Source organism: Panicum hallii, chromosome 2, assembly GCF_002211085.1.
Source record: "Panicum hallii strain FIL2 chromosome 2, PHallii_v3.1, whole genome shotgun sequence".
In the NCBI taxonomy this organism is placed as follows: Eukaryota; Viridiplantae; Streptophyta; class Magnoliopsida; order Poales; family Poaceae; genus Panicum; species Panicum hallii.
Genome location: NC_038043.1, coordinates 53659690 through 53795064, shown reverse-complemented (window position 1 = coordinate 53795064; position 135375 = coordinate 53659690). Strand labels below are relative to the sequence as shown.

Here is a 135375-nt window from a genome sequence, read left to right as displayed (position 1 = left end):
TTGTTCTCCATGTTGTTCCGCGGTTTGATGGCGAAGGAGGTTGTAGGCCGTATTTGCGTGTACATGGGCAAGACTCTAGTCCTGGTAACAAGAGCACAAAGGTCCTTTTTGAAATGCCAAAGACAAAGAAGCATCTTCTGCGTTATGGACAGGTGACTATCCCCTAATTTAGTAGAATGTTAATCACTATTTAAATCCAAAGTCTTCTCTGATATATGGTTGCAATGCAGGCAGAAGCCCCAATAAAAATCAGCGCATTCTGCCGTGTCCAAGGAGATGTGGTTCTTGAATGCATTCATATTGGCGATAACCTAGAGCATAAGGAAACAATGTTCCGGGTCATGTTCAACACTGCATTCATTCAATCAAACACTCTTGGACTGAATCGTGATGATATTGATGTTTCTTGGAATATGAATAATCAGTTTCCAAGGGATTTCCGAGCTGAGGTACTAAATTCATCTGTAGTTATGTGTCTTTCACTTTCTTTTCCTATTTGTATCCTACGGACAGAGAAACCTAAAATAGCCTCATTTTTGAACCAGGTACTTTTTTCGGACCCTGATTCGTTCAAGCCTGCTGTCGCCACCGTGGAGGTAGCTGATGATGGGGATGAGACTGATGTTGCTTCGGTAGACACAGGAGATGAATTTTACGAAGCAGAGGAGGATTGGCATGATGCTAGAAGGGATCCAGAAACTCAGTCAGTTGATGGTAGATTATCATTAGATGGCTTTGCAGAATTGGATGGCGCAGTAGCAAATGAAGAAAGGAGCAGCCTAGTTAAGCATGATATTGATGGAGATGTGAAGACTGTTGTATCCCACTTTGAGAATCCAGAAGGTTTGCAGCAGGCCCAACAGGATCTTGCGAAGTCTAAATTAAACCACACAGGTGGCCAAGAGAACAGTGGTGTGCAGGACATACAGGTGGTTGCTACATCTGTTGATTCAGAGGGACACAAATTCGCATCTATCTGTCAGGAGGAGGACACGAAAGATGTAATTGCACAAACTTTAGTCACGACCGTGGATCCAACTTGCAGTGATGAAATTCAATTCCAGGCCAACGAACCAACAAAAAATTTGAAATATGCTGATCTGGAATACACTGCTTTTGATGCGCCTAGAAGTTTGTCATGCACAGATGGGGATACCCACTTGAGAACTACAACAAAAGGAGGACTGCAGAATGGTGATATCAAGATTATTACTGAGAACACTGTAATCGTGGACAATGAGCTAGTGATCTATGAAGAGAAAACTATAGTTGAGAATGGTAACATTATTCCGGAAGTAAAAAATGTTGTCAATGAGAAGAGTGGTATTCCTAAGATAGGCAGAACAACTATTAAGAGTAGGAATGCACAAGATAACAGCTGTGGCAATATTAAATCTGTCAAACCTTCTGATACAGCTGATGGCAAATTGGATCAGGGAAAAGTAGAGGATGGCGTTGAAGAAACCATAACTACAAAGCACACCAATGTGCATGACAGAATTGTTGTGTTACCAGCCACTGAAGTAGCAACTGAAATAAAAACCAAGAGACAGGGTCCTGTTGGCAAACAAGATGTTAGCATAGCTCTTCCTCAAAGTCGAACAGAGGCTAGGGCTAGCAGCCCGAAGTTTGAAAGTGATGACCGAGGGCAAATCCCTGATAAAGCTGTGTCATCAGTGTTGAAGAAGATGGCAGCAGGCAATGCAGCCCAGACAGAAGAACAACCAAAGCTTGCCAAACCAAAAACAATACGGAGATGGGTTTCTCCAAAAAAGGAATCTGATGCTACCTCTGTGCATAGGCCATCGCATCCACCATCCAGATACTATAGTTCACCAGCTGCACTGGCTATACGATCCATGTCTACAGATGGCAAAATCAATGCTGTGAAGGATGCGCCTCTAGTATCCCTGATGGAACCACATAGTAGTCACTTAACAGAAGAGTCAGTATCTACGCTGTCTGCTCCATCACCTGCACGACGATCCTTGTTACAGGGTGCACAAATTTTATCAAGAAGCGAAGCTCCGCTGCCTCCGCCTCCACCCAACTCCTCTTCAAGTTCCATGCCTATGCACGGGGGGTCACCAATGTCTTCTGGAGCACAAAAACAGACCTTTGCCCCGGCCCCTCCTCCCCCACCCCCACCCCCACCACCGAGGTCAGGCATTGGTGGAAATACTCCACCACCACCTCCACCACCGCCTCCAATGCTAAACAACATGGTCACTCCGCCGCCGCCGCCGCCACCACCACCACCAAAGCTAAGTTCAAGCGTCCCACCCCCACCTCCTCCACCCCCATTCACCATAACACGTTCAAGTGTTCCTTCTCCTCCTCCTCCGCCGCCGCCACCACCTCCACCACCATCAATGGCACATTCTGCTCCTCCTCCACCACCTCCTCCACCACCATCCTTGCGTTCTTGTGCTCCGCTGCCACCCCCTCTCTCAGTTACACGTTCTGGTCCACCACCTCCTCCTCCGCCGCCACCGCCACCAGCAGCAGCTACAGTATATTCTAGAGCTCCTCCTCCACCACCACCACCTCCTCTATTGGCATGTTCATCAGCACCTCCTCCCCCACCCCCACCCCCTAGCCGAGGAGCACCGCCTCCCCCACCCCCACCCCCACCCCCTCCCCCTGGCCGAGGAGCACCCCCACCTCCGCCCCCTCCCCCTGGCCGAGGAGCACCCCCACCTCCACCCCCTCCCCCTGGCCGAGGAGCACCCCCACCTCCACCTCCTCCCCCTGGCCGAGGAGCACCTCCAGCTCCACCTCCTCCCCCAGGTGCACGTGGAGGCCCTCCACCCCCTCCACCCCCTCCAGGTGCTCGCCCTGGCCCTCCACCTCCTCCACCCCCTCCAGGCGCTCCACCTCCACCGCCTCCTCCAGGTCCGCGGCTAGGAGCTCCACCACCTCCTCCTCCTCCAGGTTCACGACCAGGAGCTCCACCTCCACCACCTCCTCCAGGTCTGCGACCAGGAGCTCCACCTCCCCCACCCCCACCTGGAGGTGGTGGGAGAGCACCCCCACCACCTCCTGCACCTGGAGGGCGGCTTGGTGGCCCTCCTCCGCCTCCTCCTCCAGGTGGGCGTGCACCAGGTGCGCCAGCTCCACCTAGAGCACCTGGTGTACCACCACCACCGGGAGGTAATCCTTCCTTAGGCAGAGGACGTGTGGCTGCACGCCCTCTGGGATCAGCATATGGGGCTGCTGCCTCGCGCAAGTCGACATTAAAGCCTCTGCATTGGGTCAAAGTGACAAGGGCCCTGCAAGGTAGCCTGTGGGAGGAATTACAACGCAATGGTGACCTACAGAGGTATTTTTTTTCATTATTTGCTCTTTGCAGTCCTTCCGTCTAGGTTAAACTTATTGTCACATGCACAATATGTTCAATGATTTAGTTGCTTGCTTAATCCATGTTTTGAAATTAGATTTATTGTTCAGGTCATATGATTTTGGCATTAAATTAGTGCAAGTAGCTTACACAGATGGTCTTTTGATTTTTTTTCCTCATACAAATACTTAGTGCTGTGAACTTATTTTTTGCAGTGTTTCAGAGTTTGATATATCAGAACTTGAAAGCCTTTTTCCAGCAGCAGTTCCAAAGTCTGATGACAGCTCAAAATCTGAACGTAGAAAATCACTTGGCTCAAAACCAGAAAAAGTTCACCTGGTAAGTACTTGGTAGTTACCTTTTCAATTTTTATCAGTGAATGTGATCACACTTGTAAGGATATTTGGAGCATGTAAAAATTATGTGTGTGGTCTTATAGAATAAAATTCAATTGCTTTTGTCCTAAATATTCTGCTATGATTTAGAATTCTGACTATTCAAGATTGATTATATTTAGATCTGTAGACAAAGGGAAGATGCATTGATTGCTATTGTTGATCTCTTGTAATTGGTTAACCATTATACATCTCTTATGCAGAGTCTTAGGTGAATCCACCTCTTCTCTTAACCACCCTATATTTTTAAATATTAGTTAACATTGTGGTGCAAAGTTTCAAGAATGCAATAGTTTCACCATCTTCCTTTTGTATCTTCTTTATTCTGATATTTTATCTGAATAGATCGAGTTGAGGAGGGCAAATAACACAGAAATCATGCTAACAAAAGTGAAGATGCCACTCTCAGATTTGGTGGTAAGAATGCCAGCAATGCAAAAGATTTGGAATCTCGCTATTCTCTAATTTCTGATATGGTATTAACGACTGATTTTCTCCAGAGTGCGGCTCTGGCACTGGATCAATCGACCTTGGATGTTGATCAAGTTGAGAATCTCATAAAGTTTTGTCCTACGAAAGAAGAAATGGAACTTCTCAAGGTGCACATTAGTACAATGTTGCTTTAGTGCCTTGATGATCTCATTTTTTAAAGCAGTATTCCATTCTTTCTTTCTTTTTTGTCAGAATTACACTGGAGACAAGGACAACCTTGGGAAGTGTGAACAGGTAATGACTACATACTTACCTACGGTTTTCTATGGTCATTACGTGTAGGGGAAAAGAGCTGAAGGCATTTCCATGGATCACGGGGCACTCGATGTGTCCTGAGCTATGCATAACATTACAACAATTAGATATGAATACATAATTATGTATGTTTACAAGGGACTGTTCTCCTGGTGCAGTTCTTCTTAGAATTGATGAAAGTGCCACGAATGGAGTCAAAACTGCGAGTGTTCTCCTTCAAGATCCAGTTTGGTTCGCAAGTCGCAGATCTTAGAAAAAGCTTGAACATCATAGATTCTTCGTGCAATGAGGTATGCTGAGAATCGGTCATACTGAATTCCAATTTTGTTTCAGGTTTTATCTATTAAATTGAATTTTATGTTATCAGATCCGAAGTTCTCTCAAGTTGAAAGAAATAATGAAGAAAATCCTTCTCCTCGGGAATACGCTGAACCAGGGAACTGCTAGAGGTAATAAAACATTTGTTTATTGTGTTTCTCTTCCAGTTTCACAGACAGTATTAATTGTGATGAATAGCCCCTTGGGCAACCTAGGAATAGGAACAAGGACTCTAAAAGTGAATAGGAAAAGGGATCCTTAACATCAATGAGTAAATTTATTTACTTTCAATTAACATGAGAAATATGTGGCAAACTCAATTAGTACTATTCTGTGGTTAGAAGTTCATAGCGCTATTTCTCCTGAATTGAGAACGTCATGACATAGTGCCACTAGAGTAAATTTATTTACTTTCACTTAACATGAGAAATATGTGGCAAACTCATGTGGATTAGAAGATCATAGCACTACTCCTGAATTGAGAATGTCATGGCATAATTGTGTATTACATAGCCTGCGCATAGCATCCATCTTGTACAAGGTAGTTATCAAAGATTCATTAAGCATGTTATGTTTCACCAGACAATGTTTAGTTTAAACCCATAATCTTTTCACATCAAAAGTCTTTCATAACTGTATGTCTTTATTATTCGAGTAATACTGAAGGTGAGTAGATTCAAAAGACTCACACCATGGACTGTATTTTTTGCACAAAGATCGCCATATGTTTTATAATTACATTGCATTTTGTTAATGGAAAAGTGGACAGCATTCCAACACATGTTTAATGGAATTTGCTCAGCCTCTTTGTGTCTTAATGTGTGAAAAAGCATGAAACAAAGCATATTTGGTTGGAATATCCTGTGTACTCCATTGAAATTTTAAAGTGCCGGATTCTTGTTATCCAGACATTCTTTCAGGTTTCTATAGTTACACATATTATTGTTCTCGGACTAATTAACTACTTTGCAACTGTATATTTTCTTATAGGTGCTGCGGTAGGCTTCCGATTGGACAGTCTTCTAAAACTTACTGATACCCGAGCAACAAATAATAAGATGACACTAATGCACTACCTCTGCAAGGTATGGCATTCACCTTGGAATTTTAGTTCTCACATATTTATGTACAAGTTAGTGCCCTTTCGCTAACAGTTATTGGATTTCCAGTAGTCTAATTGTAACTGAAACCAATGTTCTGCATCAAATTATTTATTAATTTAGGATCATAAAGATAAGGATCGCAACCAGCATGTGTCCTGATTCCAGAGTAGGTCTGTTTGATCTTTCCCACGGAGTGGAAGAGGATAAAACTTGATGGCTTGGAAGAAACTTAGATTTGGGTGAAACTGTTACAATTTCACTAATCTGAGAGAAAAAGAGCCTTTCTGTTTATTAGGACCATGGGACTATGGGTATGCTTATTCTGTGCTTGTGCAGTTTAGCGCGTTGTTAGAACCAGTCATTGTACAATTGCACTCAATATCTGCTCTCACCTATACCTGGACAGACTATGCATCAAAGTCACAGATGCAAACCAAGATGGGTGCTAGTTGGTAAATTGCAAAACAGCCAGAGCGACATTTGGTATGAGAATTAGGAGTGGAACTGCAACTCGATGATGAGCACTGAATCTCTGATTCATTATTGCGATACACAGAAAATGATTAACTATTTCCAACATGCCAAAATCAATTTAGGTTCGTAAGTTCATGCAATAGTTAAATAATGTTGGGAACTGCACAACTTTGGCTAGTAGCCTAGTACAATCTGATTTGAAACCATGGGCAACAGTCTAACAGATACTGATACTGCTTTTGTCTAATGGTGCATGGTTAAAGCAACTGAATCAGTTGTCTATCCCAAATTAAATAAATAAGGAGCCCCAATAAATAATTTGACTATTTTTCTATTTGATTGTAACTACTTTGTAGCTCTGGTCTAATTTACTGCATTACGAGTAAAATTATTTTCACATTAATGTCTTATTCTAACAATTTCTTGATACCAGGTACTTGCTGCAAGATCTCCACAGCTTTTAAACTTCTATGTTGATCTTGTTAGTTTAGATGCCGCGTCAAAGGTTTGGGTTTCTTCTGTTACTGATTGTGTAGAATATATAATATTCTGTAACAGGTGTTTCATTTCTTTTGACTGTTAATTTCTACAGATACAACTAAAAATGCTGGCTGAGGAAATGCAAGCAGTTAGCAAAGGGCTGGAAAAGGTTCAGCTGGAGTATGATGCTTCAGAAAGGGATGGTCCGGTATCAGAAATATTTCGCAAGGTCAGGTCACAGTAATCTTGATTTCAGTTTATATGAGCATTCATATGGAATTTAGCTAGTTAGTTTCAGTGGAAATACCACCAGGCATTTGGGACGATCAAAAACCGTTTTTTGTAGAAAATAATGCCGTTTTTCTTTTACCTATTTGTTTGATGGCCCTTTACATGGACTACTTAGAGCCTCAGATAGGCTTTCATGAATTTTAATCTCAAAGCTGACAAGCCTAACAATAAACAAAAAAGAAGATGAAATACATGCTCATCCAGTGGTGACTATCTCTGTTAATATTTCTTGTAAACTGATACATTTTAATTCATGAAATGCTGAAGTAAACAATAAAGTCACATTGTGTTCCTGTTAAGCTGTAGAATAAGTGAGTGTCTTTGTGTCTCGGTTGCTTCTAAACTGGCATTATCTGCATTGTGTAGAAACTGAAAGAGTTCACTGACAATGCTGGAGCTGATGTGCAGTCGCTATCTTCGCTGTTTTCTGAAGTGGTATGGTTTCCTTTTTTTTTGGTCCTTAGCGGCACATATTCTATGTGCCCTTCATTTCTTGTAGATTGAATTTTCAATATGGTTCCAGGGCAAAAAGGCTGACGCACTGATTAAGTACTTTGGTGAGGATCCCGTTCGTTGCCCCTTTGAGCAAGGTAAGCAGATCAGTTTTATCTGAACATGCGTAGGTTAACTTACGGTACAAATTATTCTCTGTAGGATGTAGGTGGTTCAAGCACATCCAGTCTCTGCATTCTAGCGTTGTCTATATTGATACCTCATCCTTACCCTGTGCTGCCTATTTTTCTGCAGTGATCTCTACTTTATTAACTTTCGTAACAACATTTCGAAAAGCACATGAGGAGAACCTCAAACAAGCTGAGCTCGAGAAGAAAAAAGCTGAAAAGGAGGCAGAAGCAGAGAAGGCCAAAAGTGCTCAATTAACTAGCAAAAATGTATTGATTCTCATTCTATGTATCTTGCATCTTTAGGGAACTTCTTAAGCTCATTATATTTATTGTTTTCAAATACTTCTCATAGGACTCTAAACCGTCAAATCCAAGCCGGCAAGCTAAACAAACTATAGAGAGGACAAGGTCTGCAAACAGACGAGGAAGAGACGCGGGATGATCCCAGATGACCAGCTATTGTGCTGTGCTTCGGATCTGCTTGCAGGGCAAATTGATGCCCATCCGATGCATTTTTGGGCAAGGGGAATTTTGTGGATGGACGCTGGCATCCAACCTGTGCAGCGCGATCGCATTGAAGCAATTGTACAGGAGCCCTCTGTGGTATTGTGCCTGATATCTTTGCTCCTAATGAATACATCGATAACATTTTCTCATAATTAATGACTACTTTCTTGTTACAGGTCTCACCGGAGAATGCCGACTTCATTTTTTTCCATGTCGGCCAGCAGGGTCCAGTGCCAACTTCTGACTACTGTAAAGAGCTGCTAACACTGACGCTAACGCCATTCTTTCTTTTGTTGTTTCATGTTACTTGTCCATTCTTTCTAACACCGGTGGCCAAGTACAGCCATGGCTTCGAAAAGTACAGCCTGGTGCTTAGGTAAAAAAAATTTGTAAAAATAGGCAGTAGGGTAAAAGGGTAATGGAGATAATCCAGGGGCAAAGAGCGTGTGTCAGCGGTAAATGAGATGTAAACTCGCGCGTAATGCAGTAATAGCTCCCTTTCTTTTGTAGTGAATGTATCATCACCCCTTTCTATGATCATATGATGCAGTGAATTCATCTTCTTGTCTATGATCCGTCGTTGTCTGACAGCCTCGCGGGCTTCACAATCGCTTGTGCAGCTTCATTTGCTTCCTAATTTACCCTCAGAAGTTGTAGTGTTCATTCTCACCGTTGAAATTTGCGCAAAATTCAAGGTTTTATTATTATTAAAGGGCTCGCTATGGTTAATCCCTTCGCCTTACATGAATCATGATCGACAACAGGATCGGAATTCAGGGTTGTTGGAAGTGCGAGAGCAAGTCGAATGACTGAAACATCCATTTGAAATGCAGGAAAGGAGACAAATTCGGTGAGAAACGCGTAAAACACCCGTCATTTTCCTGCCTGCCTGTCACAGTAGCCGGAAGAAGGATAGTCTGGGCAACATGCCTAAACAGTCACAGCATACCCCTTTCGGTTCGGGATAGAGTCTCAAAACGTAATCAGATATCCCCTTTAGTGCCCAAGTAATAAACATAGAGCTGATTAGTAGATTAGAGAATACAGATGTAAACATCCAGACTTCTCAGTACACAACGAAGGCAGCAATCACATCGAAATCACATCATAACTTTAAATACCATTTCAAAAGCATTAGCTGCAATGCCGACTCTTAAGAGTTCGATAACAGATCACCAAGCAGTATAACTTATAAAATGAGTCTGCATCCATCTTACAAGCCTTGCATCATGCATGCCATGGGTTCTAATTGGTTTCTTTAGGTGTGAAAACCTCATCTTCTGCAGCATTGCTATTTGTTTCCCGGGCCTCGCAAGCCCGAACAGAAACTTGCAGCTTTCTGGTAGTCTCACCAGGATCATAATAACATTAACATACCCCTCCAGAACAAACAGCTAAATACCAGTTTCAAAAAACTATAATAACCATCACTCTGCAAGAACTTCCAAGTGCCCATAACAGGTCACTCGTCATACTATTTATCATAGGGAACGAGTGACCAGGCGACCGTAACTTCCATCTTACAAAAGCCAGCATCAAGCGAACCAGAGCTTCTACCCGCTTCCTGGGGCGTGAAAAATAACTCATCCTTCACAGCATCCTTAGCGCTTTCCGCGACCTTCCACGCCTTGACGCAGACTCTCAGCTTCCCAGTAGTCTCAACCGAAACGACAAGCCGTGAAAGCTCGATCCCTCCAGCATTAACAGGCACTCTTGCGATCAATGCTAGGGGCTCTCTTGCGACGAATGCCAGTGGTAAATGCAGCGAATTGGGCACGGAAACCATCTGGCCATGACCCATCACTGACTCGCACAAATTCAACGATAAGACCAAGTGAAAGCCTCACTGTACTAAGCTTGCTAGTTTTGTAACCATAATAGTGACATGAGTACGCCGCATTACCACATGCAAATGGCACAACTAGAAAGCTCAAGTCTTTATCCTCGGATTCGGTAGGCCCCTTCACCGTCAGCTTAACCTCGATGTACAAATGATCTTGCCACACAACGGCACGGCTCGGACCTACCAGTGCTAAATTTCGATCCTGCACGCAACAACATTAGACAAATAAAAAAGCCGTAATCTGGAGTGAACAAAGGAAGAGCATTGGGCAGCACAATCAGTCAGTACAAAACAATGCAGCTCGGCATGAGTGCGACAAGCAAAGGGAACGCTGTGAACCTCCTTGGCGAGTGTCTGGCAGTTGTCCCTCGTGCCGCTGAAGATGATGTTGCGGTTGAAGTCGACGGTGTCGCGCGCGGCGATGATACCAAACACATCGAGCGGCCACTGCAAGACCCTTCTGATTCCTTCAACCCGGACTGAAAACACTTGCAGAGTGCTCATGGGGAAGGCGCTGTAACGGGGCGCGGGCTTATCGGTAAAACGCATAGGGCGGAGCTTCGCGTCGCGGCCAATCCCCGGCCGTCCGATCGGCCGGGCGGACGGCCCGAATCTTATGATTCCTGATCACCTTGCAAAAAATTTCTCGATCTTTATATAAATCAACCCGCAGTCCGGCCTTCTCTCTCAAGTAATTTTTCGAAAAAGCGCTCAACATTTTTCAAAATCAACCCGCAGTCCAACCTTCCAGGTTTAGAAAAATTTGCAAATAAAACTTTAAGTTTTTTTTGAATCAACCCGCCATCCCGATCCTCTCTCAGCAAATTTTTTAGATGCGAATCAAAGCACAACCCGTTACATTTGTTATTTCTACACGAGCAACATTATACGTACAATTTGAACATCAAAACGCCTTGGAATCAAAAGTTATTCAATATAAAACTTGATCTAAAATTCAAAAACTATTATAGAGTAAATTTTAAAATTCAAAACGCTTTCGCAATTCGTTTGCACAAATATTTACATACGACCCATTGTATCTAAAATTTGGACACCAAAACGTCTTCAAATCAAAACATAATCAATACAAAAGTTGCTTAGAATTTCAAAATCTACATCTTTACTATATAGTAAAATTTCAAATTCAAAACATTTCAAAAAAAATTCAAATACAAAATTTGCTCAAAATTTTAAAACCTAAAGTTTTGCTACATAACAAAATTGTAAATTCAAAATATTTTCCTAATTCGTTCAACATAACATCTTATTTTACTAAAAATATAATATTATACTAGCGTTCTTCTATAACTTCTTATGCGACCTCCACAATAATACGACATATTTTAATATAACCACTGCTTTCTTAAAAAAACATCACGTCTATTAATTGCCTCGTGATTTCGCAAATACATTAAATATCCGACTAATTGTGCTCCACCCTCCCAAATAAATTATTTTACCATTTCTTTCACCATAATAAATGCAACAACAAATGCCATACCTCCATTTCGATACCCAAAATAATGCTCAAAATATATATCAAATGCAACAGCGGGCATACCATAATACCTATGTGAAAATAATAAAATGATGGATTTATTTTAACTACATTGCTTAATTTTTTTATATTTACTTGTATATAATAACAACTACATGAATGAACTAAAGTCCGCATCAACTATAATACTACGACGCGGGATACGGACCCCACGCGGCAAAACCGTGGGTCTTTCTAGCTATAGATCTGAAAAGTTAACCAATAGGATGATCATCGGAGAAGTAAGGGCAGCTCCAGCGTGCGGTAAAATCGAATCGTCGCGCTGCGAAACCGAACTGTGTCCATTGTGAGAGTCGAATCGTGTGCGTCAGAACGAAAATCGTATGTTGCAGACGAGTCGAACCGAACTGAATAAAAAATCACAGCCCCGCAGGGATGAACGGAATCGAACCGGTAGCTGGCGCTTTTAAGTATTATTTGATTTGTTTCGACACGAGGTATGCTCCATGTCCATTTCTGTGTTTCGACACGAGGTATGCTCCATGTCCATTACCAGAAATGGAAATTCCGATAGTTTAGTACATCTAAGAGAGGGGGGAAGGGGAGACTCCAAAGAAAATCTGACATGATTCAAGCTAGATCTCCTGGGTTGAGATACCCAGGATTCCTAGGTATCCCGCGTCGGGGAGCAACGGAACCCCAAAAGAGAACCAAAATAAGTTTTACACATCCAAAGAAACTACTACTCGAACCACCTCTAGCCAAAAGAACTACAGATTCCAGCAAGAAAGGCCTCACGCCTCCTATTCACGCGCTTCCTCTTGATCAGGCTCATCGCCTTCCGGCGCCGGCAACGCCCTCGGGTCTCGCAGATGAGTGTTGGGCCATCAGCTTGCATGCGATCCCCATCATCACCTTGATACCTTCCGCCAGTTTGCCTTGATACTCTGGGTTGTGAAGATCGACCATTTAGACATAAAAGAGCAAGCGTGCATTATGATATCAATAGGGTATTTTATCATCTTTTGTCAAAACAGACTCTGTTTCGACCCTTCCAAATTGCCAGCCGCAAAACCAAACGTGTACACCTGATCGCTACCAGGTAGCCATGCTGCCACCCATACCTTAAATTGTTGTATAATCCAAGGAACTAGGAACATGACGAGAGATGCTAAAATTTTCTCATGTTCTTGCACATAAGCTCGCACCCAAGCATTTGACATGATGAGAGGCGGGCAGGGAGAGCTCCACGCCGGCGAGCAGGCCGCGAGCTTGCACCCAGGCTACGCAGCGAGCTCGCGCGTAGGCCGCGGCGAACAGGTCGACCGCGGGAGCTCTCGCGCAGGCTGCGGTGCGTGCGGGCGGGCAGTGCGAGCTTCACCAGCGGGCGGGCCGGGGCCACGAGCTCGCACGCCGGCCACAGCGGCGAGGGTTGGGGGCTCTGCGTGGGCGGACAACGCAAGCTCCGTGGGCAGGATTTGGCCAGGTGGGCCTGCTCACACTGCACCTACTACAGAGAGGCCGCAAGACTTGCTGTGCGGGCTTTTTGCGGGTCGGCCCAAGCACAAGATACTTCGCCTGAAGTAGATGGGCTTCAAACGGGAATTTAAAAAAAATGGTTAAAAAATTAAATTCGAAAAAGGGTGCCGTTTTGAAAATTTTCGAAAAATGGGTCGTATAATTATCAATTGTTTTTAGAAATATTTGTTAGGGTAGTTATATTTTGAATAGTTTTCAATAGAAATATTTGTTAGGGTAGTTATATTTTGAATAGATTTAGTATTTTCAATATTTTTTAGATATATTTCTTAGGGTAGTTATATTTTGAATAGTTTTTAGTATTTTCAATAGTTTTTAGAAATATTTCTTATGGTAGTTATATTTTGAATATTTTTAGTATTTTCAATAGTTTTTAGGAATATTTCTTAGGGTAGTTATATTTTGAATAGTTTTTAGTATTTTTAATTGTTTGTAGGAATATTTCTTAGTGTAGTTATATTTTGAATAATTTTTAGTATTTTTAATAGTTTTTAGAAATATTTCTTATGGTAGTTATATTTTGAATAGTTTTTAGTATTTTCAATAGTTTTTAGAAATATTTCTTAGGGTAGTTCTATTTTGAATAGTCTTTAGTATTTTTAATTACTTTTAGAAATATTTCTTAGGATAGTTATATTTTGAATAGTTTTTAGTATTTTCAATAGTTTTTCGCAACTTCAATTATTAAATCTTTTTTATAAAAAATCGATAACAATATTACTCTGCTTCCCATTACTCATGCAGATCGATCTGATCAACTGCGAGGAGGTCGAAGCTGCATCTTAGATCACGTTGATTGAATATGGAGTACGTGTACCGGACGCACAGTACAAAGACAGTTTTTGTTGGATTCAAGACAACTTGACGCGAGCGTTACGTGCACTGACGTGTCACGGCAGAGACGACGTGGGGGCCTCCAGTTCATCTCATGCGTCCGTCCACGTGTACACAGCTGGCCCGTCAACCTCTGCAGGACCGCACACAGCGTCCAGCGGTACTGCCGCCACTTCGAGCTGTAAGTCCTTTATAATTGCCATTTCGATCAACTTTGATTTACACGACTAATTTCGTTTGTTTTTATAGGCATGCACTTGACAGCAATGGGACCTCCTCCTGCGAGAATGAAGCCTCAGACGTTTGGCGTCTATGCTTCAGTAACGTCTCTCCCGTCGGGTTCGACGCTAGCTGCTCTGTACTCTCAGGGCTATACTCAGCATGCTTGGTCGATGGGAGCTTCTGCACACAGTGGTCTATTCGGTGTGCCGGACTGGGACGACTGGGAGGGCGGCTCCATCAGTTGGTCGGAGTTGGTGGGCGGCGGCGCCGGGCCTAATATTATTGGTCCCTTCCAGACGTATGACGCTCAAGCTGCACAATCCCAGGATGACCCGTTCACGCCGACACCTCCTCCGCCTCGTCCTCACCGTGCTCCAGATGCACTCACGTATTCGGAGGGCCACATACGCCGACGGCCTAGGACTAGGGGGGAGGACCACGAGAGCGCGAGGTCCGGGACAGGCGGAGTAGATACTCCTGATTCGGTGGACTCTATATATTTAAACTGTTTTTTGTATGATACTATTTTATTTTTAGTAGGTTGATGTATCGTACTATCGTAATATTTGGATTCTACGTTGCAAAACGTTATCGTTTAGCCATCTTCATACGAGTTTTAGATACAGTAATCTTTTTCGTAAAATTGAATTAAAATTTTATATGTATACAAAAGAGTATGGCGAATAAATCTTATATTTGAAAAAGTATGAATTTTAAATAGTATGTAAAACAAGAATTCAAACAGAAAATAAGAAAATGGGAACTTCCCGCCCGTTGGGCGGGCAGGATGCCTCCCGCCCAACGGGCGGGCGGGATGCGTCAGGGGTCTCTTCGCAAATAAGAAAAGTTTGTTATTCGCGAAGAGAGGACCTGGGCGGGCGGGATGCGTCAGGGGTCTCTTCGCGAATAAGAAACTTTCGCGAAGAGGAGGGCCTAGGAAAAATTTTCGGACCTCCCGCCCGTTGAATGGGCGGGAGGTCGCCGGCCCCACGCCTTCCGTCCGTTGATCGGGCGGGAGGCACCCATTTTTCGAAAATTTTCAAATCGGTACCCCTTTTTCAAATTTATTTTTTTTCTATCCTTTTTTTTAAAAAAAGTCCTTCAAACGGTGCCGTCCCCGGTGACCTCTAGCCCTCTATCGGCCGTTATACTCCAGATCAGCCCGTTATACTCCCTGGCCGTACAAACTATCGGACGGTTCCCGCTGGGGAAAGCAGCTGCCGTGGCTGGATTGGCGGCGTGCGCCGTGCTGCCCGGCGACGTGTTCGACCTCGGCCGGCCGCACGCGCCGCCGCCTCGACGGCGTCCCCTCCTGCTCCTGGTAAGCCGCGCTCACCCCTCCGCTCCTTCAATGCTCAACCCTTCCTCCCAAATCGCGGTCGACACAGCAAAAACCTAGAATAATATGACGCGCGAGTTCGTGGCTGAACTAGATGGGCTGGCTCCAAACGGTGCCGTCCCCGGTGGCCTCTAGCGGCGAGCAGCTGCGTCAGGAGGTGTGCCCATGTCCACCACCCATGGCCCTACCTACGCAGCAGCGCGGCTAACACTGACAGCTCAAGAGAGGAAGCTCAAGGGCCATCCCCATCACTGTGCTGTCTCACGCCTCGCGCCAAACCGAGGTCCGAATCACATGCCGGCAGCCGGCCAGCAGCTAGGTCCTTGAGGTGAGGTGCCGCCCTTTTCATCCGAACTCCAAAGTAAACTAGGAGCCTAGTAGACTAGCGCTGGCCAACCAAGAACTTGCTCGCCAGAAAAAGTCAGAACCCAACTTTTTTTAACCGGAGTTGAGGCTGTGACAGCGCACTCCCATCCATTCACTGTCTCTCCCGGCTCTCAAGTCACAAGGGGCATCTTGCCAAGTGACACCACCTAGAGGACACGTGAAGATGCCAGGGAGCGGTAGAGAACACAGGTGCGAGGTTTCAAATGCATCCTAGTGCCTGTGGCACATAGTGCCCCGTCCGATCACTTGATTAGTTCATCGAAAAGCTCAGTGACGGTGTGAGCATGATTTGCTTCAATGGAGCACTATTTCCTTGGGGATAGGTAAGGTTATCCCCCAACTGATTGAAAAGGGTAGGTTGATGTTTCTTAAATGCCACATGCTCCAGATTTGCAATTGATAAATCAGGGCCCTATCTATAACTGTGGTATCTATGATAGACAAGCGCCCACACAGTTAGTTTTCTTCTCACAGATAAGTTCGGTATGTGTTCCGTATGATTCTACTGTATAAAACAAGATTATTCCTACCATGCATGTATTATGCGGTTGATTGAGGATTAAGTAAAAAGCACGCGGGTTAAATTTCCTCGGCACATGGAGCTTGGAATGGGCAATCATAGCAAGGGTGATTCCTTGCTTAAGTGAGGGGTCAACTGCTGCTGGCGACGGCATCATGAGGAACCTATGCTGCACTGTCCAAAAGGGCAGGCAAAATGAGTGCGTGAAATGAGGCGATCCATATGCATGGTCACGGGCTCATAGTCATAGCAGCTTTTACAAAGTTGATAATTGTTCTTTGCCTGGCTCCTTGTGATGATTTTAGCCCATTATCATTTGAATCATGGGCTTTTGACATTTTGCTTGAGCATCCATCCCTTTGTGTCCTTTTTTTAACAAGAAAAGAAGAGTCACATTTTTTTATAAGAAAAGAGTAACATTCTGTGATCATTAACTTGATGATAAATACATGAACTTTACTACGAAAGTACATTTTTCTCAATTTCTTACGTATCATCTGTATTCCAGGGATCAGACCAGGGTAGGCAGCACGAGTTCTCACGATTCACCCGTCCGGAATCTGCTTTGCATCTGTAGATCTTGATAAAGTCTATCGAAGACGTTGTTGATGGTTTCAAGGAGAACAACAACAGCAAAGGACAAAACAGGCACAACAACCCAGTACTGATCCACAATATTTTTTTTGTTTTGCTAACCCCAAAAGGTATAAGCTCAAGGCTGGTTTAGTACAGCACTGATCGTATAAAACAATGTTGAGTTGTTGACAGACAGAATCGTCAAGAAAATGAACGTGTCAGCATAGTTTTGTGAATCGAGGCCGCTAGCTGCTGATCCCTGACAGACTGTTGTGTACGGACGGCGTGACACTGTCATGGATGCTGATATGTTGGATACTGGAAATTCAGACATTGCGCCACTGCCAATGTAGTTGATGCACATGGAAGTGAGAGTTACCTTTGGTTCGCATGATCTTTCGGGAAATCTTTACTACACTACACTATAGTAACAAAAATATACGATAAATTTATTAATCTTAAGATATACCGTCTAAATTTTTTGAAGTTGCTCGCAGGGACAAGCTATACGTACGCTCATAGGAGTATGCGTGTGTAAATATCTACATCTGCATCGTGTTTCAACAATGCTCTTGCATATACTATGTTCAATGGCACACATTGGTTCATGTATCTTTTATTTATTTATAACATTTGTATGATACGTTAGCACTTACATGTCTCCAATGGAAGATTTGCTTTGGATACTCATCGTTGATTGCTAGAGCTATAGCTCTTTGTAAGTATTTCTGGAACTATTGATACAGTACCGGCCATTTTTATTATAAATATGTTTCACATGTAAGCAAATTTGGCACCATGCAATGTCTCTTAATATAGGCAAATGCCTTATCTCATGCCTGCCGTCAAGACGGCAACTAATCAGCATTACTACCTGCAAACCACCAGATATATATAATCCAACCAGTGTCGACGACGTCAAACATTGGATTCTGACTTGTGGTTAAAAATTCATGACGCTTTAAGTGGGTAATTTGTTTCACTTTTTTCACAATAAGACCTTAAAAGTGAACATGAGCCATAGTAGTAGCTAAATACCCATGGCCACAAATCAGTGAAAAATTACTGTACTCGTCTAAACAAGAGAAAAAATTACCATGCTCTGCAAACTCTGCTGGAAACGTCCCTGGCATGAAAAGTTCAAAGCTACTACAAAAGTAAAAGGAAAAGAAGAGTCTCAAGGTCCATCCGAGGACCATGGATGACAAGGGGTTAAACAAACCGGCTGTCACTGGGCCCCACACTGACAGCCAGACAGCCAGGCGGCCCTGCTGCTACTGCCACAGTCATCAGTCACAGTGGAGACCGGACTCTGGCGAGGGAGGTTCACGTGAGCGCCCAAAGCGAAGCAGCCACGGCCACGCCAGCCAAACCAAACCACCTCCCCTCCCTTCCCCTCTCGCTCGCCGCTCTCCCGTAAATCTGCGCAGCGCAGTGCGGCATTTAATGCTCTCCAACCTTTGGTCTCCCTCCCAAACGCTCCCCCATTCCCCCCTCTCGCCCACCGGCCACCGGGCGCCAGCCCACAGATGCGGTCGCGACCACCGCGGCAAGAGCGAATCCATGGCGAGAGCGAGCAGAAGCCGCGGGCTCGGTGCTTGAGCGCTTGATCCTGGGAAGTTCCGGTAGTGATCGCGTCCCTTGGCGCGAGGAGGAGAGCAGGAAGGCAAAAGGAGGGTTCTTTGTTCTTTCTCGTGTTTCTTCTGCCGATTCTGCTTTTCTTGGGAGTGGCAATGAGGCGGCACGGGTGGCAGCTCCCGTACCATCCTCTCCAGGTTCGTTCTCGCTGAAATTTCGCGCATTTTTCTTGCTGGCCGGGGTTCCTTTGCCGCCTGTGATTACTGAAGATTCCATTTCTCTTGCAGGTGGTGGCCGTGTCCGTGTTCTTGGCGCTGGCGTTCGCGTTCTACGTGTTCTTCGCCCCCTTCGTTGGGAGGAAGGTGTTCCAGTACGTGGTCATGGGGCTCTACACTCCGCTGGTGAGAGCTCGTGCTTGGCTCTTCTTTGATGTCACGCCGAGTCGAGTGAGCGCCTTGTGTTTTGCTTGTCTGGTGCCTTTGGATCCCCATCTGGGTGCTGCCATATGGGCCCGGTAGTGGTTGCTGGAACTAGAGAACGTGCCGAATTAAGTATCCTAATCATGGAATGTGTTATTTGGCAGTCTTGCGTATCTGGTACGATTTCTGTACTTTGTTGCTTGTTTAAAGGTGGTACAAGTTAAATCGTTTGGCTAGTCTGGGCAATTCTGGTGCCATCGTGTGGCGTCCTAACTCTGGAAGTTATTGTCTGGTTCGCTCAATTCATCGGCTTTGCTTTGGCCTTCGCGGTTGGTGAAATTTTGCATCTGTCACAAACTTAAGGACAGTTTGCTTATATGTTGCTCATGTGACACCATCGGGGAAATGTAGTTTCAGAGCAAGCAGGAGCTGTACATGTCAGGCTCTTGGAGCCTCTTCATTTCTGTCCACTTCAGCTCTACTGTCTTCTTGGGTTGTTCGCCAGCCACAGTACGTGTTTGGTAGGACTTTGTGGACTGGAGAGTGACATGGCATAATTAGCCTTATTACACTAACATTGGCTGTTTTGTTAATATTCCTATGGTGTTTTTTTGGTGCTGTTGTGTTTCTGTAATGATGCAAACTCGTGAAACACAGTTTTGTGAAATGGGTTCCATTGTCTTGACCCCTTATTCTAGGTTACCCATGATTATCATGAATTCATAGTACTTAACTTGTTTGCAAGCTTTATTTGCTTTTAACAAAATTGTTGTGCTCTGTTGTGGAAATAAAAATATTGCTATATAGAAAAACCTGCTATGAAAATTTTCTTAGTAGTGTTATGGTTCATGTGTCTATTTACGTAACATCTCTGTGACCTTGTGTGTAATTTGGCTTCTCAGGTTTTATGTGTCTTCTTTCTATACATCTGGTGTGCTGCAGCGAACCCAGCAGACCCAGGGGTCTTCAAATCAAAGAAGTATATGAGCTTGTATGGAAGTGGAAAACACAAATATCTGAAGGAATCCAGAAAAGGTGTTTCAGATACTCGGTTGCAACTAGAGGGAACTGGAGGAAAGCAAGAACATGAGGTCGCAGTGTCTAGTGAGAAGTCAATGACTCAACAAAAGGAAAAGAATCCATCTTGCTGCAGTTCTACTTTCTCCGCATTTCTCCTTATATTCTACCCTCTCTCTTCTGTTTTCTCCTGCTGCCAATCACATGAATGTCCCTCTGAGCAGCAAGCCAGTGAGGAAGGGATGTTTTTCTGCAGCCTATGTGAAGTCCAGGTACATTTCTTGTAATTGGTGTTGATCTTCTTCTTCTTCTTTTGCATAGAAAAATATTAATAGTCTGCTATTTTCTCTGTAGGTGTTGAAGTATAGTAAGCACTGCAGAGTTTGTGACAAATGCGTAGATGGTTTTGATCATCACTGCCGGGTAACATACTCCTTAAAAATTGTATTCGTATTTCCATCACTTAGCATATAATAACTTCCCTGTTTTCCTCAAATCTCAACAGTGGCTCAACAATTGTATTGGAAAAAGAAACTATAGGAGGTTTTTTGTTCTAATGTCTACTGCCCTTGTCTTGGTAAGCTCATGTTCTCCTATGGTCCTACCATGCTCTGATAGATCGTAGTAATATAGCTGCTTGCATAATACTTTACCTTAGTGTCACTCTTGTTAAGCATGTTGCCAGCATCAAGTGCATTCTAGAAACAGTCACTCTTATGCGTTGAATTTGGTCATCATAATTTCATAGAGCATTTTAGTCCTGGTCCTTTTCATCCTAGTTGACCATTGACAGGTCTGCATGATTTGTGCAATTTGGGCCAGCTTATCCTACAATCAGCAATTGGAGTACTGGTGCTAGTGCTATGCTTCGTCGAGCGGAAGGAATTCTCTGTTCAAATTGTCTCAAAGCTAGGGAGCAGCTTCTCCTTGGTGCCCTTTGTGATTGTGGTGGTATGAACTGTCATCCTACTTCTTTCAGATACTGAATAGTTCAAAGGTTATTAAATTAGCCAGCTCTTTTCACCAATCTTTCTTGAAATATTGGTCAAAGCATTGTTCTTTTTTTGACACAGGCATCATGTAGCATCCTAGCCATGGTTGCTTCACTCCCGATTGCCCAACTTCTTTTTTTCCACATTCTTCTTATCAAGAAGGTAAGTTCTGATACATTTCCCTTTTGTCTAATTCTATTTTAGCTTTGAATAATAATATCCTTGTGAATGATATGAGTATCTTTGTGTTGACTAGAATCTGGTTGTCAAAGTTATGCCTTAGTGATGATCAGCTTGTATTCAGCTTCCTTGCACAACTTACCATTTTTTTGGATAATGTAAACTTGGGTACAATGCTTTGTATGCACTATGGATACTGACATCAGACATTTACTCATTGAACAAAATTTTTATACTGCCAATAGGATTTAATATCATCATGGAGTTTCTTAAAGTACCACTTTGGAGTTTTTTTTAAAAAAAATAATTAAAACAATAAACTGCAAAATGGAAATGGATACTGACTTTTCTCTGAGTAAGCACTACACACAGGAACCATGGATAGTTTGTTAACATGATGTTGTAGCCTTTCTTGGGTCGAACTGATTTGATTCCAACCAATACAGGGAATCAGTACATATGACTACATCATTGCCCTGAGAGAGCAAGACCAAGAAGATGTTAGTGGGCAGCAGAGTCCACAGATGTCTCGTGTAAGCTCCTACACTGGACTCAGCAGTGCTAGTTCCTTTGGCCCACTTCGTCGTGGTTCGTGGTGCACTCCTCCAAGGCTGTTTCTTGAAGATCAGGTGTGACCCTTACACCCTTTAAGCTTCATGAATCATTTAAATAGATAGCATAGCTTCCATACTGAATCAATATCTGTAATGTGTATAACACATTGTGGATTGACATTCTGGGTAGTAAAGCATGTGAATTGTAAGTGACTTCTCTAACAGTCATGCTAATTCTAACTGCTAATAACTAATGTCTTGCAGTTCTAACTCATAGCAATTGCACACTTAGGCATGATTAAAAAAAAGAGACTTGTCATTTTTCCCACTTGGCATTTGTCTGTTGGTGTTCACAACTGACATGAAGTTTCTGAACGTCATTTCAGTATGATGTTATTCCGTCAGAGGCTGGCTCTTCGCATAATTCTGCTACCAAGAGAAAAGGAGATGAAGTAAGGAGGAAGAAGGGCTCAGGGGCTGTGAAAATAAGTCCATGGGCATTGGCTCGTCTTAACGCGGAAGAAGTTTCCAGAGTTGCTGCAGAGGCACGGAAGAAGTCCAAAGTTTTAGTGCCTATCAGAAAAGACGACTATTCACGAGGCCATGAAACAGATAGTAGCTATGGAGGTATGAGCAGTGGCAGGATTGATCTAGGCCCTGATAGCAAGAGGAGAACGAACAGAAGAGGAAGACAGCCCAGTGATCTCTCTCTCAAACCTGTTGCAAAGATATCTACAGATGCTATTGATAGTACAGGCAGCGAAATGCCCCCTGAAGCACTGTCCAGTTTAGCACCACTGCAACTCGAGGCACGGAGCGCCTTCCATCCTAGTAGAGCTGCATCTTCCGCAAACGTAGGCGGATCATCTCCAGATAGCAGTTTGGATTCGCCTGATCTGCACCTGTACCGAGTCTCAGCTGTCTCCTCATCTGGTGCTGAAGACCTGCAACTGACAGCCCTCACTGCCCCAGGATGCACTCCACAGCAAGGGATCGAGTTGTCGAGATCGACCAGCGACGGGTATGAAGCATCAGGGGGTGAAGACAGTGACCGCATTCCGTCAAGGATAGTGCACCGCTCGTCGAACTGGGCAAGCATCATCCTCAACTCCGATCAGAGTGCGTCCTCATCAGGCATTCTCGTGCCAAAGAACAGATTGTCCTGACTGACTTCAGACCAACTCCATGTTCAGCTTCATTCATATCATTCAGATGAATGAAGATTGTAAATGATCGGCCGACAACCAGAGATTCCAGTATCTGACCTCGTTTGACGTTGATATCAAAACTTGGCTCAGCAATGGTTGGATACTGTAAAATTGTTAATTTTTTGGTAGTTTCTGAGTTGCTAGATAGGCAGTTTCTGAATTTCATCAATTGGGAGCTCAGGCGCTTGTACTTTTGCTGTCAGATGACAATGAACCGATTTATTTAGAGGTCGATACCTTGGATCTCTTGGATCAAGGCCTGATTGGTTGGTGATTGTTCTTGAGGTTGACTTATCGGCTCCGACCATGTGCTGTGATGAAAACAATGACATGTATATGCTGCAATGGGTAGCAGGCATTCAGATTGTTAAATTCTCTTTGGCTAGAAATAGCCTGTGCAAATGCAGTAACCTGGAACACACTCAGAAGCCCATTGTTAAGTATCCAATGGGCAAACCGCAAAGGCCGTCCTAAATACTTTGATTAAGCCATACGTACACAACCAAGTCAAACACGTACCAAACACTAGATCCGAGAATTACATCGACGTCACGTGATGAAGTTGAGAAGTTCAATCATCTATGTTTTGGTTATGCAGAAATCTAAACATGTTGCATGGAACTTGCAAAAAGGCACCTAAACATGTTACCACTTACCAGTGTGGTGATTGGTCAGATTCCTTGCCCAATTTCCTAAGGAAACTGAAAGGTATACCATGGCAATTAATTATATGACATTTTTTTTTGCCTCAGTTCATTGAGATAGCACGATCGAAATTCCAAGCGTTTCCTAAATGTTGCAACCAAATGAAGCAAAATGTTAGGCGTTATTGTCGGTGCCAAGCATCAACTGACGGTGAGGGACACGACTGAATCTTGCTTCAGTCAGTTGGCTGTGAACACTTGATATTCTATAGTAAAATACTTGAATAGTTCATTGAACATTACAAGTTCGATCTTGGGGATAACACATAGCCAATAATCAATGGAAGTCAATGGGCTATTTTCATGATCTGAGGAAGAAAAAAGAATTCATCTGTCTTATTGAAAGCCTGGATTATCAGTAGTGCTCAGAGAAGCTCCAAGAAAACCAAAGATGCTTCAGATGCAAAATTCTAAGCCAGAACTGAGAGTCTTCACCAGCACACACTACGCAAAGAATAAAAGAATACATGACAAAATTTCTCCTCTGTAATAGCTCTATTTTTGAAAGTAAGAAAACAAAAATAAAATCTGAAAGTAGATGTATCAGGCTTCTGCAATAAAAGATAATTCAACTCAGCACAACTCTGTCTGGGTTGGGAGTAATTTTGTAACAGACAACAGGTATCTTCAAGAACACAAACTTAGAGTATCAGAATATGAAAATTGGGCTGAAATGATACGTCAAGAATCAATTGTACAATCGGTTGTATTTTCCTCAGTAACAGAAGACATTTCATTCAGTATAACCAAAATGTTGTAAGGCGACAAAAATTCCACAATAATGAAATTGATATATTAGTTACATCATTTTGAAAGAATGCTACACACATTGCCAGCTCTTGAATCGCTGCCAAAACTTGGTCTGATCAAGAACACATCCTATGGAAGATGTCCCTCTAGCCTTCTCTTGCACACCCAGCATTACCTGACCATGGAAGAATCCAAATGGAAGCAAAAATGTTCCTTTCACCATGGACGTCAACCAATCAAGCCAAGCATACACATGAAGTGTATACCCATGGCACGACAACCGCCAATACCACTGGTCAATCTGCGTGGATCTTGGCCATGCCCATCTCACTTATTTCCCTATGACAGTATGAACAGATACACATGTGAGAAACAAACCAATCTTCTTTATCACCTGACAGCATCTGAATTGTCAGCCCTCATCATCTCAAGCTCCTCAACAGAGGCACCCTCCTTATCCAAGAGATCCAAGCTCGATGACCGGCAAGTGAAGTAGAACACCGCGCTCATCATCGAATCGATCAGCATCACGAAAGAGTACATAAGGACAAGCAATGGCCCCTCCCAGAGACGCGATGACCCATCACCGTAGCTCAGGGTCTTCACTCTGTGCTCAAACAGCCCCTCGACGAAGGCCAGGCCAATGGTGGATCCAAGAAAGATGAGCAGCCCGACGTGGGTCTGCCCACGCATCAGCTGCACTGACCGGCGCAGCGCGTTGACCCCAGCCACTTCCTCGAGAACGGCGATGACGCCGCCGAGGTTGCAGATAATGATGGTGTGGGCGTACACCACGGAGTAGGCGAGAACGGTGAAGAGGCCCGCGCAGACGACAATGTCAGGCGGGTAGAGCATGGCCTTGAGCGTGGAGCAGGCGGTGACGAGGAGTGCGAAGAAGGCGACGAGGCCGGCGGCGACAGCGGCGCACCCGAGCGCGTAGGTGGCGGCGAGGCGCGGCCACGCGCGGCGCGCGAGGAGGGTGATGTCCCCGGCAGCGAGCGGCTTCCCGGCGTACACGGCGGCCACGGAGTATGCCACGGCGGCGCGGGCGCCGAGAAGGAGCGTGAGTAGCGCCGGGAACGAGACGACGGCAGACACAAGCGTGGCGGCGAGGTGGTGCGCCAGCTGCCTGACGAAATGCGTGAGCGGGAGCCCTGACGCTGCAGCCGCGACGAGGAGCCTCCGGGCCAGCGGCAGCACGACGGTCCCGTCCAGCGCCGCCGCCGACAGGAGGAGGCACCCGGAAGCCGGGCAGAGCAGCAGGAACAGGATGGACGTGAACGCGTGCGGGTCCCCGCGCAGCACGCGCACCGTCTCCCGCAGGATCTCCAGCGCGTTCATCGGCGGCAGCCGCACCCCTCCTCCCGCGCCCCGCGTCGGCGCCATTCCTCCCGACTCCTACCCCCGCCGCCTCTTCTGTGCCCTCCTTAGATTCGCAGCCTCCTCTCAGCGCGCTGCGCACCCAAAGTGACCCCGCCGACGCCGCCTCCTCGCCGGTCAGATCCGGGCCAATATCCCGGCGGCACAACGTGCGCGCCCAATGCGGTGCTCTGCGACGGGAATTGGGGCGCGGGAGGTGGGATCTTGGGGGATGATAACGGCGTGGGAGGAGGAGGAGGAGAAGTTTCTTTGGAGCAGAGATCGAGGGGGGCTTTTGTGAAAGGAGACGACGATGAGAGTGTGGGGGGTGGGGGAGGTTGACACACCGACAGTTCATCGGTGAGGATGACAGGTGGGTCTATCTAGGGGAGGTATTTGCGTCCAGGTGAGTGTGACATGCGGGGCCCAGGGAAAAGAAGTACAGTGAAGCTTCCTCGCACGGATTTCTATGGGTTTTTGGGTCATGTGTTCAGCAGTACATCTTGTCAACGGTGGTACTGCAACGATGAGCCTTTGTTCTTGTTTAGTTTTTTCAACGATCTGAATTCTGAGGAGTGCGAATTAATTTCGTATCTTCATTTTGTTTGACAAAAGGAGCATGAAACTAGAAAAAATAAATTTGCGTGCCATTGGTTGTTTGAAAAAAGAGCCATTTGGAGCACGTGAATTTGATCCTACCTTTTGTCTTTGTTCGCTAGTACACTGTGCGTTTTCTACCTTGGTACATCGGCAATCATTTCCCAAATTGCGCTGCTCCTGTAAATTCTCCTGTATTTTTAAAAAAATGCAAATTCGAAACAAGCTTCTATATAACATTGTACAAATGTAAAATCTATCTGTACAACTTGCACGTGTGTGATTCTTGTGATGAAGAAAAAATTACTTTGTATTTTTCTTGAATCACATTATACCTTACGGATTTTTTTAAAAGGAAGTGTCCTGAATGATAGGATGTAGTTGCAACCGTAGTAATAACAACCTCAAAAGGAGCAAGTAATAAAAGCTTCCACAGATGCGGCTTCCTAACCTGAGTAACCAGTAGCCAGGCACGAGGACAAAAACACAGTGATAATTCCAGCCTCTATAAGCAAATTTATTAGGTAGTTCCTTTGCTCTTCAATTCGTTCTGTTCTGCTCATCATCAACGTAGGACCCAAATGGAAAAGACAGCGAACACGGCTTCATGACGAAGCAAAGCCCACGCTCTAGGACATGAAAATGGTCCACCGAGATACTTATTTTCCTTGCTCAAGTCTATATAATATATAATTGCCATGTAGTACAAATGCAGTGACATCTACTCTCCCTAGGATATATGCCTTTCTTGATCTAGCCTCTTCATTGCACACTCTTACAGATACACATATATGTCCTGATACATTGCGTGCAAACGAAGAAAACCATAGTTCATTGGAGGCCACCGGCATGTACCAAGTGTATAACAATCTTCATCGAAAAGTACATAAAAGACTTCCCAGCCTTATGATCAGTTTGTGGCAGCTACAGTACACAGATACTGAATCAGTATGACTAAGAAACTCTGAACAATCCATAACAAATCCGAAGTGGAAACCTCTAATCCAGAAACAAGAAAAAAAAACTAACAAAGAGGGAACCCAAAACTGGCTATCTACCTATGTTGCCAGCATTGTGAGCAGCATTATTGCAATGTTGCCAAGTTAATCCATGCACGAACACAGCAGGGTTTCAGAGGATATGTTGACTATATATATCATGCACAGGCGTTCATTTTATAGCTCCATTTCTGGCTCATTTAATTGTCTACGTGCTTGGCCTTCCTGCGTGACGACCACACTTGAGGTCTTGTGGAGACATAAATGGCTAATAATCTGGGATGGATGCAAAGGTGTACCCTGGTGCTCCTCTCCAGGAATAGTAAGCAACTCGAGTCTCATAATAGCCTGAAAACAGATTAACAGCAGCAGGGTGAAAATCACACAACCATTAAAAAATGGAAGATTATTTCAAAGTTTTGTGGGCTGCGACAACTGAGCACAGGTTCCACTAGCACATCTAAATAAATTGAGGTACCAAACATTGAGAACAGGAAAATTTTGTTTCAAAGGAATGGGAGCATTATTTCCCTATGAATGTCATTGGAGGAAAAATTCAATCCAAAAATGTCAAATATCAGTACTAGTCAGAATTAACAAATGGAGTAATTGTTAAGTCACGTCGCAGTTATATTACATAATTGTTAACTTAGAAGGCATAGCTCAAATGCTTAACCACCAGTAACAAATATACAGATACTTCCAGAAAACCATGTCTGCCTCATCTGCAGCAGAGAAGGCACAATATGGAAAGAAAATACAGAATAACTGAAGTTGCTTGTGGTGACATACCGGGAAGGAAAGCAAGCACACCCAGGAATAAGAGACCATATGCCTGAGAATCATCACCCTCCATGTGACTTGTGAATATAAAATATGACAGGGAGAGGAGTGAAATTCCTATGAGAAGGAGAAAAAATGCTAGGGCAATTGACTTCCATGGAATTTTTCGATGCGGTTTTGGAGTATATGTGAACCGTAGGTTATCTCTGTCCTCTGTAGGAAGAGACGAATACTGAACATGGCGTCTGGTTGGCATTACAGGATCTGCATCAGAAATGCATTAATAAACTTAACAGTAGTAGCTATAATAGAATCACAAAGATATGTTGGATCACACAATGGGGAAAATATAATAGAGGTAGAAACTTTAGAGTCCTTTTAGTATCTATGGAAGACAACATCAACATCTTAAAGAAGATCTCAACATTATGAATTTAAGAACTGAGTACAGAGTTAAACTTGGATGTATGAATGTATCAGTGATATCTAGTTAGTCTTACTACATATGCTGTCATTCTAAATGAAGATTTAAAATCTCAACGATTTTTAAGAATGAATAGAAAAAAAATTCATAGGCTGGCAACTTAATTTCCTAGAAAAATGAGAACCCACGGGGAATGATGGCTTTGGTTGAAAGAAACTAGACGGGAATTGAATGCAACCTCAACCACGAAACAAAATGAGTATAAACAGCGATAGTGTCACTGGGCCTCAGTTCTCTAGTATTTCCAGTGCAGAAAATCATATGAATGTTGACATTACATGCCTTCAAGAAGGGCATGTGTACTACTGCAAGTAGCTCCGAATTATCACTCAGTTAGCAATTGGCTACAATCATATATGATGCAGTTGTCCTAATTTCTTTGCAATTACCACTGCAACACAAAATAGAAGATTAAAACATGATGGAAATGCCACCCACTCAACTAGCGTTCGTGCTAACCCTGACAAGAAATTCTGGGGCAGTTCTTACATACTCGCATCCACATTTTTGCATTACAGCTGCAGCACTCTTGATTACTAAGAATGCGCACACCCAAGCCCTAATATTTTCAGATTCTCAAACAATCCTGCCCCCCCCCCCCCCCCTCCCCCCAGGTTCTTGGTACGTGATTCCGCCGGCTGTGCGTCGAACGAACAAAGCACAGACGCGGTGGACGCGGATTGCAGATCGGACGATACGTCAAACACCATCGTGCGGGTGCTGGATGGTGGGGGGTCGGGAGTGGTGGGCGGTTATTTTTACCTGGAGTACGGCGGGCGGGGAGTCGGCGAGGGGAGGGGTTGCCGAGGGCTCGGTGCCGGCGCTGGACGCCGCGTAGGAGGCGGAGGTCGTCGGCGAGAGGAGACAAAATCACGGTGCCGAAAATGGCGTCCGGCCGGCGACCGCGTCCCGGCAGTGCAGGGAGGAGGCCAGAAGCGGAAAAAAATGCAGCATTCCCTTGTTGCCGCACGAATCGTTAAGCAGGATGGACGGCTGCAGCTGGTTCTCACCAATTCTGTTTTGTATCTTAATCCGAGACTCGAGAGTTTCTGATGCTCTCCACCTCACAACCCCAATGCAAATTGCATTACCAAACACGTCAAAATGTTGGGTTTTCGTACAGTCGATTCATCAGTTCACCGACCTTGTGGGTAGCAATAATCCCAACCTATGGCCGTCGAGTCCAGAGCTGCAATCAATCCATCCTCGTCTCATGATCATCAGTGAGGAGTCAGTCAGTCACCGGTGTCCGGCCGATAGCCATCAGCCGTCGCGCGCGTGGTCACCCGCACTGGCACCGTGGCACAAGGCGGTAGCCATGGTGGATGTGAAGCAGTGTCGCTGGCCTCGCTGCTTGGTGAGCTACCTAGTAGTAGCAGTGTGGGCGGGTTTATGTAGTGTCGCCAAGGTACGGACGGTGATGGTTGTAGATCGTCAGCTAGCAGATGTAACAGTGATTTTCTTGTTCTGCACTTTGATCTATGATCATGGGCGCTGTACGGCTGTACTGATGCTGATGATGAATAGAGTGTACACTGTACAATAATAATGAGCAAGAGAAGAAAAAGCATGTTGAGAGAGTAATAGCACCCTTGCTTATACTTGGTACCGAGCAAGGAAATAGGCTGCTTGTGTAACTATTTGTCAATCACCAAGTACTCAGCTGAAGTAGGACCAAGTCAGTACACAGTTCAAGATTTATTTCTTTTGTTTGAGTTTATTATATCCTTTTTCCTACTAAACATATAGTGTAGATATAGACGCTAATGTAAACTGGACACTCATCCATACGAATGCATGCTTGCATATCCTGCTCCTTTCATTGTTCTTCTTCATCTTCATTCCGTGTGCATCTTTATTTAGTACATTTCGACGCTCGTACCTCGATCCATCTCTTGCAGTCCTCCTGGCTAATTGCACGAACAGTCAGCCTCCAAGTGCCTACAAATCTACAATAACCTGTCCTAGAGATTGTTTAAAAAAATGCCTATAAGCTCTCCTACAAGGAATCAAACCTAACCTGAGTTGGTTCTATTACAAGGGATCAAATCTAACCAAATGATTTACGTTCAGTACAGTCTGTTCCTTGTTTGTCCTTCTTTTGTCAGCAGATGTAAGAAATTTTCTTGTTCTGCGATAATGACGCTATATGCCTATATGGCTGTACTGATGAATAGTGTGTACCGAGAAAGGAAAAAAAAAACATGCTGAGAGAGTAATACTGTAATAGCATACTTGCCTACGAGGTACTTTGGCAAAGGTTCGCCACAAAAAAAATACGGGAGCGAAGGAAATAATATAAGCAGCTTGGGAAAACTTTTGTCAATCACGAAGTACTCAACTTAACCAGGACCAAGTTAGTACACAGTCAATTCAAGATTTATTTCTTTCATTTGACGTTGTGCGATTAGATTGAAAATACACTTTTACTAGGGCCGTGTGTCAAATTTGGTGCAGTGATTCTATTTTCTTCTTCTTCTTAATCTTTGATAGAATTGAAATTGTACAATAATGGTTCATCAAATGTAATTCATGCTAAAGTTCTAGATTGGATGATCTACTGACTACTGAGTCTCCTTTTTGATTCAAATGTGTTCATTGAATTGAATCCATAACAACTGATTCTTACCATCTTGTCTATAATAGAAATGACTGTTCCAATATGCTTGGTAAAACATACACTCATCTTTCCTTTGTCTCGCTTCTCTTTTGTTTTGGATGCACCCTGAAAATGAAGCAGCTCTGCACCGCACTTGACAAGCTAAGGAAACTTCCTGTACATGGTATGTTTTTTTAGTTTTTGATCTTGTATGGACAAATTTTTCAAGTGGCACCCTCAGTTGAGATATTACATACTCAGGTGGTTTTTCACTTAACACATTCAGCTGTTGACGTTCATTCAGAAGTAGTTCCAGGGATGTTCATATGACTGGCCCCTCTGCATTGAGAGGTCGCTTTATTTTATCACAAATGTTAATGGAGGTGCAGAGATCAGACTGAATGTATAACAAATTACCCGTGCAAATGTAGGTGGGGGAACACGCTTGCGAAGCGGATAGTGAGGCAAGGACGGTGACCTTCCCTGAAAGGACCAACCATTAAGATTAGCGATGGCATAGTCTCCTCGGCCCAAATAATTTTCGGTAGCTAAGGAGTTGTAGTGATAATTTCAGGTGCTTTTCGCCGTGTATCTTGCGAAATATCCCATCTGTTCGTCGGGGGATCTTGGAATTTGAAAACGATCTTGTGCTGATGAATTTTGACTCGGCTTCTCTTGAGTAGATTATCTTCGTTGGTACACATCAATTTCCCGAAATCGTGTTTGGATTTTGCCTGAATCAGATGCGAATCTCGAATTGGTTTCCCTCAGCTGACTGATACGCGTATGCACAAATATTGGGTCTTCTTGCTTCTTGTGATGCATCCAAATCGACATCATCGGACATTGGCGAGCGAGACCAGGTCGCCATGGCCGCCCGGCCTTGGGGACTAGTACTCACAATCTCACCGGTATCTGGCGCCGCTTTCTTTGCCACGACCGACGGCGCAGTCAGCCGGCAGTGCCCACATGTTCGGCATAGCCCCAATGGCCTCCGTCCTCGTTGCCAAATCTGCTGCTCGCATGATTTGTCCAGCAGAACTAACGGCACGAACGAGCAGCTCGGTAGGAACGGCAGCACGCAAACGATGGCCGCCATAGGTGCCGCCGCCGCGGCCTTATTAGATGAATCTGTAACATATGTATCTAGAAGGTTCTTGACTATAGATAGAATACAAATCTTCTGTAATTAGGAAACCTTGTAAGCCACGCCAGGGGCTCTTCCTGTCTATATATAACACGCAGGCGGCACGAGGTCAAGTGCACGCTTCAAGCCCTCTGATTCTCTTACATGGTAACCAGAGCCATAAAAAAAAAATTAGATCCATCTTCCACCATGTCAACCTCCTACGCCGCCGCCATTAATCCCTTGGTCGGCCAAGCTGTCTCCGAGAAGCTGACCAAGAACAACCATGCACTATGGAAGATGCAAGTGCTTGCCATCGTGAGGGGCGCACGCCTAGAAGGATTTCTCACAGGCGCCACAAAGACCCCTGCATCGTCTACCGTGAAGAAGACAACGGATGGCAAAGATGAGGAGGTGCAGAACCCACTCTACGTTGAATGGGTTGCTACGGATCAACAGGTCCTGGGATTCCTGCTCTCTTCTATCACTCCAAATATTTTGTCTCAGTTAACTGCTTGCAAAACTGCTGCTGAAGTATGGAGTGCTGTCGAGGCCATGTTCACCTCGATGTCACGAGCGCGCACCGTCAACACCAGGATCGCGCTCGCCACAATGAAGAAGGGCAATCTCTCCATGGCGGAATACGTTGCCAAGATGCGGTCTCTCGCTGATGAGATCGCGTCTGCTGGCAAGATCATCGATGACGACGAGCTGGTCTCCTACATTCTTGCCGGCCTTGATTACGACTACAATTCCATCGTCTCAGCCCTAGTCGCCAGGACTGAGCCGATCAGTGTGGGAGAGATGTTCTCCCAGCTGCTCTCGTTTGAGCAGCGCATGGATCTTCTCCAGCCTGATAGCCGCTCCTCGGCTAATTCCGCCAACCGGGGGCGCGGTGCATTGCGAGGCGCGCGAGGCAGAGGACGCTCGCGCGGGGGTGCTCCATCTCGCGGGCGTGGCCGAAGCAATGGGCAGCGCCAGCAGAATCAAGGCGCACAAAATAATCAGCAGCATGGGCCTGACAACAGACCTAGGTGTCAGGTTTGCAAGATAAAAGGACATACTGCTGATATATGTTGGTACAGATTTGACGAAGACTTTGTACCAGAAGAAAAATATGCAGGTGCAATGTCTACATCCTACGGAGTAGACACCAACTGGTACATGGATTCGGGCGCTACAGATAACATCACCAGCAACTTGGAGAAACTATGGATCCATGACAGGTACAAGGGCCACGATCAGATCCACACGGCAAGTGGGGCAGGTATGAAAATCAGTCATATTGGTCATTCTACTGTTACAACCCCTAGTCGTGATCTTCATCTCAATAATGTTTTATATGTCCCCAAGGCCAACAAAAATCTTGTTTCAGTTCATCGCCTCACATCTGATAATTCTATCTTTATAGAATTTCACCCTGATTCTTTCTTGATTAAGGATCAGGCAACGAAGAAAACTCTGCTTAGGGGACGCTGTGATCGTGGGCTCTATCCTCTCCCTGCTAGGCGCACAATAAAGCAAGCCTATGGATCTACAAAAATTTCTTTTGACAGATGGCATTCTCGTCTAGGTCATCCGGCTGCTCCGCTTGTGGAGAAAGTCATTAGCCAATTTAATCTTCCTGTTTTAGCAGATTCAAATAAACATTCGGTGTGTGATGCATGTCAAAAGGCCAAGAGCCGTCAGTTACCTTTTCCTCATTCCAGCACTATTTCCCAGCATCCTTTAGAAATTATTTATTCTGATGTGTGGGGCCCTGCGCCCAAATCAATTGGTGGACACAAATACTATGTGAGTTTCATTGATGATTATAGTAAGTTCACTTGGATTTACCTCCTTAAATTCAAATCTGAGGTTTTTACCAAATTTCGAGAATTTCAGTCTCTTGTTGAGCGCTTATTTAATCGTAAGATTATAACTATGCAGACCGACTGGGGGGTGAATATCAAAAACTGCATCCCTTTTTCGCCCAAGTAGGCATCACACACCATATCTCCTGCCCGCATACACATCAGCAGAACGGGGCAGCCGAACGCAAGCATCGCCATATTGTTGAGGTTGGTCTAGCTCTTCTTGCTCATGCCAACATGCCGCTAAAATTTTGGCCTGATGCTTTTCTTTCCGTCACACATTTGATAAATAGAACACCTAGTAAATTACTATCATATGACACGCCCCTCTTTCGACTGTTCAACCAACAGCCAGATTATTCCTCTCTTCGTGTCTTTGGATGCGCCTGTTGGCCCAATCTACGACCCTACAATACCCATAAACTCCAATTTCGCTCCAAGCAATGCACTTTCTTAGGATACAGTCTGTTTCATAAAGGATTTAAGTGCCTGGATCCTGATTCTGGAAGGGTTTATATTTCTCGCGATGTAACTTTTGATGAATCTCTATTTCCCTTTCAATTTCTTGGTCCTAATGCTGGTCGTCGGTTTCACGATGAAATTAACCTTCTACCAACCTATTTGTTAAATCCGACTAGTGGGGTTCGTAGCATAAGTGATCATGTGGCTGATTCTTCAATTAATCCTGCTAATAATGATTTCCCAGCGCATCAAGTCATGCAGGAATTGCCGTCATTGCAAACAGAGATGCCTAGTGCTTCTTCTGGCGGAGCTGACCCCCAAGGTGATTCACCTGCGCCTCCAACGCCTTCCGCAGGTGTTTCTGTCCAGGAGTCTGAGCCCGGCATATCGTCCCATGACACATCGCTTGGACCAACGGCCACCTCTCCGATGCATGCGGGTGATTCTGTGTCCGGTGCACCTGACACGAGGGCGCTCGATCAGGATCCTCCGGCGGCTGTACTCATGCCGGGATCTTCTACGGCACCTTCGGCTGGGGGCGAGCTATATCAAAGGCCGAAGACCCGTTTACAAAGTGGTATTCGGCAGGAGAAGCGCTACACCGATGGTACGGTTAGATATTCTTTCTTGACATCTACTGGTGAGCCACAAAACTTATCAGAAGCATTAGAGGATAATAATTGGAAACAGGCAATGGATGCTGAATATGATGCGTTAATGAAAAATAAAACATGGCATTTGGTTCCTCCCCGGAAAGGGCGTAATATTATTGACTGCAAGTGGGTATATAAAATCAAATGTAAACAAGATGGCAGCTTAGATAGATACAAGGCTCGGTTGGTTGCAAAAGGTTTTAAGCAACGATATGGTATTGATTATGAAGATACTTTCAGCCCTGTTGTTAAAGCTGCTACTATTCGAGTTGTTCTCTCTATTGCTGTGTCCAGGGGTTGGACTATTAGACAATTGGATGTTCACAATGCCTTCTTGCATGGGCTTCTTGAAGAAGATGTCTATATGAAGCAGCCTCCTGGGTACGAGGACAATTCCAGAAGAAACTATGTCTGCAAGTTAGATAAAGCTCTATATGGATTGAAGCAGGCGCCTAGAGCATGGTTCTCAAGGTTAAGTAAGAAACTTTATGCCCTTGGTTTTAAAGGATCCAAAGCCGATACTTCTTTATTCTATTACAGCAAGCGTGACATCATTATGTTCATGTTAATTTATGTTGATGACATAATTGTGGTTAGTTCGAAACAAGAGGCAGTGGCCGCATTACTTCAGGATCTCCATAATGATTTTCCATTAAAAGATTTAGGTGACTTACATTACTTCCTCGGTATCGAAGTTGCCAAAACTAAGCATGGAATTATTCTGACACAAGAAAAATATGTAAATGATCTGTTGAAGAGAGCAAATATGGCAGATTGCAAGCCAGTAAGCACACCTCTATCCACTAGTGAGAAACTCTCAATTTATGAAGGAGATCCGCTCGGTCCTATAGATGCATCAAGATACAGGAGTATTGTAGGAGCCTTGCAGTATCTTACACTGACAAGACCTGACATTGCTTTCTCAGTAAATAAGGTTTGTCAATTTCTTCAAGCACCAACAACAGTACATTGGGCGGCTGTTAAAAGAATACTGAGATATCTCAAGTCATGTGCAAAGCTTGGTCTAAAGATAAACAAGTCATTTTCTTTCTTGGTAAGTGCATATTCAGATGCTGATTGGGCAGGCTGTCCCGATGACAGAAGATCAACAGGTGGCTTTGCAGTATTTCTAGGAAATAATCTTGTATCATGGCATGCAAAGAAACAGGCTACAGTATCAAGGTCAAGTACTGAATCTGAGTACAAGGCATTGGCCAATGCAACTGCTAAGATTATTTGGATTCAGACTTTATTGAAAGAATTAAAGGTATCCAGTCCGCCTGTTGCACGGTTGTGGTGTGATAACATGGGGGCCAAATATCTTGCATCAAATCCTGTGTTCCATGCTAGAACTAAACACATTGAAGTTGATTTTCACTTTGTCAGAGAACGGGTAAACAGTAAATTACTTCAAATTGATTTTGTTCCTTCTGAAGATCAAGTGGCAGATGGTTTCACCAAAGCTTTAAGTGTACGAAAGTTGGAGAATTTCAAGTACCATCTCAACTTAGGAAAGTTGTGATTGAGGGGGAGTATTAGATGAATCTGTAACATATGTATCTAGAAGGTTCTTGACTATAGATAGAATACAAATCTTCTGTAATTAGGAAATCTTGTAAGCCACGCCAGGGGCTCTTCCTGTCTATATATAACACGCAGGCGGCACGAGGTCAAGTGCACGCTTCAAGCCCTCTGATTCTCTTACAGGCCTCACCGGCGCCACGTCCGGTCAGGTCTATGACGCTGCCATTGCCAAGAATCCTTGATCATTGACGGCGCAATCACCGCAGAAGGTCATTCGGCGCCACCTGTTCGCAATGGAACAAGCCGACGCCGGCTGCCTTGAGCGGCGGCGTGGCACCACGCTGCCGCCCGCTTGGTTTGTCTGGCCGAACGCCACGAAGCGCACGACACACGGCAGCGGCCTCCGCCGCGACCCCACCGGCACAAAGAAGCAAAAATGCTCTCCAGGAAGGTTGCATCGATGCAAGAGATGGCCAGGACGCGGCGGCGCACCGGCGAGACGTCGCGTGAGGCCTGGCGTTCGATGGCCAGGGTGGACGGTAAATGAAACACCGCCCACCCCTCGGGTGCCTTCTGACCGTTTGATTGAATCTGCGCGGGCGTGATAATCCCAATCGCAGCCCCCGCCTTGCCTCCGTGACTCCGTCTGAGGCGAGGAGAGAGCGCCCTCGCCACGGCAGGCTGCTACCTCCCGCGCACGCCAGCCGAGAGACGTCGCTGGGCGGCCATGGATTCCGACCCGTCGCCGAACTGCCCCGGGACAAGGCCACACCGCCGCCTCGCACATACAGGAGACGGTTCGACTTCGATTTGGTGCAGTCGGCGAGCGCCGCCGCGACGGGGACGAGGCCGAGCACGCACGACGGCGTCACCGGCAATTCCTACGAGATAGATCGGGCTTGATTTCCATGTCGTTCGTGGAGCTGCACCTCTACCTGAAAGTGTCTCCAAATCCAACTACCCCTCCCCTTCCTCATGAGCACCAACCGTCGCCCTGGGCGCCGAAGCCGGCGCGCCCCATTCTTTGCCGCCACGGCATCTGGCGCGATCACCGCCGCCGAACAATCGCGACTTCGGAATGGAACAAGCCCCCGCCTTCTATCGTGGAGGGCGCCACGCTGCTGCGTCCTGATGAGTCTCACTGGACGCCACGGTTCACGAATCATGGGCAGCTCAATGGCAACGCCAACAGACAAGGACGCGGACGCCGGCGGACGTTCCCGGCCGAGGGCATCCGCCCCAGCCTCGTCGGCGTCAAGGAGAAAAGGGGTACTCTCCGAACGCACGATTATGTTGAAGCGGTGCAGCGGGATGCGGCGGCGCTCCGGCGAGACGTGGGTGAACCGTGAAGCGCGAGCAGGGCAGGACGCTGGGGCGGACGGTGAATGGAATACCGACCGGGTGGACGGTAAATGACATACCGTCCACCCCTTGGGTTGTCCTGTGTTCGTTGGATCGGATCTCGATGACTGCGATTAACCCAATCCAAGCCCCGCCTCCGCTTCTACTGGAGGGCGCCCCTCTCCCCTACCTCGCCTATGCCGCTGCCCCGCGCGCCAGCGGCGACGGGATGGCTGGACGCGCTCACGGCCTCCGACGAGCTGCAAACTTCTTCAATGACGATGAAGCCACGGCGCCACTTGCCGGCGAGACGCACGTACGAGACCCTCCGGCTCCCGCAGCCGTCAATGCAAGTGTCCCTGCCCTCCCCAACACGCCTGTCAGTTCCAGACTTCCAGCTGCTCGTAGCAGCACGGCGCGGCGGCCATCCGGTGGAGCCGGCGAGTAGTCACCGGAGCCCGTGCTGTGTCAGCAGCCTTGCTGACGTTCTAAAGACTGAAGGCAGAGGTGAATCTACAGCTGATCAAGATGGAACAACCAAGGCGGCCCATCGACCGACTCGGCCCAAGAAGCCCAATCTTCGTTATACGGGCGGCCAGTGGGTGAACTAGGGCGAGGCCCAAGGCCCGTTCAGGTGGCGTGCGTGAGTTGTGTTCGCTTGATGTATAATGGGGAGAGCAGAGGAGGGGAGGGGGAGCTTGGCTTGTATCTGAACATTGGCGTTGTCCGGGTTGCCGGCGGCGAGGTTGGCGGTGTTGGTGGCGTGAATTGGAGGCGTTGGCGGCGGTGAAACTGAATACAAACCTATCCACAAATCTTCCTCGCATTGCGTAGCTTACATGCTGGTGCCTGGTGCTGAGCACGACGACGGCCCAATCACAGCCCCCTCTTTGGCGATCCCGACGCTAGAGAACGGCTGTCGTTCAGGAACCCGTTGTACTGCAACTTGGTGTAGTCCGGGAACTGCTGTTCGGTGGTGCCCCCTTGAACTGCTTCGCGAGCTGCTCGGCAAGGCACGCCGCGTTCTTGTTCTCGGTCAGTGCCGGAACCTTGAGGGAGGACCCGTAGCTGTTGATACCCTTGAGAAGCTCAGCATCGTTGCCTGAAAACAGGAAGTTTCAGTATCAATTAAGAAAACGATGCAGAATTTGCCAATTTGATGTTTTTCTTAATGAAACTACGGCAACCCTGGGGTTGCCTGCACTTCATTAAATTTCGAGACGCATAATTACAAAGATTACATAAAGCTTGAAGCAGCAGGGAGAAGAAAAAAGAGTGAAAACAATTTTTAGGCTCCTGCAGCAGCCTTCAAACCCAACTCATTTGGCAAGCTCGACAGAAAACAAGTGCAAAGTTTTCACTTGGATCCTCACCCAAAACAAAATCCTCACGGCAGATAACTTGGCGTGGCGCGGCTGGCCCCATCAAAATTCATGTGCGCCCTATAATGGCCCTTTGGAAACTGGACAGCACCTTTGTTTGCTCTGCCCTTTCGCCAAGGCGGTTTGGATTCAGGTTGCCACTTGGAAGAACTTCACGATCGTCCAGAGCAATCCACCAGATGACCATGCTGGCATCGCTGAGTGGTGGGAGACGACAGCTTCGAGGGTGCCGACCGATCGGAGGCGGGACTTCAACGGAATGGTCATCTATATCATGTGGAATTTGTGGAGAGAGCGAAACCGCCGTATCTTTGACAAGATCCCCTCGACAGCATGGCAGGTAGCCAAGAGGACTAAAGAGTGCTTAGAACAGTTCAAACGGGCCGCTCCTTAAGTCCGGTTTGAGTCCTTGAGTTACTTTGCGACCGCGTTTGTGTTTTGCGCCTAGGACTCTTGTCTGGGCTGCTCGGCAGGGGTGAGTGGCCCCTTTCCTCCTTTTGTTTTTGTACTTTTAACTCGCTTTTTCCCTCTTAATTGAAAGGGCAGAGCTCCTGCCCAGTTCGTTAAAAAAGGAAAAAAGAGTGAAACAACTAGACCTATGTTACATCGGGAAAAAATTACTCCAACTAGCTTTGCCCTATCAGAAGGAGAGGAGCATCAAAGAGATTGCACATATGGCTCCATCAACTTCTTGCCGGGCAATTATTTTGTGCATGAGTTCAGGAGATCTTGACTTATCGTTGATCTTCGAACATTGCTTGTTCCGACCTGCACATTCTACTCATATCATTTTAAAATTCCCATACTTAACACTAAAAACATTTTTTGTAACCAATATCTATGAATGGAGGAAGTACCATAGAGCAAGGTAAAGATGGATTTGGAGAGGAATATTGGAATGCAAAGAAAATAATTAAGCTTCACCTCTCACTCCCTAGGATGTTACCCGTATAAGACTCCAAATAGTCGGTGTGAATCACCCTCGCTAATCGGGAGACCAGGTGCCATCCGCATCCTGATGACAGGCACTCACCCGATCGATGATCCATCTCTCTCTCTCTCTCTCTCTCTCTCTCTCTCTCTCTCTCTCTCTCGCACTCACTGGTTTCTACACCGGATGTAACCTAACACTATGCAATGCAAGTGACTGGCACAAATTTGAGGCGCGTAGGCACCAAGACTTGTTTCGGCGAAAGCAATTCCACCGGGAGCGCGCTCTGGGCACACCCTGTACCGGCAGCCCACTCACTGAGAGCCTCCAGCACGGCCGCGAGCTCCTACTGGTGCGGCGATCAATTCACCGAATGCCGTCGCCGGTTGCCGGGGAGCAGGCGGATCCAGCGTTTCCGTGCGCGCTAGGCAGCATGGTGCCGGTGCGTGGCTGTCGCGCGTCATTAGCGTACAGTTCCGAAGGAATCTGGCGTTGCGTTGCGCGTGCTCGCCGACGCCGACCGGCACCCGCGGCGCACCGAGCCGAGCAGGTGATCGATCGATCAGGTCGCCCACACGGCGATGCCGAACGGAATGAGGATGCAGCAAAGCAAGATGTTCTGGCACGGGCGCATGGAGTAAGCCATTCATCATTTGCGCTGGCACCAAGTCGTCTATCGGTGCTGCAACAAAACTAAAGCAGTTGCACTTGCACGGCATCTAGTGCTGCTGCGATTTCCCGGCCACTACTCGAGCTCGCACCGCACTGATCCTGCTCACTGTACCTATTGATCCCGACCTCCGATTTTTTTTCCCTTCCCTCCGCTACAGAGATGCGCATCGGGGCTCGCGAGTGATCGCCACACGGCTATATAAACCCATCAATGGCTGCTCGATCAGTACAAGGTCAAGCCACAGGCAGCACGGCAGAGTCAGTAGCTGTTGAGCTGTGGCATCGATCATGGCTGCCTCACGTTGCCAAGCTCTGGCCCTCCTGTGCGCCTGCTGCCTTCTGCTCGCCGGCGCGGCCTCCGGCGGCCGCGTCGACGTCGAAGACATGCTCATGATGGACCGGTTCCGCGCGTGGCAGGCCGCGTACAACCGCTCCTACGTGAGCGCCGCGGAGCGACTGCGCCGGTTCGAGGTGTACCGCCGGAACATGGAGCTCATCGAGGCCACGAACCGGCTGGGGCTCTCGTACCAGCTCGGCGAGACCCCGTTCACCGACCTCACCAGCGAGGAGTTCCTGGCCACGCACACCATGCCGCGCGGGCTGCCCCGCCACGACACCGCCGTGCGGCAGCTCATCACCACGCGCGCCGGCCCGGTCAGCGAGGGCCGCTACTGGAACTACACGGGCGTCGTCGACGTCCCCGACAGCGTGGACTGGAGGACCAAGGGCGTCTTGACGCCCGTCAAGGACCAAAAACACTGTGGTAAGGGATAACATTTTGCTAATGTATGGTCGGTCGGTCTCCTCGATCTCGTCGTCCTCCACTTGCAGGCAGTTGCTGGGCGTTCGCGACGGTGGCGACGATCGAAGGCCTGCACAAGATAAAGACGGGCAAGCTTGTCTCCCTCTCGGAGCAGGAGCTCGTGGACTGCGCCTCCCCGCCCAACCACGGCTGCGACGGCGGCAACCCCGCGCTCGGCTTGGCATGGGTGGCCGACAACGGCGGCCTCACCACGGAGTCCGACTACCCGTACGGGGGCCGGCAGGGCGGCTGCAAGCTCGACAAGATGCGCAACCACGTGGCCAAGATCAGCGACGTGGGGTTGGTGGATCCCGACGACGAGGCGGCGCTGGAGGCCGCCGTGGCGCGGCAACCGGTCGCCGTGGTCATCAACGCGGAACCCAACATCCAGCACTACACGGGCGGGGTGTTCCACGGCCCCTGCGACCCCGAGAAGATCGACCACGCCGTCACGGTGGTCGGGTACGGCGCCGAGCCCGGCGGCGGGCGCAAGTACTGGATCGTCAGGAACTCGTGGGGTGGCAAGTGGGGCGAGAAGGGGTACTTCCGCCTGGAGAGGCGCGTCAAGGATAAGCGAGGCATGTGCGGCGTGGCCACGTTCCCGAGCTTCCCGGTGATGTGACGACTGAGCTCCGTCGCGCCGGCGGGCCGGGCTTACTTGCCCGGTCGTACGAACGATTACTACTAGTACCGCCCCCCTTCCTGCACGTGGCCATGCAAGGCTATGAGCCTATATATGAGGTGAAAGGGTCAGCTTGGAGATCGAACAGGCTGAAATAAACTCGACGCGGCCGGCCGGGTCAGTGTCAGCGTCGTCGTCGTCGTGTTTCCCAGTGTTATGAAATTATGCGTCCTTGTTAAAGAGTATGATCATAACCACGTCCTCTACTCCGCCTCACGTTTTAGATCGAAAGATCACTCCTACAGTCCTACTACTAAACTTTAATCAGTACAAAACGCTGAAGTTTTCGGTCGCCATCGTATGTGTCGCCTGTGGCGTCTGAGTAATTGTGACAGCTAGTTAGGAGGGAACGCGTGGCTGTGCTTCGGGAGGTGACGTAGAGAAGAGACGATCGAGTTGGGCAAGTTTGGGATCGAGCGGAGGAGAAAGCAGATCCTATGATCTTATTTGGAACATTTATCACATAGCCATCTCTTGGTTGGGTCCGATGACCGTCGTAAGATACACAATTTGGTTTGTTCTAAACACTAAAAGTCAAATTGTTCCTAGTTCGATCAAATAAATAAATTATCATATAAATATATTTTCTATCTAATATCGTAAAAATAATTCTCAACCTTAAATTGTTTAACTTAGAACCAACTAATAAAACTCCTTACATTTCGAAACGAATGGAGTATATAATAGGGAGCGAGTACTTTTCTTGTTAATGTCGTTTGAGTAAAATTAACCCCGGGAGAACTGGGATTTTTATTTAGCATTATCTCATACGTCTCCCTCGTCTAGCTAGTGCACCTGCACCACCAACCCCCTGCGTGATAGGCCTACACGCCTCACTATGCAGTTCGACAGCTATTCTCACAGCTTAACAGCACAACTAAAACAGGGCCATGAACTTCGTATGCCTAACAACACACGGTCAAGATCATATCCAACGGGGGTGGTATATACATGTCGAGCTAGGAGATGCAAAAACTTCCATCATCTGGAAGGACACGTGTACTGGGCTACTGGCACCATGCCATTCTCCAGAAGATGCTGCGGACATTTCTAGCTCCTCCACCGGCCGGAGCAGCGCACCGCCGCTTGCCAAGACGGCGTCCAGCAGATCAATGTGCCATAATCCTGATATCTGATTCCATTACTTCTTCAGACGATCGAGGGCAAGGATGATGGATGCGTGTCGTGACCGATCACCTCGCCTCGCCACGGCCATGCATCTATTTAAGCCCACAGCCATGGCTGCTCGATCACTCTGGGCAACAAGAGAGCAGCAGCTGCCTGCACAGGCAGAGGTAGCAGCTGAAGCTATCTCTCTCTCATCGCATCGACGGCCATGGCTGCCGCGTCACGTTCTCTACCCCTCGCCGCCCTCCTGTGCGCCAGCCTCCTGTTGGCCGGCGCCGCGGCGTCCGGCGACGTGCTGCTCATGGTGGGCCGCTTCCACGCGTGGCGCGCCGTGCACAACCGGACCTACGCCACCGCCGAGGAGCGGCAGGGCCGGTTCGAGGTGTACCGCCGGAACGTGGAGTACATCGAGGCCACGAACCGGCGCGGGGAGCTCTCGTACGAGCTCGGCGAGAACCAGTAGTTCACCGACCTCACGAGCGAGGAGTTCCTGGCCGCGCACAACATGCCGCCCGGGCAGGTGCTCGCGGCCAGCGAGGCCGTGGCGCGGCAGCTCATCAACTCCACACGCGCTGGCGCTGGCCTGGTCGCCGAGGGCGGCGGCGGCAATGGCAGCTACTGATGCGTGTCTAGATGACCTCGTGACGATGGCATGTCCTTGCAGGCTCTTGCTGGGCGTTCGCGGCGGTGGCGTCGATCGAGAGCCTGTACAAGCTCCGGACCGGCCGCCTCGTCTCGCTGTCGGAGCACGAGCTGGTGGACTGCGACCACACCCCGCCCGACAGCGGCTGCGCCGGCGGCTCTCCCGCGTCGGCCATGTGGTGGGTCGACCTCAACGGCGGCCTGACCACCGCGTGGGAGTACCCCTATGAGAGCAAGCAGGGGCAGTGCAGGCGCGGCAGGATCAGCGTCGCCGCCGCCATCGCGCGACCGCGCTGGAGCGCTCCGTGGCGTGGCAGCTGGTCGTGGTGACCATCAACGCCGTCACCTTCCAGCACTACCAAGGACGGGGTGCTCTCGGCCTCTCGGGCCCCTCGATGCCGGGACCAACCACGCCGTCACGGTGGTCGGGTACGGTGCCCACGCCGGCAGCCGCAGGTACCGGATCGTAATATATACCAATGCCATGAAATCTTAAGAAGGCTAAGTTCTACTGGGTGTAAATTACACCGTGTAATCAAAACGAGATTGTTGATTTGTTGTATGATCGGCAACCTCATGGTCTGGTTTCAGATTACTCCAAGGGTTGAATAATTTCAACTGCATAAGGTCATCAGATTTTTAAGCCAGGTTGCTGTCATACAAAAATGACAGCATTTTACAAGTCGATGGCACCACCCTTTGCCGTGAGAACCAAATTCTACCATGTATTCCTAGGTGATAACTCTGTCTCCGGTGGTAGCTGCAGCAGTTCACGGATACCTTCACATACCTGCATATGGAATTGAAAAAAGTAAGTAGAAAGACGAGTAACATCTGAACTTAAGCAGATACATCAGATGCAAGTATGCAACACTTATTTTTAATGGAAGTGTAATACACTGTACGTACCAGCTTGATCTGTGCTTTTATGCTTGCAATGAGATGGGTGTATTCATCTATTTGCCTGCAAACATGCAAGACTTCCAAGGTTAACATATGAATGAATGTATCTACAGTGACATGTACATAAGTATGTAACAGAAGAAGAGCATTTAAACATAAAAAATTCTGAAATAAAACATCACACTCTGAATAAAATAGTAAATCTATTCATGGAAAATTAAAAATGCAGAAGGAAAGCATTCAACCATAAGCGAAACAAGCACCATATCAATCAAAGAGATACAAACTATGATGTTATATTAGCTGTCAAACCTAAACGATGAATCAAGACAACAGTCAACCTGCATTTCACTGTAATATACTGATTTCAATATGGTGATGTTTTGTTCCGTTAGATCTAGCACTGACCCCATGACACAAGAAACTACTAATCTCCCAAGACCAAACAGCTACCTTGTAAACAAGCAAGCGTATGTTTTCTTTATTTAGAACAGAGTAACAGCTGTGTTTGTGAGACAATGTTGCCATACCAATAAACAAAAACTCATTCAATCATTTCAGACATCTTGAAGCGTGAATAATATGGCTTAGAATGCTAAGAAATGATATGGTGAAATTGGTATTCTTCACCAATTCTCTACATGTGTACAAATTGAATGTCAGAGGCACACCAGTAACATGCCATCACTAGCTCTGTGATATGCGGCACATCAACCTGTGATGCTGTGACAGATAAGTAAAGTGAACTCATATTACATAGAAGATATCTGAGGAAGACAAGCTCCAACAAAACTAAGTGTGTACATCTAGATGCTCTTAAATCATAAATTATTGACAAGACTTAGATCCATTGGCATGCTTGAGCTAAAAACTGCATCCACATTTTTTTTCCTTGTCCTTTGGATCTAAAATCTGCATCATTTTTTTTTCCTTTTCCTTTGGTGGTAATTAACAAGTTATGGTATTGAACAGCAAACACAAGTTACCAGAATCCTTCCCAAATCTCAATCATCACTATCATTTTGAAAACTCATATAACAGAACAGAATGCTGCCTTACAAGAAATACATCATACTCAAACAGTCAAACTTAGAACTGACTTACCTAGCCAACCTTGCCTCTCTTACAGATATAAACTGTAAAGCTTCTTGCCAAGTAAATTCCACATGAAAACCTAGACCAATATCCACAAAAATGTGCCTTGTATCCGGTCTGCAGAAATCACCACACAACAAAGAACAGTTAGATCTCAGCAGTTCATGGAATCTGATTACAGACATATACTGAAAGACTTTATCACACATGTTTCATGAAAAATGGTTCTGTTAGTTCTCTACTAATTTCTTCAACTATTCCAACTTCAAGAACGTTGTTAAGGTAAAGAGTTAAGACTGAGTTTAAAAGTAAAAACTAGCATGAGAGCATATCAAGATTAACAACTTCCAAGTTTGCTCCCTGTATTATATCGTACAACCAAGAGCGGAAGAGCCTCAATTTGTGAATTCATATAAAAGTATAAAACTAATCTTCTTGTTACACTTTCTTTTTAAAAATACGTATAAACAGCCAAACACCTAGTTTTGGTACACCTACTTTGAATAGTGCATATAAAACTAATCTGCTTGCTATACTGTCTTTTTTTAAAAAAAATATGTATAAACAGCCAAACACCTATTATTAGAACAGGGAAGTCACATTATCCACTATCTCTAATTTTCCGTCAGAAGCAAAAGGAAGTCATATGCCATGCCTTTTTCGAATTCATCGAATAGCAAGTATTTCAATTGAAAAGCTCACTCTGTTCGATCGGCAATGTAAATATTATAAGCATTGTCTGGATTCGTTGAGAGGAATGGTGAAGGGGGCGAGGTTTACACTTCTGCCTGCATGTACACCTCCGAGCCAAGATTGACCATGGACCGCATGCTGGTGACGCCATTCCTCTCCAAATTTTCAATGTTCCTCTTCAAATCCAAGCTGCCGGCGTCCAATAAAGCTTCATCATCAGAATTCAGAACAAGTTGCAATAGACAAAGCTAATATGCTAGAGATAGGCTCTCCAAATGTCGTACCACCAGAACCACGGACTGTCGACCTACACAAAGTTCAGAGGCACTTACAAGGTCTTCTGCTGCTCAAACACCTTGTCGCGCTGCTTGATGGCGTTGGCGAGGTCGGGCTTCAGACGCCGGTCCACGAACTCCTCGAACTTCTTCACTTTCTCCTGCCGCGCCCGTGCCTCCGCCGCGGCCATGGTCCCCGGTAGGGTTCCCCCGGAACGGCTCGCCGATCGCGGAGGACTGTAGCTTGCCGATCTGGACCGCTGCTGCGGCCAAGCGTGGCTTCGGTTCGCTTCTAGTTTCAGCGCAGCAAGCGCCCCGCCGGCCGCGCTCCCCACGCACCCTGCCCGCCTCGCACCGCGCCGCCGAGCTCGTCGTGCGCCGCCACCGGTGGGCTGGGGGAACTGGCGGCTGGGCTGGAAAACTGATTGGGAGGAGATAGTTGTTGGCCAAAATTGCGACTATCAAAGGCGGTCCACGCTTATATACTGGGCTTACGCGTGGCGATCCATGAGTAAAAAGATTGGTCTTCTCTCTCTTGGTGTTTGGTTTTGGTGGGCTGAAAACCACGAAGAAAACATCGAACAGGGCAGTGGGGGTTAGCCCAATACTCCTGGCCTTATCGAATGCTTTTAGTTCCATTTTAACTTTTTCCGCTCGCATTCTTCTTCTCTGAACATTGCTGATTGATATGGTCATGTTCATTTAGTATCATTGACTAGTAACTTCGCACTTGCGGTGACAAATGCAAACACATTAAGTGTCCCCGCATAGCACCGTGTACTAATACGTGATGAAGCAGATGATGCATTGCTCTCGATCTGTATCCTAGGATTATTGACCTCTGAAGTCTGAAAATACTGGAAGAAGCCTTGTGGACCTGATAATACCCGTTGTTCAGTGGAAGTATTCCTAATGTTACTAATGCGCATATAAGCAGCTGGTCATTATGATTCGCGTTGGGTTGTGGCAATTCAACGCCTCTTGGTAACAGCAACTGAATTAATAAATAAAAAGGGACAAATGAAGCACTCTCTAAACCTGACATCGTAATTTTTGAAATTACATTGTCACTGCAAAACTGCACCACTGAAGTACATCACTCTAAATTGTCACGTTCAATTATTGTAGGTTCTCATTCGATTCACATCCGCAATACAGAGATTAATCTCAATTATGAAAGCCCGCACCTTTAAACATACTGGTGGAACAAGACAAGGAAAGAAGGAAGATATACAAGTGGGACACCGTGCTTGGCTAAGTCTCCAGGTAAAATCGGAGTAGTATCTGCCAAAAACTTCACATCATTATCCACACCATTCAGACAAGCTCTCTGCTCATGCAGTGCGGATAAATCCTTTGGAAGGTTTTTCATAGAAATTTTGAAGGTTTCCATTCCTTTGGAAAGGAAGAACGTAAAAATTGCAGATTTCCATTACAGAGGAAAGGGAACCATCTATGCACATTTTATAGGAAAAATACATCTACTCAGAGACAAGGGGAAACATCTTTCTCTCCTCCGTTGCTATCTCTGGTCTCCGCTAGGCTCTCCCTCTCTCCTTTCTCCCGTACTTGTTCATATGTCCGTAGCTCGTTTCTCCTTTTTCCCCAAGAGCCAAGATTCCTTTTTTCGAAATGGTTAGGGTGCAAACTAAGAAGTCAATATTTTTCTTTTGGAAGATAGCAGTTTGCGTGTTTCTCTTTACTAGATTCAGCATCAAAACACATGTCTAAGATGAATGCGGAAAAATGAAGGGCGAAGGATCCGTTCCGCGCGAGGAAATGGCTGCTCCACAAATGGCAGCTGTACACTGATTATGATCTAGGCATCAGGATCTCATTTTTTTACGAAAGGCTAGTAAAACTGATATCTTTTACACCGAGTATGATATTGGAATGGTTTTTGTGCAACGATGCTAGTAGGACTGTTAATTAGCTTGTAACTTAGTACAAAGCAACTCATTGAAGTAGATATTGTGATTATTTTGTTTATTAGAACATCTGAAGATCCAAAATATTTCTACGATCCAAAACGGCAGAATTTTTCCATTCCTGTATTTTTTAATATACTTTTCGCTACGTCCAATTTCTGTATTTTTCGTCATTTCTTTTTTTTGAAAAACTTCTTTCTCATTCATCTAGTATTTTGCATTGCGGGTTTCAAACACGTTGAACGTGATTGATCACATGCTCGCAGCCCGAGCACCGCACGATGGATGCTCCCCCTCCATCGAGATCAGCAATAACTCACCTCGAAATTGCCGAGTGAAAAATCAACTCCAGTGAACCAGCACGGCAGCGCCCGGGGCCGCAGCCATGGACGGCAAGAGGCTAGGCTGGCTAGCGCTCCCGGCGCCGCCGCCGCCGGAGTCCCCGCCGGTCGCTGCGGCGTCGGCCCCGGCCTCGCCCTACTCCGTGCTCCACGAGCTCCTCCTCCCCTCCCCGAATCCGCACCTCCTCCTCAAGCAAAAGACGCTGACTCACTCCCTCTCCTCCTCCTCCCTCACCTCCATGGCCTCCTCCTCGCCGCCCGCGCCCACCGCCGACGTCTGGGAGCTCGTCACCCCCACGGCCCCGCAGGTCGCCCACGTGGACGGCGGGCTTGACGACTGCGCCATCTTCCCGCCTCGGCTCCACGAGGGCCTGGGCTTGGGCCTGGAGGGGGAGTCCGAGGAGGCGGTGCCGGCGGCGCCGAAGGAGGTGGAAGTGGAGGAGGAAGAAGAGGAGGAGGAGGAGGAGGAGGATGGAGAGTGGCTATGGGATGCGTGGGGGTGGAGGTGGGAGAGGTGCCGCCTGGCGGCGAGGCGCGCTTGGGCGGCTGGGGTCGGGGCCGTCCAGAACCGGGTGCTCGTGCACGGCGCCTGCGGGTGCCCGGCGGTGAAGCCCGCCGTGTTGTCAGCTGCGGCTGCGGCCGCTGTGGTGGGGGCGCTTCTGTACGCCCGGCGGCGGGATAGAAGGGAGCGGGACCTGCTCGTGCTTCTCACGAAGGAGAAGGATAAGGTTCGAATCTCTCCGTAGCATCTGAGACGTGATGCCAATGCGATGTCTCAGCTAATTCTTGGTTAATTGCCCAATTGCTGCCATGTGCGTTCGTGTGGGACGAACGGGATGGTCATATGGAAACTAGTGACGGTTGCTGTTCCGCAGATATTTATCTGAAGTTTAGTACCGATCTGGCAAATTCAGAACTTGTTAATGTGATCTTGCATCATTTGATCTGTGGGGAAGTCGAGTTCATCATATAGAAGGTGTTTGGTTGGTGAATGGCATCATCTGTATTGCATTGTTGCCAGTATGCTTAGTGATTTACACAGTCTGTGATACTATAAAGATTTGCTAATCTTGAACCAAAGGAAAGGAGAATATGTATGAACTTGTCAAACAAGCATACTTAGTCTGTTGGACCCCCATGAATGATCAATTGATTGTTTTGACACATGAAACAAGTCCTCTTCTTGATGCTGTGTTTTATTCAGAAACTGATATTCTTGTTATTTTTTTGACCCAATTGTTAGGGTAGGGTTCAGGGAGGTAAAAAAGGGCAGACAATTGAAATATTGAACTTCTAGTGTCCTCTGCCCTCCAATGTTTCAATAGTTTCAAGTAAACATTCCACTTGAGTCTTCATCTTGTTCATTTGATGGTTTACCTTTTCCAACTAACTCCAGCAGTCTTTGAACAAAATATAATCAGGCTAGTATTCTACTCCCTCCGTCTTAAATTACAATTCGTTTTGGCTTTTCTAGATGCATATATTTTGCTATGCATCTACATATATATTATGTCTAGGTGCATAGCAAAGCTTATGAATCTAGAAAAGCCAAAACGACTAATAATTTGGGACAGAGGGAGTATCTCTTATCTTTTTCTTCAAATTTTTCTGCAATTAAACCGTATCATTATTTCACATTTTCATGAAATGTTTCGAGATGGCTGCTTTTCTCATATTCCAGAACATATATACTGAAAGATTAGTGCACTTAGGTTTCTACTGTGTAATCTTTAATTGGGTGATTGTTGCCGATGTTTCTTTTGTTTTGTTAATTGTTACTTCATTTCAGATTGTTATGTTGGATCCAAAAAGTTAAGCTGATTGTACCAAACTATTTTTTGTTTTCTCCAGAGTCTACCATCTTTAGCTGTTACTGCTTTACCACCGAGCAATGTCTAGATTAAGGAAGTCTAGACGTGATCTGGATCAATAAATGTTCACATTGTGATTGATATTCCCATCTAATTGAATTCTTGTTTTTCCTTACGCAGAGGATAGCTCAGCTGATGCATCAAATTGCTTTAATGAGCGACATCAGAAGCAGCAGTGAAGCAGTTAAAATTATCAGGAACTCGTAATCATTTTCACTGTTGAAAAGGTTCAGTTGCTATGTTGTAGAAAATCGATTAGGTAATTAGAGGATCAACCGGTTAGTGTGCAGGATCAACAATTGTGGGCAAACAAAGATTAAAGTTCTGACAGGTCTGATGTTTACTTATAATTAGATGCTGAAGCCATCAAGGCTGCAACCCAATCTCAAGCAATCGGTCGTTCAGCACTTCATCTTTGTTTGTTCTTAAAATATGTATATAGCTGGGTGATGATTTGGTAAGTTGTAGATATGCGGACATTGATATGGATGATCCTGGACAAGGTTGTGTATTTTTAATTTCCATTCTTCCATTATTGTGATCTTGATCATCCACTGAATTGACGACGTGGACTCAGTTCTGTATATGTAATGGATCCTAAGTATAGTTTTCGTATTATTAGACTGGTCTAGGATTTCAGTGGTTGGGTCCACCGTTTGGTGTCAGAAGTCAGGGTTTCTGAAACATTTTAGCTGAAGTTCAGGAAGCCATAAATCCAGGGCTGGGTTAATATAGAGTGCTTCAGATTGTATGTACAGAACTTCACACTGTTCCTACTGATTCCACTGTACACGTTCATAGAGTACTAGAGTTTCACCTGAGTTAAGCGAGTTGTTACGCAAATTGTAACATACTGTTTTTATTGCTCTTCCTGATGGAAAGTACCACTGACAACAGTGGTGAGCAGAAATTTTGCTTCAAGCCTTGAACTGTGTAATGATGATGCGCGTTGAAATAAGCTTTTGTGCTCCAATTCTTTGTTCTTAGGGTAACTGGCCATCTGCTGCATGAATTATGAATCTTAAAAGGCAATGTCATCTTTACACCGTCATGTTCTAGCAAAGAGCTGGAGCGAGTGTGGTGGTATGTGGTGATTCCATCTTTCCGGGGAAGGAAGTTTTTCTTTTTTGAAATAAGGGGAAGGAAGTTTTGGAAGTGAGCAAGAGATGCCTGTTGAGGTGGAGAACTGTTCTTTTTTTTTTTTGAGCATCAGGTGAAGAACTGCGGAACCCCCTGTTCAGACTTCAGAAGGACAGATCGGGCTGCGGCCGCCCAACTCCGCCGCTGGCAACCCGCGCTGGAACCCGGAACAGGCAATACGAGGCGAGCCGTGCCATAAAACTGCGCTCACCCTCAAAAGTATTTGTTCCTAGTCAGAGCAAAACGTGGAACACGGCGATACGTGAAATTACAGAACCTAATCGTGACATTGTCTGCCTTCGGGAGTCCAGAAGAGAAGCTGTTGGCATGAGTTGCATGAGGAAGTTCTGAACTTCTGATTGGCTTAGTTTGATTCTTCCGGGTATATCCATTCTAAATGGAGCTTCTGGTGGCAGCATAGCAGCTCGGGAAGGCACAATCCGTGAAATTTAGTTCAATGCTTTTCAGCAGATCGCAGGAGCATCAATTCAGTTTACATGTACAGAACAAGCTGGTGGAGTGCTGGACAATCAGTATTCAGTCACAACAGTAATGCCAGACTGTTACACAGTAACGGCAAGACACGACTCTAGTGGTCGAATCGTCTACATGCAGGAACTAGAACCCCTGACTACGCGCAGCTCGCCGGCCGGCGCACGCGCCCTCACGGCGGGGTGCGCGTTGCGCTGCCTTTGCCCCGTCGGTGGCCGTGGTGGCCTGATCACCTCGATCGTGCGCTGCCGCTTCGCGTCCTCGGCCTCCTCGTGGAGCTTGCGCTTCGTGGCCTCCATGTTCTTCTCCACGGCGACGCTGCAGGCGACGACGGGCGGCGTCATCTTCGGCTGCGCTGGGACTGGGACAACCGCAGGAGCTCCCGTGTTTGCTGACGACGGCTTCACGTTGCTGGTGCGCACGACCGGAGATCTGTTCTTGGGCAATGGGCCGTAGGACTCCGCCGTGCTGACACGGCAGCTGCTGACGACGGCGGTCTTCCTTGGACGAGGCTGCTTCTCCGGGATCTTCTTCGCCTTTGTGTCCGAGTCCTGGTGAGGAGGAGGCGGAGTGGACGAGAGGCCGTCCAGCACGTCCATGGCTGCCCTGGCCCTGGCGAGCTTGGCCTTGACGCCCGCCCTCCACCCGCGCACGACGTCGCGCGCGAGCCCGCGGACCCGCTCCGACGCGTGGTCCCTCATCAGCGCGCCAACGGCGCCCACGAGGTCGTCGGACGCCAGCGCGATCCTCTCCGAGGGCACCGCCCGCAGCGTGGCGAGCGACGCCGCCATGGCCTTGTCCAGCAGCACGCAGAACCCCTCCGCCTTCTCGTCGTCGTTGTCCGCCGCGTCGCAGAGCATCTCAACGATCCGTGACCTCGCGCTCCGGATCTCGTCTCGGGAGAGGAGGCCGTCGGCGTCGGCGGCCTCGATGGCGGTGTCGATGTGCGGGAACGCGCCCAGGAACGACTTCCAGCGGCGGAGCGCCATTCGCGACTCGCGAGATCCGCCCTAGCTAGCGCGCGATCGAGTAGCGGATTGATTCGATGGAAGAAGAGGGAGATGGCGAGAATGTGCCAGGTGCTCCGATCGGCTGGTGACTTTATTATGATGGCGGCCGCGGCAGTCGGACTCGGAGCGCCAAACCGAGACGAACTCAAGTAGGTTTCAAGCGCGCGCGACGCGTTTCTCCCGGCAAATTTCGAGTCGGAAGGGAGGTGAGTTTCTTTTTTTTTAATAAATAATTTTACTTTCTCAAGGCCTGATTCCGTCGATGATTTGACGCGGTGATTTTTTGATGCACAGGGTTTGATGCTAACGCGGTGCATTGCTAGCGGAAAATGTGCGCTGATTAGCAGGCCCCCTTTGCTAGCCACCCTTCTGGAGTTCCAATTAATTCTAAAAAATAAATTCAAATATAAATCTTGCATTGATTTCAATTTGAAACATGGTTTTGGGGATTGGACCGTCAACAGAATTCTCAATCTGGGAACTAGAATCAGATGGAAACCTTGTGGAATTGCAGTTTAACTTTCATCCGGAGAGAAAAGGTTCAAGGGACTGAATTTTAAATTTGGGAATTGGGCATACAACTTTTTGGACTTAGATTTGAACATTCAACTCTAAAAATGCTTCCGACAGGTGTTGAACATCAAACTGAACTTGAACTTTCAGGCAGGGCACTTGGGAGACTTTGACTTGCTGATGGAGGTGTGTATCACATGATTCGAAGGAAGATATAGAGAGAGGTGATGACGGATGAGAGGTAAGGAGGCAATTATTTGGCTGGCATGACGAGCAAGGTATTGTGCATCGCGGTGCAGCTGCGTGATACCCCAACACTGGGCTGCGTGTTCACTACATCGGGCATCAGTGCAGGCGTCCAGCAGAGGACAGACACTCAGAAAATGAAATTATGCGAACGCAAAGTAATACTCGACCGGGCACACGTACACAGAATCACAGATTAACCAAGTCATGTTAAGCAAACACAACTGTTTCTCACAAGACGGCTGGTTTTTCCAAACCAGCTCACAACTCCGTCCTAGTCATCGGCATACAGAAAAGAGGTAGTACCAGGCTATCACCATTGATCTATCACCTACTTATTAACAGCCAAGAAATGCCTTCTTGCAGAAAAAACTGACTAGTTACGCTATGTTGAGACGGACTACTGGCAGCAGCGTAGGAAGATCCACATAACAGCAGCAGCGACTTCCTTTTGTCTCTCTTTAAGATGGGTAGAATCAACGTATTGCGAACGAACAAAATGCATATGTCAATCGGTCTACGTCTGTACAGGGGATTTGACATGCTTTGGGGATGATCCAGCAGCCAGCCCGAATCACACCGGGACCCTTCTTCCCCTGAACCGAGTGATCAGCTGCAAAATTCGACAGGCAGGAAACATCAGCGAGGATTACAACCTGGGGAACAAGGCATGGCTGACGGATTTATGAGTTGTAATATATGAAGATCATACCGAAGTCACAAAGGGGTGGTGGAATATCCAGCCGAAGGAGGGACTCTTTTGCAGGTAAACAGCAGCGGTTGGCCAGAAGCCGCTGAGAAGAATTCAGAAGGGATTAGATACGATGCCAATTGTTCAGTTCCATGTGCAACAGAAAAAATACTCTGCCAGCAGCCAGGCAAATCATACAATAACAACTTTTAAAAAATTACCAACCTGAAGAGCATGATGAAGCCATATGACTCCACCATCATGCCTAAGGCAGGCCAGCCAAAGAGGACCAGGAAAAAGCCAAACCCGAAAGACATTGAACCCTGCACAGTTAATGAGGTTCATTTGTTAGCTAAGAATAGAAATGGAACTGGAATGGATTGGGTTTGGAAGGGACCTTGTGATTCTTAGGCTTGGTGAAGAATTGCACAGTTGGCTTCAGCCCAATGGTCAGTAAGACGCCAGAAACAAAGAGAATCTGGCAACATGACAAACAGCAGTGCTTATCAGTAAACAGGATGCTAGAATGAAGTCCGAATCCGAATAACACAAAAGAACGAATCATTCTTACATTCCCTATTGCAAGGAACCCCTTGTCAAACAGCATAATGATCCCAAGGAATGAGAAGAGAACTCCAAATCCAGTCAAGCCCAGCCCAATCTCTGTTGGTGAAAAAAAAGGTGAGAAACAGTTTAGCCGAAGTTGGAAGATACACATGAATTGTATATTGCAACATAAGCCCAAGGAGCTGAAATGTCACAGAATCTCAATAAGAAATCCAATTTACTGTATATATTGTGTTGTGTCATTAGCCATGTTTAGCTACTAATGGATGATTGTTCCTGATCAGAAATAGAAACTGTGTGCCATGTTGCTGAACTACATCTAACAATTACTCATCAGTTCAGTGGATGGCCAAACATCATCACACATTATTGAAATTTCTTAACCTAAATGTATGTCAAATTTGCATAAACCAGACTCTGCGTAATGTGCAGAGACTAGAGAGGCAATGCTAATACTCAGAGCAAAGTTTTTCCTGTTCAACTGTGGTGAAACATAGTGCTCCTACTACATCTGACAATTTCTCATCAATGGATGACCAAACTTCAACAAGCATTATTGTATAGCAACAGTTTAGCAAGTGCCTTTTTGAAGCAAGTTTAACAAAGGTTGAAAGGTGCTGATGCATTCTAGAATCTAGATTACAGCATACTAAACTTGGAGGTTTAGCAAGAGCAATTGAAGAAGCTGGAGTGTCACAAAGTAAAATAAGGAAGCCAATGTACTGAACATAGTGTATAGTATAGTCAGTAGCCATGTACATTTACTATGGATGGTCTCTCCTGATCAGAAACTGTGTTATATTCCTGAACTACTGGAGACAATTGCTCATCAGTGTCTGAGCAAACATCAGCAAGCATGATAAATTCGTAGAGGCACGACCAAACATCAACAAGCATGACTGAAATTCTAACTCTGATTGTATGTCAGAATTTGTAGAGGCAAACTCATTTTTCTGAACTCTAACCTGACTGTACGTTGTGTATATTAACCAGAGAGGCAATGTTAAGATTCAGAGCATAGTTAATCTCATTTATCAGTGACGCAGCCTAATGCTACTACTCAGTTGTACTGAATGCATATAGTGAACACTACACGAATGCTCGCAGATTAAAAGGTAATGCAGCACATCAACGAATTTTGGTGAGAAATCTTCACCCAGAAGGACGACAGGTTAAGATAACACAAGATTCATTGGGATCTAAAAACTCTGCTTTCGTACTGATGGTCGCGGATAATAATCATGATTTGGATGCGAGGTAACCATCCCAACGAATCACCCAATCTCCCACCAAACGACTCATAAACCGCGCGGAACCGAGAGGCAAACATGGCCCGATCTTCCACCCGCACCAACAGTAAACGGAGCGCGAAAGCGAAGCAAACTCGAGCAAATCTCCCACACCCGAACAGGTAGTGGAGAAGCGAAGAGTACACGCAAATGTAGACACCATCTCACGAACACGCAGTACCAGACGGCCTCACAAGTCGCAGGCGACAGAGAAAGGGAACCGAGCGGGCGGGTGGGCGAGGGGTCGCTTACTCTTGCGGTCGTTCATCTCGAAGGAAACCATCGCGCCGACGACGACCCGCAGCGAGAGCCCGCCTACTGCAAGCGACCAGCCACCGCCTGCTCCAGCAGAGAAAACAGAAGCAGATGGGAGTTAGGAGAACGAACAGACCATGCCGCCATTAACGACGAAGCGCGCGATCGAGGGGGTACGATTTCGCTAGGGATCACCTGTCTCTCCGAGGGCCGCGGATCCGGAGTCGCACGAGGGAGCGACGCCGGGGCACGAGGGGCGATGAGGAGCGGCTGGCGAGTGGCGAGGGACACGCGCACGCGCACGCGCACGGGAGAGGCGGTTGGAGTGGAACTGCCGGTGGAGACGAATGGATTCCCCCGGCCGACGGGGGTTTTATTGGGCGTCCGTGCGTCGGTTTGATCGCCGCGGACGCCTAAGCTTCGATCGATCGGTCGGTCGAGCCGGCTTCGAGAGCGAAACCAACGGTGCTTTGGTTGCTTGGTGTGCCGGTGCGTGCGTGGCGCGCGATGACGCAACGCGCCCAGCTGGAATCTTCCGGGATGGCTGATTGGCTGGCTACCTGCCTTGGCTCCGAAGAAAGCGCGGCAAGCCAAAAGCGACCCCGTTTCTTTGGGCCGAGGGTGATGAGAGCACCAGGCCAGTAATATGCGGACACGTGGATGGCTCTTTTTGTTTGGGTGTATTTTGTGTGTTTCCCCCCTATACTTTGGTCTTTGTCATGAGACTAAAGTACATCGTCAATTTGAATTAAGATGATGCTTGATTAGATGGACGAGCGAGAAGAGAAACAGCGATCCACGTGGCTCATTTCAGCCAACTCTCCAGTATGATCCATTTTCTTTTGTTTTCTCAGATAGAGATACAGACTAGAGACTCCCAACCCTGATCAATTCTCACATGATTGCTAAAGATTCGGTTAAGTCCAACATTGGTTCCTTCAGACATGTTAATTGGACAAATTTGCCCATAGCGACTCTGAATACTTCAGTTCCGAGAACTTACCATACTATCCCATCAGTCCTCCAAGACCGAAATATAACTCATTATGCCCCCATTAACCGTTTGTGCCAATGGAACAAGATGGCTGGGGGAGGAAACTCAAATGTGAGGTTGAGAATTACCACATTCATAGACTGCTCAAACGTGCACAGTCAAACCGCACGTTCAATTTCATTGGAGAAAAGGAGAACTCGATTGTTCAGCTTCTGCAAAACATAATCGCCATCCATCAGCCCTGGCCGGCTATACCGTTACAGAAAGGGCATTCTCTTTGGCTAGGTAAATCTCCCCATAGGCTGGAACTAAAACGGCTAAACACAACATTCTTATTTCTTATAGTTGCAAGTTTGCAACCATTGTATCGCTTTCAATCACTTCAACTCATATTTTAAATCATGGAAAGGTCTGTCTTGGAACTGGTATTAGCAATTCAACACAAAACAATCAAGCAAAATTTAAACAACATAAATTGAACAAAGCCTATCTGGCAATTGCAACAAAGAAGACTGCGTGTTCGCAAAGTAATGCATACATCTACCATCGAACCAACACCTTTTAAAGTTGTAAAAGATGTGAAGTACAAGTTTAAAGATCTTCTATAGGACTGTCTACTCGTTTTCTCCTTTCAGTACTTTCATGGTCAAGAACCTAATACAATAATTCTGTGTTAAACTGTGAATATGACATAACACCAGGTATGCTGGGGCAACCAAAAGGAAAGACCCTTGTTGCCCTGACATCAATATTCATATATGATAACTAGCTAAAAATCACATGGCAAGTTGGCAACACACAATTCTTTTTAAGCAGCACACTGCTTTAGTGGCTACCAGAATATCAGGAAACTGGATACCCTAAGCAGAGACCAGAGGACTATTTATAATTCAGGTGATTTGACTCAAATCTCTAATACCTGCAAGTGAACATTCTACGCTCTCACTGAAATATCAACCATCAGGCCTGCAAGTTGAGAAGTAGCTAACCCAACAACTGCTTAGTGGTAAACATTCAATGAGACTGCATACTGATTTAGCTGGTTGTAAACTCCATGACTCAGAATCAACATAAAGTACACATGAGAACATGACAGCATGTAACGTAAAAAAGAATCCAATGGTATATTTGGCTACCTGCAGTTTTCATCTAGTGACTCATGACCAACCAGGTGCTTCGTAACTTAAATCGTCAATTGTACAGATGCACTATGTACTCCGACTCATGGATAGTTACAGCAGTACAAATAAAATTTCAAAGTGAAGTCTGTGATTGAAGGTGACAGTTACATCTGTATAATTGATTAAATTTAACATTTGAAATTGGTGTTCCACAAAGTACTACGAATTTGGTACACCTCATCTAGAAAGTCAAATTTTAACTTCAAATCATGAATTATGCAAATGCAGCTATCAAATATCAACCAACTGTCCTTGCAGTTAGGTATTCTTCATTGAAATGCCAGCTGGTGAATGTTAGCTATGTACTAGATCAAATAATACCATTCTAACCCCACAAGCATCATGTCCAATTGACAACAAATGATTAACTTGTTTAGATAATAACTGCAACCTCTCTGTAATTGTGCACATGCAAAATCGAAGTGGCTGGGTTTGATTTTGTAAATTAGAGGCACATATAGTTTAACAGACCTGCATTATTCATTGATCAAGATTGCAATCTTCTCCCAGAGCCCAGTAACTAACGCAGTTCAAGTATAGTCGTAATGATACAACCATTCTTGAGAAGTAACCACTTCACAACCAGGAAATCAGAATGGATGAACTCATGCAAACATGTATGCACAACCTTTACATATGCAATGGCAAGGATTCACGGTTTATAACTTAATATCATAGCAGCATACCAGGTCCATGAAACAAGCATCAGTTCCTCCTCTCACGCGCATCTCTAATAGACAATGGATACTACTAGCCATAGGCTGAGGAAACCACGAATAATTTCCAACGAAATGCCAAAATAACAGCAAATTTCGGTGGATCAAAGCGCGGGGCCGGCGCCTTACTCCTTGGAAGCGGCAGCCTCCGCGGGCGCCGACGATTCCTCCGACTCCTGCGCGCTGGCCTCGGGGGCGGGCGCCGCGGCGGCGGCGGACCGGGACTTGGCGAGCTCGAGGAGGCGGCGGCTGACCTCCTTGGAGTACGCCTGGAGGACCTCTATCCCCTCCTCGACGGAGGCCGGGGACGCGCCGGCGGCGGACTCGGAGGCGGCGGCGAAGGCCTCGGCCTCGACGGCGGCGGCGGCGCGCTCGGCCTCGGGCTCCGGGACGGCGCCGTAGCGCTGGGAGAGGACGCTGGGCGCCGCGAGCGTCTGCACGAGGCGGCGCACGACGGCGTCGCGCGTGCGCTGCGACGGCGGCCAGATGCTGAGCGACGGGAGCAGCGCCTCCGCGGCCTTCGCGCCGGAGGCCGGCGGGGCGGCGTCGGCGGATCCCTCGGGGGGCGCGGGCTGGGTGCCCTCGGCTGCGGCGTTGGGGGCGTCCTCCGCCATGGCTGCGGGAAAGGCGAGATCTGCCTGTGGCGTGGAGGAGGGATGAGATGAGAGAGATGGAGAAGGGGACTGACTAGAGGAGAGAGACGATCACAGGACAGGAGTGTGTTGTGGTGTGTGGGGAGAGACTTGCAGGCGGGGTTTTGTTTGGTTCGGCTACGGCTCTGGGAAGCTCAGCAGGTGGGGTTTCTGTTGGGCCGCGGATAAAGGCTAGGAGCCCGTCCAAATTATGGCCCATTTTTGTTTAAACAGGCTTGGTTAGCATCTTGACTGATGGAAGCCCATTGAGTATATTGAGCTGGGTTTTGTTTTCGTTTTCCCTCACGCGGTCACGCTCCTTAATTGGCCACGGTCGATCTTAACTTCAGAGTATACTGTTATCAGCACAGTTTTTTTTCCCATTGCTGCAATGAAAGTGCAGCCATTGGCCCACTGCAGTGTTCTTCAACACTTCCATCAAAACAACACAAGTGAGTCATGACATGACCCGTCCGATAACTGATAACAAGCCAAGCCGGACGACGAAGGGAAGCAAGCAGACTCAGTTCAGAGACCTGAAAACCGTCTAGGCGTTGGTGCCTCCGGACCCTGGATATGGCTGGAGACCCAAGATCAACGTGGATGGCGCCTAATGGAGCTGAACGTTGATGCTGGTGTTGGGGTGCTGATATGGGATCATCGGGGCAAGGTGTTGCTGATAGCTTGGCGTGCTATATCTGATGCAGGTAGTGCGGAGGAAGTAGAGGCCTACACGTGCAGAGAAGGGCTACTCCTTGCCGCTGAATGGACGCTACACCATGCTATCCTGGAGACAGATTGTGCTAAACACGGAGTATCTAGCTAGCCAAGCCAAGGTGACAACGATAGGCCTCAAGCTTTGTTGTCCAGAAACTTTGGTGTTTGCCATGAAGATCACAAAAATTGCTAACCTCGCCAAACGTTTGTATCGCAGTGCTGTGGTATGTTTGTGTCAACAGCTGGTCGAGCAGGAATGCAAGACTTCTACGACTACGCGCCTCATAAAGCTCCCTCTTTATAACTTTATTGATTAAAACCACACACGCACACGCACAACAAAGTGGGTTACTGCTAAGTAATCGTCATGGAGCATCGTATTCAGTAGAGCGCTGTCACAGGACTCGACAATGCAGATTCCCGTCCCCATGTCTGATGTCTCCGCTCCGCTCCGACAATGGAGGCTCGGAGCAGTTGGAGAACCGCAGCAGCAAAAGCCCCGGCTCTGTCCCATGCCACCGGAAAGCTGAGCAACGGAGACAGGGGAGAGGCAGCCGAGGCACGGCCGCGGCCACGGCCACGCATCGAAGCCCAGAGGGCGGCAGGCGGGCCGCGACGGTGCACGCACGCCGCTGCCGCCGCGCTTTCTCCGGTCCGCCCACAGGAGAGAAAAAGAACAACCCCCCCCCCCCCCCCCCCTCCTTCCCCCGGGGGCGCATAGGCTTTGAAGCCTCGAGGCCTTCCTTTCTCCTCGTGGAAAGCTGTGTCCCCTGTTTCCCGGGCCATTTTCACCTGCTCCCATTTACTTAATCATAACCACACCGCCATCTTCCGCTAACCTCCGATTCTCGCTAACTAACCTCCCCACCTAAAAGCATCTCGGGAGAAAGGAACCCAGCACGACGCCCAATTTGAAACGACACCAGAGATGGCTCAGTTCTTGCAGATTAAGTAGTTCCTCGGTTTCTGAAGATTGGCATAAGCTACACAATGATAGAGCCGGGGGAACTTTCAGCTACCGCATGTTTCTCTTTTGAATTGCTGCTGTTCCTGTTGCAAATGATTCAGAGTTTGCTAAGCATTGTTGATTTTAGATTCCCATGGTAGAAAAGGTTCACTTTGCGAATGATTGCGTGCCAGCAGCCCCTACCTTGTTAGGCCACAAAAGGCCTTTTCAACTTTTGATTCAACTTTGACTCTTGCATGCATGTTCCCATTGTTCTGTTACATTAGGACAGCAGAAGATTCAGAAACACAAGAAGCTCCTCTCAAGCACAGGTAGAGTGCAGAGACTGTCCACTCTCCCACTCTACCCTACTCCATGCACGAGATGGCCAGTCAAAGGCTCCTGCTCCTCCTGGCACTACTCCTCCTGACGATGCTCGCGGCGGTGGTCGCCGGAGAAGGCGACGGCGTGTCTGCAACCGGCACGGACGGAGCGAATGCCACCACCGGCGCGGGGCCACCCGCCGGCGGGACGCTCGACGTGCGGGCGAGGAAGTGGTGGCGGTTCCCGGCGACGGAAGGCCTCGTCACGGGCAGCGAGCGGAGGGTGCCCAACTCGTCGGACCCCCTCCACAACCGCTGATGCCATTGGTGCACGCATTCCCTCGTGCTGCTTCGACTTCTGCTGGTAGTTACTTCTGGTCTGATGCTTTTAGGCTGCAGAATGTGGCTTAGTGTTCAGGGTTCAGAGAATTGAATTGCTTATACAAGTAAATGTAGCTGATTTTGGTTTGGCTGGTTTGCCAGCTCGAGAGCTTGTAATCACAAATTCATCGGCAGTTTGAACCATGTGTATATAAGTTTCCTTCGATTTGTCTATGGTTGAATCATCTGAAGTGAGTGCAGTTCGTAGAGGAGTTCAGGATGATTGATTGTATCAGCCGTATTTCAATTCTACAGTTCTTCTATGAATGCATGGAGTTCGGAAAGTCTGCAACTCTGCATAGTGCATACATTTTTTCTTTCATGTCGAGGCCATTTCTGCTAAATTTAATAGGGTTAATTGGATCCATGCAATTAAAATTATCCGAGTTCATCGATATACCATTATAATTCATCATAATGGAATCGTGCATTATAATTTGTCAGCTCTACAAAACACACCATTACTTACCTTTTCGATGCGTTTCTTAAAATTTATGAACCAAAATACCTCTAGCCTTCTTCGTACTCTCATCCTCTCTCTCCTTCCTCTCTCTCCATAGCCCACGCCGCCGCCACTGCACCCCCACGCTGCCTCCTCTGCTCCACGCTCACGCCGCCGTCGCGCACGGCGCCCCTGCACCACGCCCACGCTGCCGTGCCACGCGCGACCCACGCTCGTGTGGCCGCGCCGCCCGCGAGGCTCGCGCCTCCGTGCCCCATGCGAGACCCTTGCCTACTCCGCGCGTGCTCGCGAGGCCTGCACTGCCACCCCGCGCGCCATGCTGCAGAGAGGTGGGGAGGTGGCACCGCGGAAAGGAAGAGAGGGGAGGGGAGGAGTCGTCGGCGATATGAAAGGGAAGGAGAGGTGGAGAGGAGTCGGTAACAATAGAGGAGGGGAGGGGAGGAGGGGATTCGGTAGCGACAGAGAAGGAGAGCAGGGGCGATGGCGATACCGGCGCAGCTGGCGTGGCAGAGGAGGGGAGCAGCAGTGTGTGCATGGAGCAGGGGCGGCGGCGCGGGGCATTGACAGAGAAAGGAAGGAGAGAGGGGATGAGAGGAGCAAGAAGGCTGGGGATAATTTAGTCCATAAACACATCGAAGGGGTAAGTAGTGATATATTTCGAAGAGCTGAAAAATTTATTAGCAGAGTTTTAATATGATAAATTATAATAGCAGATGAATGAACTCGGATAATTATAATGGTATGGATCCGATTAACCCAATTTAATACGGTTTGTCGCGCCAAAAAGGTGGGGAAATGGCAAACGGGGCCGCGGACCCACTTGTCAGCCTCACTACCAAGCCCCGGTTCCTCCTCCAGTCTCGTTTGCGTCAAAACGTCGAACAGCTCGCACGCGCAACGCAGCCACAACCCCCACTTGCTGTTAACCAGCAGCAGTCGTCGCCGATTCGCCGCCGTCCAATGTCCGCCACCACCAGCCTCCCCCTCGCCGTCGCCGACGCCGTCTGGGCGGAGATCAAGTCCGCGGGCCGCGCATCCGACGAGCACCTTTCCATGTAAGTGATGCCAAACCGCCCGCCGCCACCCGTCCCCGCGCGGTGTTGTACCCGCGGTCCCGCGCATGCTTCACTCGGATCCTTGACGTGCTCGCGCTCTGCGCAGCCTCGAGACGCTGTTCGGCAAGAACATGCTTCGCGCCTGCAAGATTGTCGACGAGCGCGGCGTCCGCCGCGTCACTGGTGCGCCCAGCGGCCGCTCGCTCTTCCTGGTCGGTGGCTCTGCGTCTTTTGATTCGCCCAGACCAACCCGACTAACGGCAGCTAGTTGACCCCGTGCGCCCGTGCCTTGTGTTTGGGTTGCAGGTGATGGGGGAGTCGAAAAGGAAGGAGGAATACCTCTGCTTCCCGGAGCACCTCTGCACCTGCTACTCCTTCTTCTACGACATTGTAGGGCGCGGTGAGCAGCTCTGCGTAAGTGCCCTTTCTGCAGCTACTGCCTCGTGAACAACAAAAAGTTGTGCAAACCACGGAATGATTTGATGGATTAGCATTCGTCAGTTGTTAGCTCGTGTCTACTGAAATAGTAGCTGAATTTTGGGATATTTTTTTGCTCTTTGCAGTGTAAGCACCAGTTAGCGGCGCGGCTTGCAGAGGCTGTGGGCGAACACCAGGAGATGGAAGTAACGGATGAGGAGCTTGCACATATGCTTGCAAAGCTCTGATGGTGTGAAACTTTGGATTCTTCATAATGCACATAACACTTATGAATTGTTTCTTACTTTCTTCTTCTCGCCCAGTAACACCGATGCAAAGTATTTATGCATACAGAATACAATAGGAAGATGGCATGCCAGAAAACTGGATGGAGTCAGCATTGCATCATCATCCTTTTTGTTTATATTGAACAATTAGCTTATAAGAATGTGGCCTGATGTATGCATATTCATGTGAACTAATTGATGAATTTAGATGAATATAATGTGTTCAGTGTTCATTCGCTATTGAGTTAGCTTCATGTGTTCCTTTTATGTATTATCTTCTTTTGACAATATATTGTTCTTTCCTTCGTTTCTATGATGCCTTGCTGTAGCAATGCTTGAGTAACAGTGGAAAGAAGATACTATTTCCCACTGTGAAGTGTGGGAAACATCCAAGATTTATCCAACTTAAAGATGTTGGCACATATGCCTCTTCGTGAGTAAATATATTTCACAGTAAATTATGGTTAATTGAATTCTACAAGAGAGCATCAGAATGACAACTAAAGCATTGGAAATAGTGAATACCTTTGGTTTAGTGTCTTGAGAATTGAAATCCTGAGTTTCCTCATAATTTAATATGTTGAAGATAGTTCCAATTGCCAAGTACTGCATTTACAACAATTTACAGTGTTAATCTTGATGGTTATTTCAAACAGATTTGAGGTTTTTCTATGATAGAAGAATATACTGAATTGCATAAGCTCAGAACACTGTGATCAGCTTTTTTTTTTTATTTGTTCGAACTACACCTCTTAGTAAAATTTAAAGTCATATACAACCAGGGGATGCTTCCCAGAGGAATGTAACTTGCTTCCATGAAATTTGTTTCTGTTCCCACTCGCAATGTCTTACCTGATTTTTTTTTACATGTGTTGTAACCACTGGAAGGACTGCAGTGAAAATATTGCAATTCAATTGTTTGTTTTGTTTTTCTCTTATTGCAGTTAGTTTACTCATGATACAACCTGGTGACTTGCCAAATATTTCTCATGGCATCACTTATCACATATTTACCCTTAGTTCACCTTGTTCTTATGCTTTCACTAGAGAATTCTTATGCTTGCACTTCCTTTTCTACTGAAAAGAGAATGTAATCTTGTTCTTTCCATGTATACTTCGTTGATATGTCAAGGTGTTATCACTCTTTTTCATATTCTTTCACATTACTTTGATGGATTCATTGATACCTGCACTTTGATGATACAATTTATGTCATGTCAATTGACTACAGTATATGTATTTGTAGGTGCTAGCTGCTTTGTTAGATATTTACAAGACTAATATGATAAAGCCAACTAGTATTGCATGATAGGCTTGAAGTCTCAAACAATCATGACAGCTAAGATTTTCCAGCATATAAATATTTGTTATTGCTAAAGAGACAAATTTCTTGCAGATGGTTTATCTCTTATAACAGTGTTTACCAATGAAACAAATGTATGAATGTGAACTGGACTCATAACAGGAATCTAATTACCACAAAGATGCAGAGTGCAAGCTAAGGTACATGCCTTACCTTTTGGTTTGGTCTGTTTCTCTACAGAAAGATCAATTTATCATGATAAAAATCCATAATGGCTCCATAGGTCGCTACTTCATCACTTGGCCCTCCACAACTTATCTTCATCATTTACATTCCGTAAGTAAATATGCTCCACAAAACACCCATCATAAGTCATCCCAACACATTGTTGTTATCCATTGCAGCTTCTCGAAGAAACTGTGTTCTGTCAGGCCAAGACAGATATCAATTGTACACTAGTTTACTTCATAGCCACCAATTGCACATTTGCCTGGCATACTATCACCAATTGCATGTGACTTGGGCTTGACTGAGTTGATTATATCTTTAACCAGTTTTAAGTATGCAGTTGCAGATTGGTTGAAACTGATCCAATATAACCAGGTTCATATGGCCTATGGGATGGCATGATGCAAGAAACAACAGAGCAGATAAAAGTGCAGTTGCTGGATGTGCACAGGGGCAGGTTTAAAATTTTCATTCTCACCGTGCACTTTATACTTGTTCACCCAACAGAAATTGTTAAAAAAGATTACACTTCTCAGAAATGCTTATATATAATGGCCTATCTGTGAATTGCAAATTTACAAGCGCAAGGTCAGATCAAGATTTTTCTCTGTTTGCTTCTTGGACTCCGGTGAACTTGCTGTGAAGCTCCCTGGCCATACCAACCCTCCAGCTTCTTCCACTGCAAAAGGCATCCAGGCACTCATCTGGCCTCCATCAAATCTTGCTACGACAACAGCAGCTCTATCACCATGCTCCTTCAGAACTGTGGAGTGGGAGTTCACTCTCAAAGGTTGGAGAATGGAAGCGGCTGGAGGGAGGCCCATCATCATTTGAAACCTGTGTGACTTCCTTGCTGCACACCTCTCCCTCTTGTGTGCATTCTGGTGTCCACCAAGGGCCTGCGAGCTGAAGAACTTTCTCATGCAGTAGTTGCAGGAGAAAGTCCTATGTGGAGTGGCCACCGATTTGGCCTCCGGAGGCTTAGCTTCTTCACTTTTTGGCGCATCAAGACCCAACTTCAGCCAGGGTACTGAGGTATTATCATCGTCTTGGCCAGCTTCATCAACTTTTTTTGCTGACTTCTGCTCTCCCACCCCTGGTACTCTCTCCATTCCTCCCTTTGTTGGAAGTAGCAGAGGAGAGGGTTGCTCAAGGTTTGTGCTATCGTGGTTCACTCTGCTTTGCTATAAAAAGAAGCCGAGGTCTGCGGGTGGCAATAATTCAACGAAAAAGGCAAGTTATCGGTACTTTTAAGTGGACCAGGATATGCTCGTTTGCAGTAGTGGCAAACATGTTGGTTCTTGTAATTTCCGCAAGATGATATGCCTGTCATGTATAGTGACAGGCTACAACAAACTTCAGTTTCTTGTCCAGCTCATTCCTGATCAGATCTGCACCTGCTTTGGATAGCAGCGTTATACATTTCTATCAGGTACAGTCCTGTAACCCCATACAGGGCCACGATTGGTTAGTTTTCCTATTTTGTGTGCCTGTCGTGTGAGGATGCTTGCACTTTGAATTGTCCTTGTCTAGAGAACTATGGGAATATATGCTGAAAAAGAAGTCTTCCAGGTTCCCTTTTTTGTGTGAGGAAATCTTCTAAGCTCTAACTGCAAGCAAAAATTACCAAAAAAACATGACCTGCAAGTGACTTATATTCCTTGGAATGGCAAAGTTTTCTTCATCTTCTGCCAATACCAAAGTCTAGGTGGACTAAAACCAGTTCTTTCCAGGGTCCTTTGTTTAGCTGACAAATAGCATGCTTTACTGAGACGTGCTATGACCTATCAGTGCTTCGCTACTCATCTTTGAGCTTATCCTTAACACTCTCTTTCTGTCTCTTCTGGGTCAGGCACGGACGCTTGGCAATGGCATTATTCAACACTAAAGCCTAGCTCAGCCTCCTCAAGCTACATCACCACATCGGTGGCTTTCAAATGACTTCAGGTGAGTGCAGCTACCACTTCTCCCGCTAGCCAAAGCCTACACGCCATTAGCATAAGACAATCTCCGGGCTAAAGAACAGAAGCTTTCCGCTGAGAAGCGAGTGGATGATGCACTCACAGCGCAAATGATTGTGCTTTTTCCCTGTGCAGCCATATGGGTGTCTGCTCTTACCTGCCCTGGTGGTATATGCGGCTCGATTTGGGGGAGGGGGCGAGACAGCCGGAACTGTATTCTGATGACGGGGAACCCTACGGGAAATAGACACCTGCTGCTCTCTTTTGGACTAGTCAGAGAAGGAGGAAAAAATCCTGATGCTGATATGGTGTTAGTGGAATGGTGACTCCGGGCGGCGGCTTGATCCGGAGGTGGCGGCGGGCGAGCAGAGCAGAGCAGGCCCAGGCCCAGGCCTTGGTCTATCGGCGTTCGCTGTAGGCAGGTGACGCCTGCCATGTCGCTTTATTGATTGCCATCATAAGATTAAGCAGCTTTCACTTCTTGTCTTCCTTCCTTCATGTTACAGTTACGCAGTGTTGAGGCGAGGTTGATTGATCGATCGTCAGTGGTGAACACAACTGGGCGGGGGATTTTGTTCCATTCCATTCCATGTGCTCTTTGGCGCGTCGTCTTGGGTGGGCGACATCTTTGGCAGGGCACTGATTCTGGTGCGCGCGTGAAGCCAGAAAGAATGGGATACTGGGACTGGGATCCGTGTGGTGCTCCAAGCAGTTCCATCTTCCATGATTTCCATTCGGATTTGCGGTCACAATCTATAATCAGGAGCTGCATATTATGCTATCGCTATATGCCTTGGAGCCGCCCCTCGAAACTCGAAGTACTTGCTGGAGAGCCCTGTACTATCCTGCCCGGCTGTGTGTGTATGATCCTGATGTGTGTGTGTATCCCGTACTGAAATTGCTGGGTGGATGACGATTCCGGACAGAAACTGATGATCCTACGTGTCGGTCCGTGGGCTGCGCTGGGAACTGCGAAGGCGGGCCACCTCTGTACCCAGCGCGCCCGCCCCAGAACCAGACCCACCCACACCACACATGCTTTCTCCTCATTGGTCATGGGCCATGACTTCTTTGGGCTGCACTGTCTGGCTCGTGCTATGTGGGCCGTGGGCCCTGCCATCCAAATCCTCCCGGCCGCGCGCGAGCATTCTGCCACCGGGAACCCTATCTATCTTCCGGAAGAAAAAATATTGCATATCTTCCAAATATTCGAGATTCGTACAGTCTTTTTCCACTTTTAGATTTAGTTACTGTTTGGCAGCATATATTGTTACAGTATATGATCAGTTGATCATTAGGAGTAAAATAGGAGAGAATCACATACGTTGATTACGGCGGTTGCCTAATCAATGGTCACGATCTTCATTGAACAGACATCTCCTCCACCCCTCCACCCCTTCATACATGTATAAATAACAGTGATCAATGAATAAAGATGACTTTTCTTGCCTCACAATTACTATTATAATTTTAGTTCTAAACACGTTATCAGCACTTGTTCTCCACGGAGCCACAAGAAAAGAAGAGAGTTTCATCTGTAAGTCATAATGTACAGAGAACTCTCCCTTGTTCTTCTCACATTCATCCTTCGCTTCATGAACGACGGCCATCATCACCGGCGTGGTGTTGAAAACCCCGGCCGCCGCCTGCTACGCGCTCGCACTGCCCGCCGTCGTCGTCTTGCCCACAGGCTTCGACGAAGCGATGCTCGGGTCACTCTTGACCCAGAGCAACTCCGGCGGACAGGCGGCGACCCGGGTGCGGGCCCTAGCGCCGCACCACCGGCGGCTTCTCCACAGGCGTTGGCGGACCCGGGCCCTACACCACCTGCACCGGCGCCACAACACCGGCCTCCGCCGACCCGCGGGGATGGGTGGGCTGGCCCGCCTTCACCGTCGCCGGAGCGGGTGGCCGAGCGGTTACGGGCTTCGGAGACGCCGCAACTGCTCTGCCCACTCCGCTTCTGTCCTCTCCATGGATGGGGGCCGTGCCCGGCCCGGAACGCGGCTCCTCCATCGGAACCGCCGCCACCTGCTACCGGATTGGCCACCATCGGCGACGCGGACCCGCAGCCACCCTCGACACGCCTTTCCGACGAAGCCGGGCCCTCAGGCACCGCATCTCCGCCGCCTTTGCTCAGCCCAAGCGGCAACCGCATGGTCCGCCGCTTGGCACACCATCTTTCCCCCGTCCTCGCCAGACGGGCTCGTGGGCCAAGACAGCACATCCACCCGAGGTGGATGCCGGTCGCGAGCGCTCGCGCTCACCCCCTCGTCGCCGCCTCTGACCCTCCCCGGGCGGCGCGGCCCCGCACGGCGCGACGGCGCTGCACGCGGCCCCCCCTGCGCGGCGCGGCCCTGCATGGCGCGGCCCTGCGCGGCATGGCCCCGCGCGGCGCGGCCCCCGGCCGGCGCGGCGGCAAATGCCCGGCGGCGCGGCAGCACACGCCGCAACTGGTACGGCGGCTGGTGGTGGACGGAATGGGCGGTTAGGGTTCCCAACCCTAACTGCTCGGCTCTTATACGGCGGTTTTCACCGCATGGGCCACCGCCGCTGGCCGCGCTGGGCCGCGCTGGCTGCGCGTGCCTGCGGGCCGCCGCTGGCCGCGCTGGACCGCGCCGGCCGCGCGCGCCTGCGGGCCGCCGCTCGCCGCGCTGGCCGCGCCGGCCGCGCGCGCCGGTCAGGCCGCCCGCCCGCCGTACGCTACGAGGCGTTGGGCCGCCGCGCGTGCTGGGCCGACATTCGCGCATGGGCTGCATAGCAGAACCTAGCTACATTTGTTATTTAATTTTTCTAATTTCCAGCAATTAGAGTTGATGATGTTTAGGGATTTAAATGTTAATTTTAACCCTCAGCTTATGACTTTTCAAGTAGCATATTGTGTTAGGAATTTTCTAAGGTTTTATAACTTGGAAAATATGTCAATGAATATTTTCTACAATATTCCATATATTGACATATGTTTCTTTGCATTCCTTCAAATGTATATTCACAAATTTAATTCATCTTAATTAAATCCAAGTGATTTAATACGAGCAAGAATATAAATTTATTTAGTCCTTACACAATTGATGCCACATTATTCATAAAATTAAGTTACCATGTGTTCTTAATTTTTCTGAATACTATATAAGCTGCATCATTAACCTTGCCATAACGATTTTTGACCTCTTGCATTATTTGCAATTGAGATTTTAAATTATCGTTATTTCATGCAAAATGGCATATTATTCATCTCAATTGGGTTATTTCTTACAACTCAATACGAGCAAGCATACAATATGTTGTGCTACTACACATATTACAACACACCCATGATGATTTCCTAAACAGAAAATCTCTGGTTGCTTGTGTAGGATCAATGGCCAAAGAGTTTGAAGAACTCGCTCTCGATGGACATAACTATCCTACTTGGGCGCTGGATATCAAGATCAGCCTTGCCTCAAAGAACATTCTGAGTGCATTGCTACCTCCTGCAGAGAGGACTGAGCCACTGCATGATGCCTACAAGTACAACGCATTGTACATTCTCAGGCATCACCTCCATCCTGATCTGAAAGCAGAATATGTGATGGAAGAAGAGCCAAATGTACTATGGTTATCCCTTAAAGACAGGTACAAGCAACAGAAGGCTGTAATCTTACCTGAGGCGAATCATGACTGGACTCATATTCGTCTCCAGGACTACAAGTCCATAGGTGATTACAACCATGCTATTCATAAAATCTGTGCTCGTTTGCGTTTTTGTGGCAAGGAACCTTCATATGCGGATAAGATTGAAAAGACACTCCAAACTATGCCCCCATCTGATAGGGTCTTGCAACATCAATACCGTGCTCGCAATTATCAGACTTACTCTGAACTCATACATGATCTGCTTCAGGCAGAAAAGCACGATGAGCTTACGATGAAAAATCATAAGCAACATCGTGTTGGGGCTGCCCCTATGCCTGAAATACATCATGCTATGAAAGATGAGAAGAAAGGGAATGGCTTCAAAAACCATTCCAAATTTTCTGATAATTCAAAGAAGCGCAGACGCAACAAGCGTAAGGGTAAGAAAAACACAAAGGCTCCGAGGAAAGACACTACTACTTCCAAGGATGAGAAGTGTAAGAAGTGTGGATGCTACAACCATCCCACTAACAAGTGTCGCACTCCTTGCCACTTAGTGGCTCTGTACCAGCAAGCTCTCAAAGGCAAGGCTGCAGAAGGACAGGAATACAAAGCTCACTTCGCCACTCCATCCAACTTGAAGGCTGATATTGGAAGTCCAAGCATGAGCCAAAAGGAACCATGCACTTCCAACCTTCCACTCCTGACCTACACTGAGCCTATGGACATAGACAACGTCATCGTCGACTATAGTTTGGATGACGTCTTTGGAGACCTCAACTAGGATCCATAAGAAATCAGCTCTCTATTGTCCCTGTGTGTGTATGGGACATATGTATTGTAATAAGTCTCGAGACATCGACTATAAGTGTGTGTACACTTCATATTCTATCGTATTATTATGTATGTAATTCTATGTATAATTAATTGAGTTCTTATAATTCTTTAATTATCTAGATTTGCGGGAGTCAATCCGATGGAGGAAGAATTGTGCCTAGTAGATAGTTGTACCATTAACTCTATTCTTAGGGAAACAAAGTATTTCCAAACTCTCACTAAGAGAACAGGAAATGTTTTGACAATCGCTGGACGCGATGCAACAATAGTTGGTTCTGGACGAGCCACTATTACGCTCCCTATGGGTACACAAGTTACAATTGAGGATACTTTATTGTATCCCGATTCAACTCGTACCTTATTGAGTTTCCGAGATATTCGGAAATGTGGTTTACATATTTCTACACATACAGAAAATAATGACGAATTTCTTCTCATTACCAAACCTTTTGAATATGGCTCTAACATTCTGGAAAGAATACTTTCGCTTCCATCTGGATTGTACTACACATACATAAAACCTGTACCTCATGTTACGTACAAGGTGATTTTTCAGAATGTTGACGCATTCAAGACTTGGCATGCACGCCTTGGCCATCCTGGAATAGGAATGATGCGGAAAATCACAGGTAATTGCATTGGTCATGATTTAAAGTCTGCTAAATTTCCTAAACTTTCTGATTTTATATGTACATCTTGTGCAACGGGAAAGCTAATCTTAAAACCATCTCCGCTTAAGATTCATGCTGAGCCACTTAAGTTCCTTGAACGCATTCAAGGCGACATTTGTGGCCCCATACAACCATTGTCTGGACCATTCAGATATTTCATGGTTTTGATTGACGCATCTACACGATGGTCACATGTGTGTCTCTTATCCACACGCAACCATGCCTTCGCTAAAATCATGACGCAAGTCATTCGATTGAAAGCATCTTATCCTGAACATCAAATCCAGAAGATCCGCCTGGATAATGCGGCTGAATTTGCTTCTCGAGCATTCAATGATTATTGTATGGCCCAAGGAATACACGTTGAACATTCAGTACCTTATGTACATACTCAAAATGGTTTAGCTGAATCTCTTATTAAGAGAATTAAACTCATTGCAAGACCTTTACTTCATGAATGCAATTTACCTACTTCTTGTTGGGGTCACGCAGTTTTACATGCTGCTGATCTCATTCAACTTCGCCCAACTGCATATCATAGCACTTCACCGTTGCACCTAGTGCGAGGAAACCCCCCAAGTATTTCCCATCTTCGGAAATTTGGATGTGCGGTGTATACCCCTGTTTCACCGCCTCAACGAACAGCTATGGGACCTCATAGGAAATTGGGTATCTATGTGGGATACCAATCCCCATCGATAATCAAATACCTAGAGCCCCTAACCAGTGATTTATTCACAGCCCGGTTCGCTGATTGCATCTTTAATGAAGACCATTTCCCAGCATTAGGGGGAGAATTTAAGTATCCTAACGAATGCCAGGAAATCAATTGGGATGACAAATCCATCCTATACTTAGACCCTCGTACTCAAGAAACTGAACTTCAAGTTCAGAAAATTATAGAACTGCAACACTTTGCTAACAATCTGCCTGATGCGTTTACTGACTATAATGGTGTCACAAAATCCTTGAATCCTGCTGTCAATGCGCCCAGCCGAGTGGAGGTACCTCGAAAAACCATTCCACCCCCTTCTCAACCGATTAGGGGGAGGGCTGCTAAGCGGGATAATGCTTCTAATAAGCGACAAAGGAAAGGGAGGAACACACGATCCTCTAAATCAGTAAACGAAAGTCAACTTCCGGTTGATGGACACCGAGTGGATACAGTACATCCACAAACCAGCACTATAGTGCACGATTCAGATGTTGCTGGCACATCGGAACACCCTGAACCCATTCTTCCTATGAATCAAGAAGAATTACACGGGGTACAAGAAATTTCCATTAATTATACTAGTTCTGGAGAACTGTATGATCGTAAGAATACGGTCGTCAACGCATGTTTCTCATCGATCATAGCCAATAACCTCCTATCTGATCCAGATCCTAAATCCATGGTAGAGTGTCAACAACGCTCGGACTGGAACAAATGGAAGGAAGCAATTGACTCCGAATTATCCTCACTAGCGAAAAGACAGGTATTCACCTCAGTGATACCTATACCTCATAAAGTTCATCCTGTTGGATTCAAATGGGTTTTCACTCGGAAACGAAATGAAAATAACGAGGTTGTGAGGTATAAAGCGAGATTAGTTGCGCAAGGATTTACTCAAAGATCCGGCATTGATTACAATGAGACATACTCTCCCGTTATGAATGGAATAACTTTCCGATATTTAATATCATTGGCAGTACAAAAGCGTCTATTTTTGCAATTGATGGACGTCGTGACCGCATATCTTTATGGGTCACTAGATTCGGACATCTACATGAAAGTTCCTAATGGAATATCTGTACCGAATAATGGCAAAAACCATAACTTGTTTTGTGTTAAACTCAACAAATCTCTCTACGGCTTAAAACAGTCTGGGAGAATGTGGTACAACCGACTTAAAGAATTCCTTATGGATAAGGGTTATTCTAACAGTGATGATTGCCCGTGTGTATTCATTAGGAAATCTTCTACAGGCTTCTGTATTATATCAGTTTATGTAGATGATTTAAATATTATTGGTCATAAATGTGATATTGATGAAGCATGTAATCTTCTAAAAACAGAATTTGAAATGAAGGATTTGGGTAAAACCAAATTTTGCTTGGGCTTGCAACTTGAGCACCTTCCAACGGGAATTCTCGTTCACCAATCTACATATGTCCAGAAAGTATTGAGTAAATTCAATATGGTCAATGCATATCTGTCAAAAACTCCAATGATCGTTCGGTCCCTTGAGAAGGATAAAGATCCTTTCCGACCACGTGAAGATGGAGAAGAGGTTTTAGGTCCTGAATACCCATACCTCAATGCAATTGGAGCACTTATATATCTAGCAAACAATACCAGACCCGATATTGCATTTGCAGTAAATCTACTTGCTAGACACAGTGCCGCTCCTACTAAACGCCATTGGAATGGGATTAAGAATATTCTCCGATATCTCCAAGGCACGGCAGATCTTGGTCTATTTTATGAAAGAAATCAGGATCCTAGCCTCGTGGGATATACAGATGCAGGATATCTTTCAGATCCTCATAATGCAAGATCACAAACAGGATATGTATTTCTACACGGTGGAACTGCTATGTCATGGAAGTCCTCTAAACAGACTCTGGTAGCAACGTCCACAAATCACTCAGAGATCATTGCACTATATGAAGCCTCACGTGAATGTGTATGGCTAAGAAGGGTGATTAATCATATTCAATCATCTTGTGGAATTCAACCCATTGAGTTACCCACCATTATCTACGAAGATAATACAGCTTGTGTTGCACAGATGCAACAAGGTTATATCAAGAGTGATGCTACGAAGCATATCTCTCCTAAGCTATTTTACCCTCACCAACTCCAACTAAGTGGTGAGATAAATGTCATGCAAGCTAAGTCTTGTGATAACCTCGCAGACTTATTCACTAAGTCGCTACCTTATTCTACATTTAACAAATGTGTTAAGGGCATTGGTATGCGCCGACTTAGAGATTTGCTTGCATCAGGGGGAGCATCTCTTTGATTTAACTATTCTTACACATCACATTGTACTCTTTTCTTATATGAGTTTGCTACATAAGTTTTCTCATATTAGGTTTTTAATGAGGCAATGTCAACGCAAGTAAATGTCTATCTCTTGTTTTCCCTCCGGGTTTTTCGATAGAGATACCAAGAATATATACTGTTCATTTTCTCCAAATTTTCCCACTGGATTTTTCTAGAGTTTTATGCAGTATATATATATATTATTGCAAGCCTTTATTTCACAGGATCTCTAAAAGATTATACATGATGGACAACTGCTCAAAGGGGAGTGTTACAGCATATGATCAGTTGATCATTAGGAGTAGAATAGGAGAGAATCACAAACGTTGATTACGGCGGTTGCCTAATCAATGGTCACGATCTTCATTGAACAGACATCTCCTCCACCCTTCCACCCCTTCATACATGTATAAATAACAGTGATCAATGAATAAAGATGACTTTTCTTGCCTCACAATTACTATTGTAATTTTAGTTCTAAACATATATGAGACGCAGAGACGGTCCAATGGGCAGCTGATTAAGCAAATCTTTTGAACAGGTGTCACTCTCTAGTTGGCTTTGGTGGGTGGAAGTTCCTTTTGGATTTCAAACTTTAAATGCATTTTTCTCTCAAACCGTGAATCCATTTTTGAATCCGTTTAATAAGATCCAATATGACTATATTTTAATACTTTTAAGAGCTCAACATTTTGATTGAACTTACTCAACATTTTCAATATACTACTTCAGCATTTACATATCAAATGTTGAACTAGTCGATATGAAATGTTGATCATGATTTATAGAAATGTTGAATCTGTAATATTAGCTATATTTTTTCTATAAAAAAACACAAATTAGTACACCGTTTTAGATTAAAGAGAAAAATATATTTATCGTAGTGCTTGCTCAAATGCTTTAGGGTGTGATTGGTTACTTGCTAGCCTGACTTATGCAGGACCAGTCTAAGCCAGACTTGTTTGGTTGGCTGCATTAGCAGTTGGGCTGCATTGGTGGAGCTGGACCTAGATTGTTTAGTTGTCTGCTTATAACCGTTCTCTTTCCCAAAGCTTTCCTTCTGTTCATCCCGAGCTCGAGCAGAACTGCCGCCACCGGCCAAAATCCGGCCAACTCCGGCCACATCTCTCCAATCCCTTGCACCTATAGCATTGCAACCTTCCTATCTCTCTCCCCGACACATTCCCTCTCTAACTCAACCGCTCCCTTGCCATGAATTTCAGATCATGCGGCGCCATTGCCGCCCAAGCCGAGCTCCACCCGCCACCGCTGCCGGACACCTCCGGCCCTTGTCGTTGTTGTCCAATCCCTTAAACGGAGCTCCAGTGAGCTCCTGCTTCTCATGGCTTCGCTAGCTCGTGTCGTTCGCCATCATAGCACCGGGAACGCAGCCGTGCTGCCATGGTCGGGCCGTCCGCGCGCGGGGGACGGAGTAGGGCGCGCCGGCGCTGTGCCCGGTGGCGGGGGAGGTTGCTAGCCGCATCATGGCCTATAAGTACGCGTCTCGGAGCCACACGAGCCACCGACACGGCGACAACGCGCGGAGAGGCACCGCCCAAGCTGGCCGCGGCGCAAGCGCCACCCGCAGCGCCGTCCTCCAGCTTCGACTGGGCAACGCCACCTTCGGGCTTCGCCGTGGGGAGGGGCGGCCGGCGCTGCGCGACGGCGGCGTCGACTTGTTGTGCGACGGCGGCTTCGACGGTACGCAAGATGCAGTAGCAGCGGACGATGGCGGTGTCGGCGAACAAGCGAGGCAGGAGCGCGGTGGACTGAGGTTGGCCAGGCGGGGCACAATGCAACCCGCATAACCGGAGACGGAGCTCAAATGCGTCTCCCACAATGCAGGCCGTACCGGACGTTTTGCATCACATAAGCCTGGCTAAGGGCCCTAATCACCCCATCCAAACAAATCGGCCTGCACCATGCAAGCTTGGCTAGCCCCTAATGCACCCTACCAATCACAACCTTAGTCTCCCTAACCTCTCTGCTGATCAAGTTTCGCTACAGAAACACCTTGCTGCAGAAGGGCGCGATACCTGTCGAGTCAAACCAGCATCTTCCTCGCCCATCATATCATCGCATGACGTCGCCACAGGGATATCTCCGCGCCCATCCACAGAAGCCATGCACTAGGCACGGGCACTGCTCTCTGTGCTCTCTACAGCTCCATCAGACCGTGGCTAACTGGCTATCACCCTTGGAGACTTGGAGTGGACGGACAACTTGGCACCGGACCAGCGGTCCTCGGGCGCCATGATGGGTCGTCGTCCGTTAGGTAAACACACGACTCCGACGGATCGACCGGACGATATGGGCGCGATTGGGGCATGGCAGAAAGAGAGGCCGCCTGCTACCGCCCCCCCCCCCCCTGCATGCATGTGCCGTGTCTGCCGGTCTGCTGCCCTTGTCGCGCCAACGCCAATCCCTTTTGCTCTCCCCCTACTCGTCCGTGCGTGCGTGTGCGTGCATACGAGACAGTACATGCCATCGATACATGCATGCACGCACACTGTCGACCTGCCGCCGCTTGTGATTTCCTCCACCATGGCGCCTTTCTTTCCTCACACCTTTTGATTCCCTCCTGCAAAGGCTAGCTACTACTGAGTAGCTACGAGCTACGAGCGCTGTCTAGTCTAGCTAGATAATGGAGCTCGCCAATGCATGTCTCCGATTGATTAAGCTTGTGCCATGCCGGCGCGCTTAGAGTAGACAGGCAGTGATGAGTCCGCGTCCAACCCAACAATCAAATCCAGAAAGGGGATCCAAGATCCGGCCGGCCGGGCTCACCGTCGTCCACCAAGTCCTGCCCGGCCGGCCGGTCGCCGGTCGTGGCGGTCGTTGTGCAGTGTCGCGCACGATGGAGGTGCCGTCAGAAAGGGTTGTGTCGCGAGGCGAGGCTCGAGTAGTGTCGACCAGCTCACTAGCGGTCGGAAGAAGGTTCCAGGGATGATCGTCGTCGCCCCTAGAGTTTTCGCCGCGTGCATTTTACTGCGTGTGTTTGGTGTGCGGTGTGCCCATGCATGAACATGAACCGATCGATCGAGCCGGCAGCGGCACCCACGTCAAGTCAGGGAGATCTAGTGCGGTACAGGGGGGACTCGCGACGCGACGCAGCATGTTCTTTTGGCCTGGCCCGGCCGGCACCTCGTTCTGTCAGTTCCGGTCGGCCCACTCGATCATCAATTCATCACGCAGCATGCAGTGCAGTGGTGGTAGTGCAGCGTTAGAGTTCCTGCTATAATCTAATGGGCTCTTGCACGAACATAATGTGAACGCGCTTGACAGCGAGAATTATCCGATGCGATCGGCAAGGCTTGACGTAAAAGTTAGTTCCGAGAATTTTGGGGCGGGGGGGGGGGGGGGGGGGGTTAATTTTGCCCGCGTGCGTTTACACATCAGAGTTGGGTGCGCTCGTGAAGACGTGCGTCGATATTGTTTTGGTCTTCCGATTCTGTCAGCTTCGGTAGGCTCGATCGGCCATCTTTACATGAGGAGAAAGTTTTGTGTAATAATTGCTACTACTCGATGGCACTTACCACGAAAGCGAGACTGACCGATGGCACGATGTTCAGACTGTAACGATGCATGAAATCTTTTTGAAGCGAGCGAAATGATGATCCGATCGACGCAATGCACTAAAAAGATGGTTAGTTTATAGCGACCAAATAGTCTTCCATAAACGACCCAGGTAGTTCCTTTTCTATAAAAAAAAAAATTAGCTTTCACTCGCTTTAATCGAAAGCATCCTTCAGGTTGTTCTTAGCTGCATGACACCGATGGAACGAGCGTTTCACACACTGGAACCCGATGCTGCTGATACGAACCACGCACGGTCTTTCGTCCCAAATCGGATTGGAGTTGGTAAAATACATAGCACTAGCTCCTTCCGCTCAAACCGCCAGCAAAATATTGTCGAGTGATTTCTATGCAGTAAATATGTTAATAATTTAAACTATTATATTGCTTATAAATTATAAGGTCAGATTCATTTTTTTCAAAATAAAATATGCGTTGTATTTTTGCCAGAGGGAATTTTGGAACCCAAATACCTCCAACTCAAATCAAATCCCTATGAATTTGATCAAAAAACAACTTCGTCCAGAATCCGGTGACGTACCCCACGCCCACTGTAAGCTAAACCATCTAGCGGGATTGCACGACACGCTGGACGATTCTGAAACCTACCCAAGTGGAGGGGACTTCTTCACTTTTTTTTGTCCATCTTTGAACGGCCGCCGTACGCGACACATTACGGAAAAAGTGATTTTACCGTCCTTGTTCGTGTCAATACATGCTAATCGCCTACCCGCCCGACGCTAGACTTGCTGGTCAGTCAAGACGGAGACGTGCTGGTCGGTGTCTAATTTGCTTTTATTCGAAGAATGCTACCCCGCCATTCCTAACTGTAAAAATTTGGAAGAGCGACGACGATCAAGTGCAATGTTATTAACAGTAGGATTTTTTAAATAATTGTTTTAGCTTCCTCTTGCGAGGTACACAGTAAGTACTCAAGTGTCGCAGCAGCCGTTTGTTGTCGGCTTGTCGCTGCATATATTTTTTTTTCTACGCGCGCGCGTGTCGGCTGATCGTACTGTATACTCGTATACGGACACGCGTCATGCTGGATATACGAGCTCGATCTTTTGAAACGTTCGATCGATCGAATCAACAAACATATCTATGTTCCATATCAATGAGAAATCTGGCAAATCTTGCCGGCTTGTCTTTCAAAAATGAACAAACATAGTTATACCTTCGAATATCGTGGTAAAGGATTATAACCCAAGCGATATCTTCATAATCCAAGTTGGCTCTTATATACTTTTAGCTTAAAATTATATAAAATTAGAGTCCGATCGTTTTAAAATCTGACTCTTAAATTACATATACTAAAATTTAAGGTCCTTTACCCCCTAGTCGTAGCTGATTCTTTTCGATCTCTATGGACTTTCTAACATAGTTAAGGAAGCTGGACAGAAACTTCTTCACTCATCGGTCAATCACTGTATGACGCACGTTTGGGAGAGGAATTGTGGTGGAAGTAACTCGGTTTACATGCCAACAAAACAGCTAGCTTTCGGTGCTGACCTTCATCTTGATGATAGATTGATAGATCATATACCAGCAGACATGCGTACATAGTGACACCAGATAAATTCCATTGGAAAGTGGAGCATGACGACTCTGTACATTTGCCTATACTATGCAGTGAGAGTCAATATTCCTGGTATAGAAAAATGGAAAAGAAATTGAGAGTTCATATTCGTTCCTTATATTTGTCTCTCTACGGCTTTCTTGTCTCCTTCCAACTAATTTCCTAGCTCGCGCACGTCAATCGATAAGCATCTTGTGCGATACGCTCCAAACACACGAGCCGGATCGAATCGCATCTACAAGCGTGGCTTCGTTGCTGATGCGAGGATTACGTTTCGTTTTATACTACTACTTGCAGAGATGATCCTACTTGTAAAAAGGAAAAATTAACCACCCCAGTGCTCCACACGCTTGCAGGCAGGCAGTCACCGAAGTCCAAGGTAGCCGGTAAGCTCGCCACCCAACCACCATGCCAAGACACGGCATAGGTCATGGGCTTTACAGTTACGCGCGCTTTTTACAGAGGCCAGGGCCACCCCCCGGCCGGCAATCGACGACGGCGACGACCGGCAAATCAGCTGCCGCGATCGCGTACGGGTGCCCGCCCCTAGAAATTCTCGGCACGGGCGTGCGCTGCGGACAAGATGCCCGAACAAGTGTCTTGTTCCCTTCCGGTTCACGTGACGGAAAACCACGGCCCCCAGCCTTTTTCACGTCCCCCTGTCGCGCAAAAGCGAAGCTTCGCTGTACTCTTCCCCGGCGCTCCTTTTCCTAACCGCGCGTCGGAACAACCGGTGCGGATTTTGACGGCCCCAAGCCTTGGCTTGGCTGCCCGACTGCCACGCACGCACGCACCCGGCCTGCCAAGCCGCGGCGCGCGGTGGCCTGGCCGCTCGAACGGTGGTGCTAGCTCACTACGCGGCCGCGCAACCAACGCACGCGGCCGCCTCGTCTCGCCACCGCCGCCCAAGGCTGGCACGGCCGCCAGTCCCGCCGCCCCCGACCAACCAACGATACGGGCGGCAACCGCATGCATGGGCGGCAACAGGTGCACCGTACGCGCACAATCGCGGCCAGCCAGCGCGCGCGCACGCACGGGCCACGCCGGCCGACGGCGACGACCACCAGCAGCGGCGGCCTCCGCGCCCGCGTGCTGCAATAAAATTTCGCGGCCGCGGCCGGTGATCCGAAGTTTCGTCGGACGCGAACCGTATCCCGGCCGGATCTCCGCACGCTTCTCGCTCCCGCTCGCAGCCCCGGATACAATTTCCACCTCTATCTTATCTTATTGCTCCCAGCGCCGCGGGCCGCGGCGCGCGCTGTGTGGGAGGTCGTGAGCCGAGTGATTGCCACGCCGTCCACCCAGGCAGGAATCGTCTCCCCTGGCCGTGGACCTGATCAACGGACCCCCTGGCGAGCGGCGACGAGCATGTTCCAACTCGCTGCCGGCTACCCTTCACGTGGCCGCCAGCCGTAACCGAGTCCAGCCCGTCTCGTCGAGACCGCATGCCCAGCCCCACCGGTCTCCGCCCGCGAACCTCCCCAACCGCGGCGATTCATTGAATGCACCACACCTCGGCAGGCTAGCGGCGCCCGCGCTCAACGTAACCGCCCGGCCGCGCCGGAGCCGGGCATGCGCCGCGGCGTGACGCCCGGGCGTCGCCATCGGTGCGCCCCCGGGAGGGGAAGCCGGGCCTCGCGGCTCCCGAACCAGCCGCGCCGGCTTGGCGTGCGGCTGCCTCCTGCTGGCGCGCGCTCCCTCCCAGCTCGGCGATCGGCGGAGCTGAGCACGGCACGGAATTCCGCGCCGCCGTGTCGTGCCCAAAGCGGCACGACAAAGGCTGGCGCCTGCAAAAGTCGTCGCGGATAAGGGCTCGGCCCGCTCGACGACACCGCATGTTCGAGCGAGCCGGCAGGCAACGGAGATTTTGCATTCGATTCGGCGACTTCGCTGCTGAGCTGAGAAAAGATGGCGCGTTCGATTCAGCAACTCTCCCGGGCTCAACACTCTCACCAAATCCGGGGGCTTGCGTCTCTGCTCGCTAGCTTGATAACGACTCGTAACGGATGGGATCATTGAACGATTAATCGATCACCAAGTGTGTCACGGCTGTGCATGCGCCAAATTGCCAAAATCCACGACCAGTCGTAGGGAAATTTGCATCGGTGGGGAGACTGCGGCGAGCTGGATGGAGGGAGCGAGTCGACACGGCCAGGGCCCAGCGGCCACGCTTCCGTGGCCTCATCGGCGGCCGCTCCGACGTGGCCGTCCGGCCGCGGCCCACCTTGCCGGGCGGTTGTCCACCCCAGGACGGGCACCGGGGCCCGCCGCTGCCGCTCCATGGAGCGACAGCCCCGACGTCACTCGTGTCCTTCTCCCCCCGTCGGACTGCTCCACGCGTGACCATGCCCCTCGGCCCTCGCCCGCCCCAGCTCGGCAGCTCGCCTCCCACTATAAATATCTCGCCATGCCCGAGCCATTCCCACCCAAGCACACAACCAACCAAGCAGCAGAAAACATCTTCTGTCCTTCCCCTCCATCCCTCATCGAGACGCCCCCACACGTTCCACGCAGCTGCTAGCTAGCGTTAGCAAGTAGTGTTCGGTTGAGGCAATGGCGGTGATGGCCGAAGTGTCCACGACCACCGGAGCGGCGCTCCGCAGCCCGGCCTCGCCGGCGCCGGCACCGGTGAAGGAGGGCGACGCCGAGAAGCTCCGGTTCATCGAGGAGATGACCTCCGACGTGGACGCGGTGCAGGAGCGCGTGCTGGCGGAGATCCTCGCCCGCAACGCCGACACCGAGTACCTCACTAATTGCGGCCTCGCCGGCGCCACCGACCGCGCCACCTTCCGCGCCAAGGTGCCGATGGCGACGTACGAGGACCTGCAGCCGTACATCCGGCGCATTGCCGACGGCGACCGCTCGCCCATCCTGTCCGGGCACCCCGTCTCCGAGTTCCTCACCAGCTCCGGCACGTCCGCCGGCGAGCGCAAGCTCATGCCCACCATCGAGGACGAGCTCAACCGCCGCCAGCTCCTCTACAGCCTCCAGATGCCCGTCATGAACCTGTAAGGTTTCTTCTCCGGCCCTGGCAGTTATTAGCTCGACAGCACACACGTGCGCGGTTCAGTTATTAATGGCGGCCATGGCGTTCAATGATTGCGTGCAGGTATGTGCCCGGCATGGACAAGGGGAAGGCTCTCCATTTCCTCTTCGTCAAGTCGGAGACCAAGACGCCGGGCGGCCTCGCGGCGCGGCCGGTGCTTACCAGCTACTACAAGAGCAACCACTTCAAGAACCGCCCGTTCGACGCCTACAACAACTACACGAGCCCCACGGCGGCCATCCTCTGCGCCGACGCGTTCCAGAGCATGTACGCGCAGATGGTGTGCGGCCTTGTCCAGCGCCACGACGTGCTGCGCGTCGGCGCCGTGTTCGCGTCCGGCCTCCTCAGGGCCATCCGTTTCCTGCAGCTCAACTGGGAGCAGCTCGCCGCCGACATCGAGACCGGCGCGCTCACCCCGCGCGTCACCGACCCGTCGGTGCGCGAGGCCGTCGCGGACATCCTCCGCCCTGACTCCGAGCTCGCCGCGGTGATCCGCGCCGAGTGCTCCAGCGGCGACTGGGCGGGCATCATCACCCGCATTTGGCCCAACACCAAGTACCTCGACGTCATCGTCACCGGCGCGATGGCGCAGTACATCCCGACGCTCAAGTACTACAGCGGCGGGCTCCCGATGGCGTGCACCATGTACGCGTCGTCGGAGTGCTACTTCGGCCTGAACCTCCGGCCCATGTGCGACCCCTCGGAGGTGTCCTACACCCTGATGCCCAACATGTGCTACTTCGAGTTCCTGCCCATGGACGCCGCGGCGTCGGGCGGCGACGCGAGCCAGCTGGTGGACCTCGCCCGCGTGGAGCTCGGGCGGGAGTACGAGTTGGTGATCACCACGTACGCCGGGCTGAACCGGTACCGTGTCGGCGACGTCCTCCAGGTGACCGGGTTCCACAACTCGGCGCCGCAGTTCCGGTTCGTCCGCCGCAAGAACGTTCTGCTGTCCATCGAGTCCGACAAGACGGACGAGGCGGAGCTGCAGCGCGCCGTGGAGCGCGCGTCCGCGCTGCTCCGCCCGCACGGCGCCACCGTGGTGGAGTACACCAGCCAGGCCTACACCAAGAGCATCCCCGGCCACTACGTCATCTACTGGGAGCTGCTCGCCAAGACCCCCGCCGACGGCGTCGGCGCCGGCGAGGCGGTGGACCGCGAGACGCTGGACCAGTGCTGCCTCCAGATGGAGGAGGCGCTGAACTCGGTGTACCGGCAGAGCCGCGTGGCGGACGGCTCCATCGGGCCGCTGGAGATCCGGGTGGTCCGGCCGGGCACCTTCGAGGAGCTGATGGACTACGCCATCTCCCGCGGCGCCTCCATCAACCAGTACAAGGTGCCCCGGTGCGTGACGTTCCCGCCCATCATCGAGCTGCTGGACTCCCGCGTCGTGTCCAGCCACTTCAGCCCCGCGCTGCCGCACTGGACCCCCGGCCAGCGCAACGACGACTAGACCGGCCGCCGGCGGCGGCGGCGGCGAGGAGTTGGGACTCTCCGGCGCGCTTAATTAGACTGGAATCATCTGCTGCATCCAATGTCCTGGCCATTGCTCGGTAGCAGAGGTAGAATGTCCGTGGCGCACCTAAATATTTGTTAATTTTGGAATTTTTGAGTACTGTCAGTTAGTGGCGTGAGGGTAACTTGGGTACGATGAGAGTTGGCTGAGCTGACCAGCTGAAGCGAACAGTCGATGCATGTAAGAGTTGGATTCTTCTAGTAGTGGCACTGTTGCCCGTACGATCGTAGCATGCGACTAATTTAAACGTTCCTCCAAATCTGTACGAGCTCTGCACAAGATCTTGCTGCAAGCCTGCAACCATCCCAGGCATTTACCAAAACCGTCCACGAGCCCGAGAGCCTTGCCACTTTGCTGTCCACTGGCGTGCACCTTCGCATGGCCCTTCAGCATTCAGACATTCCATTTCAGGCAACGCGATCCAGCCAAGGGCTTCACCGTTTCAGTGCTTCACCATGGTAAAACTGCCACATCATTGGCTCATCACGCAAACACAGGCAGGCGTTGAGGCAGCGCTTGCCTAGTGCGGTATTGCCATCGCTCAACCGCCTCTGATCTGCCGAGTTTATCCGTGAGCGAAGAGCTCAGAGCTCAGAAGCGGCGCGATTGATTGCAGTCTTTCGAGTGGTTGATAGCCTGACGCGAAGTGTCTGGCCGTATGCTCTCCTCCGCGACGTTGACGCGTGATTAAACTAATCAGAGCCAAGGTTTTTTCAAAGGTGAGCGTAGTGCCGAATCATGGTGGCCGGACCGGTGCACGATCCGGCACGCCGCTCGGTCGTCTGGCCGTCGCTCGCTGCAGAGACGGACCGGCACACTTTCCCTGACTCACTACTGCACAGTGCTGTACCCTCTGCGTCTCTCGCTCGCTTTGGGTGCATCCGTGCATGCTTTGCGTCGCACAAGTCTTTCTCAAGGCAAAGAGCGATAAGCAATAACCAAATCGAAACGAGTGTGACGGAATGGAACCTACGTGTCCGATCGAGGTCTTTACAATTGGGCTTGTGTGATCCGTGACGGGACGGACCTTCTGCTTGTCAATTTCGCTTCGTCGACAAAGGAGGAGCAGCTCGGACTCGGACGGCGGATAGGATATCTGTCGTGTCGTGCCCACGGCCGGACACGCCGTCGGCTCGAGCGTTTGACTCTCGGGCGCGTGCCGTGCCGTACCTATCAACGGGTCCGCGTCGCCGTCACTGTTACGAGATCTCCGGGACTTTTGACCCCGCGCGCACCAGACGACGCGTCGGGCGATGCGGGGAGATGCACAGTAAAAAGGAAGGACCTCGCGCCGCCTGCCTGCACAGCTGCAGTGTGATGTGCGAAGTATGGAAGCATTCAGCTCCCTCAACAGTCAACACAAGTTGTCAAAGGGGCAGGGCACCCACGGTTTCTTTTCTGGTCCGGGCAAGCCACAGGTTTGGGGGGGTCAGGTCAACCCTGCGGAACGCAGCGCAGTGCGGATCACGCGCGAATCGCGGGCTGTGGCCGCGTCCGACTGCGAGTGGCCAGCGTCCGCGATAGCGGCAGGCCGGGCAGGTCAATGCGCGCCTGCCTGGCTGCCTTTCGACCCGTCCGGGGAGGCGGACGAGAGACGACGGCTGGGAACTCGGTGGCCGTCGGAATCGCCGCCCGCCCGGCCGGCCGGGACACAGGTGCGGGTCTCCCTGCCGGAGTCCCGCGCGCCGCTTTTTCATGCGCCCGCCGCGCCACCCCAGGGCGCGTCGTCGCGCGGACCGTGCCGTTTTGTATTGCTGCTCGGCTCCGGCATGGTAAGCGTGCTTCGTTTTCGTTGCGTGCGGCCGCGGCCAAGTTCGGCAGTGGCACCGGGGCTCTGCGGACACTGTGCAGGAGATCGTCGGGGCTCGTGACGGGCATCGCACGACCGCGACGGGCGGGCCGCGTGCCAGCCGCGCCGCTGCCGCCTTTGACCGTTGATCCATACCCTGCTCGTCCCGTGCTTGTCGTCTTGCCAAGCGATATCTGAGCGGAGCTGCGTCGTGTGGTGAGGAGTACCCCGTACCGTACTACTACCGCGGCCAGGAAGCATGCGGAAATGTCGGGGTGGGAGAAACAGACAAGCGGTGCATGCGTTGATTTTTGGTTCCATTCACGGCGCAGAAAAGCCAAACGCGGGGAATGTGGATGCAGGGTGCTCGCCGTTGACCGCGACTCCTGTGAGCCTGCGTTGACTTCGCTTGCATGGCCGCACGAGTGACTAGTGAGTGACTTCGCTTGCAATCAGCAGTGCGCATCAGTGCGTGCATGATCGTCTCCCGGGAATTGGGTCGAATTTTAAGACCGTGCTAATGCTAGCCGATGGCCAATCAACAGAAGCGATGGAACCCGCGGCCTTTTGCCGTTGAGCAGCCGGGGGGCGGTTTGGGCGAGCCGGTGTGCTCGCTCGGCAGGACGCAGGAGCGCGTGCTCGCAGGCGCCGCTGCTCCCGAAGAGCGAAAAAGGCTCACGTGCCGCTGCCGCTGTACCACCGGCCGGTCAACCGTGCTCATCCGCGGAGCCAGGCGGGTGGAGCCGACGCACGAACAGGGGTAGGGCGCGGGAGCCGGGCGGGCGAGGCGATCGAGCTCCCTCGCTGCGCGCGCGCTCTGCTGCCGGTCTGCCGGAGACTGGAGCGCTGCCTGCTTCCTCGTCTCGGGCTCTGACGCTCCCGTGTTTCCCTCCCACGTGAATCGAAAAATGGCCTCCGGCATTTCTGGTCCTGCCGTCGTGGAAGCCAGCTGGACCCGGCCTTGTTTTTTCTTTTTTGAAAGGACCCGGCCTTGTTTGCAAGTTGCAACCCGTGTTTTGTCGTCGTTTACTCGGTTCTCTCCTCCACTTGTGAATGAAATGAAATTCTAGATGGACATGGGCGTTCTAATGGGCCCATTCTCATGCGTTTACAACAAATCACTGCAACGAGGCCTACTTATTCTATGGGCTGCATAAATGGGCCGTGACGGCTTCGGTGACGTGTAGGCCCGTCTAGGCCTTAACAGCAAAGAAAACTGACCTCCTCGTACGGCCCTCCTGACTCCTGAGCAGCAAAGAAGAACGGGCAACAGGCAGCCCAGAACTCGCACCCAACTCCCGATCCCGCCCCAGTCGACCGACCAACGCCGTCCCTTCTCGTCGAGCCTCGCCCTCTCCGTACCGGCTAACCCTAGCAGCGGCACGCGGGCGACGGCGAGTGGCGGAGGGCTGGGCGGAGCGAGCGCGACGGCCGAGGGCTTCAGCGGCCTCCCCCTTTCTCCGGCTACGGCGCGGCGGCGCAGGTACCTCCGCCTACATCTCGCCCCCACATCGCTCGTGGCAGCAGGCAGGCGGACAGCCCCCCCCCCCCCCCCCCCCCGGGGGGGGCAGTAGTACCGCCTCTCTATCTCTATGCCTCTCTCCTCCCACGCTACTGGCACCCGGTCGCGCTGCCTGCTATGTCCTCTGTCTTCTCACCACTCTGTTTTACAATACAGGACCGATACCTGATGAATTTCATTAGGTGCTGTCGCGAGTTGTCTTCTTTTGTGAAATACTAATTTTCTAGGTTTATGGCTGTGGTTGTAAAGCTCTAATTTTTTTTGCTTAATATATTGATGCGCAGCTCTCCTGCATATTATCCGGGAAAGAGTAGTCATGGACTGATCTAGTCATTTACTGGTACTGGACTGTTGATTAGGTGCTTAACATTTTGTTGAATCGTTGGGGACAGCTGTGCATTCTGTAGTCATACAGAAGGGTGCGTTGGATTTTTGAGTTTTTCTGTATGGAACCATATGTTTCAAAATATATACTTAAAATTTAGAAATTCAGTTTCAAGGCTGATTTTTGTGTGATGGCTACATGGTGGGTTGGCTGAACAGATGCCACTTCCCTGTTATTAGTACTTCTACAAAATCTAATTACAAAGTTGTTTCTGTGTTATTTTTGCATAGGATAATTATAACGTTTCACTCAATCCAACCCAGAATCAATCCCTGATCAGCCAGTCTGGTTCCTTTGCACAATCAGCTTGACCACACGGGGAAAAAATTAGGTACAAGAAAAAAATTGAAATTGTACTTGAGCTGAAAGGAGAGAACATAGTTTGGCCCCCCTTTTTTTAATAATCAGCATCAGTGCCATGCCCTTCGTTTTTAACAGTGGATGGCAAATTAACAATCCAATAACACCCTTGTTTTTATATAAAAGAGGAATTTCTAGATTACACATGCCAGCCTGTAAGGTAGGTATTCTATGCTTCGCTGTCAAAATGAGGGAAAACACACACCAGTATAATATATTAATAATATGGATATTTCCTTTTATTTGACTGCGGATACTGTTAAGTTTGTGTGCTTTTCTCCAACAGATTAGCAAGCAAAGCTAGAATGAAAATTCCATGTTCTGGTTACATTATTTGTACTAAAGCTTTCCACCTGTTTTCTTTACTCTTTACTTGACCTTTTGCTTGTCATGTTGTGTTAACAATATTTATTTGTTCTCAGTCACTTCCTGTTCTCAAAGTCACAATATATTGTCTTGTGTCTCTCCAGGCAATCATTGATTTTGTTGCAAAATGGCCACGGAAGCTACTTTGAACAATTCTAGTGGTTCTGAGTCTACAATGTCTATGCTGGAACAGCTTGCTGAAGTATTTGGCAAGTTGAAATCCCACACTGAAGCATCTCTACAGTTGCAGAATGGCATGAATTGGGTTGATATCAAAGAATATTTCCTCAATGTTGATAAGTCGTACAGAAGCAAGTTTGATGAACTAGTAGAGAAGCAGAAGGCATTAGAAGAAAAGAAAACCGAAGCTGGTAGGCTGATTGCCGAGAAAGAGGCTAATGTTTCTGCAAAAGAGCGAGCTTCCTTGAACCAGCTTCAGGAGCTAAGAGATGCTGCTGTCTCTTCTCTAGTAGAAGTGCGCCAAAAATATAAGGTGGAGCTTGCTGAGATACTTGATGCCAATGGAAGCAAAGACAAAAAGGTAAGTACCTCAACCAATGGCAACAATGCATCTCATGCTTCAGAGGCAAATACCCCTGCTAGTGGGTCAGGCGACCCATCTGAAGCTTCACCTGTTGAGGTTAAGCCTCGTCCTGTATTGAAGGAACTATGTGAGCAGATGGACACCAAAGGCCTTCTGAAATTCCTTTCAGAAAATTGTAAAAAACTTGCTAGCCTTCGTGATGAACTTTCTGTTGCACTAAGATGTGCAACTGACCCTGCCCGCCTTGTGCTTGATTCCCTGGAGGGTTTCTTCCCACCAGACCAAACCGATTCGCCTGGGAATAAACAAAATGCCCTTCAGGTCCAGCGCAGGAGCTGTATTGTTTTAATGGAAGCTATAGCACCTGCACTAGGGGCTAAGGAGCAAGGTGGCAATGACCCTTGGAGCTCTGAAATTAAGGAGCAAGCCAAGGCAATTGCCGAAGAGTGGAAGAGTAAGTTAGCTGAGGTTGACCTAGATGCTTCTAATGGTTATTCATTGGAAGCACAGGCACTCCTGCAGCTTCTTACAACTTTTAATGTTGATTCGGTGCTTGACGAAGATGAACTATGCAAGATCGTAGTTGCTGTCTCTCGTCGCAAGCAGACTGCTGTGACCTGTCGCTCTCTTGGTCTTAATGAGAGAATACCAGGTTGGTATCCACACAGAATGCCACAAGGTGTTCTCATCCCTTAATTTGCTAGGCTGCTGTTGTTCATATCGCTAAGCCCCACAACCATCTAGGGAACTAAAATTTTATTACTGTTCTGTGCAAAGCGTTGATTTTCTGCATGAAGTCGGTGTTTTAAGATGGTTCTATTGACTTTGTATCTTTGCAGGTATCATTGAAGAATTGGTTAACAGGCACAGGCAAATTGATGCAGTTCATTTCATACAAGCTTTCGGGCTTTTGGAGACCTTCCCCCCTGCACCTCTGTTAAAGACATATGTAGATGAATTAAAAGATACATTTGACAATAATGGGGATGCCAGTGCAACCTCTTCAAAGGTTTGTTTTATCATCCTTCAAGTTGATGAGACTATCAAATGCTTATGAATAGGCATAATCTGCTTCGTTGGCAGAATTGATTCCGTGTTGAATGCTTTTAGGATGGTTTAAATGCAGATTTTCAGCATTTCTTGAATACTGTAAAATAAAATCTTCGGGTTATTAAATTCTTTATTTTCGTTTTTCTTTGATTTGGGAGCCCCTTGAACATCTTATTAAAGGGTTCTGAAAAATTTGAGATAAGATCTAATCAACTTTTGTTTAGATTTTCTGAATAATTTGGGTTTTGCACCATGTAATATAGAGAACCAGTTAAATAAAGGAAATCCTGTCTAGGTTACTGATTTGAATAAGAGAGCATCTGTTGACAAATAGCGAGAGAACAAAAATCTGGGTAAAAACAATTCCTATTGCTGGTAAAACAATTCAAACTGGGAAGTCATTGTTGTTAAGTTTGTCAAACTGAGATTTGAGAACTTTACCTCAAGAACTTTCTGTCTGTGAATGGTGATACCGCACATGCATTGTGTAGGCACTTATTATGCTCCACCTATCAATTGTGGGATAACAACCACTGTATTAGTGCTGATTTGTATAAGTCCTTTTTAATATTGTTTTGTGTGCCTGGATAATTTCATGTTCAATTTTTGGTCCTCTGTGTTTTACTTCTGTTTATTAGATTATATTGTTTAGCTGACTGTCCAGCTTGCTTAATCCATTTTTCAGGATGACCCTAAGACCAAGGAGCTACTTGCTTTGAGGGCCGTAATAAAGTGCATTGAAGAGTATAAGCTTCAGAAGGAGTATTCACTTGGCCCTCTCCAAAAGCGTGTCTCTGAGCTGAAGCCTAAGAGTGAGAAAAGGCCATCATCTGATGCTGGGCGTGCTTACTCAAAGAAGCCTCGAGGCCCTGGCCCTTCATTTCCTCGGAGACCAGCTGGTCCTGTTGGTTCAGCTGCTCGCAGACCTCCATTTCCAGTCAGTAACTGGCAGCGTGCTCCTGCTCCAATGCCCTCCCGTGCTCCCGCACCAATGGCTCCTCTTCCTGAAAGATATGGAGCTGCTGACCGGTACCACTACACTCCACCAGCCACTGCATATGACACGGGGGCATTTTCTTCCTACGGTGAACCATTCAGTGCCCCCAAACCGTTTCAGTACACCCCAGGGTCAGTGGCAGCATCATACAATTCAAGTCCCTATAAAGTTGCTTACGGTGGCCCAGGAGCGCTGCCAGGTGCAAGTGGATATGCAGGTTACTCGGGTGCTTCAGGGCCGTCTGCCTCCAGCAGCTACACAAACTATTTAGGATCTGGTTATCGCCCTACCCAGCAGCCATAGATTGACTTTTCTCAAAATGCTCTCCTGGTGATGCAGGATATGGCAACCCGACTCCCCGTCAAACTGGGATGTAACTTATTCTGTTCCTCATCCATAGCAGTGGGTTTTGTAGGTGTAACTGATGTAGAGTTTCTCTCAAAGCCTGTGTGGGGCGGGATCAAATTCTAAGGCACTCATGCCCTGCTACATGTACCTTGCACGCTGCACTCATTTTTTTGCTTCGTGCTGTATTCCTGACTTGTCGAGTGTTTTGTATCTTCTGTCGCCCAGTCTCCTGTGATAACATTTTGCTGCTGTTGAGATTTAGTTGCAAAAGCCAAAAGGTTCGTTGAGTGCAAAACTTTCTAAGCGCTTTGCAGAGCTGACGATCTTTACACAAATAATATTCTCAACTTGCAGATTGCAGCAGACATGGCTGGCACTTGCTCATCCGACATGCCTACGATTCTTTGTCACGAAAAGCATGATACGGTAACATTTGTCTCCCTAAGAATAAATAGACCCATCTGAAAACTGAGAATTTTCCCTGATCTGGACAAAATTTTCGCACAATTTCGCTGAACCGTGTGCAGTACCTGATCCTGATGGGAGTTGAGCCTCCGTCCAATGTGGACCCACAGAGCCCTCCGGGCTCCGGCTCTCCGTTTCTAGGATTTTTCATTCGTGAGATCGTGCTCAAGCTCAACTGCTCAAGCTCCTTCCACTCCAATCTCTACTGTTCACTCCAGCAGCGACTAAAAAAGAGGAGACCAGACATTATACACAGTTACCCGCCTATTCCATCCGATGCGGGAGACTCAGACACGTGGGCCCTAAGAGCAGTGATCCCTACCTGTCGGCCCAAAACTTGAACGCGCTGCTGTGGTGTGGATCTACGCGGCCATCTCCAGCGGTAAGCAAAATATATCCGACGTGCCGGACGGGGCGGCCCCGGGAAGGCGCCGTGCATTTACCGGATTACCCTCCAGCCTCCCTCTTCTTCTTCTAACAAGTCGTCGCCTGGACCCGGCCTCGGCCCCCTCGGCGCGACGACCTCCCCAACCCTCCCACCCTCCCCATTCCCGGCGCGACGAGGCCGCTCCATGGCGAGTCGCGGCCGGCCTCGGCCCGGCTCGCTCCAGGCCCTCGCCGCCGTCCTCCTCCTGGCCGCCGCGTCCGCGGCCGCAGCCGGATCCCCCGATCGGCCCGCGCCGGGGCCGCCGCTGTTCCTCCCGCTCACGCGCTGCTACCCCAACGCTAGCCGGCTTGCCGGCTCGTTGCGGCGCGGGCTAGACGAAGGGGCGCACCCCAACGCGCGCATGCGCCTCCACGACGATCTCCTCACCAACGGGTCGGTACAGCTCGGTTTGTTTAATGCTCTTGGTTTCACCCAATTTTTTTGGATGCTATGTTGGATCTGAGGCGCGGAGCTCGGTGCGTGCTGTCGTTCTGGTTCAGGTACTACACGACGAGGCTGTACATCGGGACGCCCCCGCAGGAGTTCGCGCTGATCGTTGACTCCGGGAGCACCGTCACGTACGTGCCCTGCGCCTCCTGCGAGCAGTGCGGCAACCACCAGGTTGGTTTGGATTCTTTTGCTTTTGTGCTCAGCTATCAGCTTGGAGCTGTGTGTGATGATATTATTGATTAGGATGGTAGCACACATGTCTTTGTGAAACCAACTTGTGAAGCTGAACTAGTGAACTTAGCTAATTCATTATTATGTGAATTATATGGGTTTATGAGGCTACTTGATGTGCATCGATATATATGAACTCTAGTTTTATGAAGATTTTCACTTTTCATTTGCAGGTAGACTAGGGAGTTCCCGTTTAGTCATGAGTTGTTGATAAATTGTACTAGTGTGGACTGAGGATGTGGCTTCAACCTGCAGGCTATACTTTATATGCTTTTCTTAATGGTCAATTCCTGAAATGCATAGTCTATATTCCACACTTCCCAACATGCACCACGTCAATCTTGGTCGCAACTTATAACCTTGGATTGCCAGCCATTGGCCATGCTTTTGTCATTAGCAATTGTTAGCCAATTGCTTATCTTTCTCTCCATGTCAAGTGGGTCCCATGTATATTGCTAACAAGTGTTTGGTTTTGTCATACCTATGTGTTAGTACTTAGTAGATCCATTAACTTGCTTCACCATTTCGAAAATTGAGAGATCATATCATTATCAAATATATAGGTTTAATGCATCTCTGCACAAAGGAAAATATTTTACATCATATTTTCTAGTACATGTTCAGACTTCTTTTGCACCGTCTTCTTCATGATTAGCCACGAGATAGTTTTATATTGTAGAGTATCTTAGAAACCTCCCATTAATGTTTGATATCATGTCAATCATCATATATCTTTGAAAGAGAAATGAGAATATAAACTGAAGACTAAATATACTTGACTTGCCCTCTTGCAATAATGTTGGCAAGCCAGTACATTGGTCAAGGGCCTTACATTGGTGTGTCATGTCAGCACGATATATTATCGTAAGTGAAACCTGAGGGCAATACATTCTTATCCTTGAACAAATTGGACTTCCCTTTATCAATATTGCTAGTACTCAGATGATAGATTATTCTTCTGTAGCTTCCCGAAATCTTCTTGATGCAACTTTGTAAATGAATTGATGGCTTGTGATACCCTGAACCTTGGTGCTAGCATGCTACCAACACACGGTAGCGCCCCTAAAGGTGCATCAAAAGTCGATAAGAATTATGAGTGGATAGATCATGTCATCATCTACCATCATGCAAAATTTGAGCATGATCGTTGATGATGACATCTATCTATTCATATTTTTTATCAATTTTTTTATGCACTTTTGAGGGTGCTGCCATGTGTTGCTAAGCATGGTAGCACCCTAAAGTGCGGTAACACCTGAGTTGCTCCCGCTATTTATCTTGGAGATTGCTTTTATTATCTAGTCTCTACTTGTATGTATATTTAATTGCGTAGAAATTAATTCATCTACAGTAAGATAATCTGAAGTTTGGTTGATGTAGGATCCAAGATTTCAACCTGATCTCTCCAGTACATATTCACCAGTAAAATGCAATGTCGACTGTACTTGTGACAATGACAAAAATCAGTGCACTTACGAGAGGCAGTATGCTGAAATGAGCTCCAGCAGTGGGGTGCTTGGTGAGGACATTGTGTCTTTTGGTAGAGAGAGTGAACTTAAGCCACAGCGTGCTGTTTTTGGCTGCGAAAATTCTGAAACTGGAGATTTGTTTAGCCAGCATGCTGATGGTATAATGGGGCTGGGTCGTGGTCAACTTAGCATAATGGACCAGCTTGTTGATAAGGGTGTTATAAGTGATTCGTTCTCTTTGTGCTATGGTGGAATGGATGTTGGTGGTGGTGCTATGGTACTTGGTGGAATGCCTTCTCCTTCTGACATGGTTTTCTCACGTTCAGACCCTGTCCGCAGGTAATATATAGTTTTCTATACGACAGCGGATCCTTATTCCTTTCGTGGGTTATATTTTTACTAGCTTATCTCTAAATGACAACAGCCCGTATTACAACATTGAGTTAAAGGAAATACATGTTGGTGGAAAGGCACTGCGGGTAGACCCAAGGGTCTTTGACAGCAAACATGGGACTGTTTTGGATAGTGGAACCACATATGCTTATTTGCCAGAGCAAGCTTTTGTGGCTTTTAAAGACGCTGTAAGATATTTGCCATCCACCTCCATTCCTTTACTGAATTGACTTTGTTGGATCTTTGTTCCTTTCTGGTCAATATATTGCTTGGGATTCTGCTTTTGCAATTTACCATGTAAAAAAGATAGGTCATGTCTAGCTTCAGAAGCTAACAGTAGTTTTTGTGGACTAAAATGACACTCTTGCCATCATTTTAACTTTTCCACCTTGCATAAATGAATTTTATGACTCTTGACTCCTAAATAAGTTTATACTTCACCTAAATAAAATTCTACTGCTACTTTAGCACCATCGGCTTTTGAACGCCCATTAGCTAACCGGCACACCTTTTTCCCTCTTTGTTCTCTTGCTTGTTGCTTTACAAATGTGCTTCTGTTTTACGACTTAAAAGGTTACTGCTGCGCCTACATATATTTGTTTTTTTTTGCATGGCATCACATGAAAGCTAAATGATTTTGTTTTGTCCTACTTTATTCTTCTGAAAAGAGAAACACATAGCAGTCGTCAAACTGTGTCCTACATATATTTGTTTTGTTTGTTTTTGCATGGCATCGCATGAAAGCTAAATGATTTTGTTTTGTCCTACTTTATTTTTCTGAAAAGAGAAACACATAGCAGTTGTCAAACTTGCCCTGTGTCATCTAAGTCCCTTAAGTCTTGGAATGCAAATCTGAGCCATTGAACTTGTTAACTGTGCCACTTGAGGTCCAAATCTCTTAATTGTGCCACTGGACGTCCAAATCTCCATATATATACTTGCTTGCGTGGTCCACCATCAGTTGGTTCTGGACTGCATGTTCATGCTGATCAGATTTATTTGGACCTTGATTCCTTGAATGATACGCTCAACAAGTTTAAGGAGCCAGATCTGAACTTTAAGAGTTTAGGGTCCTAGAGAACACTGCAGGACTAGTTCTAGGACCGCCAGTGTATTTTACTTAAAATGAACAAGTGGTGTTTATGCTGATAAAAACTATGTTGAATGATTTTATGTGCTCAATTGATAGGTGACAAGCAAAGTCCATTCTCTCAAGAAAATCCGTGGCCCTGATCCAAATTACAAGGATATCTGCTTTGCAGGTGCTGGAAGGTGACTTTCACATCATTGTTATGAATTTGTTTCTCGTTCTCAATGTTCTTATAACACTCTCCATATTGTTTGTGTATAACTTATATATTTATTGTCTTACTTGCAGGAACGTCTCACAACTACATGAGGTATTTCCATATGTTGACATGGTATTTGGAAATGGACAGAAGCTCTCACTTACACCAGAAAATTATTTATTTCGGGTATGAGAAATTACTTAGATCTATCTAAATGAATTGAGATAGCATTTATTTAATTTGCCTGTCAATGCTTTCTACTCATGTTCCCTTCAATTCTGAAATGAAGCACTCCAAAGTTGATGGGGCCTATTGTTTGGGTGTATTCCAAAATGGGAAAGATCCAACAACACTATTAGGAGGTTAGACACTCAACTTTCATAGAGTGTTAAGCAATTTGTGTTATGATCTTGTAACATTTCTTATTACTGCCATTTGCTTTACATCTCTTAAGATTTGCTGGGCTATTGGCCATCTTGAGTGTTTATCTATTCTACAACTCCATAATGTCTTTTCCCATACACTCTGGGCTCTCTTTTTTTTATGTGTATTGACTTTTTTTAGACCTTTATGTGTATTGACTTATAAAGTGCACAAACTTACTAGATTTGTTCTGTAGCATTATGCCCGAATATTATGTGCCATCCTTATACAGCACTCTCTAATCTTATCTCACATAAAAAAGTATTAGTAGCATAGGCTGAGTGAATATATGTACAGCTGTACTCTGACCTGCTTAAACACTTGCATTTTCTGAAAACTTCATTAGAAAACTAAATGACTGGCTTGGGAAGAAATGTTTAGCATATTCCCCCTTATGCCTGAGCTATTTGTATTTACTATTAACTTGATCTATTCAAACTTTCATGAGATGAGTGATTAATTAAAATGATAAAATCTGAGATCTGCGTTTCATTGTCAATATTTGCCATCATTGAATCTATTAGTGTACATTGCACTTACAAAAGCATGATTGTTTTAGCACAAAACCTGAGCATAGATGCACAAGCTTAGTCTTCATTATCAAAGGAATAAACAAATATTTTTGTTAAAAAGGAAATAAGCAGGCAATTAGTTCAGGATTGTAGAAAACTTGGAGCCATATGTTTATGGAGTTGTCAGACAAAACTTGTGCCTACAGATGTAACTTTCTCTGTAATGGAAGCTGCACGTTGAAAACTAAAACAATGTAGGGCATAGAATTCTACTTTATTCTTCCATAATGGCAAAGAAAAGCTCTAAAATTTCTTTTGGTTGCGTGCATAATACATTTTAGCTGTTTGTTTATTGATGTATTGTATATCACCCCTTAGCTATCACAATTGTCTAAAATGATAAAGATCTTGATTCATTCAAATGCCATAGTAAATAAATCTATGAAAATTACAGGATCACAACAACATCATTTTTTTATGCATTTGGATACTTGGCCATTGTAAGTAGCTAAAGTAGTGAGCTTAATGGCAGGTATCATAGTTCGTAATACACTTGTGACCTATGACCGTCACAATGAAAAGATTGGCTTTTGGAAAACTAACTGTTCGGAATTGTGGGAGAGGCTCCATATCGGTGGTGCTCCTTCACCAGGACCTTCAAGTGATACAGGTTCACAAGCAGATATGTCACCTGCTCCTGCCCCTAGTGGTTTACCAGGTTTGTGCCTACTTATTTTATTTTTCCTATTCATTCAGTGTATCATATGATGGATAACGAAACATGAATATTAGTGCAACTGTAAGTATTAGTTGACGTAATTTTCCTTTTGTCTGCTTTGTTGCCAGCTGTTTCGTGCTTCTGAATATGAGCTTGATAGGGCTTTAGTTTTTGTATGAAATGAAGCAGACAATCTATAAGCCTAAGGTTCTTTGAGCCAGGATTCTATCCACGTTTCTCATTTTTGTTTATCTAATTAGATCTTTGGCTTGGCACACTCATCACTCTTTGCTTTCTTGCTTAATAATCTAGTTCTGAGTTCTCATTTCATATGCCTAGCATTATTGTGAGCTAAAGCAATAAATAATATTTTTTCTTAGATTTGGTAGTTGCACTTTCTTTTGCAATAATAGTTTGCTTTATTTTTATTGTACTTTACGTATTTGAAATCAATATCATTGTTTTAGATAGGAGCAATGGACTGTGCCAATACGCATTATTTTTCCTTACTGCACTATATTTCTATCTTGATTTACTGTGCTGATTGACACTTGCAGAATTTGATGTTGGTCTCATAACTATTGATATGTCCATTAATGTTACTTACCCAAATCTGAAACCTCATCTCCATGAGCTGGCTGAGCTGATAGCTAAAGAACTGGAAATTGACTCCCGTCAGGTAAGGATGAAGTATAGTATGTGACTATTTTGGTTGTGCTAGTTATGCGGGCAGTTCTTTTTTCTGTCAAGAGTGTCTTGGTATCATAATTTCATTTACTTCAGTTTGCGCCAATCTCGTAGCTGTATGGAGATTGTTTCAGGTGATTTGGCTGAAGTTGCTCCTTAATTTGACAGGTTCGAGTTATGACTGTTACAAGCCAAGGAAACTCTACTCTGATCAGATGGGGTATTTTCCCAGCAGGACCTGATAATGCTATGTCTAATGCAACAGCAATGGTAGCATCCACTCTTGAACCTACTAAAAACTACTTGAGCATCACTTTTTTTCACAGATTAATTTGTTGTGTTGATTTATGCCAGGGTATCATCTACCGGTTAACTCAGCATCATGTTCAATTGCCTAAAAATCTTGGCAGTTATCAGTTGCTCGAGTGGAATGTGCAACCTTTAACCAGAAGGTGAGGAAATGTTTATTATAAGTTTCATGTCTGACAGCATCTATATTTTCTGTTTGGGGCATATCTTCCTCCAGAAAATAGAGGAAAGTATTATATCTTCTAGAAAAAAAAAACTCGACCGGTGGGGGAAGAACCGCCCCCACGGCATTGCAATTAAGAAGGGACCGTATGACCCCGGCCGAGAAACCCCCCCGAACCCTGGCCCATGCCCATATGGGCCAAACCGAACTTGGGCCGGCGTATACTGTTACCCAGGCCAGCGCACTGCACCGTAGCCTGGGCCGGCGACGCACCACAGCCACAAGCCAGCGAGCACAGTGAGTTTTTTTTGGGTGCAATACCAGGGTTCGAACCCTGGTCGGTGGGCATGACCGCAACCAGCCACACCACTGAGCTATTGCTCAGTTTGCTCTAGAAAAAAAATAAAATAAAACCACAGTTTCACCCTGGTCTAGAATCAGCTATATACATATGCTTTCAAAAGATTAAAAGTCCTCAAAGAAGCACACCATAGTCTCATGTATTTCTCATGTTCTGTTATGTTTACACCCCATCCCTCTCTAGCACCAAAAGAAAAGTTCATTGAGATAACTTCATGGTAGTGTGTAAATCAATAGTTCTCTTTAAGTAATTTCTGTGAATTGGATTTTAGTAAGAACTTACATTTAACTTCTGATTTGTTTTTGATGCAGGTCGTGGTTTCAAGAACATGTAGTCTCTATACTACTTGGGATTTTATTAGTTATTTTGTTCACTTTGTCAGCCTTTTTAGTAGTACTTGTTTGGAGAAAGAAATTTAGTGGTCAAACTGCCTACAGACCTGTTGACGCTGTGGCCCCTGAGCAAGAACTCCAGCCACTATAATCCAAAGCTGTTTGGCGGAGCAACATATAGACAATTCTTTGGTAGAGATACCCTCGTGTGGGGTTACATATCACAGCGGCATGCATCTGCTGCTGGAGTAGCCCTTCTTTGTATGTAACACAAGCTACAAGCTTACAGAAGAAGCACAATATGATTACATGACTTCTCGATTCAAAACTTAGAGGTGTTGTTCATAAACTGTAGTGATTCAGATCAAGAGCTTCCTCTTGTGCTTACAGTAGAAGAAGGTTTTGTTCATGTAATGTAGATTAAGTAGGGTAGAGAAGGGACAAGCACACGCGTGGAACGGAACGATGTAATATCTATTTGATAAGTGCTGAGGGTATTTGGCTTCTTCAAAGATTCCGTGCATTTTTTGGTTCCATTGGCTATTCTTGATCTGCTAGTTACGAAGAAAGTCGATGCTACCCAGGTTGCTGCCTCATAGGTTTGGCAAATGAACCTGATTCGCCTTCTTGGGAAAGGACTTGGTCCCCAGACTTGCTAGGATAAGGTTTGGCAGGAGTAAAAAGCATGCCAGAGATGTGGCTGGTGCTCAGTTCGTTTCATGTAGCTCTGGTTGAGAGTGATGCTCGTCATCTGTCAAGGCAAATTATCCCTTTCGCATTCGCTTCTGCCTGCTTGAGTTCAGAGCCGGTCAAAAATCTGTCCCCATTTCCTTGCAGGTAGTTTGAGTTTGACAGGATGTATTAGGAACCTTCTGGTTTTTGCGTGTCATTTTGCACATCTCTATTGTACTGTAACCTCTTCGGTTTCTTTAGGTTGTGTGGAGACTATGGCTGTTTCACTTGACATGAGTGTGCTCTGATAACTGAATTTACTGGGGCATGCAATTGGCATTGGTTTCCTTCAGTCCTGGCTTATTTTCATTCTTCAATTGCAACTGGGAATGGGTCTCAAAGTTGTGACGTGCAATTCTTTTCAAGATTTTAACTGACGCGAGAGGTAGAACGGTTGCAGAGATGCTAGTCAAATGCACCAGGTACAGGCGATTCTCCATTCAACAAGGAACAAGTCAATTTCATCCATTGTTCAACTAAAATCTCCATTGATCGTTTCCAAGTCTTGACTATTTCTAGTGAATTGTTGACTTATTTGATGGTATGTAGTCAGTTCGCATAGATAGCGACAGCATTGATAGGTACATCCGTTCGCATGGAACCAACCAGCTTTTCCATTCACCGATAGACGGATCACATTGACTTATCTCATCTCGCCGCCGGCACGCCGATCCGCTTCCCGACCGTGAACCCGCCGTCGATGATGAGGTTGTGCCCGGTCACGAACTTGGCCTCGTCGGACGCCAGGTACACGGCCGCCCTCGCCACGTCCTCCAGCTCCAGCACTGCGCCGCGGAGCTCGCTCATGCCCGTCTCCACCAGCCGCTTCAGCTGCTCGTCGGGGACGCCCGGGTGCAGCCTGGCGAGCGAGCGGACCAGCAGCGGCGTCGCGATGGCGTGCGGGGAGATGGCATTCACGCGCACGCCCGAGCGCGCCAGCTCGTCCGCCGCCATGCGCACCACGCTCATGACCGTGGCCTTGGACAGGCTGTAAGGCAGCGCCGCGACGCCACCGAGCATGCCCGTGGTGCTCCCCGTGCAGAGGACGCAGCCGCTGCCGCGGGGCACCATGACGCGCGCGGCGTGCTTGAGGCAGGCCACCGCCGACCTTGCGTTGGCGGACATGACGCGGTCGAAGTCCGCGAGGTCCAGCGACGCCAGCGGCTCGGGGGCCACGGCGCCCGCCACGCCCGCGTTGCTGTAGAGCACGTCCAGGCGGCCGTGGCGCGACACGGCGAGGTCGACCGCGGCCGCGATCTGGGCCTCGTCGGTGACGTCGCAGCGGGCGTAGGACGCGTCGGGGCCGAGGCCCGCGGCCACGGCGCGGCCGACGTCGTCCTGCACGTCTGTGAGTATCACCTTGGCGCCGTTGCGGATGAACTCGGTGGCGGTCGCCTTGCCGATGCCGCTGGCCGCGCCGGTGATGACGGCGACCTTACCGGCTAACCTCTGGCTGTACGATTCCGTTGAGAAGCTACCGATGAGGCCATGCAAGGCTCCCGGAGCTCTTCCGGTCTCCCTCCTGCATTCACAAGCCACAGCAAGGCCATCAGCAAAGCTCAAGTGATTGTTCTAGCATGAAGGAAACGGATACAAAGCAGAAACATAACCAAAAGCTATTCATCATAGATTACAATAATCCAGTAGCTCTGAACACAACTGAAAAATGCTTGAAGAGTGACCTGAAAACGAGCTGCGCTGCTCTGAGCATCCTAACAGATCGTGTTCCAACAACCTTTGCGGGCTTCTGCCTGATGAAAGCTGCGTTGTGAGTTGTGTGATGTCTCGGTTAGTGGCTGAGGCAGCCTCTATAAGGAATCGAGGCACATTCGACTCGTCCATGACGTTGGCGCAAGCGTCATTGCCAGTTTGACTGTTGATTTGTCGCCACGTGCCCTTATTTATGTTGAAAATCGTCATGGCAGATCATCCACATTGGTTGACCGCGTCGCTGTCGGCTTTCCTGTAGATGACGCGCATGCATGGTTCTGTTCTTTTCCATAGTATATATATAAAGTGTTTAGCAGGCTAAAATAAAGATAAGGCAGCTCTAAGTATGCCTGGTTACCGGGTGGAGAAGGTGGTTCTCCGGTTTACATTTTCTGCCTGGCCGCTGTGTGCTTGACAATATGGAAGCGCAGAAATAAAGCGTGCTTTGAGAACAAAAAACTAAAACATCCCGGAGAGATTATTATTCCATGCACCCCCTCTTTCTTTCTCCCTTCCCGAACATCCTCTTTTCTATAAGAACGCTGGTATTTCCATTCGATGGAAATGGGGTGCGCCTCGATTTCGAAAAAAAATATATCAATTAATGGAGGATGGAGCTAGGATAGTTTACAAATTCTTAGGGCTAGAGCTCCGTCAAACACTCAGACTAGCCTGGTCCGTATTGTCAACTGGTAGTCTGGTACGCTTGTTTTCCAATGTTCCAACTCATCGAATCCAAATTAAAGAAATGTCTGAAACTGATCAAGTCAACGTTTTAATCGTTCGGGTAATAAAAATAAAGAACATTTCAGCCAGAGGAGCAGAACTTTTCAACAACTCGACTAGGAACAAAAACATTTCAACCAATGGAGTGGGTGTTGAATTAGTCAAATTTAATTCTTAGCGGCCTATGGTGGATACATGGCCGGCTAACTAGTAGTTGCACAGAATTTTTTTCCGCATATTTGCTAGCGCTCCGCTCCTAGGTTCATGTAAATTGTGTTAAAGAAAAGTTATTTGCATCCCTTGTTTTCAGCCAAACAGAAAACAGTGGCATGTACGTTTTAATCGTTCTCGGATGTCTTTCTGGCACCTGCATCCGAGTGCCCGAGTTCGTGTTCAAATGTGCATGTGCAGATTTCCGGTGGCTGGCCGCGCAGGCTGCCGGGGGCCTTCGTCGTGTGCGGTGACGACGCATGTGCATACAAACGCGCAATGGCTCTAATAATCACCATTGCTGGGCTGGTGGCAGCAGTATGTTAGGTTTAGCCCAAATAGTCAAATGCTGGACATTGAGAATCAGCAACTAGCAGCCTCCACGTCCCACGATGATGTGTGCCATCATGCCTCCCAGTTAATGGCGGCAGCATATTTTCTCAGCCCACGCTTATGGTAGGCAAGCAAACTTTTATCAACTTTGGGACGAATCCGAATTTCCTCCTTAGATAATAAAACCGTCCGTCTAGACTTCCGGACTCGCGATACCGAACACATAAAGTGTTATGGTCATATGTCCGGTATCACAAGTCCGAAAAATCTAAGCAGACGGTTTCATTGTCTATGGAGAAAATGCGGACTCGTTCCAAAATTTAAGAAGGTAAAAAGAACTTTTTTCAAATTAGTTTCTATGATCCGGGTACTATTCCTATGAACTGACCTAAGTGGTCTGCCGGTCTATCAGCAGAGGGCTAAGCTTGCAATCTCCGTTCATATGTGTGTCCGCCCCCATCGTCGGTCTACTTGTTTTTGAGATTGCGTCTCCCCCATCTGGTATATCGCGAGTTTGAGAAGTTCAGACGAACAGTTTTATTATTTAGGGAGGAAACGCGGACCGTTCTAAATGCAGACGAACAGTTTTATTGTTTAGCGAGGAAACGCGGACATTTCCGAATGCAGAGAGATAAAAAGAACTTTTTTCCCAATGCAGAAGAATTGGAGAGGCCGGGGCCTGGTTGGCCTTCGGGCTTCACAGCCTAGAAAGGCCCATGTAAGCCCATGTGCGTGACTCATGTCGGGGCCCGTCCAACACAAGTCCCTCCCGTCTGGCGGTTGCCTGCACCTCTCCCAAATCGGATGCCGGCTCGATCCCCCCACCGCAACGCCGCGCCGCTCTCGCTCTCGCTCTCGCCTAGCAATGGAGCGGGCGGTGATCGGGAGGAGGAACCACGCGGCGCGGCTAGGGCTTGATTCCGTCCGCCTCGCCGTGCGGCCACCGCGGTGGTCCTCCTAATCCGTGTCCCTCCTTGAGGTTCCGAAGCCTTGCGAGGGCGCCAAGTGGAAGGCGGCGGCCTCTCCGCCGAGGGATGCCTCCCCGTGGGGCTGGGAGAAGATGGAGTCGACGCGCCGACGCCTTCGTCGCTTCTCTCACCACTCCTAGACCCAATCAATGGAGCGAGGAGCCGGCGAGTGGGGAGGGGACTCAACGGCGGACGACTCCGCTTCTCCGCGCCGCATCGCCCGCCAACCCTAATGGGGAAGGCCGGGACCTCTCCGCCGCCGCCGTCGCCGTCGGGGAGTCGAGGCGCAACTGGTGGAGCACGGCGGCGACGTGAGATGCCTTCCGCCGCCTTGCCGTGACGCCTCCATGGGTGCGTTGGCTTTGCAACCCCATGCTTTTGTTTCAGACCCTACTTAATGGAGTCCGTTCTCGTATTGGTGTTCGATTTCGATAGGACGGGTTGCGACGCAATTTGTGTGCCCTGTATTTTCGTTCGAGTGCCGATTTGGCTATGATCCTTGTTAGGGTTTGGCTCTGTTAGGGCTTTTAGCAGCATGTTTGAGTCCAGATTGGCGTTGGGATTTTTAATGTGTGCTGGAATCAAGATACTTGGGTTGCTGTTGGCCTGATTTCCTGGATTGTATTTGGTCGGGGTTGTGTGTTGGAACAAGTTAGGCATCTTCGTATGTTAATTTCAGTAACCTTGTGGATTCAAATCCTGCCTGGCTGTAGTAATTCTGATCATCACTTTGGATGCGGAAGTCATACTGCAGTAGCATGTTAAAAATTACTCTGGATGGTACCTTATCTGTCTGAGCAACAATCTCTTTTCTATAGCTTTATAATTATACTGGCATACTTGATTTTATAGTAATGATTGATCAGTACATAACACCACCTCTAGTGCATATGTGGGTTCAATGGTTGTCCCACGTGGTGGCTGCCTGGCTGGGCTACGTTGAGAACAAATCACCTTCGAGTCATGTTTATCCCATTTCGAGTTGGTGGTATAGTGTATTCCCTGATATGTTGGGTCTTGTGGCTTTATGCTAGCTTTCTTTGAATAATAGATGAAGAATTGAGCTGTAATGAAAAGGTGGTGTATACTAGGTGGAACATTTTGGTGGAGCTTTATTTTCCATATGTTGACATTCTGGCGTTTGATTTATAGAGGGAACAATTAATATACAATGCATCATTGGTATCAATTATACTTGCTTGGACTGTTGTAGTAAGCAAGCATCATTTAGGTATCTTATAGCAATACTTATCTTATCAATAATATATTTTCATTCCTGTTCACTTCTGTCACAAAATGATCACTACACATTTGTTTACACTTTACAGTGACTTCAATTTGAAGGGCCAAAATACCTTGGTTTTTCCATCTTTGTTCTGTTCCTGCTGTTATGATTAAAGCAGTAGCATGTTGAGCAGTTAAGCGTACTTGAGATGAATGTGTGACGATGGGTTTTAGTCAAACAAGGAAGGATTAGTTTCAAGAGAGCCAGCGCTTGGACAAATCTGAGGGAGGAGGCAATAAAAGAGATATTTAAAGGATTAGAACATCTGAAAGAATACTGCAGTTTGTATGTCAGAAAGTACACATAGAAAGGATTAGAACATACTGAAAGAATACTGCAGTTTGTATGTCAGAAAGTACACATAGAACGGTATGCTTGTCTGTCTGAGCGAAAACCTCTTAGGTTTATAATTATTCTAATATACTTGATTTTGTTGTAATGATTGATGAGTGGATCACGCCACCTCTAGTGCTTACATGGTTTTAGAGGTTGTCACATGGGTGGCTGGGCTACTTTAAGTACAAACCATTTTGAGGTGGTGGCAATAAAGAGATATTTAAAGGATTGAAACACAAAGAATTATCTGCATGAAATCCAGACATCCCACGTGCCGTACCCTATTGATCCCGTTTTACTATTAATAACTTATTTAATTTATTATCCTTTTTGTGGCTCGGTTTCATGTCCAGTCAACCCCCAACTTGTTCGGTACTCAAAGGTTTTGCTGCTACTGCTATTTGTGGCTCTGTTTCATTGAAATTCTAGAGCTTTTATTCAATAGCTGATCTTTTTTTTAAGCCTGCCCAAACTAGGTCAATGTTTATTTTACCGTTGATATCAACTTTGTGAGAGTGGAGGTTGGTGATTGCTGTCCAGTTGGCCAATTTAGATGGCATTCCATGTTGGTTTGCTGGGGCCCCGTGCGTGCACGCTTGCGGGTGGTACCTATCGTTCATTCTATGTTCTGGTGGAGCATTTCTTGCCATGCTTTCAGTGATAGTAAATTTAATAGGCAAAACTGTCAAACTTAAGTGTACACCGCTTGGTATTTCTGATTTTAGAGTTCTTTGATTGTTCTGGTAGAGCATTTCTTCCCATTCTTTCACAAGTTACAATAAGTATTAGTATGCAAAACTGTCAAACCTAAGTGTACAAAGGTTAATTGGTAGTGATAGTACTACCTCTTACGTGATCTTTTATTTCTATTACGAGTCAACTTTTCATGTTTTGCATACATGCACTGCATTGCTAATTTGTTACTTGAGTTCTGATGAAATTGTTGCTTCAATTATCTTTCATATAAATGCAAATGTAACATGAATATGCTTATAAATGCAAAACTTATCTATTATATTGCTCTCAAACTTACAAGATTGCATCAGCACATGCCAAATTGAGTTTTCCTTTTGCTGCGCTATCTAAACCAAGTTTGCCTCTGTGGCCTAAACTCTAATATCTGCAGTAGCATAAACGCAAGTTATTTATGCAGTAATTAGTTTTTCTGTTTGATGTTTTCTTATCACTAACATCTTAGTTGCAAGTTTAGAATATCTCCTGTAATCCTTTAAGTTTTAAGTAGTCAACTCTAGATTCTAGAAATTAGTCCAAAAATGTTTTTCCTTTAAACATATGATATTACATGGGTTGTGGGGCTGTATAATAATGTGCTGCTCAGTACTTTGTGGATCAGAGAGCCTCTTAATTTGCTGAACATGGAATCCAACCCAAGAACATATGAGATGTTAGCTACATATAAATAGGTGAGTTGTGGATAATGCCGCAATGAGCCACTTCGATTTACTACTTGTATGGTCAGTGCGGGTGTTGTTTACAGAAAGTTGGATTATACTCCGTCCGTCCCAAAAAGAATGCAACTCTCGCTTCCTGATGAGTCAAATAATTTCAAGTTTCACCAAATTTATACAAAATAGTACTAATATTTATATTGCAAAATATGTATCATTAGATTAATCATGTAATATATCTAAATCTATTTGGAGATATAAATGTTTGTAATTTTTTATATAAATTTGGTTAAATTTGAAATTGTTTGACTTCTTGAAAAGCGATAGTTGCATTCTTTTTGGGATGGAGGGAGTACCCAATCTGATGCTTTGAAATTGCAGGTCGTATATAGTGCGAAAGGAAAGCCAAGCTTATGAATGAGAAAGAGCAATGGATTTTCAGGTATGAAAGCAAGGTTTTTTTTTTTGAAAAACTCAAATACATATAGATAATGAAAACCAAGAGTACGCAAGCGATAATCGCTGACTTTGATGCATGGTAACATTGCCAATTGACCCTGTGGTCTGTGGACTGCTTCTGAAACTTCTTTTATGAACAGGTGGCCAGAGCAGATTAGGAGAGTGACGCCAAGTATGCTGCATCTTGAAGATGGTGTGTGTAATGCAAAAATAGAATTCAATGGCACCGCATTGATGATCTCGTTAGTGTTAACGCGCAACAGAACAAACTCCTAATTTGCCTATCTCCTAATTTGGGCCACGGTCAGTTAGGCCTATGTATAACTTCTTTTGGTCCACGGTAAATTAGGCCTATGTATAACTTTGTAATAAACTCGGTGCATTACCCCAGGACTAAGATGAACTAGATAGGACAGATGAGGCCTCACCATAAATTCTCAATTGAAGCCCTCCAAGGCACATAAATGTTACTGATGGGCCGCAGGTGAAGTAATAAAGGTCCATGATGGTCTAATGTAGCCCGTTAGTGATTTATTGGGCCACATGGAGCCCATTAAAATTGAATATTACCATACTAGGCCCACGTCGGCTCTACTAAAGAGTACACGGAATAATTTGGGCCCTGATGGGCTTCCAGGAGGGCCAGATAGTGCTTTTGGACACATAAAGCCCACAATAATTACACTTAGGCCCAATAGAGCCCATTTGAATAAATTCGAGCCTTTGGCGGGCCTGAACTGGGCCATTTTTGGCCCATCTAACCTATTTGCCGGCCAATGGTCTGGCCCTGTATAATCCATGTATAGCCCAATGGTCTGGCCCGTTTAGCATTTGTGGGCTTTTTGGGCCGTGCCAGTGGTGGGCTAAGTTTAGCTGAGCTTGCATGGGCTTTGTGGGCAGTGTTTTTGCCAAATGTAGCAAAAGGGCCCATATCTTGGCCTGTAGGTCTTTTTCCCCTCAGCTTACGACTACCTTTGTAGGCTTAGAACGCGGATCGGTTTCTCCTGGTCCCAGCTGGACTGACGTATTGGGCTTGATAGACCGCTCTACACGAAGCGCATAAGCTAGGATTAAAAAATTAGTACGAAATGCCTAAGTTATAACCGACCCATTAGAAGCCTTACATGTACGCATCGCATTTACCGGTTCGTGTAGCGACGCGATTAATGTTACACCAGAACTTTGCAAAACTTTGCGACACCCACTTTTGACCTCGTACTAACTAATGAAACTCATCCTCCTAAGAAAAAAAAATGAAACTAAGTATAATGACTCCTAAATCTAGCATACCAAAAAAACACCACGTGCAACTAGAACAAATAGAAAGGCCCATTACACACAAGATTACATGCTGAAAGAAATGAGGTAACCCAAGTATCCAACCCTGCATATAACTATGAAAATAAAGAACCACCAGCAACTACTTTTTTTCAAAGTTTTTTGGTGTTCCTACCCTGCTTTGAAGTGCAATTGCGATTTTGCCCTCATTTTTTCAACTGTGTGATTTTACCCTTGTTTTTTCACAAGTCATTGCGATTTTACCCTTGATTTTGCATATTTGCCCCTGTTTTGATCATTGATTAGGAGTAAAATCACATTGACTTGTGAATAGTAAAGGGCGATGAGGGCAAAATCACAATTACACTTCAGCCCTTTTTTTCAACTCCACGTTCCTGCAAACGCAGAGAGCAAAACAGAGTTAAAAGACATAGAATGGAGCAAATCAAATGCAAACTTACATGCAAGAGGGAACGTTATGTTCTTGGTCACCACAACAAACTTGTAAAGGATAGAGGGCTATTAGAAGTTCAGAATAGCAGGGATCCATATTCACTGATGGCAGAACCTTAAAACTCCGATGAACTAGGGAAAAAAAACTTCAGTGAATATGTGCTAATAGAAACTTAGAATATCATGGCAATGTGTTGATGGAGGTACTTCAAAATATAATGAATAATGTGCAATACTGATATCATAATGGAGGTACTGCATTTCCATCCTAGTACACATTCAAGCAAAGCCAATGTTGCAGAAAACTGATATCATAACTAATGTTTTTAAGTACTATGGGAGGAGCAAAGATGATTTATTTTCCTACATATGAAAGCTCGTTGGGTCAAAAGAAAAAAAAGCACGAATCAGAACAAAGGGGAATGCGCACAGACGAACCGTGTTATAAGTGGATCAGAGTAACCCCATCCAAGTAGCTATGCTAAAAGTTGTTCTGCCACAGTTGTCACAAAGTAAAAAAATTCAGAATACCTGGGAACTCATAGGTTCGTATCAGAGGACGTTCAACTCAACTACCACAAACTGAACCCTTTCTCCCTCCACAAGAACTCAATCCTCATCATGATTCTATGTCGCTTTCTGTAAGATGAAGAATATTATGAAACAAAAGGTAGTTTGGCAGATAAATATTAACGAACAAGAAGACAAAGAAAAGGAAAGCACTGAGTATCTCTCCCCATTCTATATTATCATAGGTCAAAAACAATCAATTATTTTTTTAGGAAAAAAATCAGCGGTTCAAGATGTTTTCACCCTTGTGTTATTGTCCTATAACCTTTATGCTGAAAAATCAAAAGCCGTTGAGCTTGTTATTTATTAGTTCAAAAATTGAAGCGTAGTGGGTGCGACAAAAGATCAAGACTATCTCCCACCTCGCACCCCCTGCTTTTACTCTTACAGTCTTGTCATGTAACCTTGGTAATTTGTTTTATCAAGCCCTTTAGTGACTAAGTGCATAAAGCCAGAACATTGCTGGATCTTTCAGCAAGGAATTCATAATAGGTAACTGCTATGCAAAAAGAGGGTCAAACAGGATGTCAGAAGAGGGTAATAGATCAAAAACTGGGTAAAGAGAGCTTTAGTTCGTGACCCACTATCCTTAACAATTAAAAAACCCAAAAGATGAGGCACTTAGACATACATATCTGCCCTCATATTTGTTATCACATCAACATGTTTTAGGTGTTATTGCAGACGCAGTCTGCCAATGAACAGCTCTTATGGTATAAACGTCACGAACTTATGCTCCTCGCATTTTTAATAAAATTCTATGCGCTTACAATTTTTTATGCTTAAGATGGTGACTCTTCATAGCGTACATCCTAGAAGGATGGCACACCATCCATTGCAAGCATTCATCAGAGATTAAGATGCGAGTCAGCACTCGGTATCTTAGGCTTGTTGGATTTGTTTTTTACCATCCATGACATGTTAGGCTTTAAATTCGAGGTGTGACATGCAGCATTTTAAAGGCGTCGCCTAGGCGTCCAGGCGGACCTAGCTCGCCTTGGGTAACAGCCACGCCTTGTCGCCTAGGCGCCGCCTAGGCGTCCAGGCATACCCAGCTCGCCTTAGGTCGCCTTGTCGCCTTTGAAACACTGGTGACATGTAATGATGGCCAATGTTGATCCTAGGGATACCAGCAAGAGTATGCAAGGATTATCTTATGGTTGCCACCTTATCAGCCATATCCATGAACTTCTGTAGAAACCAGAGAATCTCCTAGCTACTCATTGTAAGAACTTAGGCACCATGAGCAAGTCAAAATGCATCATGAAAACAATAGTAAACAAAGACTCGAAACTAAGTCATTTGAAGTGTTGAACATACCAAAAATCTGAAGTAACAGATCATAAGGCAATTCAATTTGTCCCATCCCACAACCACAGGAATCAGAAAATGGAGCGTAGGTACCTAGTTAATTAGTAATTGTTTATCAAGTGTTATTAGAAAGAAAAATTTCAGGTCTGTAATCTCCTAGTCAATTGTGGTAAGAAGAGAATAAATCAGAAGTACCAATTCAAGTGACTGTGCCACTGCTCTTTCCTCTTGCTGCCCATATCATTTAACTTCAATTCCTACAATTTCAAGCTACCATTTGCCAGGAGTCAGACCAGAACACAAGCCCCCACCACACACACGCACCACCTAAATTGACCTACCACGTAAAATATTGCAGCATTGGATGGACATGAAAAAGTAACAGATTGACAAAACCTTGAGTTCCCAAAATTTTATCTGGTTAAGCAAAGGTCAACTATCTTTTGAACAACACAAAAGCTTCAACCCTTAAAATAGGTAGGATAGGTCTTAATGAGCCATAACAGAAGTGGAAACAAAAAAGAAAGGAAAAAAGGGGGACATGAGGAGACCAGAAGTGAACTCATGCCTGGTTATCTGGGTCATTTTACATGCTAGTTTCTGTAAAAGAAACTATAACTTACCATGTAGTTTACATCGAAATTATGCATATGCAATCTGCCAACCAAAATCAATAGCAACACTCATGAATGTTGTTAAACGCACTTTGCACATTGCAGTAGAGGTAAATAAGAATGAAAACATGACATCTGAGAGCAATTTTGATATAGAATTACCTAAATGATACCATTCCAACAATTAACCACAAGCAAAAGTACTACTAGTGAACAGATGATTTCTTACAATTCACCATTAGCAAATTAAGGCCAATTTTCTTTTGTTAATCTTTCTAAAAACTTTTTTTGTTAATCTTATCAAAAGTATAATACATTGGAGAGCTGCAGTAATTATGAAAGCAGGGATGAAAATGATCCACCTAAATGTGCTGACCAAACATTCGAATCACACAACAGGAAGTCTTGGTCCAAGTACATCTCCTAAAAGCAAGGGAACCCCGAAAAAAGTCATAAATGGACAAATTTAGCACCTAGAATACCAACTTCAATTGAAAGATCTACTATGCAAGACAATTTAATTAGTAAATCTCAATTTATTACAGATATTATTTAGCCACATGGAAGTTACAGTAAAGGCCCAAATATTTGAAACAGAGCGTATCAGTATAAACCGGAAGAAAACAGGCAAGTGGTCATTGCTAACACACTTGGTTGGGCTTTTTGAAAGGGTTCATTCATCCATCCTAGGTTCAATTTTTTGGCTTAAAACATTTCAAAGTGTCTTTTCCTTCCAGTTTAATAGTCAGAATTGCGAGATTTGTTTCACTTCTCCATTTACCCTTCATTATCCATACATTCTACATTTCAAGGCTAATATACAAGTACAATAATAAAGCAGGAGAGTGTGCCTAACATACGCCTAATGGAAACCCTGACGCAGTCCAGACTAATTTGAACCTAAGAGCACACATCCGATTTAGCTACCAACTGCAACAGTAGGATGCACAAATCACGTCAGAGACAACAAATCAACTCGTTGGGAACCAAACATCTCGCCCTATCGACATAAGCCCGCAACGAAATCACCACCATAGTTTGAGGACAACAATTCTAGCACCAAACAAACATCGGGTTCCAGAACGGCAGAACGTACCAGCGGAGACGTCACTGCAAGGCGGTGAAGTCGTCACGCGCCATCGCCCTGGTCCTCCAGCCGCACCGCGGCCACGACGCCATGCAGAGGCATACCGCGTAGCCCGTGCAGTCCTATAGCTGCGCCACGATCACGACGCGATGGCCTAGAGGCCGCCCCCTTCCGTCCCCTATCGATCGCGCCCCTTCGTTAGGTTTTGGATCCTCGAGGACGGAGGACGAGGAGTACCCCCGCAGCGGCGGCAAGGAGAGGCGGAGGTGGCGAATGGCGCCGCGCTGCGGCGCGGGGCCGTACGGGAGGGAGGAGCCAGCGCCGGCGGGCGCGGAATCCTTGGCTACCGCTCGCTCCATTGCTTGGATTTGGGGGGAATCGGGAAGGAGGCGGTTAGCCGGTGACGGTGTGCGGCCGCGCCCGGAAGACGGAAGAGGAACGGGCGCGAGGCGTATGAGAGAAGCTTCATTCGATTTTGATTGAGGTGGGGCCCGGGCTGCGTAGCTGCAGCTGCATGACGGTATGCCCCAGTTTGGTGCGCTACACAGCGTCTTGAACAATTTTTTTTTCCCTTGCACGTTCTAGCATAACATTGGCTATATTTGGTTGCTAACCACACTTTGCCACATTTGAGGTTAGGCAAGTGTGGCGAGCATGATAAAGAATTTAGAAGCCACACCGTAGCCATATTTGTTTCTGGGAGGACGATCGAGTTGAGAATTCCACCCTCATTTGACAAGGGACCCCGGTGCAGCAGGCACAAAAATAACCTGGGCGTGCCACGCAAATTATGAACACGTCCAGCACAGTCCACCCCACGTGAACGATTGTCTGGCCCACGCGGCGAGGCCTGTTCGGCGACCCGGTGCCATCCGCATGGCCGGCCGGCGAGCCCGGAGTTTCCCCGTTCTCCCGCGGAGGGCACCGGCGCAACCGCGGGGACCAAACAGCGTCCCACGGCAACCGATACTGAACATCGATCTGTGACAAAGGCATTCAACATTCGCGGGGAACAGAAGAGATTGCGCTTGGGATCTCACAATCCAACATCTCAAAGAACATACAGCACTACAGATCTAGCATTGTTTATTGCAGCACACTACTTCTCCGGGTACACGAACAGAACCTCGAGCTCAGAAGCGCAGATAGACACCAACGCGGAACGCCTCGACCGGGATCGTGAGGGGAGGTCCTAGGGGCACTTGGGGCGCTGGCTCTCGGGCGACTTCATGTCCCTGTAGCAGGGGCACTCGTCCTTGCTGGCGTAGGGCCCCGAGGGCACGCACCCCTGGCACTTGCCGCAGCACATAAGGCAGAGCCCCATGCACCGCCCGGCCTTCTTCAGCGAGCACCGGCTCCGGCACTTGCCGTCGCACACCCCGTCCGGCACGGCGCCGGAGCTGTCTGCGCCCACCACATTCAGATCACAATTATTTCAGAGGTCAAGGATACCCTGCCCAGCAATTTAATTTCGCTCCGTCCAAGCCTTGCAGAAGGGAGAACGGACAGAACAGACGGAACAGGCAGGCGGGGTGGAGTGCTCACCTGCAGCCACGGCGAGAGCCTGCAGCGAGGCGGTGGCGACCAGGACTAGGAGCAGTAGAGCAGCCGCAGGGATCACCTTCATCTTCGTTCTCCCCTTTGCCCGTCGAGATCTTCAGCACGGCTCACACACACAGAACCTCCACTGGCTGCTGAGCAGCTGAGTTTAAACTGCAACACTACACTACGGAGTGAAGTGGCGAGGAGGATGGCAGAGCGCACCCGGGTCCTGGATGGGCCCGATATATAACTGCGCTGTGAAGACGAAGGTTCCGCAACCATACGCGCGCGGTTTCAATGCACCGCCACCAGCCTCCAAGCCCTTTCGGTGTGAGCTGCCGGCTTGAAGCGTCGCAGGAATCTCTGCAGGGACGGCCATGCACGCCAAAACGCATGCGCCTGTGGCCCCCGTACATAGAACGGGACAGGTGTCTTTTGTCGGCATGCCCACCCCGGGCCCAAGCTCACGTGCCTCGTCTCCGGGGGGCTACGGCCATTGTTGTTGATGTGCAAAAGGCCAAAAGCACAGAAGCGTTTATGCCTGGGACGTGAACGTAAATTGCACTATTGCCCCTCCTGCACGTTTTAAGGATAAATGGGCCAGTAGTCGCTTTGCGGCCCTTTGTAGATGCGTGATTAAGAGGCTTCAGCCCAGCAGGCATGATAGAGCCTCCTCCAAGGTTATTGGGCCCGCGACACCGGACCAAGCGAAACAGTGGGCCCTTGCACCTTCCGTATTCTTTTCTGCGGGGGTGCACCTTCCGTAATCCACACACAGGCACAGCCTTCTGAAGCTTCATGACTGCATTCTCGCCGGCGCCGCCGGCAGGTTCGGAGCTCGGTGCCACACGCGCACCGTCTGCAGGTCCGGCTCCGACATGGAAAAACCATGTAGTCATGGCGTCAATATCGGTGATATGAAATGTGTGGCCGCCTGACCGGACGACAAGCAATGCCCTATTTCGAAACTTCAACAACAAACCTTTCCGCAGGATCTTACAAGACCTAGTAACTGAATTGCAGGGCCACGAGATTATAGCGTCAAGGCCTGGATTGCAGGACAACAGCAAGAGGTTTGTCCCAAAACCAAAGATCCAAGAAACATGGACCAAAACAAGGGACGAACATTTCAGGCATCAGAAACCTCAGAAACTGAACCAGGCAAGAACATCTACACAACTACACCTACAAGCATATTGTATCAACCATCTCGCCCTTGATCGGGTCTGCCTCGTAACCTATCGCTCGGCTCGTGCTACACTGCTACTGCACTACTGCTCGTCTGCTCCTGAGTCCAGCCCCAGACTAGAGTACCACTACTAGAGCCTCTAAACTCTGAAGAAGAGACGGATGCAGCGTGAGATGAGGACGGCTTAGTTATAGCAGGCGGTGTGGTGATCAACAACTGGTCGTTGTTTGGTTAATCGTCCGGCAGAGACAGTTTATTTTTGGGTACACACGTGGCGCACGGAGATTGCACCTGGAGCAATGGCACAGGTTTCTCAGGCAATCGAGCTCCCTTGCCCCGGATCGATCTGGTGTTTTGGACACGGGCAGTTAAAGACGAAAGAAAAAGTTGGCTGCAGTCTGAACTCTGGAGTAGCCAGTACTAGCTGGGCCCCGGCCTTTCATGTAGCATGGCTCACCCAACACATCGAAGAAAATAAAAACAGAGAGAGCAGTAGAAGGAAGAATGAAAAAGAGTGGCAACTAGCAGGATCATCTCAGCAGCAGCCCTGCAATGCAAGAACGCGATCGACGCATTCGACATAACAAGAGATCAGACACAGATAATCAGGACGCCTTGTTCTCCCATCACAAGTTTTTCTTCAACATTACGAAAATCCCTACACCATCCCAGTAAACGAGTACAGACACCTTACAGGTTCCAACCATGCAAAGAAAATCCCTACCACACTGTCACAGACTCACAGTAGACAGGCAAAAGCACCACACGGCCATTGACAGGGCCACTTGTACGACCTAGCAGCTTGGCTGCTTCTAACACAGTAACACTTCGAAAAGAGTAAAACATGATAGATAAACGAAGATACTGCAGCCTGCAGGCATGCCCCTCTGCAAGTGCTCTGTTCTCCCGGCGAAGCATCCTCCTCCTCTACATCCTCAAGCGAGGTGACGCTGGAAATAAGAAAACGAGACACCATGTCTAAGGAGTGAACGGATGGCCACGAGAAACGTCGACTCACCCTGACGGTGCGTGCGGACATATCGAGGTTCGCGACGGAGGCGCCGGCGGCGGCCGCCCACTCGCCGTAGCCGCCCACGTTCTCGTCGCCGAAGGTGAGGCAGTTGACGAAGAAGGACGTGATGCAGCACCAAGTGACGGCGGCGAGGGGCCACGCGGCGAGAGGGGTCATTCGCGCCCTCGTGGAGGGCTTGAGGACGCGTGCGAGCAGGGCCTGCAGGAGCAGCGTCGCCGTGGCGAAGAAGGCGACGGTGACGGTGAGGTCGTAGCCGGCGGCGAGGAAGCGCTGGGTGGAGGCGACGGCGGCCGGCGCGGCCTTCACCGCCACCCTCGGCGCGAGCGTGGTGAACACGAAGCCGACGTAGAGGAAGATGGTGTACTTCCTCACAGCGCTGAGAAGCTTCTCCTGATTGAGAAACGAAACAGAGAGAAACAGGCAGGCCAGTAGCAACGTGATTGCAGAAGAACAAGCCGAGGGAGGAAGAAGGGAAGAAGCTGGTCCGAGAAACTAACCGCGGCCTCCTCCTGCTCCTTCCGGCCCTTGAGCGCGGCAGCAGCAAGCAGTGGTTCCTCCTCTGAAACAAGAATGATGTCAGTTAAAAAATGTTCAACTTCTTATTCAGATGGGGGGGATAAGACGAGAGCAAGGTAAAATCGCGCTGTAAATGGTACAGTATCAAGAAAAGGAGGAATCAACATTGCTTGATCCGTGGACTCGTAGCAAAGCTAAATCAGAACCACAGCAGTGGAAGAGACGGGAGATTTCAAACGCTATCACGAAGGAACGCAGGGAAAGACCTTGCTTGTAAACCCAAAAAAAGAGACATCAACTTAGCCAACAGTATCTGCAGAAATACCCTACCGTTCATCTTGGGCACAGCACCCATGATCTTGGTGCTCATCTTTGCCAGGGACGCAAACTACTACTCTCGTTGCAGCCTTGGCACGTTGGCTCTAGGCAAGAGATGGGTAGAGCCAGAGGGCGGAAGGGCCTCTTTATAGCCTTTTCGTGGCCACGGTCGAGACGTGGTCGTCGTGAAATTTGATTTCCAGGTACTGGTCAAAGGTGGCTTTCTTCTGCACGGATTATGAATTTGCACTGACAATTTATTTATTTATTTTTTAAAAAGTTGGCTCCTACTTGCAAGTTGCAATGGAACAAGAGAGAGAGCTGAACCGAAATCACAAAAGGCGACGCTAAAACAATATGAGACATCAAACGAGCTAGTAGCCAAGAACATGTACAAGCCTACAGCACCATCCATCTGGCTATCCACCGAGTCTCGGAACCGCTCGCTAGTCGGTCGCTTGTGCTACCCCTTCAGAGTTCAGACCTATACTGCCGGATTAGTACTAGAAACATCGAACGAGCGATGGATGCGGCCTCGTTATAGCAGGTGGTGATCCTCGTTTTGAAGAAAAGGTGGTGATCCTCGTTGTCGTTGAGAAACAACAGACAAGTGGTCTTGGTTTGATCGTCCGTCTGGTGGCGACGGTTCATTTTTTGCGCAGACACGTGGCGCACGGAGATCGCAGGTAGAGCAACTTGTTAAACAGATTTGTTATCTCATGTAACGTGTAAGACCTAATGTTGTGAGCTGGATTTTGTTAAACAGTTTTGTCCTCTCTCTCGCAAATCGCAAGGGCCCTGATTTTTCAGGCAATCGGGCCGCTCCGTTTGTGCCGGTGCGATCTGATCATTTTGGATTGGACACGGGCAGAGCGGAAAAGAAATGGTGTATTGCTTTGCAGTCTGGACTCTGGAGTAGCCAGTACTACTACTTGCAGGGCCCCGGGCCATGTTTGCAGCCTTGCAGTGGCATCCTGTACGACGTCTGCCAGAAGCAAGCAATCTGTTTGAAAATGGAACACGACACGAAAACAGCAGCAGGCGCAAAGGAGACGGGCATGGCCGCGCCCCGTAGTCCGCAAGAACTCGGTGCCGCGCCGGTGGAGCGCGGTGCCGGTGCGCCGCCGGCATAACTCCGCGGTAGCTCCCCCCAACGGTTCACCGCAGCGGCCACGCCACCTCGCCGAATTCAGGCCAGGGCTCTCGCACGACCGGTCCTGGCGCACAACCGACCGGTGGTTTCGGCGTGCCGCCGTGCCGGTGTGGTGGGGTGGCGCGTGATCGCCCCCCGCTCGTCGTCGTGAAAATTGCACCGATGGGTGGTGGAGTGCATCCACGGTGTCCAACCCATGGGCCGTTGTTAGGCTTCATACCACGAACAGCGGGCCTAGGAGGGCCCTTGCTACGCTCAGCTTCACTCCTGTGTTGTTGAGTGGAAGAAGAGGTGTAGTAGTAGGCTTTGTGGTGATAGCCAAGCCGTGGGCTGAAAGCCCATAATACCTTTGTGAAAGCTCAGGCCAATCTACCACTATGCAGAATCTACCATTTTAGCTTTTCCTTGCGAAATTGGTGCAAGTTTGTTTTTCACCCTTCAGGAACTCATCTGGAAGTAGCTCCCTTCTCGCCTTTAAATTTCAAAATGCTTAGATTTCGGCACTGGTAACTCCTTGTGGCCACCACTTTCATCTATCTGTGCACTACTATCTTCATCCCAAATTACAATTCATTTAGCCTTTTTTATGTATTTAGAAAAGGTAAAATAAATTATAATTTAGGATGAAAGGAGTATTTTTTTTAGAGAGCGGACGTTTTTATTGATGGTCACAGTCTGAACAAATCATCCCGAGCAACACCCCGCGTCTCGCCGTCACAATGGCACGCGTGACACGCCAAAAACCTAACTGGCTAACTCGCCGCCAAACACCCACACACAACAAACAAAGAAGCAAACAAAGCTCACGTAGTACTCCCACTCCCATGCTGCTCTCATTTCCATGCTGGCTGGAGCTGGAGCAAGACAACAGCAGCAGCATGCGAGTTTGGCCGCGACGCGATGCCATGATCGCCAGCTGCCATCGTCCTCGCGAACCGGGGTAACCTTGGCCTGCTAGTCTCTTATATTTACGAGCCTTCAAACCACACAAGCGCAATTAATAAAACAGCGACGGCCTCCCGTGATCGCCGGGCGCGACGCGATCTTGATGCCGCTCACGTGTTGCGGCCCCCGCGCGGCGGCCGCGCCGAACCCCCGGTCAAGGCGCCGCAGCGGCAGCGCAGGACAAACGCTGTGACGACAGCCGACAGCCTAACGGGCAGGTCAAAGCCCCCCGCGCCCACGTCACCGTCACGCCATGCATCACACGGACACACGGTCACGCCACCACTGGCAGCCGAGGGCCACCGGTGCCGCGCCGCGCCTGCCAGGCCAAGGCCCTGGACTGGCACGGGCCACCCTCCTCGTGAGCGGGGAGGGGACGCCGGCACGCCGCGCTGCCCGCGCGGCGCAAGAATGTGGACGTGCCCGCGGCCGCGGGGCGCGAGCGACAGCGTAACGGCAGCCCCCGCGCTCGGCTCTCCTGCCGTGGGCCGCGGCGAGGCCGCTCGCCCGCTCGCTCCGGAACCGGACGCCTCGGCCGCGCGCACCCCCTCGGGCACGTGGCCCGCGCGGCGCTTTTGGCATCTTCGCCGATGCGGTCCTGTGCGCGGAGCAATGCTTGCTCGCCTCTCTGCTCTGCTGCCCGTTGGTTGGCGCCACCAGAGCCGCCGCGCGGGTTGCCGCCATCTCTGTCTGGTTCGGGTCGGCGCCCGCCCGCCCCGTTCGGCGCCGTGCTGGGGTTGGGGAGAGCGGGTGGTGGCACTATGGCGGCGAGCTGCGTGGGGCCGGGGAAAGCGACAGTTGCACGGTGGATCAGGGCGGGGGGCCCCGCCGCGTCGCCATTCCTGTGGGCGAGCTGGCGATCAGGCCATGATTTGAGAGCGAAAGGCGTTGGCAAAGCCGTTCGAAATTCCAGGATATATATCAGGAATATTTGATGGTTGCTACTACTGCTGCTTTATTAAAAGCTTTGCAAGTATATCTCTAGTTCAGACATTATTGAAGAAGAAGTGGCGGCCAATTTTCTCTGCTCTCGGGGAACAGTGCAAGCAGTACGGCGTATGATGCCCCAAATCATGGCGACGGCCAAACAGATTGGCACAAATCCTACAAGTTCATACTATCACTAGCGCCATCAGCAACTAAGGTCCAAAAATCAAATGCCCATCGCATTCACCTACTCCCTCCACCCTTTGGCGCCACACGCATGTACTACGTGAAGCTCGCGAGCGCGAGATTTCCGAGGCGGAAATTTCAACACAGGAGCTTAAACTTGCAAAGCGCGCGATTTGCGAGGTGCAAATTTGGACAAGACAAGCTGGAAACCGCGAGGTGCAAATTTCGACGATACACGCAGCTGGAAAATTAACCCGGTTTTTTTGGGTTCCAACGTGGCCCCCTTCCAAATCCCAAGCCTTTTCCTTTTTCAAATCCGTGGATGCAAAACAAAAGCTGGAGCATCATCGGATCGAAATGCGAGACCTTTTTCTTTCGCTCGAACAGTGGCAGCCTCCTCATTGTTTCAAGTTCATGAGCCTGCAACACCGTCGACACGACGAAAAGCACGGAAGCTCGGAGGTGGTGTTCTCTCTCTCCCCTCCCGACATCCCACCTCGCCTCTTTTGATCTTTTCCTTTCCCCCACCTGCGCTCTCACGTCAAACGGTTTCCCCCTCCTGTCCTCCCCTCCCCGGCTTTATCTTTTCCTCTGTCCTGCCTTCTTTTACCATTTCCGCCCGTCGCCTTCCACCTCGCGCACTCCCCTCCCCCTCCTCCTCCCTTTCACTCCAACGCAACCGCGCGGTGAGCACTCCCCCCTTCTTCTACTCCACTCCTCGCCGCACTCCCCATGCCCTCCTCGTGAAGCGAATACCAAATCTCCTCTCTATATTAGCGCTCCTCCCCCTAATCTTGGTCCCGGCGGCGGCATTGCGGGATATGGAGAAGGAGAGGAAGCAGGGGTTCTTCGCGGCGCTCAAGGAGGAGGTGGTGCGGGGGCTGTCACCGGCGCGGTCGAGGGGGAAGTCCCCGGCGCCGGCCCGGAGCGCGTCGCCGGCCAGGATGCTGATCCCGCGCCGGCGCAAGTCGTCCGCGCCGGCGCAGCCTCCGCCGGAGAAGGTGCTGCAGCAGTACCTCGGGGAGCAGCTCATCGCGCGCTCCGGCAGCCTGCGCCCCGGCGGGGAGGCGCTGGCGCCGCTCATCGAGGGGCCCGACGCCGAGCGTCTGGCCGCCGGCGACCCCGACGCCGAGGACTCCGGCCGCCGGGAGGGGTTCGGGAACTGGGTTCGCGGCCACCTCACGCGCACGCCGTCCATGGCCTCCGCCGCTGCCGGTCCCGGCGGATCGGGCGCTTCCTTCCGGCGGTCCGACCTGCGCCTCCTCCTCGGCGTCATGGGCGCGCCGCTCGCGCCCATCCCGTCCAAGCCGGCCGAGCCGCTGCCCCTTCTCTCCATCAAGGGAACCCCCATTGTACGTCCGCTTCTTCATTCCCGTTCTCCCTCCCCTCCATTCGCTGGCTGTTGCGTCGCTTCCACGAGATGCGGTCTGTGTCCGTGCATCTGGTACTCTTGGCTCACCGACCTGAGGGATTGCAATGCAGGAGTCGTCGTCCGCTCAGTACATCCTGCACCAGTACACGGCGGCGTCGGGCGGCTACAAGCTGCTGCAGTCGGTGCGGAACGCGTACGCCATGGGTAAGGTGCGGATGGTGGCGTCCGAGTTCGAGACGGCGACGCGCGTCGTCAAGAATCGCGGGCCCACCGGCCGCGGCTCCGCCGCCGTGGAGCAGGGCGGCTTCGTGCTCTGGCAGATGGCCCCCGACATGTGGTACGTCGAGCTCGCCGTCGGCGGCAGCAAGGTCCACGCCGGCTCCAACGGCCGCCTCGTCTGGCGCCACACCCCCTGGCTCGGCGCCCACGCCGCCAAGGGCCCCGTCCGCCCCCTCCGCCGCGTCCTCCAGGTCCCATCATTTTTTCCAAACCTCCGCTTCCTCTTTCTCCGCCTCGACCAAATCACCTTACGATCCCATTTCCTTTTCCAACTTGCAATACAGGGCCTGGATCCGCTCACCACGGCGGGGCTGTTCGCGGAGGCGCGGTGCGTGGGCGAGAAGAAGGTGAACGGCGAGGACTGCTTCATCCTGAAGCTGACCGCCGACCCGCAGACGCTGAAGCTCCGCAGCGAAGGGCCGGCGGAGATCATCCGCCACGTGCTGTTCGGCTACTTCAGCCAGCGCACGGGCCTGATCGTGCAGATCGAGGACTCGCACCTCACCCGCATCCAGCCGCACGCCGGCGGGGACGCCGTCTACTGGGAGACCACCATCAGCTCCGCCCTGGAGGACTACCGCCCCGTGGAGGGCATCATGATCGCGCACTCGGGCCGCTCCGCCGTCACCCTGTTCCGGTTCGGCGAGGCCGCCATGAGCCACACCAAGACGCGGATGGAGGAGGCCTGGAGCATCGAGGAGGTGGCCTTCAACGTCCCCGGACTGTCCATGGACTGCTTCATCCCGCCCGCCGATATCCGGTCGGGCACCGTCGGCGAGGCTTGCGAGCTGCCGTCCCAGTCCCACGGCGAGCGCGCTAGGGTCGGCGCCGTCCACCCTTCGCGCGTGGCCGCCGTGGATCGCGCCCACCCCCACCCCCACAGCGCCAATGCCGGCGTTGCCGGTGCCGGCGGCCGCGGCGAGAAGATCATGTGGAGAGTGGAAGTGTGAGGAATGGCATGCATTAGTTAGCAGCAGCAGCGCTAGAGAGAATTGAACCGAGTCCAATCTGTTCATACTAGAGTTTAATTTTCCCCAGCCCAGTCATCAATCAGTCCATCAGATCACTAACCTGTTGCATCTAGAGCTGGTTTAGATTTCTGTAAATAGGAGCATAAACGATCCCAGCCCATGCCGGCCTGGATGAATCTTTATCCTCTGAATGCAGAAGTTTTAGCTCTGTAGTCTGTACTGATCGTCGGTCGAGGTCTCACAAACTCATGGCCTTCCATGTTACTGCCATTTCTTGGTAGTTCACTTTGACAGCTGATACCTGATTCCTCGTACTAATGCTCAATCTGTGCTTGGCGCCGGCCTCTGCGAACCTCTCCAAAAGAGGGGAGACGCCGAGACGGAGACGAGCTGGAAACTCCTCCCCTGTTTGGTTTGTAGCGCTCCCGGGTTTACTAGCACGAAGACGACAGGTTTGTTTCCATGGGGGCCTTGCTTGCAAGCTAACCCGGTAGTACGAGCACCTAGGCACCTAGCAGCATTGGATGCTTGGGAGTGGGGAGCGGATCACCGATCGCCACCGCGCTTGTCCTGCAGCTGGCGGTCTCCCTCCGTTTCAGCTTGCTCATGCCCAACCCAGCAGCGTACCACTCCTGATCTGCTCTTCCCTCTCATCAGATTCAGGACCTCCAGGCTGGACCAACCAGTCAACACAGTTACTCAGGGCAGTGAGGGCCCAGCTGCAGGCCCTGGCATGACGTGATGAAACTGGCGTCGCAGGTGGCAACGGGTTCCACCGTGCCGGCCTTTATTTTCACCTTTGTTGACCAAGGACCGCGAGGGCGAGGTGACCTGCTGCACTGCACCCTCTTGGGGCATTTCATGCGTGTTTTTGTCTGGAAAAAAAAGGGTTTTGGATCTACTAGACCGTCTTTGCATCAGCCATAGAGATTCAGGTTTTCATTTCTCCTCGTGGTTATGGCGCGGCCAAACGGCTGGGCATCTTTTCCGGCGTTGGGAGAGGCAGAAAGAAGTGAAGACGCCGGGAAGCAGCCGCTGAGAGCCTGAGACGATGCCATTGCCATGCCACTGCGAGTCTGCGGCGACTACAGGAAGTCAGCTGGCTGGGGTTGCCGCGGCCCGTCCGCTCGGCGCAGGGCAAATTATTGCGGCCTCGGGAGGCGCGCGCTCTGCCCGGATTGGTGACTCGCATGATGATGCTGCCCTGTCTGCCTCGCGCGACCTGGATCGGTGAATTTCGCCAGGGTTTCACCTGGCTTTTGGCGTGCTACGCCCCCCTAGTAGTCGCCTAGGCAATGAGTGAGCGGCTGCGCCTGCCGCGATGGGCCGCCGGCCGTCGCTGATCTCGACAGTGCGGAGTTTGGCGATGTTTTTGTGTTCCCGGAACGAACAAATCCGGCAGTGTGGCTACACAGCAGCACGAACTATTTCTGCTACTGCAGGAGCAAGAGTGCAAGGCATTGTAGTTGTAGAGCAAAGCATTTGGGAGCCACAGGTCTCAAATGCATCTCAGCTCAAATAATGCAAGCTCAGGTGCAATGATTTCTTCTATTTTTTTCCCTGCACAACTTGCAATGCAGGTTGCCGAGGCTCACGACAGCAGCACATGAAATTGTTCGGGCACGTGGAATGGGTCGGTCACGTTGGCAGCTGCAGGCTGAAGCAGTACGTGCATCTATTTTCAGTATTTCTCGGCATGGTCCAGGAGTAAAAAAAATTTCTTTTTGAGGGACCTCACATGTTGTGCTAAAGCTGGTTAGCTGAAGCGAAATGTGAGTCTCATGGATCAAGTGGTAGCAGTCTGTGTCAAACCCATCTTTTGATGCCGGAGTTGACTTGCGAGATGGGAAAGGGAAGGTTTGACATGGCCACTTGGGTGCCGCTGCTACTGCTGGCTACGAACAAAAGCTGAAGTGCTGTTCCATTTCCAAGCTGCTGTCCACTCACACTCTCAGTGGAGTATTTGGTAGAGTATCGAAGTACTTGTTTAATGCAAACATCTTTTCACTAATCTGTAGGCCTCTTTTGCTAAACAGAAATCCTAATGATCACCAAAAAGAACACAGAGCAGCATCAATATCTTACTTTTTTTTTTCAAAAAGAAAAAACTACGAACCCTAACCACACTCGGTCGCTTGGTGCGCCTTTCCGTGCCCGGGCCAGCTCATTGATTGGTCTCCATTTCGTGGGCAAATATTCTTTTTCCGCAAACGTATCTGAACACGTATTTCACTAAAAAAATTTCAGAGCAAACGTAACAGCACCAACTCGAGTCTCTTGTATTCAATTGTCACGCCCCTCCCCTTTCAGTCCCCTCGTGTGCTGCCTTGCCGCCAATCGATGGCAATGCACACTCGATCCTGCACGGCTTGTCGTCTTGCAGAGTAGAAATAGAGTACACGGTGGTGAAAAGGACGGGCAACTGCCTGTAGAATGACGGTCCAACGCATGCTAATCCTGCTTCTGCAATCATACGGTCGTCTTGCACCTCTGCCCGTTTCGATCACCGTGGCTAGTTAGTAGTTCCTAATCTGAGCTCCGACATGTTTTCTAGTTCCTAAAAGGCTACAAATCTAGCCTTTTTTGTGATTGTTTTCACTGACCTGCAGCCGCCTTTGTTTTGTTTATCCATGCCCTGTGTGCAAATGTGCAGTGCCGCGTCAGGAAATGCAGCAAGATATCCTGCAGAATACGAATACAGGGTCAGGGTACATCGTGAATCTGGCAATTTTCGCAAGGTTGCTGCCGGCGCCGTGCCATCCATCACCTGAAGTCGCGTAAACTCTGATGCACATTGTTTTGTTTGGACCCAATCGGTGCCATCCGACATAATCTTGACAAGGAGCGAGGTCGCAGATATTTTTCATAAACTCTGATGCACATTTGCATCGATTTGCTTCGCGTGCATCGAGGCACCCAGATGGAGGGAATCTAAATGTTTTGTGTCAGCTTTCTACTAGCCACAGAGGTGCAATGGCCCATGATCCAAATGATTTTGGCCCTAGAGGTTCTGAACGGACGCATTAGCAGCTCTCCATTGTTTCCCCTGCTGACTACTAGGGGCAGAGGCATGTTCGGTCGCTAGCCACACTTTGCCACATTTAAAGTTAGACAAGTATGGTAAAAAAAAATTTGGTAGCCACACTTTTTCTTATCTAAGAAAATCTTGCTATATTTTTAATTTGTATGACACGTGGAGTTAAAAAAATCTTGCCTAACTTTGATACCAACCAAACACCTCCAACTTGATCAAACTTGCCTAAAGTTAAATTTGACAAAGTGTGGCTAGGAACCAACTCGACTAGTTTATCTACAAAACAAAATACTAGAAAAATATGTTCATTGTGAGTATATCTTCTCATGCCTTGTGTTAAAAGTTTTTTTTTTATCATCCTTTGACAGTTACGAAGAAGAACACCTAATTATAGAACTTATTAGAAATTGGTATCTAAATGCCAGATTTAGATTTGGTATCAAACCTTCCAAAGCCAGTAAAAGGCCTCCCTTATGTTGTGTGTCACACTATTAACCGATCAGCCATGGTGATCATGCACCTTTAGCCTTGTGTTAGCAGATCTGAATCGAAGACATTGCTTCACAGGTTGGCCTTATGTCTGTTCTGTTGGAAGCAGGCTATCTTCGAGGACAAAGAAAAAGCAGCAGAAGCTTCACCGGATCAGGAGCAGCACCTTCATCTTTTGTGATCTTTCCTGTAGCTACACCTCCTGTTTGATTAGAACAAAGCCGGATTTCAGGACGGGCGCATCCTGATCCAAAGCTGCGCTTTAGTACCCCGCACACAAGTTTTTGCGCCTAGCTTTAGCCTTTCTAACAAAGCTTCTTCAGGTACGATGTCTGCTTAGCAGAACAAACAAACGAACAAACACTAGTGCAGGTACAGCCATTTCCAAAGCCACGATTTGAGGTCATGTTCATGTTCAAATACTAGATAAGAAAGTTTGGTCCACTTTTTCAGAGATCGACCAGCTTGGCTTGCCTGTCTGTTTCAACCTTGGGCCGGTCAGCTTTTGATGTCAAAGGACGTGGAAGCGCGGCTACATTTTCCCATGCTCTCCAGGCTCTTTCTTTCGAGCAAAGTGTTCTCCAGGCTCTGGCAAAGCCTCAAATTCAGTAGAGCTGAAGAAATGACGGCACTGTGACTGTAGTAGTGCGAGTAGTTTGCTTCAGAGCAAGGTATACTACAGCCGGCTTCTTATTGTAAGGATTGTTGCAGCTAAGTTTCTTAATTCTTATGTTGAAGCCGGCGGTAAGTCTACAGCCCGCTTTTCTTTTCTCTTTTATTCTCTCTTTTCCATTTCAGCATTTAGTCTATTTTCAGCCTACTGTAATAATACTTTCTCTTAGCGGGTCGTGTCCAAGTTTTCTGTCACGTTTGTTGTCCCATCGACCTTCTTTTCAGTTTTCACCATTTCAGCCACTCCAGCAAAGATTGGGCCGGCGGCCTTTGCCGGTGTTTCACTTCAACATGTCGAGCTTTTTTCACGTCTGGTTTGATTGTGTGGCCAACAGATCTCTACTGTGCTAGGTGTGCTTAGGCCCATTGGGTTACGTATTATTGGGATTAATGTGCACTCAATCTGAGCGGCCCAAATACATGAATCCAGGACCAAGAAATGTGAGGCCAGCCAGTTTCTGGAGGAGGTTTTGAAGTTTGTCTTCACCTGAGATTTTGTTTAGGAGCAGTAGGCCTGCTAATGGGGTGTAACCGCACCATATCCAACCCCACCCAAAACTAATATATTTATATATCCAACTCTACCCTATCCAAATATTTAATTTCTCAACTCTAACCAACCCACCCCATTCCAAGTGGATAACCCATAGAAACCCATAGGTCCTTCTATATATTTCAGAAGTTGCAAAGCTAATCAAAGAAGCTGTCAGTGCGTCCAGCACAAGGAAGCCACTATAAAAATTAATGAGCATAATCCAAAATACTATACGCCAACACTTTAGCTTTATTCAAATAGTATCATCATCATCACCGAAGAAATACATGAATAATTAATGAGCTCCTGCTCGATCACAAGTACAAGAATAATCCAAAGTACAGAAAGGGTATCCGTAGCAAATGTATCTCCCAAAGTTTCAGGAGCGCATATATGATAACTAGGACAATGTTGTAATTGCCATCCCAATACTTATCATTGCTCTTGCCAATTCTTTTATAACCTGATGTTGCCCTGCATGACTTCTTAAAGCTTGATGGATGAAAAGCACATTGACAAGAAACAAATATGTTGTTGAAAACCTATCAGCTGAGAATGCCTTTGTAGTTTCTTCAAAAACTCCAAAAAACTTACCAATAGACTCAACTTTGCTCCATTCATCCTCGGTTGGAAAGGGTTGCTGCTGTGATGTGGCATATCGCTTCAGCACAATCTTATATTCAACTATCTCTAGAATCATGCCATGTGTTAAGTTCCAACGGTTCGGAACATCAACCACTAAACCAGCTTTTGTGGGAAAGTATTCCCTTTCAGCAATTTTATTGAAGGCTTGAATTAACGATGCTGATGAATTGACATGCCTAACCAAATCCCTTATCAATTCTATTGCAGGACCAGCAACGCTCATTCCATCTTGAACTAATATATTCAGTATATGAGCACAACATCTAAGGTGCAAATGCTCACCACCAAACAGCATATCAGCCTTTCCACTTTCTTGTAAGAGATCACATGTTGCCTTGTTATTAGGTGCATTGTCAAGTGTTATCGTGAATATTTTTTTATGCCATAATCTGTCAGACATCTTGTGAGCGCTTCCTCAATTGCTATACCGCTATGTGGATTCTTCACATCCTTAAAAGCAATTATCTTTTTTTTTCAAAATAAAATCAAGGTCAATATAATGGGCTGTCAAGCAAATGTACCCTAGCTCCTGATTTGATGTCCAAAGATCAGAGATAAAGCAAATCCGAGAGTTAATCATCTGGAGTTCACTACGTAAAGCTCTCTTGATCCTCTCAAACATAGATACACAATCATTACGAATGGTTTGCCGCCCAATGCAACTAAATGTGGGCTGTAATGACTCAGTCCAAGGTTCAAAGCTTTCATCATCAAATTTGTTAAAAGAAACCTCCGCTCTGATGCACCAAGTAATCATTAACTCTCGGCTTTTTTGGGGAATTGAAGAGAAATGGACTTTCTACGGGCTTCTTCATGGTGGCAATAAATTTATTCCTAACTTCACTAGGGATTTTTGAACAATATTCAGAAATGTGATTCCGAAGGCTAGTGGTACCTGTCTTTCTTCTCGTAGTCATCTTTGATCCACAATACTTGCAAACTGCCTTTAAGACACCATCTTCGTTAATCAATTCTGGCTCATAATACTTCCAAACTGGTGACCTCCTATTTGGCGAAGGTGACTGCAAGGAACTATTTCCCGGTGTTGCCATTGGTAGCTGAGGCATCTGAACGATGAGAAGACATCTATCAATAGTAAAAAGAAACCTCATGAACATATTGTTACAAACAACAGTCAACGAGAACAAGAAGCGGAAATTTTATCAAAATTACTAGCATATAACTAGGTTAGTCTGTATATGAAGGTTTTGTATATTGTTACAAACAAGTCTTTGTATATTGTGAGTTTATACACAAGATAAGTCCAGTGAACATGAAAGTTAAATTTTCTTCCATATGCTGCATTTATGGCGCTATTATGAATGTATGCATGTATGCAACGTGGACACCATCCCTTACCCATGCACTGAGTTCAGTAAAATTTCAAGGTCAGACTGCTACAGAGTCAAGAGCTTGTAACTATTAGTGCCAGGCTACCACAAGAATGCTATATAAGTGCAAGTTGATTAGATCGTCACATGGAAAAAGGAAAAGCGAGGCGTGTCAATCTTTCTTCCTTTTTTTGAGATCTTAATATTACTTCTATTACCATGAAGAATAGAAAGGGTATCTTGTAGTGGTGGCTAGTCTATATATCTTGCAGGGGAATTAAAAGGTTTTAAAATTTCACGCACAGACATTAATTAAACTTGCAAGAACATGTTAGCTGTTTGCAGGTCTATTGATGAAGGGCTCATTGATCATTACATTCAGAATCAAGTGGATACCCTTAAGAGGATGAATTCAGTATCTTATTTTAGATAAGCAGAACTAGACAAGCAACTGACACAGCTAGCATGACTGCACAACTTTCCATCTATCTATCTAAACATTGTTCAACAGAACTGAGTTCATGGAAGACAGGAGTACAGGCATTGCCATTGTTTCTATCATATTTATTCATATGCAACTTCTGGACCATAATTTAAGAACAGTACCTTCATATACAGACTAACAGAGTTTCTTAAATTTACAAAACAAAGTCCACCACAAAACAAGTTAGGAGGTTGACAATATACAAAACCTTATAAACATATTGTTACAAACAAGTCCTTTTTTCCTCAAAGCAAGCTAATTAACTAGGTTTTGCATGAACCATTAAACTTACAGGGGTATCGCCACTAAGATTGTCAGCAAATGCAAGGTTAGATTGGCAATTTGAAGTTTGACTTGGCAGCTCTATTGTTTCACTGATTTCACCGTGCACATATGATTGGCAAATTGAAATGTTGAACAGTATAGAACAATTACCGCTGGAACAGGCAAGAACGAAACTGCACAGATGGCTGTCGATCTGGATCTCTTCTGCTAGCCACAAGATCAACCACCACCTCTTGCAGACTAGCAGGGCCGCCGTAGTAGTACTAGAAGTCAGCAATGAAGCAGTTGACAACCAAATCAAACCCTAGCAAGAAGGGAAAAGAAGATGAGAAGAAGGGGAAGGGTGGCCGGCGAGGAGGGCAGCCTGCGAGATCGCGGGGGATGGCGGGCGGCGGAGCCTCCCTGCGAGAAACGGGAGGCCAGAGGACTCGCGAATCACCCACGCCCTGTCGAGGTCAACACGACCTATTTGGACCCGCACCCAACCCGCACTTAGTCAAGACTCAACCTGCCCCAACCCGATAGCTCATAAAACCCGTTCCCAACCATACCAATAAGATCCACCTCAGTGCCCGACCCGAATAACCCAAAACGACCCGCCCCACTAGCAGGGCTAGGGAGCAGTTCGTCCGGTCAAGGAAGCGTGCTGCTAGGCAGAACAGCTGAAGAAGAGACCAGTCCAGGCATGTGCGAACGGAGGAGCCTGAGGCTTTCAGACAGCCAGGACAATCACTGGGGATCGATGACTATGAAAATCAGCGTCACCAATCGCATGTTCTATCATTAGCAGACCCACTTGATTCTCATATAATTTTAAGCGGACTCGCCACTGCCGACGATTTGTGTCGGTGCAGAGTGCAGACGACGAAGCTCACTCAGAAATGGAGAAATTCTGTAGCAAGCAGCGTCAGGAAATGATGGCCCAGAAGTTCGAGGCTCACAGTCCCGGGCCAGCCCATCTAATAAAAAGATGGTGCTGTCAGTCTATCAAGGCCCAGCCCAAATCACCACCACGGGACTAGCTAGCTAGTACTGGAGTACCAGTTTGTCCACACCAGTGGTAAACCGTAAAAAATTGGAAATCTCACATTCACACGACCCAGCGGCCAATGGGCCCAGCCCCAACGCTTCTCTCTCTGGGCCGCCGCGTCCCGACGC

The 135375-nt window shown here is 47.8% G+C and overlaps 20 protein-coding genes, 1 long non-coding RNA gene, 1 other non-coding gene and 1 pseudogene across 35 annotated transcripts in view; 14 read left to right on the top strand and 9 right to left on the bottom strand.

Moving 5' to 3' along the window:
• LOC112880576 (formin-like protein 5) overlaps window positions 1–8846 on the top strand; it is a 10500-nt gene extending 1654 nt beyond the window's left edge. Inside the window, exons 2-18 of one of the 2 annotated variants that reach the window (XM_025945280.1) lie at window positions 1–152; window positions 231–449; window positions 546–3322; window positions 3556–3679; window positions 4081–4152; window positions 4236–4334; window positions 4420–4461; window positions 4641–4772; window positions 4850–4931; window positions 5791–5885; window positions 6811–6882; window positions 6970–7086; window positions 7515–7583; window positions 7672–7738; window positions 7896–8038; window positions 8124–8374; window positions 8455–8846. The exon at window positions 1–152 is cut by the window's left edge and continues 549 nt beyond it. In XM_025945280.1, coding sequence (XP_025801065.1) covers window positions 1–152; window positions 231–449; window positions 546–3322; window positions 3556–3679; window positions 4081–4152; window positions 4236–4334; window positions 4420–4461; window positions 4641–4772; window positions 4850–4931; window positions 5791–5885; window positions 6811–6882; window positions 6970–7086; window positions 7515–7583; window positions 7672–7738; window positions 7896–8038; window positions 8124–8213 — 4352 coding nt within the window. In that variant the 3' untranslated portion in view covers window positions 8214–8374; window positions 8455–8846. The remainder of the gene's footprint in view (window positions 153–230; window positions 450–545; window positions 3323–3555; window positions 3680–4080; window positions 4153–4235; window positions 4335–4419; window positions 4462–4640; window positions 4773–4849; window positions 4932–5790; window positions 5886–6810; window positions 6883–6969; window positions 7087–7514; window positions 7584–7671; window positions 7739–7895; window positions 8039–8123; window positions 8375–8454) is intronic. The other variant, XM_025945281.1, reaches the window with a different exon arrangement.
• A 906-nt stretch (window positions 8847–9752) lies between these two features.
• LOC112881307 lies at window positions 9753–10670 on the bottom strand. Its single transcript, XM_025945977.1, has 3 exons — window positions 10461–10670; window positions 10182–10323; window positions 9753–10081 (listed from the first exon to the last, which is right to left on the bottom strand). Exons 1-3 carry the CDS (start codon window positions 10668–10670, stop codon window positions 9753–9755), a joined length of 681 nt encoding a protein of 226 aa, XP_025801762.1.
• Window positions 10671–18441: 7771 nt separating this feature from the next.
• Window positions 18442–23240, top strand: LOC112883208 (probable protein S-acyltransferase 22). The gene is made up of 9 exons (XM_025948475.1): window positions 18442–18811; window positions 18902–19015; window positions 19936–20322; window positions 20405–20473; window positions 20556–20627; window positions 20873–21001; window positions 21124–21204; window positions 21669–21851; window positions 22163–23240. Exons 1-9 carry the CDS (start codon window positions 18770–18772, stop codon window positions 22940–22942), a joined length of 1857 nt encoding a protein of 618 aa, XP_025804260.1. The 5' UTR covers window positions 18442–18769; the 3' UTR covers window positions 22943–23240.
• A 1157-nt stretch (window positions 23241–24397) lies between these two features.
• LOC112883209 lies at window positions 24398–26090 on the bottom strand. Its single transcript, XM_025948476.1, has one exon. It carries the CDS (start codon window positions 25822–25824, stop codon window positions 24829–24831), a length of 996 nt encoding a protein of 331 aa, XP_025804261.1. The 5' UTR covers window positions 25825–26090; the 3' UTR covers window positions 24398–24828.
• A 963-nt stretch (window positions 26091–27053) lies between these two features.
• Window positions 27054–29618, bottom strand: LOC112879938 (transmembrane protein 230-like). The gene is made up of 3 exons (XM_025944377.1): window positions 29422–29618; window positions 28185–28439; window positions 27054–27740 (listed from the first exon to the last, which is right to left on the bottom strand). The coding sequence occupies exons 2-3, from the start codon at window positions 28429–28431 to the stop codon at window positions 27661–27663; spliced, it is 327 nt and encodes a 108-aa protein (XP_025800162.1). The 5' UTR covers window positions 28432–28439; window positions 29422–29618; the 3' UTR covers window positions 27054–27660.
• A 3459-nt stretch (window positions 29619–33077) lies between these two features.
• LOC112883682 lies at window positions 33078–33216 on the top strand. Its single transcript, XR_003226935.1, has one exon. It is a non-coding gene; the product is annotated as a small nucleolar RNA Z247 (small nucleolar RNA).
• An 8229-nt stretch (window positions 33217–41445) lies between these two features.
• LOC112879932 (ervatamin-B-like) lies at window positions 41446–42892 on the top strand. Its single transcript, XM_025944372.1, has 2 exons — window positions 41446–41965; window positions 42034–42892. The coding sequence occupies exons 1-2, from the start codon at window positions 41491–41493 to the stop codon at window positions 42624–42626; spliced, it is 1068 nt and encodes a 355-aa protein (XP_025800157.1). The 5' UTR covers window positions 41446–41490; the 3' UTR covers window positions 42627–42892.
• Window positions 42893–44022: 1130 nt separating this feature from the next.
• On the top strand, window positions 44023–44952 carry LOC112881306 (annotated as a pseudogene).
• Window positions 44953–45018: 66 nt separating this feature from the next.
• LOC112879935 (protein UXT homolog) lies at window positions 45019–47858 on the bottom strand. The gene is made up of 5 exons (XM_025944375.1): window positions 47480–47858; window positions 47235–47336; window positions 46464–46571; window positions 45366–45420; window positions 45019–45246 (listed from the first exon to the last, which is right to left on the bottom strand). The coding sequence occupies exons 1-5, from the start codon at window positions 47611–47613 to the stop codon at window positions 45175–45177; spliced, it is 471 nt and encodes a 156-aa protein (XP_025800160.1). The 5' UTR covers window positions 47614–47858; the 3' UTR covers window positions 45019–45174.
• A 1763-nt stretch (window positions 47859–49621) lies between these two features.
• Window positions 49622–52483, top strand: LOC112879933. Its single transcript, XM_025944373.1, has 2 exons — window positions 49622–50419; window positions 51683–52483. Exons 1-2 carry the CDS (start codon window positions 49736–49738, stop codon window positions 51767–51769), a joined length of 771 nt encoding a protein of 256 aa, XP_025800158.1. The 5' UTR covers window positions 49622–49735; the 3' UTR covers window positions 51770–52483.
• A 2660-nt stretch (window positions 52484–55143) lies between these two features.
• On the bottom strand, window positions 55144–58248 carry LOC112879937 (vesicle transport protein GOT1-like). The gene is made up of 7 exons (XM_025944376.1): window positions 57961–58248; window positions 57763–57849; window positions 56226–56317; window positions 56052–56132; window positions 55880–55977; window positions 55676–55757; window positions 55144–55576 (listed from the first exon to the last, which is right to left on the bottom strand). Exons 2-7 carry the CDS (start codon window positions 57791–57793, stop codon window positions 55538–55540), a joined length of 423 nt encoding a protein of 140 aa, XP_025800161.1. The 5' UTR covers window positions 57794–57849; window positions 57961–58248; the 3' UTR covers window positions 55144–55537.
• A 2288-nt stretch (window positions 58249–60536) lies between these two features.
• On the bottom strand, window positions 60537–61393 carry LOC112879934 (MFP1 attachment factor 1-like). The gene has a single exon (XM_025944374.1). The coding sequence runs from the start codon at window positions 61268–61270 to the stop codon at window positions 60782–60784; it is 489 nt and encodes a 162-aa protein (XP_025800159.1). The 5' UTR covers window positions 61271–61393; the 3' UTR covers window positions 60537–60781.
• Window positions 61394–63002: 1609 nt separating this feature from the next.
• LOC112882221 lies at window positions 63003–63882 on the top strand. The gene has a single exon (XM_025947229.1). It carries the CDS (start codon window positions 63327–63329, stop codon window positions 63591–63593), a length of 267 nt encoding a protein of 88 aa, XP_025803014.1. The 5' UTR covers window positions 63003–63326; the 3' UTR covers window positions 63594–63882.
• A 1059-nt stretch (window positions 63883–64941) lies between these two features.
• On the top strand, window positions 64942–70418 carry LOC112882219 (zinc finger SWIM domain-containing protein 7). 12 transcript variants are annotated; one of them, XM_025947225.1, is made up of 9 exons: window positions 64942–65173; window positions 65280–65385; window positions 65480–65587; window positions 65737–67380; window positions 67464–67516; window positions 67784–68443; window positions 68542–68840; window positions 69261–69355; window positions 69505–70418. In XM_025947225.1, the coding sequence occupies exons 1-4, from the start codon at window positions 65079–65081 to the stop codon at window positions 65836–65838; spliced, it is 411 nt and encodes a 136-aa protein (XP_025803010.1). In that variant the 5' UTR covers window positions 64942–65078; the 3' UTR covers window positions 65839–67380; window positions 67464–67516; window positions 67784–68443; window positions 68542–68840; window positions 69261–69355; window positions 69505–70418. The 12 variants fall into 12 exon arrangements, with proteins under 12 accessions (XP_025803010.1, XP_025803005.1, XP_025803013.1 ...); XM_025947220.1 differs by having other exon boundaries at window positions 67749–68443; XM_025947228.1 differs by having other exon boundaries at window positions 65737–65840; window positions 67274–68443.
• Window positions 67865–68588, bottom strand: LOC112882218 (zinc finger protein 7-like). The gene has a single exon (XM_025947215.1). It carries the CDS (start codon window positions 68518–68520, stop codon window positions 67984–67986), a length of 537 nt encoding a protein of 178 aa, XP_025803000.1. The 5' UTR covers window positions 68521–68588; the 3' UTR covers window positions 67865–67983.
• A 2312-nt stretch (window positions 70419–72730) lies between the features above and the next one.
• Window positions 72731–73768, top strand: LOC112881304. Its single transcript, XM_025945976.1, has one exon. The coding sequence runs from the start codon at window positions 72731–72733 to the stop codon at window positions 73766–73768; it is 1038 nt and encodes a 345-aa protein (XP_025801761.1).
• An 11349-nt stretch (window positions 73769–85117) lies between these two features.
• LOC112879465 (probable indole-3-acetic acid-amido synthetase GH3.8) lies at window positions 85118–87563 on the top strand. 2 transcript variants are annotated; one of them, XM_025943720.1, is made up of 2 exons: window positions 85118–85686; window positions 85788–87563. In XM_025943720.1, exons 1-2 carry the CDS (start codon window positions 85232–85234, stop codon window positions 87175–87177), a joined length of 1845 nt encoding a protein of 614 aa, XP_025799505.1. In that variant the 5' UTR covers window positions 85118–85231; the 3' UTR covers window positions 87178–87563. The 2 variants fall into 2 exon arrangements, with proteins under 2 accessions (XP_025799505.1, XP_025799506.1); XM_025943721.1 differs by having other exon boundaries at window positions 85556–85691.
• Window positions 87564–90294: 2731 nt separating this feature from the next.
• Window positions 90295–94878, top strand: LOC112881834 (FRIGIDA-like protein 3). Its single transcript, XM_025946719.1, has 4 exons — window positions 90295–90512; window positions 91767–92858; window positions 93046–93215; window positions 93942–94878. Exons 2-4 carry the CDS (start codon window positions 91790–91792, stop codon window positions 94554–94556), a joined length of 1854 nt encoding a protein of 617 aa, XP_025802504.1. The 5' UTR covers window positions 90295–90512; window positions 91767–91789; the 3' UTR covers window positions 94557–94878.
• Window positions 94879–95566: 688 nt separating this feature from the next.
• LOC112880493 (aspartic proteinase CDR1-like) lies at window positions 95567–103342 on the top strand. Its single transcript, XM_025945133.1, has 12 exons — window positions 95567–95886; window positions 95994–96114; window positions 97555–97982; window positions 98068–98224; window positions 99226–99308; window positions 99415–99511; window positions 99615–99687; window positions 100793–100978; window positions 101536–101657; window positions 101834–101935; window positions 102020–102117; window positions 102810–103342. The coding sequence occupies exons 1-12, from the start codon at window positions 95639–95641 to the stop codon at window positions 102979–102981; spliced, it is 1887 nt and encodes a 628-aa protein (XP_025800918.1). The 5' UTR covers window positions 95567–95638; the 3' UTR covers window positions 102982–103342.
• A 659-nt stretch (window positions 103343–104001) lies between these two features.
• On the bottom strand, window positions 104002–105402 carry LOC112880494 (short-chain dehydrogenase reductase 3a-like). Its single transcript, XM_025945134.1, has 2 exons — window positions 105245–105402; window positions 104002–105084 (listed from the first exon to the last, which is right to left on the bottom strand). Exons 1-2 carry the CDS (start codon window positions 105271–105273, stop codon window positions 104211–104213), a joined length of 903 nt encoding a protein of 300 aa, XP_025800919.1. The 5' UTR covers window positions 105274–105402; the 3' UTR covers window positions 104002–104210.
• A 1942-nt stretch (window positions 105403–107344) lies between these two features.
• On the top strand, window positions 107345–111453 carry LOC112881796. Its single transcript, XR_003226527.1, has 3 exons — window positions 107345–107860; window positions 110921–110981; window positions 111139–111453. It is a non-coding gene; the product is annotated as an uncharacterized LOC112881796 (long non-coding RNA).
• A 5914-nt stretch (window positions 111454–117367) lies between these two features.
• On the bottom strand, window positions 117368–118060 carry LOC112883260 (peamaclein-like). Its single transcript, XM_025948534.1, has 2 exons — window positions 117857–118060; window positions 117368–117715 (listed from the first exon to the last, which is right to left on the bottom strand). The coding sequence occupies exons 1-2, from the start codon at window positions 117936–117938 to the stop codon at window positions 117504–117506; spliced, it is 294 nt and encodes a 97-aa protein (XP_025804319.1). The 5' UTR covers window positions 117939–118060; the 3' UTR covers window positions 117368–117503.
• A 6681-nt stretch (window positions 118061–124741) lies between these two features.
• Window positions 124742–127060, top strand: LOC112881921. Its single transcript, XM_025946851.1, has 3 exons — window positions 124742–125472; window positions 125603–125962; window positions 126056–127060. The coding sequence occupies exons 1-3, from the start codon at window positions 124942–124944 to the stop codon at window positions 126719–126721; spliced, it is 1557 nt and encodes a 518-aa protein (XP_025802636.1). The 5' UTR covers window positions 124742–124941; the 3' UTR covers window positions 126722–127060.
• The last annotated feature ends 8315 nt before the right edge of the window (window positions 127061–135375 follow it).

Excerpts from the sequence above, each read along its gene's own strand:
- LOC112881307 (XM_025945977.1), bottom strand. The coding sequence starts at position 10,670 with ATGCGTTTTACCGATAAGCCCGCGCCCCGTTACAGCGCCTTCCCCATG. Across the intron at positions 10,324-10,460 it reads GCCAGACACTCGCCAAGGAG|GATCGAAATTTAGCACTGGT; the intron begins GTTCACAGCGTT and ends TGTTGCGTGCAG. Across the intron at positions 10,082-10,181 it reads AGTTGTGCCATTTGCATGTG|TGATGGGTCATGGCCAGATG; the intron begins GTAATGCGGCGT and ends TGTGCGAGTCAG.
- LOC112883208 (XM_025948475.1), top strand. The coding sequence starts at position 18,770 with ATGAGGCGGCACGGGTGGCAGCTCCCGTACCATCCTCTCCAG. Across the intron at positions 20,474-20,555 it reads GTTTTGATCATCACTGCCGG|TGGCTCAACAATTGTATTGG; the intron begins GTAACATACTCC and ends AAATCTCAACAG. Across the intron at positions 21,205-21,668 it reads ACATTCTTCTTATCAAGAAG|GGAATCAGTACATATGACTA; the intron begins GTAAGTTCTGAT and ends CAACCAATACAG.
- LOC112883209 (XM_025948476.1), bottom strand. The coding sequence starts at position 25,824 with ATGGCGCCGACGCGGGGCGCGGGAGGAGGGGTGCGGCTGCCGCCGATG.
- LOC112879938 (XM_025944377.1), bottom strand. The coding sequence starts at position 28,431 with ATGCCAACCAGACGCCATGTTCAGTATTCGTCTCTTCCTACAGAGGAC. Across the intron at positions 27,741-28,184 it reads TGTGCTTGCTTTCCTTCCCG|GCTATTATGAGACTCGAGTT; the intron begins GTATGTCACCAC and ends ATCTGTTTTCAG.
- LOC112879932 (XM_025944372.1), top strand. The coding sequence starts at position 41,491 with ATGGCTGCCTCACGTTGCCAAGCTCTGGCCCTCCTGTGCGCCTGCTGC. Across the intron at positions 41,966-42,033 it reads CAAGGACCAAAAACACTGTG|GCAGTTGCTGGGCGTTCGCG; the intron begins GTAAGGGATAAC and ends CTCCACTTGCAG.
- LOC112879935 (XM_025944375.1), bottom strand. The coding sequence starts at position 47,613 with ATGGCCGCGGCGGAGGCACGGGCGCGGCAGGAGAAAGTGAAGAAGTTC. Across the intron at positions 45,421-46,463 it reads AGAGAGGCAAGGTTGGCTAG|GCAAATAGATGAATACACCC; the intron begins GTAAGTCAGTTC and ends GCATGTTTGCAG. Across the intron at positions 45,247-45,365 it reads TAAAAGCACAGATCAAGCTG|GTATGTGAAGGTATCCGTGA; the intron begins GTACGTACAGTG and ends TTCCATATGCAG.
- LOC112879933 (XM_025944373.1), top strand. The coding sequence starts at position 49,736 with ATGGACGGCAAGAGGCTAGGCTGGCTAGCGCTCCCGGCGCCGCCGCCG. Across the intron at positions 50,420-51,682 it reads TCACGAAGGAGAAGGATAAG|AGGATAGCTCAGCTGATGCA; the intron begins GTTCGAATCTCT and ends TTCCTTACGCAG.
- LOC112879937 (XM_025944376.1), bottom strand. The coding sequence starts at position 57,793 with ATGGTTTCCTTCGAGATGAACGACCGCAAGA. Across the intron at positions 56,318-57,762 it reads CGAGATGAACGACCGCAAGA|AGATTGGGCTGGGCTTGACT; the intron begins GTAAGCGACCCC and ends TTTCACCAACAG. Across the intron at positions 55,978-56,051 it reads CCAAGCCTAAGAATCACAAG|GGTTCAATGTCTTTCGGGTT; the intron begins GTCCCTTCCAAA and ends TTAACTGTGCAG.
- LOC112879934 (XM_025944374.1), bottom strand. The coding sequence starts at position 61,270 with ATGGCGGAGGACGCCCCCAACGCCGCAGCCGAGGGCACCCAGCCCGCG.
- LOC112882221 (XM_025947229.1), top strand. The coding sequence starts at position 63,327 with ATGCACGAGATGGCCAGTCAAAGGCTCCTGCTCCTCCTGGCACTACTC.
- LOC112882219 (XM_025947228.1), top strand. The coding sequence starts at position 65,079 with ATGTCCGCCACCACCAGCCTCCCCCTCGCCGTCGCCGACGCCGTCTGG. Across the intron at positions 65,174-65,279 it reads TCCGACGAGCACCTTTCCAT|CCTCGAGACGCTGTTCGGCA; the intron begins GTAAGTGATGCC and ends CGCTCTGCGCAG. Across the intron at positions 65,386-65,479 it reads GCGGCCGCTCGCTCTTCCTG|GTGATGGGGGAGTCGAAAAG; the intron begins GTCGGTGGCTCT and ends TTTGGGTTGCAG.
- LOC112882218 (XM_025947215.1), bottom strand. The coding sequence starts at position 68,520 with ATGGAGAGAGTACCAGGGGTGGGAGAGCAGAAGTCAGCAAAAAAAGTT.
- LOC112881304 (XM_025945976.1), top strand. The coding sequence starts at position 72,731 with ATGGCCAAAGAGTTTGAAGAACTCGCTCTCGATGGACATAACTATCCT.
- LOC112879465 (XM_025943720.1), top strand. The coding sequence starts at position 85,232 with ATGGCGGTGATGGCCGAAGTGTCCACGACCACCGGAGCGGCGCTCCGC. Across the intron at positions 85,687-85,787 it reads CAGATGCCCGTCATGAACCT|GTATGTGCCCGGCATGGACA; the intron begins GTAAGGTTTCTT and ends GATTGCGTGCAG.
- LOC112881834 (XM_025946719.1), top strand. The coding sequence starts at position 91,790 with ATGGCCACGGAAGCTACTTTGAACAATTCTAGTGGTTCTGAGTCTACA. Across the intron at positions 92,859-93,045 it reads TCTTAATGAGAGAATACCAG|GTATCATTGAAGAATTGGTT; the intron begins GTTGGTATCCAC and ends GTATCTTTGCAG. Across the intron at positions 93,216-93,941 it reads CCAGTGCAACCTCTTCAAAG|GATGACCCTAAGACCAAGGA; the intron begins GTTTGTTTTATC and ends TCCATTTTTCAG.
- LOC112880493 (XM_025945133.1), top strand. The coding sequence starts at position 95,639 with ATGGCGAGTCGCGGCCGGCCTCGGCCCGGCTCGCTCCAGGCCCTCGCC. Across the intron at positions 97,983-98,067 it reads CGTTCAGACCCTGTCCGCAG|CCCGTATTACAACATTGAGT; the intron begins GTAATATATAGT and ends AAATGACAACAG. Across the intron at positions 101,658-101,833 it reads TGGAAATTGACTCCCGTCAG|GTTCGAGTTATGACTGTTAC; the intron begins GTAAGGATGAAG and ends TTAATTTGACAG.
- LOC112880494 (XM_025945134.1), bottom strand. The coding sequence starts at position 105,273 with ATGCTCAGAGCAGCGCAGCTCGTTTTCAG. Across the intron at positions 105,085-105,244 it reads GCAGCGCAGCTCGTTTTCAG|GAGGGAGACCGGAAGAGCTC; the intron begins GTCACTCTTCAA and ends TTGTGAATGCAG.
- LOC112883260 (XM_025948534.1), bottom strand. The coding sequence starts at position 117,938 with ATGAAGGTGATCCCTGCGGCTGCTCTACTGCTCCTAGTCCTGGTCGCC. Across the intron at positions 117,716-117,856 it reads GGCTCTCGCCGTGGCTGCAG|ACAGCTCCGGCGCCGTGCCG; the intron begins GTGAGCACTCCA and ends TGGTGGGCGCAG.
- LOC112881921 (XM_025946851.1), top strand. The coding sequence starts at position 124,942 with ATGGAGAAGGAGAGGAAGCAGGGGTTCTTCGCGGCGCTCAAGGAGGAG. Across the intron at positions 125,473-125,602 it reads CCATCAAGGGAACCCCCATT|GAGTCGTCGTCCGCTCAGTA; the intron begins GTACGTCCGCTT and ends ATTGCAATGCAG. Across the intron at positions 125,963-126,055 it reads CCCTCCGCCGCGTCCTCCAG|GGCCTGGATCCGCTCACCAC; the intron begins GTCCCATCATTT and ends CTTGCAATACAG.